At 35.9% G+C, this 144179-nt stretch overlaps 10 protein-coding genes across 15 annotated transcripts in view; 5 read left to right on the forward strand and 5 right to left on the reverse strand.

The window, feature by feature from the left end:
• The first annotated feature begins 1562 nt into the window (after positions 1 to 1562).
• Positions 1563 to 9064, forward strand: LOC137393316 (uncharacterized). Of its 2 annotated transcripts, none has more exons than XM_068079812.1 (6): positions 1563 to 1639; positions 1925 to 2007; positions 3470 to 3588; positions 4371 to 4502; positions 6756 to 6950; positions 8177 to 9064. In XM_068079812.1, the coding sequence occupies exons 1-6, from the start codon at positions 1575 to 1577 to the stop codon at positions 9062 to 9064; spliced, it is 1482 nt and encodes a 493-aa protein (XP_067935913.1). In that variant the 5' UTR covers positions 1563 to 1574. The 2 variants fall into 2 exon arrangements, with proteins under 2 accessions (XP_067935913.1, XP_067935914.1); XM_068079813.1 differs by having other exon boundaries at positions 3476 to 3588.
• A 115-nt stretch (positions 9065 to 9179) lies between these two features.
• Positions 9180 to 16643, reverse strand: LOC137393317 (protein TEX261-like). The gene is made up of 6 exons (XM_068079814.1): positions 16510 to 16643; positions 15024 to 15103; positions 13848 to 14001; positions 13271 to 13338; positions 12115 to 12238; positions 9180 to 9605 (listed from the first exon to the last, which is right to left on the reverse strand). Exons 1-6 carry the CDS (start codon positions 16577 to 16579, stop codon positions 9484 to 9486), a joined length of 618 nt encoding a protein of 205 aa, XP_067935915.1. The 5' UTR covers positions 16580 to 16643; the 3' UTR covers positions 9180 to 9483.
• A 1415-nt stretch (positions 16644 to 18058) lies between these two features.
• LOC137393567 (traB domain-containing protein-like) lies at positions 18059 to 23035 on the forward strand. The gene is made up of 7 exons (XM_068080180.1): positions 18059 to 18275; positions 18403 to 18543; positions 19111 to 19221; positions 19730 to 19869; positions 20615 to 20778; positions 21880 to 21991; positions 22285 to 23035. Exons 1-7 carry the CDS (start codon positions 18129 to 18131, stop codon positions 22415 to 22417), a joined length of 948 nt encoding a protein of 315 aa, XP_067936281.1. The 5' UTR covers positions 18059 to 18128; the 3' UTR covers positions 22418 to 23035.
• Positions 23036 to 23336: 301 nt separating this feature from the next.
• On the reverse strand, positions 23337 to 48857 carry LOC137395209 (epidermal retinol dehydrogenase 2-like). 2 transcript variants are annotated; one of them, XM_068082052.1, is made up of 8 exons: positions 48748 to 48857; positions 44015 to 44178; positions 41163 to 41347; positions 39398 to 39529; positions 37458 to 37587; positions 29588 to 29705; positions 28212 to 28337; positions 23337 to 23981 (listed from the first exon to the last, which is right to left on the reverse strand). In XM_068082052.1, the coding sequence occupies exons 2-8, from the start codon at positions 44163 to 44165 to the stop codon at positions 23906 to 23908; spliced, it is 918 nt and encodes a 305-aa protein (XP_067938153.1). In that variant the 5' UTR covers positions 44166 to 44178; positions 48748 to 48857; the 3' UTR covers positions 23337 to 23905. The 2 variants fall into 2 exon arrangements, with proteins under 2 accessions (XP_067938153.1, XP_067938152.1); XM_068082051.1 differs by lacking the exons at positions 23337 to 23981; positions 28212 to 28337; positions 29588 to 29705 and adding exons at positions 29803 to 31092; positions 31180 to 31305; positions 32644 to 32755.
• Positions 48858 to 49036: 179 nt separating this feature from the next.
• LOC137393028 (uncharacterized) lies at positions 49037 to 53827 on the forward strand. Its single transcript, XM_068079411.1, has 6 exons — positions 49037 to 49054; positions 50139 to 50243; positions 50949 to 51113; positions 51955 to 52014; positions 52296 to 52459; positions 53274 to 53827. The coding sequence occupies exons 2-5, from the start codon at positions 50166 to 50168 to the stop codon at positions 52359 to 52361; spliced, it is 369 nt and encodes a 122-aa protein (XP_067935512.1). The 5' UTR covers positions 49037 to 49054; positions 50139 to 50165; the 3' UTR covers positions 52362 to 52459; positions 53274 to 53827.
• Positions 53828 to 65590: 11763 nt separating this feature from the next.
• Positions 65591 to 73429, forward strand: LOC137393027 (epidermal retinol dehydrogenase 2-like). 2 transcript variants are annotated; one of them, XR_010978269.1, is made up of 8 exons: positions 65591 to 65748; positions 66033 to 66217; positions 66854 to 66985; positions 68422 to 68551; positions 71451 to 71568; positions 72511 to 72636; positions 72722 to 72854; positions 73054 to 73429. XR_010978269.1 is itself a non-coding variant. In XM_068079410.1 (7 exons), the coding sequence occupies exons 1-7, from the start codon at positions 65598 to 65600 to the stop codon at positions 72795 to 72797; spliced, it is 918 nt and encodes a 305-aa protein (XP_067935511.1). In that variant the 5' UTR covers positions 65591 to 65597; the 3' UTR covers positions 72798 to 73429. The 2 variants fall into 2 exon arrangements, 1 of the variants encoding a protein (XP_067935511.1); XM_068079410.1 differs by having other exon boundaries at positions 72722 to 73429.
• A 2374-nt stretch (positions 73430 to 75803) lies between these two features.
• On the reverse strand, positions 75804 to 86670 carry LOC137394693 (centromere protein V-like). The gene is made up of 4 exons (XM_068081455.1): positions 86534 to 86670; positions 79891 to 79960; positions 79085 to 79199; positions 75804 to 76233 (listed from the first exon to the last, which is right to left on the reverse strand). The coding sequence occupies exons 1-4, from the start codon at positions 86632 to 86634 to the stop codon at positions 76100 to 76102; spliced, it is 420 nt and encodes a 139-aa protein (XP_067937556.1). The 5' UTR covers positions 86635 to 86670; the 3' UTR covers positions 75804 to 76099.
• A 9760-nt stretch (positions 86671 to 96430) lies between these two features.
• LOC137394000 (glucose-6-phosphate exchanger SLC37A4-like) lies at positions 96431 to 109338 on the reverse strand. Its single transcript, XM_068080716.1, has 8 exons — positions 109221 to 109338; positions 104081 to 104218; positions 103030 to 103126; positions 101833 to 102059; positions 99940 to 100088; positions 98559 to 98675; positions 97596 to 97734; positions 96431 to 96597 (listed from the first exon to the last, which is right to left on the reverse strand). Exons 1-8 carry the CDS (start codon positions 109336 to 109338, stop codon positions 96431 to 96433), a joined length of 1152 nt encoding a protein of 383 aa, XP_067936817.1.
• A 2877-nt stretch (positions 109339 to 112215) lies between these two features.
• On the forward strand, positions 112216 to 123502 carry LOC137395255 (high affinity choline transporter 1-like). The gene is made up of 9 exons (XM_068082114.1): positions 112216 to 112292; positions 117970 to 118077; positions 119173 to 119328; positions 119474 to 119622; positions 119901 to 120041; positions 120505 to 120658; positions 121294 to 121499; positions 122790 to 122994; positions 123119 to 123502. The coding sequence occupies exons 1-9, from the start codon at positions 112286 to 112288 to the stop codon at positions 123430 to 123432; spliced, it is 1440 nt and encodes a 479-aa protein (XP_067938215.1). The 5' UTR covers positions 112216 to 112285; the 3' UTR covers positions 123433 to 123502.
• A 133-nt stretch (positions 123503 to 123635) lies between these two features.
• LOC137395254 (sodium/calcium exchanger 3-like) overlaps positions 123636 to 144179 on the reverse strand; it is a 30861-nt gene continuing 10317 nt past the window's right edge. The window contains exons 2-14 of one of the 3 annotated variants that reach the window (XM_068082111.1): positions 141304 to 142041; positions 138814 to 138902; positions 135642 to 135809; positions 134498 to 134542; positions 133157 to 133359; positions 131631 to 131860; positions 130140 to 130372; positions 129629 to 129637; positions 128116 to 128221; positions 127571 to 127749; positions 125971 to 126142; positions 125119 to 125279; positions 123636 to 124542 (exon numbers count right to left, since the gene is read on the reverse strand). In XM_068082111.1, the coding sequence (XP_067938212.1) occupies positions 124306 to 124542; positions 125119 to 125279; positions 125971 to 126142; positions 127571 to 127749; positions 128116 to 128221; positions 129629 to 129637; positions 130140 to 130372; positions 131631 to 131860; positions 133157 to 133359; positions 134498 to 134542; positions 135642 to 135809; positions 138814 to 138902; positions 141304 to 142012 (2541 nt within the window). In that variant the 5' untranslated portion in view covers positions 142013 to 142041 and the 3' untranslated portion in view covers positions 123636 to 124305. The remainder of the gene's footprint in view (positions 124543 to 125118; positions 125280 to 125970; positions 126143 to 127570; positions 127750 to 128115; positions 128222 to 129628; positions 129638 to 130139; positions 130373 to 131630; positions 131861 to 133156; positions 133360 to 134497; positions 134543 to 135641; positions 135810 to 138813; positions 138903 to 141303; positions 142042 to 144179) is intronic. The other 2 variants (XM_068082112.1, XM_068082113.1) reach the window with 2 other exon arrangements.

A 144179-nucleotide genomic window follows, 5' to 3' on the forward strand; every position in this document is an offset into this window, starting at 1 on the left:
GTTACGTTTAACTTAGACAATTTATTGTGAGCCATCTCGAAATATTAAAGTTTTGACACCACATTTCTGTGATATCGTGACTTCTGATCTTTCTTCTTTCCTGATTTACTCTTGTGAGATGGCTCAGATCAGATCCTTGGTTGTCTCCATAGGATCATTTCACATTTGACTAAACAAACTCTGTTTTAGTTCTTGCTCAACAAGTTATCTTACCTGGCCTAAAATGGTACATTATGGAAATATGTCAATCTGTGCTAATTTTTCAACAGTTGCAAGCTGGGTCTAGGAAAAATGTTCCTAGGGGTACATCGGTGATTGTATTTTCAGTAGTTTTACCTACACATTGAGTGTCTCTGATAAAAAGGAGCCTAGATCTAAAAACATAAACCTGTAATTCTTGCTACAAATCTTCACAAGTTGAAAAGCTAAAAATAAATGTACATCACATATATAATAAAATCTGTATTGAAGGCAATAAACATAGTGGCATTTCTAATGCCTTTTTTACAGAATATTATACAGAAAATTATGTTGTAAAGAGAATAATAAAATGTTACTACTTGCTAGACAAAAATAAATACCACAATTAAACAAATTGGTAAAGCTAAAGCGGCCAGTGAACAAATGCCCAAAATCTAGACAGTTTAATTAAAGACACTCTCTGATAAGGTGACTACGTTTTTGATGTTTTATTGCAAAAAATGTTGTGCATTTTTTTTTCTAATTTTCATCAAAATTAATATGACAGGCAGGACTAGACCCTGGAACTCTCTCATAGTAATCAGGGCACTGAACTACAAACATACTAACTGAATTAGTGCAGCAAATAAACCTTAGACCTTCGCTGAGTGCACTCGAATTGAATCTGGGCTTAGTATAAAATCGCTCATAGGTGCCTAAGCAATGATTTTATTTTTAAGAAGCTGTTGGAATTAAGGATTACAGCCTCTTTGTGTAATGCGTTTTTAGGCAAGTTATTCATATTCAACAGCTGTAATGGATGCGCTCCATTACTGTGAGACATTGCTCTTATGGCTACATAAACATGTCGATAGTACAATTCCTGTCATGCACAATGTGAATAGAACATGGAAAATGCTCAGAAAGTAGTACTTAGTCAAGCGAGATTGCCTAAGTACTCTAAAGGTATCCTCAATTCTAATCAGCTTACAACCAAAAAAGAATAGTTTTCATCTCACGACCTTTGCATTTCATAAATCTTACACTATAGCATTAACAACTGTGCGTTGTCCTGTTGACAAAAAACTTTTAGTACTTCGTAAACTTGAAAATTGCAAAAATTATTGCTGAAAATGAAAATTGTTCAAGAGAGTTATCTTTGAACTACCCACCATGAATACTATATTATGTAAAACTGATTAAAAGGCATTTTGTTCATGGTAATGTTTCACAAAGGCATGTGCCATTTCTCTGACTATAAATAGTTTATATCTATAGGGTTCAGTCTCTCATATTCTCAGTAAATTCATAATTTAGACATTACAAGCAATATATGTCCAACAATTGCTACCGTAATCTTTGCTTGATATTTGTAAGGAATATTGTACCTCAGGATGAGCACACAAAATTCCTGCTTGTTAGATGAAGAGATGGACTTGGTAGAGAGTTCTCCTGCAAGGTAATGTTAAAAATAGATTTGTAAATACCAAAATATGGCTGACCATGAGCATTACCTTGGGTTGGAGAGTCACTTCAACTCTAAAAGACAAACATACTAAACTAGAAAGTTCAAATCATTGGAGGCAGATGGTCACACGATTAGTTAGTATCTTTTCATATTGCTGCTATCTGAGTACCAAACTTGGCTGGCTGATATAGTACATGTCTAGCTTCTCCGTTAGACTAGCTATCAATGGAGCTTTGCGCTGTTCTGTTGTTGATTAACCTTCTCTTTGCTGATCAGTGAGAAGAAAGTAAAATATTTGACTGTTGAAGAGGAAGCACTCAAGCTCGCGGACTATTTGTTGAAATCACGGGCTATAAAAGGTACTGTGGATTGTATGCATGGTACATGACAATTTGTTGAAATCACGGGCTATAAAAGGTACTGTGGATTGTATGTATGGTACATGACAATTTGTTGAAATCACGGGCTATAAAAGGTACTGTGGATTGTATGCATGGTACATGACAATTTGTTGAAATCACGGGCTATAAAAGGTACTGTGGATTGTATGCATGGTACATGACAATTTGTTGAAATCACGGGCTATAAAAGGTACTGTGGATTGTATGCATGGTACATGATAATTTGTTTGAGTTTGCATGAGAGTGAGACTTGGAAACTGCAAGAGAAAGTGCGAAAAACTTTGTAGTTTACAGTTTCGAATCTTGGCTTTTGGTCAGAGTTGTAAAGAACTATTTTTTAATATAAATGATACTGTTATTTTAAAGAAAAAATAACTTTGCAACACCAGATGGCATTAAATAAAAGAAAAAAATATATTCACACCATGAATTCTAAACTTGGCTTGTTAATTGAAATGGGGTTGAATATCGCTCTCATGATTTCAGCCCTGTGCAGTTTCTACCAACTACTCATGACAAAACATCGCTAAACTCTTTTATGATCTGTGATGTACATGTATTTGGCTTAATAGACACTCTGCCAGCATATACTATTTATGTCTTTGGATCTTGATAAATCTTTCAAAACTGTTTAATTTTAATTATTTAGTTTGTACTTTTGTTTCAATTTTGTGGTTGAAAGTTTCTTTATTGTAACTATTTTAATGTTTCTCAGGCAGCTCCTCTGAAATTAAAGTTAAGGATAGATTTCCCTGTGATAGTGAAGGCAACTATCTGTTGCTCTCTGTCCATCTGCTGCAGCTGAGTGTTATTAATGAGGCGTCTAATTATTTGGGTGACTCTGCTCAAGTGTAACAGCTATTTTTAGCACAAAGTGCAATAAGTTGATAATAGCGTTTTAGGAAATGTTCTTAACCAGAAATAAGTAAAACTACCCAAATGCGTTGTTTTGAGGTTATAATATAGACAAGACAGTTCACTTTCTCTATGTATTCTCAACAGAGGGTTTGTGTTTTGTGCAGGTTGAAGGTTGCCACTTTTTCTAGAATTCTCCATTGTGTAAGGCAGACGCGATTCTGTATAACAACAACATTATAACAGTATAACACCAGCATTATAACAGTGTAACAACAGCATTATAACAGTATAACAACAGCATTATAACAGTGTAACAGCATTATAACAGTATAACAACAGCATTATAACAGTATAACAACATAATTTTAACAGTATAACGACAACATTATAACAGTGTAACAACAGCATTATAACAGCAAAACCGCACTATAGCAGTATAACAACAGCTTTTTAACAGTATTACAACAGCATTATAATAGTATAATAACAGCTTTATAACAGCATTAGAGACGTTTTGGCAACTCATATCAATTCAATATTTAATCGACTTCTTCTATTGCAGGTGCAGCTGAGGATGATGCAGCCACTGATACAGATGATGATAGTGATATGTTAGTGCCAACAGCTAATCTCCTTCCTCTCACTCCTACTCCCATCTGTCGTCGCAAACACCGCCGAACGGTAGGACATTCTAAAGGTTTCTTCCTTGCTGAGGAATTTTGGGAAAAATTATCTAAACAAGGAATCGACTGGAGGTTTATTTTAAGTCTTTTTCAAGAGTTATAAATCAGTGTAACGTGGGCATGACATGTTGTAGTTATATTTTAGCACAATGTTCATAAGTCTGCCAAGATCGGTAGTCTTGAGTTTTTCCTAGCTCCAACGTTTCGCTTTGAACTAAACATAAATGGCTGAACAGACCTAGAAAGATAAACATTGAAAGTGATGTCCATAATAGACACTGAAAAATATATAATACCAGTTCTCACTGCATGACGCTCAATGTTTTGTATTATTTCACATCTCGAAGTATTGCTTGGAGTTGTCTGACTTTTGACAACGGATTACAAGCACTTTTATTCAGAATTGCTATGGCATATAGTAGAACTCTTGTCTTCATTTCATGTACTCTTAAACCTTGTGAATCTAAATAATTTATAAATACAGTACATTATATGCTTCGGCCATTCTATTTAATTTTACTTGTTAATGTTTATTTTACTTGTTAAAACCTAAAATATTTAAAGGTTTTTCTAAAACATGTGAATTTTTTACCTAGATGTCTTAAAATGTACCGAGAAAGGTTCTGCTTCTTTAAAAGAGAAGACATCAATGCTATGCACAGGTTATAAACTACAGAAAAAACTGCCTGCTCATACAACTGCGTATAAATTTTTACAGCAGTTGTTTTCGACAAACTTCTTGCCAGAGCAAGTTTACTGGTTTATCTGTTTATTGTGTAGATGGTGACCCAGGAGTTACAGGATATGTTTGGGTTTGAGGCTACCCCACTACCTAGAACAAAGCCTAAGACTAGACGAAGACTAAATCCAGAAGGAGCCACTCAATCAGAAGAAAGGGCATCAACCTTGCAAGTAAGTATAGTTAGTCCTCTTTTCCTGTCAACCATATTTAAGGGAACTGAATAGGGAAGACAGTTCATCTATTGTTTATGTCCGTAAACATTAGTAAGTCTCTGGTCGTCAGTTGGAACATGAGGGTTTATGCTTAATATAGGCTGAAAGGTACATATATCATGGTGTAATGCAGAAATATTGTTTTTCTAAAAGATTGATGACACAAGCATTTTTTACTTTGTCGTTCATGAATGGAAGTTTCTAGCTAGGAATCGAAACTAATTAAACAATATATATAAAATGATGTGTTTGTTTCCACATGATTTCTATGTCATATCGACTTAAAAATGACTGCCCAGAATTGTTCGGAAATTGACACTTAGCTTACTGAGTTCTTAGTAAAGGCGTTAAAATAAAGTTGTGCAAAATTTTTAAAGATTTTTAATATTATTTCCATGTAGCAATATACATGTATATGGATTTAATCAATCTTGAATTTAAAAAAAAGATTCTCAAGCTTTTTTAAATTTAACCTTGATTTAATTAATAAAGATCATAATCCGCTAGCCGCCATTGTGAGGTGTTACAAAACTGATTAGCAATGAATTCAAATGACAAACTTGACTGTTCTAGAGCACTCTATTGGTTTTAAAATATTTTGTGGAGCCTTTTTCTTATGAAAGACTATATTTATGAATTTTCCAAGTTACAAAATGTCAATCCTCAAAAATTTTGCTTCGACTTCTGAAAAATGTTTCTAGATATAAAAGATCTTTTGTATTTTGGTTTGTTTGCTTTCTATCTTGGCCCGTGTGTTTGTTTCGTATCCTTGCCTGTTTGTTTCTTTCATATCTTGGTCTGTTTGCTTCACCTTGGCCGAGGCCAAAATTAAACTAACAAATATACCGTTTGTAGTTTTTATTCGTTATTTCTCTGTTTTCCATATGTACATTTTCTATTTATTATGTAGAATAGAAATTTATACAAATATTATGTCCAAAGTTTGAAGGGGGGCTTGGAACGGATTGCGGAATTTATATGATAATTGTTTACCTATGAAATGGCTTTCAGAACGAATTAATTTTGCTAGTAAACATTCGATTGTACTTGTAAAATAACTAACCTGTTTACTACTGCTGTGTAATTCTCAACTTTACCATTTTTAGCAAAAAGCTAATACTCCATATTTCACAACCGTCTATGTTATAATTGTATTCCTAAATTTTACACCGATGGATTGTGGTGTTTTTTTGCCATTGTTATTAGTTACCTTTGCCTGATAGTTGTTTATCATTATATAACTCATCGCTGAGTTATAAAATTTCAACACAATTTTAGACATCGGTGAGTCAATTTTCCACAAAGATTTTCATATTAGAAATGATCAAGTCGATGAAGCACTCGCAACTTAAAAAGATGATGCAGGAAATTTTTTGTCTAAGATGGTGTTCAAGTTTTATAGCTTGTCTTTTTATTTATGTGACTTTAGCCTCTGATGAAATGTTAATAAACTATAAAAAATTTTCCTTATCTAGAACCAGCTTGTTAACTACTTTTTTAAATGGTTAGCAAAGATGTCTGTATTATTTGAAGACTCTATAAAATAGTAGTTTGTGATAATTATACTTTTTACCTACTGGTCATGTAACCTATAAATGACATGACTAAAATAAATTAATCCGTATGTAATACCCTAGAAGTTGCCAGTTAAGAATAGCCTACGGTTAGTGTTATCACAGGTATCCATATCTTATGGTTAAATGAATTGCTTTAGGAGTTATTTGAATGCTTACCATAATCATTGTTATTTTGAGATTTTGCACTATGACTAGATGAATGCCCGGCATTGCCTGGGTGATAAATATAAATCTTTGCACAGAAATTTTTTTTTATTTAACATATAACAACATTTACCATTCCGACGTTCAAACTTCATATTTTATATATTAAGAGAGATAGATCTGAAGGGCTTCATGTAATACAATGTAGCTATTAATTACCGTATATGAATATTTAAAAATTGCGGAAAAATTCTTAGTTGGCTGGATTCTTCATATGAGGGCACTAAGCTGCTACAAACATATTCTTACCACAGCTGCACTCATACCTGCTGAGGCTGCTGGTTTGATAAGCTGCCCTCGGCAATCTCCTACACTCTTTCTTTATCACGACTTTGTATGTAAGATGGCTGTTTATAAATATATTTTAGGTATCAGATTTTTAGTCAATTATGTTTATGTATTAGTGTTGAATAAACCTGTTCTTTTTTAGCCAATAGGTAAGGCGTCTGCAATCACGGAACTAGGGAATGGTATTGCCAGTATTGAAAAGGTAGACGATGAAGTGAGGGGAAATGTGACAGGTCCTAACAAGCCAGCAGCAAGTGGCGTTGCAGCCGGTAGATTGAGCACCAGGAGACAATCACAGACTACGACTCAATCTCAGCGGAAAGCCTCTGCCACTAATGTAGGTCTTGTCTTGCCATGTAGTATCATTTTGCCTGTTAGTTAAAGATGTTTTTTTCTGAGGCTTGTGCGCAAATTTTAATCACTAACAAGCAGGTATGGTGTGTGATACCCCTTGCAAGCTCATACATGTAGGTGGTACAACGTTCTGGCAGCAAGTGTTGCTGGTTTTCTTCAGAAACCAACTAGCAGCGTTTAATATATCACAGCAAAGTTTGTGACTAATTGATATCTCTTAAAAGCAGGCTTGTGTAATGGTTAATATCTAACAAAAAACCTATGTAGTGCTTGATAGCCCATACCTCTGTCGTTCGTTGGCCTTTATGCTCGTGTGGTGTTTGGTATCTCCTAGAGACATACTCGTGTAGTGTTTGGTTTCTTCTAACAACATGCTTGTGTAGTGTTTGGTATCTCCTAGAGACATGCTCATGTAGTGTTTGTTATCTCCTAGTGACATGCTCGTGTAGTGTTTGTTATCTCCTAGTGACATGCTCGTGTAGTGTTTGGTATCTCCTAGCGACATGCTCGTGTAGTGTTTGGTATTTCCTAGAGACATGCTTGTGTAGTATATGGTATCCCCTAGAGACATAGTTGTGTAGTGTTTGGTATCTCCTAGAGACATGCTCATGTAGTTTTTCGTATCTCCTAGAGACATGCTTGCCATGTCATGTATAAATACCAAACATGTCATACTTGCTAGTGACATGTTTGGTATGTCCAAGCGACATATCGTGCAGCGTTTGGTATCGTCTAGCATCTGACCTGTGCATTGTTTAGAATCACATAACCATTAGCTTATGCAGTGTTTGGCATCTCTTAACAACCAATTGTAGTTTTTGCCATTTCCAAGCAACTAGCTTGCACAGTGTTTGGTATATTCTAGAAGCTAGGACTGCTAGGTTGTGCAAGGCTTGTGGTACTTCCGAGCAACTAGTTTGGTCAGTATTTGGTAGCAACTACATAGCAGCACTTCACTGAACTTGCAGTGTTTGGTATTCCCAAGTAACATGCTTAAATGGCTTTTCATATATTCTAATTTCTCCCTTGATAAATAACTAAAGCTGTGCTTCCGTGCCCACCAATTTTGCAAAAATGTATGCATTGTTAATTTTGTCACTGTAGAACATGTAACCGAAATTTATGAAATAAGTTTTTTCAGAAACATTGCAAATTTTTCTGCTTGACAAGCATATAGAAAGGTTTGTTCATTGCATGCAACTCTTGTAGAAGCCTGCTGTTCTTAACAATCCAAAGGAAAAACTTCCTTCCGCATCAACTAGGAGAGTAACAAGAGGCTCTGTACCGATTACCAGACCAAAGGCTAGCAAGCCAACTGAACCAGTTATCAGCACAAATGAAGGCGACTCTGCTGTTAGGAGTCGACAAAATTTGCAGAAGGCGAAAATGATAGCTGCACCTAGAAGGGTGGCACAAGCAAAAGTTGACAGCGGTAGAAAGTCGGCTGCACCTAAAAATCCTGCGATCACACAACTCGACACAATTGCCTCTAAGCCCCAAACATCAGGCCTGAAGGACTCCCAGACATCATTTCGACTTCCATCTACTAAGAAAACTATCACTTCGAAAATAGACACTGGTCAGCATTCAAAGAAAAACATTGCGTGTAACTCCAAACCCATTTCCAGAGATCAACAATTTTCGAGGAAAGCCGTAAAAGGTGACCCCATGCAAGCGCTAGGAGCAGCACGCACTCCTAGTCATACACTAGGCATGGTGAGCAACAACAAATGTAACACTGTTCCCTGCCGAACTCCTCGCACTATTTCTTCCAACATATCTGACCTCACATTAGTTGCAGGACCCACTCAGACACCAGTGTCCACACGAATACCACCGCGTCAACAAAGTCTCAATACTCAGCGGCCAAATCATAGTCAGTTTCAAAGCCGTTTATCTACTTCTGCAAACACAAAATCACTAAAAATTAAATCAGAAAACACCGAGAATGAATCTACAATGTTTAAAAGGCCTCCACTAACCGTAAAACCAACTGGGAAAAAATCTGTGGCTAATGTTTCGACCAAAGGGAACCAACCCGGAGTAACTCAGCGCCGTTCAATGACGAATCTGACCAACAGACGCTCACAGCTATGACAATAGTCACTTTAATTTTATGATAGCTAGCATGTAGGCTTCACAAACTGATTTTTATATTGTTTTTTCAACTTTTATTTATACAGTTCTTTAGATCCTATCACCCGCTTCGATTTTTCTTATTATTTTGTTTATTCTACTCTTTTACCCAGTGACAATAACATACAAAATAAATGTAGCTGAAACAATAAATATGTTGTCTATGAATTATAGATGAGACAGTGTCTAACACTGCAGAGGTAACAAGGGAGAAATATGCTTCCAGCGTGATAAGACATCAAGCAGATGCACAAGCAGGTGTGTGCATAACCGCATCTCACAAGACTGATAATACACTGAGCAGATCGATAATCAACCAGATGGCATGTCCTAATCAGTCATGTTGCTGACTCTAGCCAAGCTGCCAAATTAAATCATAATCAAAAGGCCTTCTTGCTTCTGAATGTTAACCCTACATATTCCTGGGCACTCTTTAAAGCAGATAGCAATCCAACCTTACTTCGCTTCCTGTTGAAGTAGCTGGAGAGCAGGTCATCATTTCCTGTAACAGCAAGTCATATGATACTGATTAGACGCCTCTATCAACCACCGGGTTACAAAAAAGAGGCCGCATTGTAATTGGTTTTGTTGAGAGATGAAAACTAGATTACAGACCAACGCCTAAAATATTAAGCCCCTGCCAGTTATGTAACAGCTTAGTGAATACTACTGAAACATGAGTATACTGGCAACCTGCAAAGGGCTGTGTACACACTGATGAAATATGTCTTCTTACATAGCCCAAGTGTTGGCGATGCATTGTTGATGCAGCATTTCGAAATAGACGTGTAGGTTCACACTGCTAAAAACAAAACTGGCAAATCTGCCATTTGCCGAAGTAGTCAATTTTCACGATTTCGATTCAATTTTATTCATTTTTAACGCATGTCAGCTGAATCCAAGATTAGTTTCTGAATGACAACACGGCTTCACAAAACAACTATTTACCTTTCCATGTGGACGAAGATATTCTCATTCGCAACATATATACAAAAACTACTAGTCTAAATTGAAACTTTCTAAAAATTCAGATCATTTTTTGTTGGCAATTTAACATTACACTTTTTTATAGTTTAATTTGTCATTTACGTCTGTTTGCACTTGGCTGTTTTCATCGTTAAGATGTAGTGTTTGTTTTGAGCAAAATGTAGCAATACAAATAACTGCACAAACACTTCCATCAGAAATCGTTCATAATCCTTGTGACAAGGCAAATACCTAGTTGATACTTCAATGACTGTACAAGAAAATCCTGCAAGGATATCATAGCCCTCAGACTATCAAAACCAATTCTCATCGATTGATAAATTTGGCAACACGACATTTCATATAGCCTGGTTCCCATATCGATTGTGAGACTCCGGCGGTAACAGTGCGCAGCAAAACGCTTGCGACGCTAGGCAGTTCATGTTAACATAAAGCTGCATTGCTAATAACGGCATAAAAATGTTCGCTCGCCATGCTGTTTCGATAATGTTGACCTTCACTTGTGCAGTGCATTTCGGAAAGTTTTTGTCTGCGGCTCTTCGTGAAATTTGAACAGCGCTAAACTTTTGCATTGCTGCCGGCAACTAACGGCGGTAACCGGCGTGTAGGTTCCCATTTCACCGTTAATAGCCTGCGGTGTTGTTGCCAGTGCTTTGTGACGTATATGGGAACCAGGCCTTAAGTAGTGTTAGTGTGTAGCCACAGCAAATATCTACAGTACACTGTTTCGTTGGTGAGTGTGGCCAGGCCATCAGTTGCGACTAATGAGTCATAACAGGATGCCTGTACAACAACAAGAAACTTATAAGTAATCAGCAATTGATTTCTTTCCACTAAAATTTACACCGGTAGGCGAGTCTGATAGATGGCTAGCAAGTCCTTTTCTTAAATGCCCTTATACACTGTCGCTCAAATCAATGTTTAGCTGTGTGATGGACTGCAACGATTAGCTGTTTTTGCTGTCAACACCAACGTTAAGGTGTACGCACTATGAGTGATTAGCTGTAGGTGATTGCTAACGAACAACCAATTAGAAATTACCAACCAATTAGAAATTACTAAACTGCATTGGTGATATCCGGGTCCATTTTGTTATATTTTAATTATTTGATTATGCAATTCATCACAGCGCAGTTTTGCGCCATGCTTGCGAATGTTAATTGACACAAATCTTGACGACTGTTAAAATTGGATCCGATGCGGTCAACAAACAGCCGATCAAGATGCTAATAGTTGCAATCATCGATGTAAAAGTTCCACATGTTGAAAGTCTATTGCATCGTCACTCGTTGGCCACTCCTCGCAAAATGCCGTCATAGCAGCCCACTGTTGCGGTCAATCGCACAGCTAATCGTCGATTTGAGCAATAGTGTGCACGGGCCTTAATATTTTAGCGCCTATTCTTGTATACACAAGCAGGTCTCCTGATTCTAGACCGTATTAACAACTTTCTATCAACTGTGAAAGTACTTAGGATAGCACAACTCCTTTTAAATTGAATATCCTATTGAAGCTCCACGCTTGTGAATGAAGTGATGTTTTAGAGATAGTGGAAGAAACAATGGTCTATGGCACCCTATGCAAACCAAGTCTGACAGTGTATATTTGTTTAGAAAAAAAGTAGTTTTAGCATACCGCTCTTGGTGCCGAGAGGAAGCTTTCTAAGTTTACCTATTTTTGATCCTTTGTTTCAAAGAATTTTAATCAGTGCGCCATTAAAAATAATGTGTCAACTGCCATTTTTCAGGTTTCAGTTGGTTAGAAGTGTCCACGGTATTTCTGTGGCATCTCAAGAAATAATGGAGCAATCGACTTGAAACTTTGGAATTAGACTGAAAACGTAGTACGTATAAAGCGATCAATATTTTGTAGTTCAATGTAGACCAAAGTGTAAAAAAACAAAGTGAAACTCTACAGCTGAGTTTGTGCAGGGATAGACATGGGAAAACAACTCCCCAAATTATCTCGGGCTAAGCTTCAAAGTGTTAAGAGCTAGTTAGTTTGACGAGAGTACGGGTACCAACCATTGTTGAGTAGTCCAGAAGACTCTGCTGGAACAGTTGAGGGCAAAGTGTTGTCATTCGCTGAGAGAGATACGAAGAAACCGAAAGGCACAAGCCAAAGGCATATTGTGAACACAGCGAGCACCTACAGATATCCATACAGGATACAACAATACAGGAAACACCAATTTAAGGATAAATCAAAGAATGTTTCTTGAAGACATACTTCCTCTAACCAAACATTGCAAAGTGCAATCAAGTTATATAGAAGTTATATAGTACAAACATGTGATGTGAATACATACACTGTAAACGATTTGGCTACTAACATATAATTTATTGAGTAATACAAGTCGCTGAGCATTGCGGAATCTCTAGCAGCTGATGTGCAAAGTGATGACAGTTTTACAAAGTACAACTCTACAAAAGCGCAATGCTACAACTCTACAAAGGCACAATGCTACAAAGGCACAATGCTACAACACTACAAAGACACTATGCTACAAGGCTACAAAGCACAATGCTTCAAGGCTACAAAGCCCAACGCTACAACACTACAAAGCACAGAACAGGGCTTTATCAAACACAGATATCTTCATATGAACAGAGCAGTAGTTACACTGGTAAAAACCTCCTTGCGCATAGTGAAGGTCTGTGACCAGCGAAACGTGAAACTAAGAAATAAAAATTTGTAAGCATTGATTTAATATGCTATTCTTTTACCTTCAAGAAAAGAAATCTTTAAGAAAAATATTTTTAGCTAAGCAGTTATCGACCAATAAAAATAGTGAACATTTTAACTGTTGCAAAGGCTTTCCACAACAGACTATGTTATAAAGCACTTCATGGTGAACTAAGAGTGCTCTCAGACTTATAAGCAGATGTTGTATTTTACAAAAATTGGATTTTTTGAAAAGTGTCAGCACTCTTGTAAAACACCAGAGAGGAAGAGAGGGTAGGGAAAAAGTACCCATTCCTCCTCAAATAACTCAGCTGTCCATCATATGAACTAAAAATATGAAGAATTGATAGCGCCTAATATAACATATGAACAATGAATATGACAGCTGTCCTACAGGTCTATGCTAAGTCTAAAACTAGCTTATAACTCAATAGCCACTAAAGGATAGACTGCAACAAACACACAAGCATCCATACACATAATCATGAGGCTCACCTCTGGAAAAGGATACCAGTTGACGCTAAAGTGTGTGAAGGCCAGATAATGTGTAGCCGCTAGCAAAACTGCAACACAAATAATAGCATGGTTTGCACATGTTGCAAATACCTACAAACATCAATGTAATATAATCAGGTATAAATTGTAAATTTGTAACATAGCGCAAGAGCCATAGAATAGACACGCGAAGGCACTGCTCATTGTTAATTTATGTGAATGCTGTGGTCAAAATGAGTTAATCTAGTAACAACAGATTTACAGTACACAAACAGCTAGTAAAGTGTAATGAATACTTTCATAACTTTTTGTACATGAGTACTTCCTGTTTACATGCGTACGGTCCATCTACAAGCGAGAGCTTTGCAAGTGAACTCTCTAAGAAGCTCCTCTCTAAGCTATTAGATTGAGCAAGCAACAAACTCACGTTAAAAGTCCTCAAAGTTTAGTGTACTCTGTGTTAGCCTGTGGAGTTTATCTAAACCATCCTTTGCAGTGTCTAAAGCGCACGTGTAACATCAGACTAACAACTCCTTCAACAGGTAGGGGAGTTTCACCTGACATCAAATAGACTTACCACAAGTGCCAATGAAGGCCAGAGAGGTGAAGGTGAAGTGGGGAAATGTTTGTAATAACATCAGATGGAAAACTTGTTGAATAATTCCGGCCAGGACGAAACTCAATGGCAAATCTTCGAAAAGCAGAAAGCCTACATACACCGCTACAGTTGCCTGTAAAAATGAATATGATAAATACTTCATGCAAACAGGCATGTGCTAGCTATATAACAAAATGGATTATGTACAGGCAAACCTCGCCCTACAATTGTCTTAACATACAAATTGTTCAACGTAAGACGTCCAGAGTTTCTCAAAATGTTACAGTTCTGTAGATAGGCACATGGATGTAAGTACACAGTTCCCATCAACATACTATACTTTAGTTTTACAGTGTTTAAATAATATTAAACAGTGTTTCATATCGTATATTTTAATTTTAAAATCAATGAGATTGTAGACAAATATGAGCAAATGTCTTATATGAGCAAAAATTTACATAGCTGGTAGGCCTAACTGTGAGGAAAATTGTTAGTGCGAAAATCGTTAATGCGAAAAACAAATGAAATGGGAGTAAGGAAGTATTAAATAAAGATAAAATGTTAAATATACGCAAGTGTAAGAGCCACAGAATACGAAGAAGCGAAACTTAAGCTCGCTTAGTCTAGGTTGACTAGCTACAATTTTTTTATCAGAACTTTTTGTACTCAGCTTCAGTTTGCTGCATAACCAAGGCCACAGCTCCATTTGCATATTTTTAACTTGAAGATGAAATGACAACAGAAACTTCTTTTTGATAAAAAACTAATTGGATTAAAAATGATAATATGTACTAATCCCGCAGCTGATTGGCTTTGACTCCGAGATTTTTGCCTTCATAAAATCACTGTGACTATACTAGTCGATGTATGCATTGCATGACAGAGTGTGAACTGGCTTAGTTTGTATCATCAGGTACAATTGACAGGAAACACAGCGATTTTAATAGTCATAAAATACTGTTTCATCAGTAACAAGCGATAGTTCTAACCAAGTAAGCAGCAAAAAGCATTGTCCGTTCAATTTCCGCCTAACATGAAAATAATTATGATTGAACAACTGTGTAATAAACCGATTGTATTTTTAAAAATTATCCAAGTTTCTTTCCTTCTGTAAAAGTTTCTAGCTAATGAGATCGTCGCAAACCATTCACTCACATATATCATATACTTTAAAGCTCGTGCTGAAGCAGACGTGTATTCTTCGACCAGTTCAGCCAAGTAGTACAGACCCGTAGCTGAAACAGAAAATAACATATATAGTAAGAAGAATGATGTGCCATTTACATTAGAAAAAAACAAAAATGTCATAATAAAAAAGTGACTACTCCTGACACTAATGAGGGATTTACAGCATCAACATCGATTTCAAGGATATAAGATAAGGATCATCTTCTTTCCATAAGCAATCGATAATTTCTAATTAATCAAAAAGCTTTAAAGATGAACTTGAACCATATATTAGTAAATTTTATCAGAAAGTATCAATACTTCAATCTATCATTTGCAATTGTTTTTGATGTTTGACGTAGTCTGACTGCCAGGATGTGTCGAGTTGAAGTGTGAAGCTCTTGTTGCTGATGAAAAGAAGCTTTCTAGCTTTGCCAATTTTTGAGCCTTCTTTACCAAAAACTCCCGAGTTAATAGTCCAAGCAAATGGAAACTTGGTATTAGACTGAAAAAGTATCTTCGTTCAAAGTGGCCAAAAGTCCATAATGTTATGTAAATTTATCGCAAGTTGGAGAAAATAAAGCGAAACTACGTAGCTGAGTTAATTCAGGTGCAGGATCTGATGACAAAACAAGATCCCAAACTATCTCAGGCCCAAAATCTAAAGTTTTAAACAGAATAACTTCACCTTTTGAATGCATCATAATGAGCATTATATTATGGCCAAATTGAGTGCAAGATATAGGAGATGTGTTTAAAGAAAAAACCAACAACAATAATTTAGTGTATCAAATCATGGAAATAGACAAAATATTATGAAAATAGGAAACGAAAATAGCTGTGTAAAAAACCTCAGGTTGTGGTATAGCAAGCGACACAAAGACGACAGTAAAGCAGTTTAAATAATTTTAATGTGATTTTGAGCTATGAATTCTATTCAGCATCACACAGAAAATAAATAATTTCAAAACTGAAAGTATTATAATTATGCACCATCAATTTCAAAAACTTATAGCCTAGTTGACATATATGCCTGGTTGTAACCACCCTTTATGCTTTCTTCAGTGTACGTAAAACGAAGAAGCTAGTAAAGCCAGTGTACAGTTACTTTAAAGTCGTTGTCAGAACTACTTATGTTTGATTACAATTCCCATTTTTTATTCTAAAGCTTAATCGTTATTCGTTAACGACCAAACAAAAAACTTCATTTCTACACTCGTAACATGCAATGACACAAATATGGTAATCTAGTTTTCATGAAACTTGGTATCCATTTTGTGCTACTCTTTACGTTAACTATTCAAACAGAATCCCTTTTAATCAATATTCAACTTTAGTTCCAAGTTCTGAACCCTACCAAATCTGAAGAACGTGTGTCGAGACAAAGCAGCTCAGTGTGAGTCTACAATTACATCCCTCCTTATTACTAAACACTACATAAGAATATCAAACGCATACCATAAATGGTTCTTACCTATTGCCAAAGTTAGCAAAACCAATTGAATCAGCATAGCAACCCATGACAACAACCACATAAACCACATATTAGAAACAACAATTATTCGTTCACTAAACGATTACAAAACGGCGTTGAAGTCTCCAACAGGCACTGACCTTTATGCGATCTTGAATTATCTCAGAAATATAAACAATGGTTTCGTATTAAATATATACTGCATTTTAATGTTATGCAATAATATTTATTTTAAAAAATAACAAAAAAATACGTAAAATAATTTATTATGTTAAATATTTAAACTGCAAACTAATGCAAATTTAAATTCAAGCTTCAAATTATTGGATTCGTGAATATGCAGAAAGTTACTAAGCTATAAATTTCCAACGTAACAAAAATCACCATTCATTACAAGTTACCCATGTTATATAGTCATAATACCGGCCTTTACTATAATAAATAAACGATACTTAAATTACATCAGGCTAAAATGTAGTTATTTAAACCTGTTAAAAATATAATATTCTGCTATGATGGATTTTATTATAATTAAGGTTATTAGTAAATCATAAATACACGGAGTAAAACAAGCATTGTGCACAGAGAGGTTTGCAGGGTACAAATGTGCCTTACTTTTGTGTACACCTAGAAAATTTATGTATGTTTACGCGGTGTTTTTTGTATTTAGTTTCAGGTTCATTTAACTTTTTTGCGTGTTTCTGCCAGTCCACTGTTTGCAAGGTTTGACCTACATATGCGCCTTCTTTTGTGCTATGTTCAAAGATTTCGTCTTCTATAACTTAGTTTCTTGACATATTTTTTGACACAATTTTTTTTATTTTGTGACATGAATGACGTTATTCTAAGTATCTAATGCTAACAACATAGAATTTTGCTCTTAAAGGCCATATAATATTCCTGTCATCATTAAGAGACACTTGGGGCATATTAGTGGAAGATTTATGTTTATAATGCACATGTTGTAATAATACCTGTGTTTATAATAACATAAAAAACTTTTTTCTTTATCACGGTGAAACTTTGTGTTCGTATGTGTAACCAACACAGCACAATTATATTCTCACTGACTGTCAAAACTATAAGTCAACTTCATCCAAGGACTGTTAGCAGAGGACTGGTCTCTTCCTCATGCAGGCAGTAAAACAGTATCTCATTGGTCAGTGTAATTTGGTGCCATCTGTCACGTACACAATTAATAAGGGTACGCATGACCTATGTGTTATAAACAGCCATTCTTATAAAAGTGCACATAACCTATGTGGCATGTTGCAGTATAATATAATTCTACATGTATATGTAGTACTACCTATGTGCTAAAATACTAAGTACGTTTAGTGTACAGCCTAAAAATTCATAAATGCTTCATTTGAGACGAACAAAAATAGTTGTGTTATTGGCTAATCAATGCCTAATTAAATTTGCGCTCAATATAAAATAATAGCTTTATAAATCATAATGTTTTTGCTTCAGTGTCTGCAAAGCAGTTAAGGTTGCAGCACATCAATTCTGTTGCAGAGATAAATTAAAGATGGTAATATTATTGTAGCTGATTCTGCACAAGTGCATTTGCCTCTCGACTAGCACTCGCACACCGTTAAATCTCGGTCCTCTCAGCTATGGCAGAAGTTTTTGGGGAAACCTCAGAATCAGTAGCCGACAGTTTGCCGCGCACATGTACAATTGTTGAGAAAAACGCAGAGAGAGAAGTGTATATAGTAGGAACAGCTCACTTCAGTAGAGAGAGTCAAGAGGATGTTGGGATCGTAAGTTTATCTATTTTTTACTTGCGTGTTCCAAATATGTTGACGCTGCAGGCCGGTGTTTTTTGTGGCTGTTTTGTGACACGAATTATGTTGACAGACGCATGTTCATGTAGTTTAATACTTGCAGGTGATGCAGACTGTTCAACCGCATGTAGTCTTTCTTGAGTTGTGTAAAAATCGTCTTGGAATTCTCGAGCTGAGTGAGGAGAGGGTTCTTGAGGAGTCAAAAGATGTTAGCTTCCACAAACTTCAGCAGTCAATAAAGAAGGTATTACAGTTTACCTTAAACTTTCTGTTCTTTGTTTGATAATTAATTAACAAAATTAAATTAAAAACAAAATTAATTAATTACCTCAAGCTCTCAAACCTTTGTTGGCGAACTTAATTACATGTAGAATACGTAGCAAATTTTATTAGCACTTTTTATTAAAAACTCACTTTACCGAGCATCTCGTTGTTGATTCGTGCTGTTAGCAAGCAGCCACACTTATGTTGGAATGTGCTAACCAAATGCCAAAGCAAGCACTTTACTAATATTTGAAGTTTATATTTATCATCTGTTAGCTACAGTCCATGTGCTTGACTATAGATTTATTATATCTTTGCCTCAATGCTGCCTGCAATTGTCCTATAGCGAAAGGTTTTTTGAGGCAAATCAATCTGTTCTGTAGTTAGCTATCATGTCATCACTAATTCTATCATATAAAATAACTTGTTCCTAGGTATAGTTACACAGCAAATTTTAGATATTATTAATCACGAGGTTGGACACTACTTCAAACTCATCGTCAAATATTATTTAGTGATGGAAGTGAGTGACATTATCTTGTTTTAGAATGGTGTAGTCAGTGGCCTAATGCAGATACTCCTTCTTAATCTCTCCGCAAAAATCACAGAAAGTTTAGGCATGGCTCCAGGTGGAGAGTTCAGAAGGGCTTTTGAAGAGGTAAATATACACAAACTTTACACCTCCATTTATGTAGCAAATAGGTCTCTATAACATACAAATTATGTTGAGATTTCACTCCTCACGAGTTGGTCAGTTTAACTGCGATATTTTGCTACTAAACAAGCTATGAAATTTTTTAAAATTTATCATATCAGTGCATAGCTTACCAGTTCTTAGTGGGATTGGTTGAACTCATGCATATGTCTATCTCATACCAGGATGTTAAATAATGGTAACTGCTGCAGTATGGTAAAGTGTTTCAGCTAATTACAAACCTGTACATGCCTTAATGCTACAGCTTTGTCAACAGTCTTAATGTTGTATTTTAGTCATTACGTACAACTCCTTTTAGCTGTATGTACTTACGTATTACTCTATTGTATCTGTGTTTGTAGTCCGGCGGATGACATTTTTATGACAGATGCTATCGATCAGGGCATTTTGTTCGATGTTTTGAGGCAAGCTGAAGGCTTCTCTGTTGACGATACATTCTACTTATTTACAGGCTAGAAGAATTCCACACTGCAAGGTTGTATATGGAGACCGTCCTATTGGTATTACCTTGCAGAGAGCTATAGGCAGTCTGTCCTTCTTCCAGAAACTGAAGTTTGGATTTAGCATGATTACCTCAGATATAGACTTGAGGTGAGAGCTGATCCTTGCATTTTTCTTCTGTTGCTGAGATACTATGATAGCAAAATTACTATGATTTTATGAAAATCATCTCTGCCCAGTCTGTAATAAATACGAGCATATTATTAAAGAATAATGATTGTCAATCGAGAGGTCATCTTGATATTGTTGTTTTTGTTGTTATAAATGAAAATAGTTTCTCGCTTTCTTGAATGCAATGTTTTTAGAAGTCAGACCTCACCAAGTTCATCTATTTATGACATAATCCACCCCGCTCAAGCACTTTCCTCGGTATATATTCTTGTTATTATTTTAGAAGGCTAAACTTTAGCCTAAAAACTTATGAAAAAGCCCTAGGTTTTCATATTTGTTGCTTTCTGCTGAATTTGTTAAGGATGCCACATGCTGTTCTCAGAACTTCACTATTTCATGGAAGGTCGGGAAATGGGCATATTATAAGATTAGAACACTAGCTTGTTTTAGTTCCAATATCGCTCATTCTAAAACTCGTCAGATTTGAGATAATAGCCATTACATGATTATGTATTTTATATGACTAGCGACATCTCTTTAAATGGTGACGATTTTCAAATCGGCTACCTGAAAAACTGCCCTCAAACAATTAAATCGGCATGTCGTGAAGCTCTAGCTGCTCTTAGTATGTTTCATATCGAGACATAGGTGAGTGCTCAGTATTCCATGGACTTATTCAGGTAACATTGGCTTTGTATAACTTACGGTCTTTTCTCTAATGTAGCCCTGAGGATATTGAGAAATGCAAAGAGAAGGACATGTTGGAACAGATGCTTACAGAAATGGCTGGGGAGTTTCCGAGTCTGACCAGAGTATTTGTAGACGAGAGAGATGTGTTTCTAGCACATTCTCTTAAACGTAGCACTCAAGTTCAGCTTGGCCCTGCGGGTATGTCAGCTTTAGTTCTTATTTTATGAAAGCATTAATACTAATTACGAATGTGATTTCTTTCTCATCATGATGTAAAATAGTTGACTGTCCTGCTTCTTATAAAATCTCATCTTTCATCCTTTAAATGGCTCCGAAATATGATCTCTACACTTTTTGCTCACTACTTAGTGCACTAGCCACTAACCTTTGTGGAGTAAAGATCAGTGAAAATATGTTCATTTCACTACTGTGAAACCTTTTACTATTGCAGCAAGCTGAAGTCATTTGTAACTTATATGTAAACCACTCCTAATTTTTACAAACTTGCTGGATATACAAACTGGATCTGGTTGTTTGATATAAACTTATTCTAATGAAATTCTAAATTTAAACTCTTAAAAACAAGAAAGTATGCAGGTTTCTATGTGCCATTCATCACAAAATGTTGTGATTTGTTATCGATGCCTAACTAATGCATAATTTGAAATGGAAAACATTCTGTATGGCATCTCTTGTCAAATCTTGTAGCTTTTAGCAATTGTAAGCGATCAAACTGCTACCATGGATGAGGTTATATATTTCTTATGTATGCCAGTGCTATAATCGATGTCTCTATGCTGATAGAGAGTGACTGTAGCTTACCCATCATAACGTTCACTCTCACTCAGTGCACAACTTTCTGATTCATTGAGCAGCAGAATGGTGGAGAGGAGATTACATAACATATTTGCTAAAAAGATATTGCATTGAATTGGTTGATTAACATTTTTAATTTAATGATAATAATTTAATAAATTTAATAGTTAATAAAATATAATAATTTTAATTCTAAATCAAATCTTTCATTACTGTTGTATTTTGAGCGCGTAGTTTACATATGCGTGTGGCTTGCAGTCACTATCATAGACTTTCCACCAGAAATGTGTTTTGGAATACAAGCTAGTATTGGTGTACAAATTTGTTTTTTTTTAACTACAGACAACTAATTTTAAACGAATTAAATTCAGCCCACTGAATAGTAGGTCATTTTGCACCTAATTCAGACCGCACTGGCTCTGCTGTCTTAACTGGAAATAATCAGTTTTGCTTTTCTGACTTATTGTTATTCCTTACCTACAGGGCAATACACTAGGCCTATCAAGGTTGTGGCTGTGCTAGGAATTGGTCATGTAAATGGAGTGGTGAAGAAATGGGATGAGGATCTATCAGAAGAGGTGAAGAAAGTTCTGGAGTAAGTAACTCTATAGATGTTAGCTATAGATTTAACTACAACTTAGCTTATGTTCCATGAAAACAAAATAGTGGTCTTTGGAATTGAAGCTAGACTTTGCTTTTAGGTTGACCAATGACTGCTGAAGTGGATTTCATTTTCCGTGTATCTACACATAATTATTATCAGAATATATTTTATAATTGGTTTACTGGTTATGATTAGAAAGTGTCATTTGTAAGTAGCTTTAATGCAAGACACCGAAGAGGCTACAGGCATGTAGTTTGTACACTTTAAATTGTGACATATTGCAGGGTGCCTAAACCTACCGTGGCAGGACGGATTGTAAGTTTAACTGTCAGAACTGCTGTACTCGCCAGTCTAGCCTATGGCTCATTTCGTCTCGGAAGGGGGACGTTCAGGTTCTTCCGTGGTCTTGTCAAGTGAATTAGCCTAATTTTTTTGTACAAGGACTAATTTAGTTCACAAGCTGTTACCTCCTTTCTTACAATGTTTTCATGTTTTTAAAACTTTATTCTTCTATTTTCAAGTTTTTTGTTGATGAGTTGTTATCATAAATTACACGCACATTTATTGCCATAATGCAACCATTAATTGCCATTTAATGATAAATTGTGAATTATCTGAATGAGTCTTCCTATAGCAGCTGTTGTATGATGTGGAGTAAGCTACGAGTGGTTACAATTTTGATTATAAACTTTTGTATGCGCTATTCAAGAGAAGAAATATGCATATTAATCACTTGGTCAACCACTTAAACATGACTTGTTAAATTTATGAAGACTTCCCAGAATTTGACTAGCTCTTGTAGTATGCTGATAATATTATTTTCGCTCATGTATATTATCACTATAACCTTTTGTCACATATATTATGTGGTGAAAGGAGTATCATAGTGATAATAATTTGCAGAACAATATATTCATTCAGCCTATAAATGCTATCCTGTTATGGGTTACTTTGAGCTTGCAGCAATGAGGAAGAGGCATTAGTTATGAGAGCTGGGTCAGTAATCTGGGATTTGTGCTCACCCGCTCAGACGAAACCACTGAAGACTGGGCAGTCTCATTATTCCTATTTGTTACTGAGCAGGAGTGTATAACATGAGCCTTGCATGTACTTCTATTGTAATTTACTGAGAGAACGACTTGACGTATACGATGGATGTTTATACGTATAGTGCAGTTATGCATGATTAAATATTTGACACTTGTGTCTCTAAACTGAAGGTTAATAGTTTTCATGTATGATATGCAAACATCACCTTGCTGTGAACTAACCAGAGTTACTGCTGCTATCACAGTCATCATTGCTCTAGGAAAGGAAAATTGATGTTTTTGTTATATGGTAGTAGGCGCAAACCTAACGTATATTTTATGGTATTAACTTGGTTCTAGTAAATATCAAATCTGATACTTCACCACTGTAGGCAATAAAATACTATAAGCAAAGATGGTTGAAGACATTCAGTATAACACTGAGCAACAGGAATTAGCAGGTGACTGAATACATAGATGTCGAAAGACACAAAGTTGGTTCAGCAAGGGCCATGAAAGTCTTTAATTGAGATTGGCCTACACCCCTACAATGTAGTTGGAGCGTTGAATGATTTAGAACCTAGGTTGAATCATTATATCATAATGCCTCCTGTCTATACCTAGTCTCAGCTATAAATGGGAGACTGTAAGGAAAAACCCAAACAAACATGACAAATATTAGACACACCAGTAAAAAATACCATAGAAATGTCTATTTACAGGAATATATAATCAGTAGGAAAGATTAGTAGCAAACTTAGTAAAGGTTTGAGACCACACGCTATCAATAAAAACATCTGGCATGTCAAAGCCTCTCTCTATGGGAATGCCTTGTGAAGATAAAACATTACCAGTCAGTGGTTCTCAAGGGCCACAACTACTCCTTCTCTGATACAGCACCTGTGATCCCGATCAGCTTCAGCAAAGCTTTGAATGTTTTACATGGAAGAAGCCTAAAATCACCCCGGCTTAGTGACAAATTTTTCATTAAATTTTGTTGAATCAGACGAACCGAGCTATATAGTAGTTGTACTTACAACTTGAGAACTTATACAGTACAACTGATATTCTCGAATGGAAAGCTATATGAAAGTGAATATGCAACATTCTAGACACAGATGATAAGCTCCAATTTAATTTAATGCTTTTAAGAGACTACAATAGCCATATACAAGTATGTACAGATGACCTTATAATGTTGGATATCACTACAATCACTACAATACAAAGCATATAGCATCATGCTCTCCTAAAGCAGGTGGCATTATATAAAGCATTATAAATACCATTAGATCCCTCACAAACCATATAGCATCATCTCGCTATCAAAGCATATAGCATAATATTCATCACAAAGCTACAGTTATGTAGGTTTAGCTAGCTTTCCACTGCTAATAGATCGAAGCGAACTGCGAGAGTCAATTAAGGAATCCTAAGCTATGTTGTTTCACGGAACTTTTTGAAAGCTACTGACAGATGAATTTTATACGCATCTATACAGATAAATCTTAATGTTTCTTTGTCACCTGTAGTTTGTGTGTCCAGTTATAGCAATTAAAATCTAGGAATGAAAAACCTGCTTCGCTCTGGAATTGAAATTGGAAACCCTGGTTCTGCAAACAGGCGTGCTATCCAATATGCCACACGACCTATTTGCCATACCATTGGAATAATTGTAAACATAGTTATTACATCTGTCAATCTTTATTGGCATTTGGTTAAAACAACCACACTCCATGCTTCTTCATCTAGAGCGCTTGAACTAATTTACTAAAAGAAAAAATTTTATTAGAAGAAAATATGTTCCCAGACTTTCCCGAATTGCTGGAATATGTATATATAGCATTAACTTAATAAACTTATAGCACACAGAAATAAACAAACACTTTCATTTAAAATGGGCGAATGGTGTATATGTTGATTAAAAATAAATTTGCTAAGCAAAAAATTTTTTATTACCTGTGCAATGCCAGGCATTCATCTAGTATATATATATATATACATATATATATATACATATATATATATATATATATATATATATATATATATATATATACAGATATATATATATATATATATATATATATATATACAATCAAACATGGATAACTCGAACTTCAAGGGACCGAGCAAAAGTGTTCGAATTATCAGAGCGTTCAAGTTATCAGAGCACTGTCACAAGTCCATATATTTACTTATTTATTAGTAGATACATGTACATATACAAACTATAATATAAATCAAAAGCGCAAATGGCTTGTTTAAAATTAAATGCTTCTAATGTAAAGTTTAAAACGTTTTCATGAAAAAGTATAGAGATTTTTCTATCACTTGGGATTGGTTTGTTGTTTGAGGTGATGGTTATTGCCAGGACGTTTTTCAGATTGACATTGGCAAAACTTGATCGTTGTTGAAATGCTCAAAAGAAAAGACACTTTTTTCTTTTGGGGTTTTACCCACGATCAATTTTGCCGTTTTTTCTTGAAGTTTATGCAGATTACCTTACTTTACCTGGGATTAATTAAGAGCAACACTCCGAGGCAGTTCAATTAGAAGTTTTACGAGGTTTTACGGTACATTCTATATCACTCACGCTTTTTTAATAGATACTTATTGAATGTACACACGTATTCTGTGTTTAGGTCAAACGATGAATAGTTTTTTGTAGCTCAGACAACGTATACTTTTAATTACAACATTTTTTAAGACGTTTTAAACATTCAACATTCCGACGTTGATTCAACACGGAATCAACGTCGGAAAACTATTCATCACGGGCTAGCCGAGTCACGCGCTCAAGGATTTTCGCCACGCACATACAAAACAATATGCGATTTTTGTTTTGTATGTGCGTGGCGAAAATTCTTGCGCGCGTGACCCGGCTAGCCCGTGCTATTCATCGTATCGCAGTATAAATCAAATTTCACCAAACTTTTAGAAAAGTCGTTGGCAAAAATATTTTGCCGATGGTGGTAATAACGACGCTTATGAATTACGAAAAGATGAAGTTTACCTCTATGGCTTTGAATAAAGTGATTTTCTAAAGCGAAAACAACCGTTTCGGTAGCTGTTGAGCAAAAAAACAGTTCGAATTAACAGTGTTGAGTTCGAGTTATCTATAGCAATTTATCATTACGTGGGAACGGACCAAAGGAAATGTTCGAATTAACCATGTGTTCGAGCTATCCGTGGACGAGTTATCCATGTTTGACTGTATATATATATATATATATATATATATACATATATATATACATACATATATATATATATTGTGTATATATATATGTATATATATACACAGTATATTAACCAAAATTCATTTTTAGCATAAACACCCACCGAATGACATCAAATTGTGGAACAGATTTGTTGTAGAAAAAATTAAAAATTATACTTTCCAGATAAGTTTCTACTTTAACTTATTACTCCACTTATTACTATTAATGTAGTTATTTTAAGGCTTGGAATTTTATGTTATGCATGTTTAGTTGTCGATTTACTTTTAGTAGTAGGATAACTAACTACAATATATATATATGTATATCTTATATATAAGATATATATTACTTACGCAGATATTACAATTATTTCCTTTTCATCGCAAAACCATTTTGGTATTGCGATTGGGTTAAGAGAGAGTAACACACTTTCAAGTTTAATGACCAAGCTTGCGTAGACATTCCATAATGATATAATTACTTTGAACAAGAAAACAAACCAATGATTTGGTGGATAATGTTTAAAAAAGTAACAACCGAAAACAATTAAAATTGTATGGGTTGAACAGCCTTCTATGTTCAGTATCAAGTTTACCTAACTACAATCTATAGATACATGTATATTATAACTACAATCTATAGATACATGTACTACATGATAGATACATCCTACTTTGTCACTGCGTGTGTGTGTGTGTGTGTGTGTGTGTGTGTGCGTGCGTGTGTGTGCGTGTGTGATGGATTTATAGCATATAATTGTGTGTGTGATATGTTGGCCATTTTTTGTTTGGCTGAGCATTTTGCCTTCTTCATGACAAGCAACCGGTAGACTGAAATTATGAAATGGTGAATCATGTTGTTTGCTAAGAACGGTGGTCAGCTTGGTATTTTTGCTGACTCCAGAACTACAGAGTAAATAGCTTACATGTAAAAGGATAATGATTGGACCAAGTATATAGAGACTCTAAGTTTATTGGCCTACCATTTATGTTTAGAGGGTATAAAATAATGTGTTACTTTATTTTTACTCAGTCTTTTTCCTGCTCTTATCTGAATATCATTCTAAGTCTTATTCTATATTCAAGGTATGTCTTAGTCTGAATTAGTAAATAAAAGGAATTATAACATGTGAAATTAAGCTTGTTATTATATCTATCAATCTAAATTGTGGATAAGATATTTTAGTCGCATGCTATTCTAGGCTGTAACGGCTTATCACTAAACAGCGTTGTTTTATCAATATCTGATTATCTCAGATATTGTTTGAGTTTGTACAACTTTCCATAGTCATCATGTCACTATGTCAAGTTGATTATCCTAAGTCAATTGATTGTCTCAATTACATAGGGCTACGTTATGGAAGTGGCAATTATAACACAAAAGTCATCTTTTCGGGGCTATGGGGTTACACTAGTACTGTTGATCACAGTTTAGTGTAGCTGCGGGCATTATCAATAAACAGGAAATCGTCCTTTCAGGATTATGTGGCTACGCTAACACTGTTCATCACAGTTTAGTGTAGCTATCTAGGCCTATTTAAATATTAGGGTTATTATTAGTCTGACAGCAATTAAACTATAGCCTGTGAGTTTTTTCGAAGGTGTATTAATACGTAGGTATTAAGGAAACCCCCTCACATGTGTGCGTGTTCCAAATTTTTTCCCGATTTCATCCAGACTTCACAAGGCCTTCTACTAGGTCATTAAAAATATTCGGTTTTCAAACTCCATCTGGTTCCTAAAAACCAGCCTCCAAAACACTCACCTACAGGCTATCTGATTCAAAATAAAATATATGCTGAACATCGCCAGCCTTACTGATAGTACTAAAAGTTAACATTTTGTAAATATATATCTATAATTTTTTAAATATACTCATAAGACTATAGCGCATCAAAAATACTATCCTTCTATTATGGTAAATAGACAGTTATAACTGTAAGACTATTGATATAGTTACCCCTTTAGGACTGGTAGAGCATAATTGGCCTTCGGTATGCAGAGGACCTCCTGATTTGTTTGTATCGCTAAGATTGTTTTCTGAACAACTTCCTCAATCTTTAAGACTGGAACAACTTTGGGGTACCTAAAAGATTGTAAGCAGTGTTCATGTTATGTACATATTTTATGACCAAGATATGCAACATCAATGTTGCAAAATACAGAGAGAGAAACGCTGAAATATCAATAACTTTGTGTGATTCTTTTAAGGGACTTATTTCAAACAAAATACAACAATGTTTGTTTGTTTTATTTCATTAAACGAAAGTAAATACCTGTGAGAAATGAAAAAAAGGTGCAACGAGGATCCACATAAGCAGTAACATAGCTAGTCATGGCTGTGAGCCTTGGTTGGCGGTTTGATAATTTATTTAAATGAAAAAATACACAGCGACTATTTGAGTGAATCAAGAGGTTGCTTGAGACTTGATTTGAAGTGATTAAAACTGCTTATTTTTCTGATGTTAGTTGACAAAGAGTTCCATACTGCCGACACTTGAAACATGACCCGCCTATTACCCGATGCAGAGGAGGAAGGTGGAGGTGGTAGAACCATTAAGGAATGATGTGTGTAATATGTAATCAATGGATTAGTGTTTCTAAAAGTATGGAAGGCTAAAAGAAAATTACGAAATTCGTAAAGTGTCTGGATGGGAAGAATTTTAGATTTTTAAATAATCCAACAGTTACTGATGGAAATGTTGCTTTTTGTGATAAATGATGCAAAGCAGACGTTTTTGTTTTATGACAATTTTGTTTAAAAATGACCTTATGCAAAATGGCCTGACTGAAGCACCCACTATGTTGAGAAGCACCCACTATATAGAGAAGGCATTGGACAGCACTTTTTCCTGTTCCAAATCTTTACTATAATAAGAGCCGTCTCCATTCATAGCCACACTAAGTGCGTTAGGAAAAAAGATCACCTGGCACAGGAATCGAACCCGAACTAATAGATTCAAAGGCAAGTACACTACCACTACACCACTTAATCACCTTGACCTATAACAAAATAATTATGGATATAATGATTACACATGACAGTCTCTCACGGCTCACAGGACTGTTAGACTGCTAGCCTATATAATTTTCAGCCAGCCCCTGTCAGGAATTGTCAGCCCCTGTCAGAAATTGAACCTTTACTCAATATACTAAAGATTTGCATGCCGCAATTAAAATGAATCCATGTACTTGGCCTCATGACATATTGCAGCCAGTACTAGGCTGTTAGAGCCTTAGTACAACCAGAGGTAAGGGCCAGCACTCCTTAAGACCTCGAAACACACTCACGCACATGCTGACATGTGAACAGGTAGCAGGAAGAGAACACCTTACTTTGTATATATTCTGCACTTGTCAAGCATTGGAGTGTCGACAAATGATGGACATACAACTGTAGTTTTGATCGACTTTTGTTCGACGTGCAGCTCCAGTGTCAGTGCTTCGGAAAATCCTACAAAATTTTAGTATTATACTATTTATTATGATAGATAACTAGAAATATATCTTTGCAGTTATAATCTAGCTATCTGTTCAGATGATCAATGGGTTACAAGTATTTATCTAAACTCTACGATATGGAAACCAAATGCATATAACCATTTAAATAATAATAAGCCTATGAGTGACCACTAGCTACACGGCTACAGCCAGTAAAGCTTTGCTTTTTCTCTAGCTTGTGTGCAGCATATACAATGTAATAAGTTTACCCAAACAAAATCATAGATACGATGAGTGTAAGGTGGGGTGTTAGGCGAGGGTTAACACCAACAACAATAATGAGACCACTAATTGAACACCAGCAAACTATTTGTATAGTGGCTTTATAGGCATATACTATAATACACATTATTTTACCTATGCAAATGATAAAAATAAAACACAAAGCCATGAAGGGTCAAATCAATTTTTCATGTACAAATATGCACGCACGCTGCAATGTACACCCCTTCATATTGTCTGTACATTAATAGGACATAAACACAAAAGCAATGACATTTATCTAGTGCCAGGCAGTTGGCATAAAAATGGCTCACATATCCATAACTTGCCCTTTCTCAGACACTTCTATCAAGGAGTTGTCTACCCTTGATGAAAATTACAAAAATAGTTGTTACCGCTCGTGTCAAGATGCAGGGAACTGAGCTTTTCTTTTAGGGGTTTGCGCGAACAACCGCCAAATAATAAGCTACATAGCTTACAAGTAGATGGTCAATTAGTTTTCGTGATGAAACAAGAAAAATGTTGGATGCAATCAAAAGTTTATTATATATGTATTTATAAATGATTATATCTTTACGGAACGAAAAGAAGACATTACAATAATCATAATGGGATTCTCCAATGGCAAGCAGACAAAAGAAGGTCCATGCAGCAAGTGGTTCATTTATACATTGCCATCAGCATTTTAGTTTCTCAAGAATGCAGGTTTTTGTAAGTTTTACAAAAATGATTATCAAAATGCTAAACAAAGTAATGCGCCTGACCTTTAAAAAAAAGTGGAAAAACAAAAAAATCTACAAGTGTGTAATAGAAAATTTAAAACATTGAAAACACAATTTTTCTTGCAAAATATTTCCAATCAGACTGCCAGGCAGTATAACAAGAAAAATTCTGTCAATAAACTACATAAAAATCAGGTGAAGACAATTACATTTCAAAGGAAACTAGCTGTGCGTATAGCTAATGAACTCCTAAAATCGAAGCTGGCTTTTAGTGAACCAGTAGGAAGTCAATTAGCTCAATCTGATTTTAATGGTTGCCTTCCAGTGAACTGGTCCATTGAGTTAGCTGTTCCTGTGTATTTCTGGAGGAGCATCGCGGCTTTATCAGGCAAAAATCTACAACATTTAATCAACATACAGCTTTAAATTTACCCAAATATGAGCATTATCCTGTATAGTGATCAGTGCAGTCGTATCACTCACCCCTTAAGAGCAACGAGCGAATAAATAACTTTGGGAATGTATAAGGTCCTCTGGTTAGTAAGAATTGCATCCGTTATCTTACTGACAACAAAGTCGGTCTCCAAAATGGGTAAGATACTAGGGAACCTGCAACGTGGAAAGTAAGACAGGTAATTAAACTCAGCATATGTTATACATCCTTAATTTCATGTTCTGATGTACAGGAAAACTGAGAATATGATTGTCACAAAAATAGTCCACCGACCAGCATGACTCACAGCCCTTGTAGCTGTAAAAATGAGCTGAGAAGTTTACCTGCGGCTGTAAAATTCATGATTGATAATTAATACAACTGAACTAAACATTTCTAAAACTACCGTATTCTACGAACTAAAGGTCAGGTTTTTCAGTGCAGTCGAGGGTGCGCCTCATACTTCGGAGTGACTTTTGCAGGAAATTATTGACACATTACCGAGCAGCAGAAAGAAAAGTTAGAGTTGGTGAGAAACTTGAAATGGAAACTGGGAAAAGGCGGAGGCTACTCTTATTGAAATGAAGAAAACAAAAGTGTCAATTGCAGGCTAAAAGCTAAGTGGCCGATTCTTCTACCTCTGCTGTTAGTGTTGTTGAAAAGTAGCACCGTTGACGAAGATTTCATTGGATTGACACAGATAATTGACACAGATAATTTCTGGCAAATTTCTTAGCATGCTATCATGCGAGAGTTATTGGAATAACTCTTAGCATGTTATGCTAGCACGCTCAGTTGTGTCATCATGTCATGTAGTGTAAGCTATACCGTTCAGCCTGTTGTTGTATCTATTATATTTTTAATTTGTCCGTTATTTAAAATTTAAATATGTCTGTTTTTGTTCAATTTTATCAAATAAATTTTCCCAAACAAATTTTCCCAAAAAAACTTGACTTACACGCCAGTACGACTTATATATGGCTTTTTCTTCATTATTATACATTTTAAGGCTGGTGCGACTTAAGCCCAGAAAATATGGTTCCTTTAAGAATGTGGGTTCGATGTCCCTCATCTAGTTTTTTCCTGTCCATATTTATTTGGTTACCACATCAAACAGGTATGTCCTAGCTCAAATAATACTCTGCTCTTCAACAGCAATGGTCAATGATAGGGCTGCCGGTACCAGCGGCATACCTGAAGCACTATACAAAACATCTTAGATAAATATGCTAGCAAAATTTATAAAAATAATATTTTTGTGAACTTTGGAAAGTAAAAAATAACTTTAAAAAAGCTTATAAATTGTATTACGTTATCTACAAACAGTTGGATGATAGAATTGTAAGGAAAAGCATAATCAATAAATAATGAACCGTTGGGTTTTTACTCACATATCTAGTGATTATCATGTAATAATCACCCACTCAGCAAGATATAACAGCAGTAAAACAAGCCTTCATGAACTACTATGTTAGCCTGAGGGAGTTACAGTAAGATATACTTTAAAGGTGTACCTAGTGGATGCGCCATCAAAAAGCCCTGTTTTGACAAAGAAGGTGCACACAGACGTCGTTTCTATGGACTTGTGCATGCTGTTCAGCTCGACACACAGCGACTCCATAAAGCCTGCATATAGAACAGTAAGGGACGCATAACTCACCGGCTCTTAAATCCGTCAAACAGGCCAGTGTTGACACAGTAAGGACCAACTACGGTAGTGTCTATATTTCTGGCTGCTTGCACCAACTCAACTGCGAGAGACTCAATGAACCCTGAGCAAACATAGAGAGCAGCGGGTAATGAGATGACACCAATTGAGCTTCCGAGCAGGAGAGCAGACAGTGAAGAAAGCAAAAGTTAGACAGGTTACACAATGTCATAGCATGAGCTGTTAGAGCTGGATCACCTGAGCAAACTGGTATTCACAAATAGCCTGTGGTATTAGTTAGACAAGGTAAAGGTTGACTAGCTGAGCAGACACTAGAACTGTTAGTAATATAGCCTGTGGTGCTGATTAGACTAGCTGGGAGTTGACTAGCTGAGCAGACACAACTGTTAGTAATAAAGCCTGTGGTGCTGATTAGACTAGCTGAGAGTCAACTAGCTGAGCAGATACTAGAACTGTTAGCAATATAGCCTGTGGTGTTGATTAGACTAGTTTGGAGTCAACTCACTGAGCAGATACTAGAACTGTTGATAATATAGCCTGTGGTGTTGATTAGACTAACTGGGAGTCGACTAGCTGAGCAGATACTAGAACTGTTAGTAATATAGCCTGTGGTGTTGATTAGACTAGTTTGGAGTCGACTAGCTGAGCAGATACTAGAACTGTTAGTAATATAGCCTGTGGTGTTGATTAGACTAACTGGGAGTCGACTAGCTGAGCAGATACTAGAACTGTTAGTAATATAGCCTGTGGTGTTGATTAGACTAGTTTGGAGTCAACTCACTGAGCAGACACTAGAACTAAAATGGTTTTGTTAGTGAGACTAGCTGGCGGCGGACTGACTGAGTTCAAGTACTAAGTGTGTAGCTGCTGACTAACTCACTAACTGACGTGCATAGAATTGATTACTCAAGTTGCCAAGGTAACAACTGAAACATTAAATAATACCAGAGAATATTAATTTGCACTGTTTACCTACAAATTTATTTTATATAGATTCACATAGATGAATTTTTAAATAAGCATTTATCAGTTTCTGAAAACATTAACCATGCATCTTGTAAAGCCGAAGTTTCATCAGGACATAGAAAAAAGAGCTTTTTACTTAATGTAACAGCAGCAGTTGATCGTCAAATGCTAACTTTGAGAAAACTCCTCAGACACTGATTATTCGTGACAGATAGTTTCTCAGACGTTCAGGTAAGTCATGGTGTAGATAACTCCTCAAACAATAAGATTATTTGTGGTGATGACAGCTCTTTACACCATTGGATTACTCATCTTCTATCTGTATAAATCCAAGTGTTCGATGGTCTGTCATTGGTTGGTTTCTCATCCACATGTCCAGTTATAGCGATCAAGTTTTAGTAACGAAAAAACCACTTCGCACTGAAATTGAACTCAGAAACCCAGGTTATGCAGACAGGCTTGCTATCCACTACACCCCATGGCCTACTCGCCATACTATGCAATAACTGTGTGCATACTTATTACACCTGTCAATCTTTAATGATGATTGGTTAAAACACGCACTTTTCACACTGCAGCTACCACGCTTGAACTACCAGAAGCAAAATACATGCCCGACTTTTCCTTTATGCTACAAATATATGTTTATATATTAACTTTAACTTACAGCACACACAGAAATAAACAAACAACTTAATTTAAAAGTTAGAATGGCAAATGTTGTATATGTTGATTAAAAATAAGTTTTCTGTGCAAAAGCTTTTTATTACCCATACAATGTCGGGAGTACAACTAGTAATAGATATTACCCCTCAGACACTCCAGTTACTCACAGTAAAAATAACTCATTCCAGAGTTATTTATAGCGAAGATAACTCATTAGACATTACGATTGTTTGTAGTCAATTTTAACTCTTAAGATGCATGGTTTATTAATAGTGAAGATAACTCCTCATAAAATCGCATTATTCAGACAAAAATACACTTGATGTGACACAATAAATCATCTTGGAATGGCCAGTAAAAGCAGATCAGCTGAACGGCAGAACAAAATTAATCTAAAATAAAAAGAGGCTTCTCATGAAATTCTTACTAATGTTTACGTCAAACATAAACTAACAAACAAGTAATGAACCCCGGGGGGGGGGGGGGGGGGGGGTAAAATTCTTTTTCATTCCAATGATGAATATAATCTCATATCTGCTTGAGCCAAACTTGTGCAAGATAGCTTTATAAAGACAAGGCCCAGGATGGTAATAAATAGTAATAAACCAATTATGTAAATGGTGTTTTAACGTATTCAATAAAAAGATTACGCCTATATGTCGACTCTCAATATGTCCTACCATATTGAGAAGATGACTGGGTTTCAACAAAGATTACCAATTGGTGAATCATTAAAACCGTGAGATATAATACTCCTCCTGTTCCCAGACTAATAGTATTAATAATATTATTCCATGTAAGAATAATAATGGAATAATATTATTCCATGTTCCTAGACTGCTAGACTAAAACTAGGTATAAATGTATCTAAACTAAATAACACTAGACACTATGTAAGCTACAGGTTATGGACAGAAGATACTATACAATGCTTTCAATGTATATAACTTCTAGACTTCAGGGTAATTAAATATAAATATAGGGGCCACCGGCTGTTATAAAAATGTTCGATAGGATGCATATAAAACAAACCATTGAAATATCAAGTACACTTGGGAGACGAATGTTCCATCTTTTTGATCGTACAATCGCACCACTTTTAACTAGAATACGACATGCTGTAGCTCAACAGTAATTAGTCACAGAAAGCAACATAATTTACAGAGAAATACAACTGAAGAGCTAAGCTTAGAAACAGTCACTTATTACCTTTCAGATCTGTCCAATCGGTTTGAAGGAAATCCCAAGGTCACTTAAAACCATTATAATTCGTGAGGGGCAGTGCCCATGACCCGCAATTGTGTATGAGGACCTCCCCGAACATAGCTAACAATACTGCAGAGCATCTTAGAGCGATATGTCAGCTTTAACAAGTGAACACTGAACTCTCTGAGTGTATCAATGCTATTTCTCCTCCAAACGCATACAGACATAGTGTTCGTCCTAACATAATATATAGTGATAATACCGGTATTATATATACTGTATACAGTATATATAATATACTGTTACACGTTACTATATACTGTATACAGTATATAGTAACATGTAACTTTTAGCTTTAGCATTCCACCCCAGAGCACAGCATTCAGAAAAAATGTGCAATAAATTACAGAAATACTTGAACCTTATTAAAAGATTTAAAGCATTGATTGATTTCGTGTTCCTTTTATATGTTTAGTCCACCATTCAGTACAACCTTAATTGTGAAGTTCTGCTAGTAAAAGTTACCTGTGGTATATGAACTACCATAATAAACCCTCTCATAATCAATAGAACATGGTAATGCTGATAGAAAACCGATTCGCCTAACTTATTTACTGCTAGAAATACTAAATAGATGGTGACAGATCCACCTAAACAAGCTCAGACAAGTACCGTAATAACTTCGAGATGGAAAGACCATCTCACAGTTGCTGCATGCAAGAATTGGCAAATAGAGTGTGGAGCTAGCTAAAGACTAAGCAGTTACACAGGAAATGATGAAGGAGCACAGGCACTGAAACCTAATGCTACAAAGCACATATGCTAGCCTGTGCACAACTCGCTCATCATGAGGAGTGTTGCATGAAATGACAACTCTCCAAGCTAAAATCCTCTGGATTCTATTATCTACTGCTTTGAAAAACTCCTTTAGCTTGTTGCTTTCACCAAAAAACAACTACATAAAGAGGTGAAAATTCAATAGATTGCTGATGCACCAGCTCATCTTGATTGGCCTATCACCAGGGGAGGATGAATCCATTCAAATCGAAAAGTCACAAAAAAGCTGTTCCTATGATCACTCAGCTTACGGATTACATACTGATTCAAATATAAAAAGATTTATTTGAGTGCTGCCCCCATATGGACCACTTTCCTATTTGTGAAATTAATCCAAAGTTAGGATTGAGGCTTTAACAATGTTCCTTTGACAACAATTGAAAACCTGAGCCATTGTCTCTCGATGCATTAGTTCAGCTGTATCTGACCCCCAACTCACCTTAACACTCACAAAATGCATTTGCTCACCTCAACTCAGTTGTTTCAACTGTAAGATGAACAAATTGAAGCTTTTTTAGGTCTGAGTTCTCAGACTGTTAGCCTATAATCGTGCCAGCCTAAACAAACTGCTGCGATATTTATTCAATTAGTTAACGATTAACAGTTAACAATTAGTTAACAGTCAATCACTTAACGATATGTGAAGTGCTAAATAATTGCACTTTCCAGACCCATTCGATTCCTGGAGAGCATCTGCACAGGGAGAGCAGTTGTAACCATCTAGTCTTCTTCTAGGTGGTAACATCCTACCCTTAGACACCTTTACATGTTATTTTGTATATGAACTACACCTTTGAACCATGTAGTCCATGGCCACATCATGTGATCATATGGGTAATAGGGTTGTCGAACCTGTACAGGATGGTACCTATACCCACTAATATCTTAAATCAAAGCCTACTAAGCATAATTCACTGACATTGCTGAGAGATTCGTAGGAACCTCCCACCAATGCCTCACACATGATATGACTAATTCTCTTACCAACAGCGGCGAACTTGCTGGCGCAGTAGTCAGCCAATCCGTTTACACCTACAAGGCCTGCTGTACTGGCAATGCTGACAATGTGGCCATGATCCCGTTCTATCATAGCTGGGAGAAAAGCCTTGGTAGTCTACAACAACACCTTCATATTAAATAATCACAACGATAAACAAATGTTGTTCAACTAATCAGCTACTAAGGCATAGAGTAGTGATTCTTTCTTAAATTAGCTTAAGACCCAACCATCAGCACCTAGTACTGTTGTAAAATGCTCTGCTCCTTACACTGTACCTTCATCAAACTCACGCACAAGACAAGTGACACTACTCAGCTGTTTATGGTACAACTACCTGAACAACTGCCTTTTTCTTCTTGGTGTTTACATAAACAAATTCCTTATAGACAAATTACGAACAAAACTTACAAACAATTGATTATTCGTCTACAGTGCCGAACAAATAGTTGGCACATACTATCAGAAACGCATGGATTCTTTGTACTTTTTGGATTTGAACCACTGTCAAGTTTTTACAGATAATTTTTTAAAACTATACATATATTCTAATTCTGTATACTGTTAATAGTTTTATCATTTTTAGTCAAGGTAGACATCTTTCAAGTCTACAAGGTAGACACCATTTAAGGTAGCATATCTACAAGTATCACCAATAGTTGCATTTTTAATAAAAAAAACGTCTCTGATCCGAACTCCCTAATATTCTTTCATTACAGGTTTGAACAACTCTTTGTAATATCACAGCCCTGAAAACGGTCATTGGATTGAGGAAATTAGCTTTACCATATGGTAGTATTTGGCAATCTTCTTAAAATTTGAGTTACAATGAACGTTGCTGACTAAACGGAGAGAAGATTCAAATTTTCCTTTGAAAATAGATTAGTTGGATGCCTGAGTGTCTAAGCATACCACTGATATATAAATACCCATAATATCTGGATGAGAGACAACCATATGTTGAGATAACAAATTTGGTTTAAACTAGCCAATTTAGCATTCTCGTCCAGACTATTTTGCCCGGCATTGTTAATATGGTATTTTTGAATTCCCTATGCTTAAGGGAAATGAGTATGGAACAGATGCATAAGATGTGGGGTCTGATCCTACACCCCTACTGATTGTAGGAGGTGTAGGATAGCTTGTGCAGTCATTATATTACATGATAGTGTACTGAGTATAACTAGAGTCAGGTGAGTGTTCATCGAGTCATTAAACAGTTATTAGTTAATGATCTCAATTAAAGACAACTAACAGCTTGTCGCATAATAAATCTCTTCATGGACTCATCCACGTGACATCCTTTAATCAATAGAGTAATTACTTTGTCTAAGGCATCTTGGTGAGAGCAGTATGTGGAGGATAACTCCACGTTTATGAATACATAAATTAAATTTATGTATGAATTATGTTTATGAATTAAAGGTTTCAAGATCCCTCATGATTTGTGTCGTTTTTCAAAGGACAGCTCCAGGTTTTCAACTCTCTTGTCGGCTCTTGATTTATCTCCCTTGCCAGCTCTGAGCTGCACTAAGGAGACTTCAATAGCCGAAGCAGTACTGACTGCAGCATTAGTATATGCTCCCTTACTTCGGTTCGGTTGAGCACTCTGTGAGAGGTGCGGCACTATTAGCCTTAGTGCAAAGCTCATTATGTTTGTGATTCGAACACTTTTATGTCAGCATATTGACCTTCTTAAAGTGTGTGGGGCAACTTCGTTGTTTCATAACAAAAAGTCAACTCTCATTGGCAATAAGATTTATCTCCCTTGTTGGCTCTAAGTTGCACTGATGAGGCCTCAATAGCCGAAACAGTACTGTCTGTGGCATGAATATATATGCATGTTTCTTCATTTTTTCACACATGCTCCTCTTGGTGTGCATGAGAAAGCACCCTTAGTAGGTAGGTGAAAGAGTGGTGGACTCACCCAAAAATGCGCCATAGCGTTCACTTGCATGCTCTTCTCAATAAGGGCATCTGGACAATGAAGGAAAGTTTTTCCCGTCACTATTCCAGCGTTGTTAACAAGGATATCAATCACACCCACCTCTGACAACACCTGCACAAGAAACACTCAAGGCTATGAGATCGGCTGTAGAAGAGACAAACAATGCTGTGGATACACCTGCACTAGAGACCAATTTCTAGAAGACAAGCCTGTGGACACTGATTATGGTATCCAATTTACAGATTTTTTTAAATACAACGCTTTGGCTCTTCAAACCTTTTGTGCTTGGAGAGGGCATTTGCACCTTTTCTAATCAGATAAAAATGGAATAAACATAAACATAAAACTACGCATACCATATTTTATAAAACTTTTACACCCAACAGTAAAAGTAGTTCACCACCATTAGGTTAATTGTGGGACGCACTGGTGAAGACCAGCATTTAGTTATGATATCACAAAGTAAATTACTGTGCTATATTTTTAATAATTCAGCTGCAATTTATGTCTTGATTTCACAAAACTCATTTATGTACATTCGCCCTCAGAAAATATCGAGAAACCATGATGCGCACGAATGAAAGAAAATAAAAAAACAATACAAAAACACGTATGTCCATTTTATGAATGCTACTGATTGATCATTGAAAACAGAAAATAAAAGCTAAAATGCAGCAAGAAAGCACCATGCATTTACAATAACAGGAGGGAAAGCAACTCGTTAGGCTGTTTTCTTAAGATATGATAAGATATGGTCATAAAAGACACACATAAAATCAAATGCCATGGATTAACTTTCGTAATATATCAATATATATGATTATACAGTCAAACCTCAGCTTACATCAGCTCACCATACAATATTTTCAACAGAAGCTGTAAAACTTGAGAAATATATGTATGTCACAAAGTAATTTTCAACATGCAGGGTTCAAAATTTCATGAAACATTTTAAATCCCTGCACATATACTGTATCTAGTTCTCCTTCATAGAGTGTGATTCTGCAACATTCGAATAATGTTCAACAGTGCTTCACACCTTTCTTCTTTAGTTTTAAAATCATTTACATTTCCATAAGACGAGTGTGAATGGTAGTCGGGCTGAAGAATGAAGGTAATACTTGGAATGGAGACAACGAATAATAAGAAATTGAACAACTATACTTTGGGTTAATCTTTCAAAACATCTACAAAGACTTCTGGTAGTCATCATGAGAACTACCAGAAGGCTTTGTAGATGTTTCAAAAAATTGATCAATGAGGAATGAATGAAGAAGAAAGTGATGGTGAAGAAACGAATGCTTGCAATGAGTGAAGAAGATCATGACAAGTAAAAACGATATTTAAAAAATAACCACGATCAAAACATTATAGTTAAATCATGTTGGTTTAAACTTCACCTTTAGCAAGTTATTAAACAAATTGTGTGCCTTTACCAGCAACTTCACCCATTAACCATCCCTCCTCTCAATCATCAAGGTTCATCCTGTTTTTACTATAGAGGCAAAGTGAGAGCAAATACCTCTTTTGACTGATTTTCAATTTATTTAGTTTCGTTATATAATTTAATACATAATTCTATATAATACATGTCCTAATGCCATATATAATTACCTGCAGTATTGCTCATTGTCTTATGGTCTGTGAAAAGAATTAAACAAAACATTTTTTAGGAATATTTCTAAAATATGAAACAAAATTTTCTTCAATTTTGAATGCTACAACCCAATCCCAATTTGTTTACCTGGTCAGCAACTTTGTAGACATCTTCCCGTTTGCTCAAGTCAACAGTATAGGTGTCAGCGCGTCCACCAAATCTCTTTATTTCTGAAGCTGTAGCCTCATTTCCTTCTTCATTAATATCCCAGAGCACAAGCCGGCAGCCATGCTTAGCCAAGCTGATAGCCAGAGCCCGCCCAATTCCACTTCCTAAAACAAGCTATAATATGAGAGTGATTCGGACAGGAAATGAGCAGCAATGATGCAATTATTCTGCGACAACTGAAATTACACACTCATCAAAATAGTTCTATTGATATTACTGAAACCGCTGCGTGATACAACTCCATTGTTTTGATAATGTAAAAATTGGATATACGGATCATAATTGAGGTAAAATGACAGGACTTGCCTAACAGTGTGTCGAGACGAATGTTGATGACCAATAACAGCAGAAGATATGTTAGAAGCAGAAGATATGCTAGAAGCGGGCGATATGTTAGAAGCAGGCAATATTTTAGAAGCAGATGATATGTTAGAAGCAGACAGACGATATGTTAGAAGCAGACAGACGATATGTTAGAAGCAGACGATATGTTAGAAGCAGATGATATGTTAGAAGCAGACGATATGTTAGAAGCAGACGACATGTTAGAAGCAGACAATATGCTAGAAGCAAACAATACGCTAGAAGCAAACGATATGTTAGAAGCAGACGATATGTTAGAAGCAGACGATATGTTAGAAGCAGACGATATGTTAGAAGCAGACGATATGTTAGAAGCAGACGATATGTTAGAAGCAGATGATATGTTAGAAGCAGATGATATGTTAGAAGCAGACGATATATCAGATAAGATCTTATGTTATAAGTTTGGATTACAGCTAAACATGTGAAAACTGACTAGTTCACACTATATTCATATGTAGTGTTAATCACGAAAACTCTGGTAATCGTTTGTAATAAAAGTGTTCACACTATCACAAACCCATCAGTGTTTCCATCAGCGAATAGTCCATTGTATGGCGTTTTTCCTCATACTACGGGATCACGAAAACAATAAAATACTAGCCCCGCAGCAACCATCATGAAAGAAGATATAGATCAAGCAATCCACAACGACCAATCATCATCGTTGAAGCAGTGCACATTGCATAGGCTGTCGTTGATGCTGAGCTAACTATCGGAAAAGTTTGACAGCTGCAAACTTTGCCAATGTGTCTGCGATGCCTCGATGATGCCATCGGTTACGGTGCATATAGTCAATGAATAATCGCCGAGAGGACATCGCTGACAGATGGCGATATAGTGTGAATCAGCCTTAAACCAACCATCAACATACGTATGTCTATAAGCTTTTTTATGAAAACTTCAAAACGACTGTCAGGTATCTTTTATTTAACTCGAAATAAAAAGTATAAGCAATTGTTTGCAGTAGAATGCCGATCAGAGGGTGCATAATGCATTGCACTGTCGGTCTTATGATGAACAAAGATGAAGGCATAACCCAGGCAAACTATTGAGCCTTAGAGAATGTAGGTCAACTGATGAAAGAGATTAGCAAGCGGTCCACTCTCACTTCTTTTATATACACTAAGCGACCAAAGTCTGCGCATTATCAGTTGCCAGTAAGGTTAGGAGATGATGTAGTCAGCTTATCTAACAGGATGTGTGCTAACTTCAGCACGCTGTGTGTTATGTTATCTTTCAACAAAATTCGCTTGACATATTCTATCAACCGGTGCAATCTCGAACAGCTACCAAAGTTGCTCGCAGCTGGATTTTCTTACCTGTTGCTAAATGACCTTTTCAATATGAACTTACAAAAAATTTTAGCCGATTTCATCTGAAACTGTGGGTATTTTTTTATCATTTGCGATTGTTTTATGTTCGATGTGATCTGACTCGAGATTAACATCAACAAAACTTGATCAGAGATAAACTGCTCAGATCAAGCGACAGTGTAATTATGTCCATAGCTGCAAAGAGATCGATAGAATACAGACTCGTCATGCTGCAACTTGGATGCAATATCCTACAGTGGTGATCATAATAATGGGAACACCTGGTAATTTCATAATGATCTTTTTCATTTATGGCATAAATTCCCTTTCCCTATAATCTCAGACCATACATACTATACATAGTTGAAAAGCAAACTTTCTAGACATCTTGTCGACAACCAAAGGTGCACTCTAGTGATAAAATCTGTTTAATGGGCACCCATTATATCCTCTCATGTCAGTCTAGGCTTATGGTGTTAAAAATGGAAGAAATTGTGTTAAAAATGGCTTATGGAACTTAAAAACATGACCAATTAATTTTTTCAGAGCTATGTTCTAAAATTATGTCAAATTAGGTTGTGTTTTGCACAAATTTAAACAGTATTTGTTTTGGATTTTTGTACCACTTTATGCCAAAAATGCCATATTGTACCGAAATCAAACTAATAAAGCAAATATCCCTTAGTTTTACATAATATTCTTATCCAGTACATTCTGAGCTTTCCATTGATGTGCATATTGTCATAATTTACACAATACCGACGGAACAACATATGAATTAACAACAAAAAATGTGTTTATTTCAAGTGGTCCAATAATTACCCATTATCACCACCGTATATAAACTATCGCAACAATAACAAGTGGTGATGCCATTTTGAATGTTGTTTTTTTCCGAGCATTTTAACTGCGATCAAGTTTTGTTGAATTTAATCTTGAATCAGGTCACCTCAAACATAAAACAATCGCAAGTGATAGAAAAATACTGATACTTTCCGATCGCATCTACTAAAATGTTGTGTAATTTTCACCGAAAATTACCGAAAAGCGAACCAGAAGGCCTTGAATAAACAGGCAGGATACAAAACTAACCTGCCCCAGTTACTAAAGCCGTGTCCTTTGAAATATCTTTCTTGGGAAGCCAACTGACTGGAAGGACTGCTTTGACCATTCCGCTGACTATGTAGAATAACGTCAGAAAGAGCGTTATTATCGTCTCTAATATTAGCTCGAAGTCCAACATCTTTAGCTGTATCCTAAAAGTTAGGAGACTAAATGAAGTGAAACCTCTGTGTTAATAGATTATCTTATTTCAACGGGTTAAAGAGTGCACTACATATTGGTATGAAATTATGTGGTCAGAGTCCATCAATATGGCCAGAGTCCATCAATACGAGCATGTGAAATCATTACGAACATGGTCCACCCATATGAATATACTGTAGTCTAATAATATGAAAATGGTCCATCAATATAAATATATTTTATCAGTATGGACAGGTGGCATAGACTTGATCGTGCTCATTAAATAGGATTTGTTCTATATAATGTAGAACTTATGCCAATAAGTGCTACATTTCCTTGTTATCATTTCATTTAAAAGATAATATGGGTAGGTCTACTAACTACTAATGCAAGTGGCTTGAGGAAGTTAAATACAACTGTGAACTTGAGACATCAAGGTATTATTGGTTCCAACACAAATGCAAAACACTATTAAAATTTCAATAGTGTATGCTGATGCTCAATTTCAGTTACAGTAATACAGCAGTGCAGTTGAGTAACACAGCCACATAGCAATATAACACAGCCACATAGCAATATAACAGACTTTTTTTCAAATAATTTATTGAATATCATTTTAGAAGCGTTTGCCTATATGCATCACCTAAGTTTGATTATGTCATCACTTTTATTGTTCTAATATAATTCACAGTGCTGAATTTTCTTCGAAAGCAGTTACCAAAATTCAGCAACATCATTAAAGTTTTCACGGGTTCCTCAATACGCTTGCACATGTACCAGAAAAACTCAAATTCCCAATGTGAAATATTCGCTGCATTAAAAGAAAAGCTTCAGATTTGGAATTTTAGTCAAGTTGCGAATCTAAAAAACAAATTCTACTCAACCACCGCTAAGAGAACAGTCAGTGATCCGCCCACTTCCAACTAAGTCATTACAAATTGTATGGCCTACCATAAGTTCTAGCGCATAAGTCGAAAGTTGGACACCAGATTTCAAGTGTAAAAAGCCATCCTCGACTTATACTTCTAGTACAATTTACCTTCACAAAACCATAGCAAATCAAAATTACATGATATGACAGGATTTATTTATAAAATATTAAAATACTAGTAATCCTATTCAACATGAGATGGATCATACATTAAGTCCCAATTTTCACAATTCAAATTATCACCGCTACAATTCTCTTCAGGAATAACATTTCTTTTGAAATTTAATGTTTTTTTCGTAGTGTCTGCCCAATAAACCCAAACTTCGGTAATACATTTGACACATCCACTATCGTTCATCCATCCTTTTTCTTGTCCATGAATCACGATTCCTGACAGAAATCTGTTTTGCGGCATGACTTTTCAGTTACAAACGTGCATATTACCAAAGGTGGGAATATGCAGTTATAACAGATTCGTTCTATCAGCGAGGCGGGCCAATACGATGGTGAAGTACTGTTTGAAAATTTTTGTTAATTGCTGTGCATATTGCCGACAGAACAAATAAACATGGGCGTTTTTGAAGGCCATTTTTTCAGCTACGCATCACCCACCCCTTATGCCGACTCAGCTATTAGCGATCAAATGATTTGAGCCAGAGAAGGAGGTCGACAAATACAGCAAGTACATGTTAAAACCAGGTTTTTTAAACCAAACTTTAAAACACCAGCGTTCCTGTGTCCTTGCATTTGTCTCACTGCATTTTCCTATAGTTTGGTGTTCTTGCAAGAATGATCATTGTGTTGCTATTACAAATGGTCTGTATTTGAAAGGCGCTTAAAGATGGCTCAAATACATTGTTGTTGCTTGTGAAGATTAGTTGTTTTGAGGCTGGGCAGTTTTGTAGCATACTTGGTCATTTTGAAGTTTTTGTGTTTATTTATTGATTGGTGCATTTTTTGGTCCGTTATGTGATTAAGGCTCATTTCCCAAATTGTTTTATGTATTTGCGATGCTAGTGTTTATAATACTTACTACACTACAGCCAGCAGCTGTTGGGGTACAATGTCTATCCATGATATCACATATCATATTTCCATCATCATGTTCAGCACAGACAACAAACTGTATGGCTTATAAAAAGATCAGCTCATTTTACAATTGGCTGTTTAGCCAGAGCAAAGCATTCTGGCGTAATGGGTTTTTATCAACTTTGCTGGGTTCTGTTGTCAGTTAATATAACTCAATCAGATAGAAAAATTTAATCGATACCACTTAGTTGTCGCTGGTAAAAAATGGTATCTAAATTTAATAGATGGTTGTCAGAAATGGTCATACATACTGTAAATTCGCGCATATACGCCGAGTCGACTTGTATGCGCGAATTACGGGAGAGATCGTCGACTTGCTGATAAAACGCAGAAAATAAGTAGCTGCTTAATTATTCAGACATGCCCAATGACAGTCGATTTGGGCAGGTGTTGGAGTGTCGGACTACCAAACAGAATGTCACGAGTTGGAGTCTCGCTGAAAGTGATGTTTATCCTAACCTTTAATCCTGGCTTCGGACGGATGGGCAGAGAGACAACGCTTTTATTATGATAGAGATATCTTTTTGGTTAACTTTTTTAGACAAGCATTTTTTCTTTGTGGAGTAGACCTTCCTGTGTAGGAAAAAGTGAAAACAATCGATTCAAATTGACATTAAAGGTGTACGATTCCCTTAACGTAAAATTACCGTAATCATTGTCCCCAAACCAAATAAAAGTGATAAAAAAGAGAAAAGTGAAGGATAATACAAACTATTTCAAATCACGGACACTGTTAAGTTATTAAATTAAAAAGTCAAGTTTAATTTTTTCTTATTTAATGGGCTTAATGGGTGAGTTTGGGCAGATCTAGGAATGGATTAGGCAATTTACATGAATTTTACTATTCGTATAACATAAAATCACTATAACGTAAACATTCTCGGAACATTCTAGAAGAGTATACTGTATTAAATTAAAATGCCATTTGTTCAAGCTTGACCCATCCATTGACAGTAATGGAAGTCATTATCTTGGCACTATTAAAAAGAGATCTATCATGCCAAGCTATGAGAAACATCTCATTCTGGCTACAAATTCTTAATTTTATTGCATGATACCCTTTTCAACTGTTTATATTCTGGAACTGTTGATGCAAGAATCTTGGATGACATAACCATAGACTCATAGTGCAATACTTGAACAGTCTGTATTTGCATGAAAGGTCCAATTTCAACGACGGAAGATTCAATATCTTAATATCAATGAACAAGTTTCTTGGGGCAGCCCATTGGATAAACAAGGATCTTCAATGAATAAACAAGAACAATCCTTTTAGCAAGCGCTAAGCAACCAGATGAGATTCATATTCAATGCAATCTATAGATAAAAGATAATGCGAATTCAAGTTAGGTTTCTGGTATGGGGCTAATTTTATATGCTTAGGACAAAATGATGCAATAAAAAAGCCTGAACAGCTAGCAAGTCACAATGTTTTTAAACAAACGAAAACAAGCAGTAAGGACTGATAAGCAATTATGGGTATCTGGCAATGAGACAACTTAAAAAATTCAACTCTGCTGACAAATAAGGCACAAAACGCTTCATTGGGTAAGGATAACCATGAATTATGAAATAAATAAAACTGTTAGAGTTTTCTACTGGGGTGGCCAGTTTACTGTTTGAGCGAAGAAATGACTATATGCAGCAACTAAAAAGCTGTGGTAGATCTAGCTGCAGCATTTCTTTTAATGTACACGAAAAATGTAAAAGCTTGACTACACTTGATTAATTCCAAAGATACAATAGAATGGCTGTGCATAAAGGTATAGACTTGTTTCAAACTTAAAAAGCTTCTACGCATATATTATCTGGACTTCAGAGTTAGTGATATCCCTGCTGTGAAGCTGAATTTCATAGAAGGGATTTCGTTAATGCATGAGTCAAATTACAGTTATTAAAGAACTGACTAATATTACTGCACGATCGGCTTATTCTCTTTCTTTTTCACCAAACTCAAACAATACGCAACCAACCACAACAGCTTTCAATAAACATTAAACTCTAAAGCGGATAAGAAATGGTCTCAGCTTACGCACTGCAATGTTGACAACAGAGCCCATTTTATTGCACGAAACCTAGTGAAAAAAATTAACTGCCGCTATGACAAAAAAAGTAAAAACCGACATAATACTTTGCATCACTTGCAAAGTTCAATTTACTTTTTGCACAGCCAACTACTTCTAGTGAAAAAAAACAATTATTTTATTTACTGTCGCAAGACAACAAGTATAATTATTCGACAGCAGTCAAATCAAAACGAGAAGCAGCCTTTTTCAAAAAATAAAACAGTTTTGCTAAACATCGTCGACGCAATGACGATGTGCAGGACTTCTTATGGAGGGCGTGTCTTATTAAAGTGAGGCGTTTCACGTTGCACGGGAATCAATTCAGTACTTACATATACTGTACCTATTTGTGTAAACGGCAAGTCGTAAAACTGGTAACGAGGAACAATTAGAAACCATTGCAAAATATAACTGATGATACCAAAAGCATAACTATAAGGGTTTTATTGTGCTGTTGACACTTCACACGTTGGTAAACATGCACAAAAACTTACCAAGTAAAAACAACGCCTATTTAGTTTGTATAAAGCGATTAAAGCCGCTTTCAATTTTGTGTGAATCCGAAAAAATATGAAGGCCGGGCGTCGGAGAGGTTTGCAGCGCTTTTCCTTATAGGTAATTGATCTGTACGCGTAAGGTCAGGTATAATTGCAGTGGCTCAAAACCTGGTCAGTTTCTGGGTCGTTTTGTAGGGGTGGAGCTTAATCCGGAAATACAAAAGCTTTAAAGTTAGTCGAACCACTGCAAACGTTTAGTTGTTGATAAATCGAGTAGTTATCTTTTTGTTTAACAAAATATCACGTAAGCATCTTTTCCAAGCAAATTTTTAATTACAAATATGAGTTCTTTTAGCAAAATAACATAGAGTATTTACATAGCTGTTTATCGTAGTTTTTTCTTGTTAAGAATAAATGGTAACACGCTCACAAAACGGAAAAAATCTTCTCAAAAATACACCATTAATTATTCTGTATTCGTTTATATTTGAAAAATAGTTATATATTTTTTTAATATGAATACACTTTTGTAAAGCGGTATTACATAAAATATTGAAAAGTTACGATTATGTTCTGAACAAAGAAAATGCATATTAAAACGGTTGTCCACTTTGTTACCATTCTGAGAGCCTAAAATGATTCTATTTTAATTCACTGTAAATATTAGTATTAGCATCTCGTTAGGCATTGATTGTAAAAATGAAGGCAACAGAAGACATCAGTTTTTTATCTTTACTGTATTTGCTGCAAGCACACACTTTTTTAACAACTAACTTTATATTACTACCAAGTCTCAACTGTAGCACATTTTGAAACAACGACAGTATGTAGCTACCTAAGGAACAACCATTTAATTGTGTATCTCAAATTTTATTTGAACTTGTTACTACAATGGTGCGCCGTCAGTAGCACCGCCAGGCCTAGGCTGTATCTCATCTGTTTGGTTCACAAAAAGTGTAGGAGAGGAGGCAAGGTAAAGCAAGTTTTTGTAGTCTTCTGCAATGCAGGGCAGTTATATTTTTGGACTAGACAGCCTGCCTGTGATCAGTAGTCCTCAGTAGTCAGAGTCGCTTACTGCTTGCAATTTGTCTTAAAAAATTAATTGAAATGCACTGCATATTCATATTGCTTCAAGACCTCAGTGGGTCATCATGTATTCATAACTGACTTTTTGTATTCATCATTTCATCTTCTATATAGACCTACCTACAGGCCTCCCGTGCCTGTAGTCGGCAATCATGTCAGTAGGTTATCGAAGCCTCGATAGCTGAATGACATGATCGCTGACGACAGTCAACTTCTACGAGGAGCCTGAGGGCCTACCAAATATATATTTTTAATTGCGGTGCATTTAAGCATTATGCCGCTCCTTCTTGCCTCATTGTTAGACGAGTCTGAGCAAGCTATCAAAGCCCATGAAATCGAATATGGCAACAAGTTTTACACAAACCATGAGGACGGCATATTCAACAAGCATAAAAGACTTTTTGAAGGTAATCTCATATCCTTAAAGCACTTTTTCTTCACTGCCTAATTTGTGATCTTGCGTTGAAAATGAACATTTTATACCTCGGATATTTTAGTGTAACCTTGATGTTGAAGTGTAACCTTGATTGTAAAATGTAGGCCTATGCTTGGTTGTTGTGCAATAGAAGTACATGTCAATAGTAGCTTATATGTTTTTATGCTGCAGTTTGATGAAGCCCTTTTTGGTTTATTTTTGTACCATGTGATCTATGACGTCACAGGCCCTACTTGAAGCAGAGTTGACACAATTTTCATCAGTTCACTAGCAACTCACACTGGATACACACCATCTAAGTCTCAGCAATAAAGGATTACTCTCTATAGACACTCAACTCTTAAGCTTAATTTGACGAAGTGGATATTCGTGTATATACAGACATGCAGTGGATTACGATCAAGCTTATAGTGCAGCCTTGATTAGAAGATATACATGGACTTCAGTGTACAAGCATTGGCATGCAATTGAGATGACATTAAAAATCATTGTATATATTAATAACTACAATCAAGCAAGCAATAAATGTATCAAGCATCATATACATGCAGCAGTTAGTTCCCAATTGAGTGTTAGCAATCAAGTAAGGCTAAAAACCTACAACGTCTTCAGCCAATGAATCTAAAAAATCTGTACCATGTTTCTTAATTTTAAAATTTTATCTGCTCTAATTTAGCAAGGTGAAGATATTTGGAGAGGTAAGAACGTCATCCATGACAGTCAAAGCTATTTATGTATGTATGGCGAAGAAAAAGAGTATGGCGAAGAAAAAGAGTATGGCTGCATGTACGGCCCTGAAAGACAGCAAACCCAGAAGGAAAAGTACAAAGAACAGCGGAGGGTAAGTTACCGGTACACCAATAATATTTTACTCAGCCTATTATAAGGGATATTTTTGGACAGCAAAACTCGGTCATTGTATGTCCAATATATTTAGACAGGGCTATCCTTCCATGTCTTTGCAAATGCACAGATAGTATAGTATGGATTTTACATAGAGATGATGAATAATATTTATTACTTTTATGGATTTTAAATTGTTTTATTTCTGAAATAGCTATCTTGTAACAAAAGCATGCGTGCACATTTATATTCTTGTAAGCCAAAATCAGAGAATGCAGTAAATCTAAGTCTACACTACTGTGAGGGTTGCGACATGTCTAAGTTGTATTCGATACTTTGCTTTCGGTCTCACAATACATCAAAGTTCAAAAACATTTTCTCTTATTTTAATTTATCTACTCTCTCATAGAAATTTGGTAGAATTGCAAAGAAACACGGACTTGATTGGAATGCTCAGATACCATATCCTTGACCCAATAGCCAGTGAAGTTTACGGCAATCTGTCTCATTTTTCTTGAGAATTTCTCATCCCGAGGCCTCACACATGCGCCAGATAGTATTATATCGCAGTTCACACCTTTGGTTAAACTTGGACGTAATATTTTATTTTACATTTAATATTTCACACCTAAAATTTGCAAAAACAATCATTAAAAGCAAGATAAAATGAATGCTTATTTTGGAGCCCTGGCAACAAGGCCTTTGTTTGGACTCTTTTGCCAATTTGAATTTAGTTAGATTGTGCCCACAAATATAAATATGCTATACATGTGCATAAATTCATATATGTTGTCACATGGTGTCGATATACATAATTTACGTATTGTTTATATTTTTAGTCACAGAATCCAACAAAGAGACCGCATCCTCAAGACAATACATCTGATAGTAACACGGAGGTACTCACTCACATAACCAGCAATAAAATTTTAGGCAAATTGTGCAATATTAATTATGGTTAAATGTGGAATTTCATTGGTAGGCGCATCTTCAAGCCATTTATAGCCCTAGATTAGTTGCTAGAAAAACGTGAAGTTATAGTAGGATAATGCAGAAGAACCCCTTGTGTAGGCAGGATTAGGTTTCAGAAACAAATTATTTGCTGCCAACTGCGATATTTGTTAAGTTGCCTGTTCACACCCAGCCAAACGTTCAATGCCTCGAGCATTCTGATTTATAGCTCAAGATAAGGAGGAAACGCAGTGCTTGCTCAGGATGGGTAGGAGTAAGAGCAGAGGCTATGTGAGCTTCCATAGATGTGGGGAGCATCTACGAAACGCCACAAACGACAGCATTATAGATGTAACTCAGACACCTGATGTTACTTTCATACCTAACATTCCGGTGAGTGGTAATATTCAGTAACTCAGTTTTAAAATTAGAACCCTGTTGCATGATGCTTTTGTGTCACTTTAGTGTAAGTGCTCAGTGTCTGAATTGGAGAGAGTTGTGCAGCGATGTTCCCAAGTCTTTGATTCCAGATTTGTAAAGCATATCAAATCGCTGACATGCGTTTTGCTCCAAATCAAATCACTTAGAAGGGTGACTGCTCAGCTTTCAAATAAAATGAAATTAAAACCATCATCCACTATGTAATTGATGGTTTTAATTTGATTTAATTTACAAACTGGGTAATCCATTTTTATGGTGCTTTGATGCCAATCTCACGATTGGTGATTTGATGTAATGTGCAAATCTCTAATCAGGATTTGGGAGCATCTCTGGAGTTGTTATCAACTCTTTGAGAAATTGATAACAAGGTGCCACAACACCATCCGATTCATAGACTGAGTACTTAGACTAATTTCGCTGTTGTTTTGTACAAGTCAACTCTATGGGCTAAGTCGGTTGAGCAATGTAGGATTGGAGAAGATATATGAAGCCAGGAAATAATTGTGAAATAAAACTACTGTAAAAACAGTAATAAAGTCAGGAACTAGCAAAAGCAGATTTGTCCGGTTCTTTGAGATCGCCAAATTACCTTCCAGCTAATCACAATGTCCAATGTAACTTTCCAATCTACTTCATTAAATTAACAAATAGTATTCCTGTCAAAGTCAAAAATTGTCGCAAATAATGCCACTTGAATACTGCATTCACAGTACTTTACAAGTTCAAGGAGATGTAAATACACATGCTATGATTGTTTTTATTTTAGATCAAGGATCTCCAAGAGGAGTTTGCAGGGAGTAAGAAATGACAGAGCAAAAATGCTTCCTGAGGCTTTCTAATACAAGCAATATCTAGATAGGCATAGAGCAAGTTTGTTCCCCATAGCTGTGGGTGAACTGGCAATGAAGGGAAGTCACGCCAGATGGCATCTGGCGTGCCCTCTACCTCATTGCCAATTCATCTGCAGCCATAGAGAACAAACTTGTTCTAGATAGGAATACTTTTATATGCAAAATCTCGAACTGTTTCAGCTTGTACTGTGCTCAATTTTGAGTGAATATATTGATCAAATTAAAACATACCTACATACATAAAACATTCAGGATTTTCAACACTGATTTTTTTTTAAATAAACCAGACTTATATTCACTTATTTTCACATATCTACATGTAGTATATGTAGCCCTTTTCTACTGTGTTATTCTGTTCTCATTTGTGCTTGTTAAAGGCCTTTTATGGCTTTGGTGCTGATGTGGTAGTAATTAAGTTATGTGCAACATTTTCTTTTTATATCAAATAAAGTAAAATTATTAAACTTTACGATTTATCATGATAGATTCGTCCGATAACTAAAACAACCTACTTCCCATCATTGTTCCAGTGGTCCATCACCAGACATTTTGTCATTGCGCATCGACTTTTCAAACAATGTATGTTGTACAACATCAGCAATGCCAATAGACATACATCATGCTGAAGGTTTTGTGTGTGCTGCCCTCTGATTTTCCAGAATTGGCTACATTGTGCTTGTGGAGGTAACGGGAAAGCTGCTAACAATGATGCACAACAATTGCCACATGCATTATTTATATTGGAGCAAGAAAATACATCATCATGCCAACAAAAAAAAAAAATTTTTGCTCAACAAATCAAGAAAATTTTTTTGGTCACACAATGCTGTACATAAATAATAAATATATAAGCAAATTGACAAATGAATACCTACAGAGTGCGGTCATGTTCAAAATCTAAACAAAGTTAGTTGTTGGAGAAGTCGGTGTTTGTAGTAAAGATAAGATAGACTAATGTCTTCTGTTGCCTTTTCACAATCTTTGTCTTACGATACGCTAACATAAATAGTTACACTAAAATGAAATAAAATCTTCTTTAGCTCTCAGAATGGTAGCAAAGTAGACAATTGTTTCAATGTGCATTTTATTTGGTTAGAACATAATCACAAATATTCAATAACTTATATAATACCGCGTTACATACATGTAAGTGCAATCATATTACAACGTATGTAAGACATTTTTTATACACACTGTATAAACGAATACAGAATAATTAATGATGTATTTTTGAGAAGATTTTTTTTCCGTTTCGTGAGCATGTTACTATTTCGTCTTAACACGACAAAACTACGATAAACAACTATGTGAATACGTTATGTTAGTTTGATGAAAGATCTCATATTTTTGATTAAAGATTTGTCTAAAACGATGTTTATGCTTTATTTTGTTACAAAAAAATAATAAGATTACAGACTCAATTTCTAACCGACTAAACATTGGCACTTGCTTAAAACCTCGTCGCTTAGTGCCGACAAAACATTTGCATTTCCGGATTAAGCTCCACCTCTACAAAACGACCCAGAAACTGACCAGGTTTTGAGCCACTGCAATTATACCTGACCTACGCGTAAATGGTGCAGGGTCGTCGTTTTGAATAGTTCTATGCAACTGGCAGTGGTTCGTTTGTTGACTGCTCTATATTGAGTAGATGGTCATGTTTAAAACAGTCTATTGAGTATAGATTTTTGGTACGGCTTGATCGATGCTAAATAGTTCAGCTTCCTCCAAGTGTATTTGCGAGTGATGTCAGCGAAAGGGTGCTGATTTTGTTTTTTCATCAACTTTTCCCGACACGTCGGTAGTTCGTTGAATTTTCATAATCATATAGAAATGAGACATATAGAGGAGAAAAGTTGCACGTTTGCAATGTTGGAGCGAATTGTTACTTCTAAAAACTCATTTTTCCTGTAAAATACGTTACCATTTGAAACCGTTTGCAATCGCCCACAATATTGCTGTGGAAGTCAGCGCTGACTAGCCACTTGCAAGTGGGTTCTGCGTACAAGTTGTCTTACACCGAATGAGTAATAGCTCTCATGCACAACTGTAATTGTTGCAAACAAAGTGTCTGGTGAATAATGGATTTTATTCACACAAGCTCTATAAACATGAAAGATAAACAGTTAGATACAATTCACTACAATCAAGCGTAATGCTGAAATGAGTTGCAAATAATAAATACTCAAAACAGTTACACTTGTAAATGTAAGAATGTTAAGCAATATTATATATGTTACCAAAGATATACAAAGCTGCACAAACGTAGGTTAATGTTACCGCACTGTTCTTAATGCAGATTAAGAACGTAACTCTCAGTCTTTAGTTCTGTCGTTTGTAGTCTGTATCGCTAGCTCTGTGCTCTTTGTTCCCCGTCTTAACACTGAAGCACCTTTGCTTATATAGCAAGGGCTGAGTGTTAATCAACGGGCTTTCCACGCAAGCTGGCTTTTAAATTATAGGGCTAATCTGAGAATAGCTGAATGCTTATGGTAATTAAAGCAGCTCAGCTTAGTAAATCCATCACAATATTAATGACGTTGAAGGAGAACCCATTGAAAAGACCATTTTTGATTTAGTTTCAGAACTGAGCATTCCAGAGTCCAACATTGTCCACATCAGCTGTGTTGGTAAGCAGCACGAGAATAAAACTCGCCCCGTCAGAATAGATTTTAAATCTGAAATTAATAAATATAGCTTTTTAAGAAAGCTAAACTCTGCGCCAAAAGAGAAGAAAGCTATCGGTATCTCATCCAGAAATCAAATATAAGATAAAAAATAATAAAATATATAAGGTCTCAGGGGATGAATTAATTCAATGTTAAAATCTATTAGGCCTAAATGCATTACCTGGAATGCCAATGGTCTAAGAAATAGAACACACGAACTTAACCTATTAATCTACAGCTATTCCCCTGTCATCATAGCTATAACAGAAACCAAACTGGATACCAGTGTGCAAGATGGTGAATTAACAAATCTTTACATGATCTACCGCCTAGACCGGACTAAAGGCCCAGGCTTAGGCTGTGGTGTCCTTATAGCTATCAAAAACAGTTCCACTATAAACGTATTATGTGTAGATGAACTTGTGGATTCAGAAATTCTTACTCTCAAAATAAATATACATAATTTTACCTTCCATTTTTCTTGTTTTTACCATCAACCTTGTGTAAAAAACATTGATGGCCCACTCGACTGAGTTGAATTCCTTGCCAGCCCATTTTTTGTCATTACCGGTGACTTACCTGAGATACAGTGGCCTGGTAAGACCTTGAAATCCAGTCGAGACAGGAAAATGCATACTGATTTTCTTCACCTCCTTCAAACACATGATCTCCCCCAACCTGTTGATTTTCTAACACATATTAAAGGAAACACCCTAAACCTTATGTTGTCCTCCATGGAAATTAATAATGCCCATGGAGAGCCAAGCACATCTGACCATTTTTATGTGCACTTTGAGGTGAGCATACCTGATAGTCTCAAACAGGCAAACCTCTCCAAACTATTGCCCGTTTTTAAATTTAAATATAGCCAAATTAATAACACTGAACTAACAATCCAATCCCAAGCCCTTGACAGACAAATAACTAATCTCATATCAATCAAATCCAACATTAACGACATTTGGCAATTCTTTAAAACTGGAATTATGGCAGCAGCTAAGGCCTCTATCCCTCATTTTCCCCTCAATAAATGCAAACAGAAATTTTGGATTAAACACACCAACATTAAAGAGATTCATAAAAGGAATATATTGTGTAAAACATTTAAAAAGTGCCCGACCGCCGACAATAAACAGATGCTCCAGCTTCAGATTAAAAAATGTAAAAAACTAGTTAGACAAGACTATAATAGCTTTCTAAATATCCATTTCTGCCTTTAATTGACGGAAGGCAACAATAAATCTCTTTTTAAATTCATATCTTCAAAAAGAGGATCCAGTAACACAGTCAAAACCTTGCACGACAACACTGGCAAACCATCTGATAATATAGCCAACACCTTTTCTGACACGTTTTCTTCCATTTTCACAGTTGATAATAGTGCTTATCCCATTCCCCCAACAAACGAAACTGTAGCAAACTCCACCAAACAGAAGACCAAGGCAATAACTGTTTCCAACGATGGTGTCTTAAAACTTTTAAAACAACTTAACCCTTCTAAGGCTGCTGACCCAGATGAACTGAGCACCTCGTTGCTGAAACACCTAGCCTCCTATATTGCACCCACTTTTACCAAGATAATGCAACACTCTTTATCCAACCATACTGTCCCTAAGGATTGGAAAACGGCTACTGTCATACCCATTTTTAAAAATAAAGGTAGCAGGCTTCTGCCAACTAACTATCGTCCAATCTCTCTGACATGTGTACTTTCAAAAACCACAGAACACATAGTCGCACACTCCATCCGCAACTTTTTAGACTCTATTGATTTTTTCCATGACTGCCAACATGGTTTTCGTTTGAGGAGAAGCTGCGAAAGTCAGCTAATCCTCACAACTCATGAACTCATTCACTATGTTTCCATGGTGCGCAGTACTGCGAAGCAGCCCCCTCCGAAGTCGAGGGGATTGTACGTTTCCATGCTGCGCAGTGGTTTTCAGCAAATACCGCAAATTAGCCAGAGAAGAGAAATTGTATAAATCGAATCGCCTGATGGAGAAATAGAATCGATCACGGATACCGAACGTCATAAACGGTCTTTTTATGATTCTGTCGTCATACTTTTATTTACAATACACATTCACAAGGTTTTACAAACCGTAACACACTTTTTACATAGTAATATATTTTTAATAATTATTTTTAAGTAATATATTATTTAAACGTTAATTTAGGACTTGCCACATATTTTTCGAAAAGTGTTGGCATCGATAACAAAGTCCAGGAAAGTAATCACCTCATCATCCTCGTGAATGCAGACCTTAATTAAATATAGGAGAAAGAAGATCGGAAGAATAGTAAAAAAAAAGATTAGCAGGACAACCTTTGTACTAGTTTATGGCCCTCGAAGAGTCCGTCTCCACGGCATGAGAGCTATGCGCAGCCACTGCGCAGTCGCTGTTTCCTTGCTGCGAATTTGCACTGGCTTCGCACTGATCAGTGCGCAGTGATTTCAGTGCGAAGACGCCGTTTCCATGATTCGGAGATAGCGCAAATCCGAAGCACTGCGCATCATGGAAACATAGTGATTGAATCATTTGATACTGGAATCCAAGCTGATGCCATTATCCTGGATTTTTCTAAGGCCTTTGACAAAGTGTCCCACAGCAAACTTTTATTCAAACTTACCCAAACTAATCTAGACAGAACAATTATCACCTGGGTCGAGGATTGGTTGAAGGATCGCTCACAAACCATTTTTATAAATGAAACATACTCCAAACCATGTCCAATTTCCTCTGGTGTGCCCCAGGGATCTGTTTTAGGCCCCCTCCTTTTTTTGATTTTTATAAATGATATGCCAGCGGCTATCAATACCTTTAGACTCAGACTTTTTGCTGATGATGCTCTCTTATATTCCCAGATTGAGTCAGCCAGCGACTGTGCAAATATTCAAGCAGATCTTGACTTGCTCATAGACTGGGCTGATAAATGGCAGATGGAATTTAACATCACAAAATGTGAGACAACTTCTTTTTTTAGGTGTCATGAGAGCCCCTTTTTTCACAAATATCTCATAAAAGGCCAACAACTAACTTATGCCAATCACTTTAAATACCTCGGAGTCATTATAGACAATAAACTCAACTTTAACCTTCACATAGAAAATACTATAACCAAATCTTTATCCACACTCTACATGCTCATGAGGTCCCTCAGAAGTTGCTCACCCAAAACAAAAACCCTTTCTTTTAAAAGCATCTGCCGCCCAGTTCTTGAATATTCATCTGCTGTCTGGTCTCCATATTTATCCAAGCACATAGACTCCCTCGAGTCTGTGAACCGAAAAGCTTTTAGGTGGGTGTTTAAACTTGATAAAAAAAGGTAGGATTTCTGACCTCATGTCCGAGTGGTCATGGGCCACTCTTGCAGAGCGTCGGAGGCCGGCCGACCGAAATCTAAAAAACAAAATAATAAGGGAAGAAATTGCAATACCAACCCATTTTTTCTCAAATGCCCACTTACACAATACATGCCACAAAAGCACTAAAGGTGCAATCAACACCAATGTTAAAAAACACTCCTTTTTTGTGCGAACTCTTAACAGCTAGCCCCCTTTTTTCTTTTTTTTTGCGCAACCCTACTAAGAACCTTTAATATTTATTAAAAGTTCTTGTCCCCGCCTAATCCCTACCCTCCACTTTAATAACAACATTGCCCCAACCAAACTTACAAATCACAATAAAAGATAAATAAAAAAATAGGAAGGAGGAATCCCAAACTAAGAGTAATCTATTCGTGTTACCTAATAAAGATATCGCTCTAATGCCCCATTATGGGGTGAATGCGATTAATTGATTTGACTTGACCATACAATACTCATACTACCACTCAATCAGCAAACGCTCATTTTGTATTTCTATGCCCTCTAAAACATAGTTTGTTCTATTATATTTTATACCTCTGTGGTTCATGATCACAATATCCTGTGATGTCAATTTTTTGTGTGATTACCTTTTGTATATTGTTAATACCACCCTCTTATCTTGCCTGCAAATAGAGGCTTTTTTCCTATTCGATATAGAATTCATCATTATTATTTAAATACGTTTAATATCAGGAGGAGGAAGGAAAAATGTTCGTAAACATAGAAATATATTATCAAAACAAAACAAATAACATCTTGCTAACTATGCATGCAACGTCTCAATACTTATGTCATTGATTATTTGATTCTAGTCATGTTTTACTTCATTTACAAAAGAACACAATTTGTAAGAATGCCACAAAGTGTACTTTGTCGATATTAGGGCTGTGTTATATGCTGCCATGAAGCTTTTTTGAAAGAACCTTGTTACATACAATTGTCTCGCATCTGCACGTACATCAGTGTTGAATCTGTGTTGTCATCCTATTCTATTTTTGACTATGTTTAGTTTGTGCACTTATGCTTGGGTTGTGTAAACTAAATTAATTAATATTGACTCGGGCACAAATGAAGGTATGAAGGTACGAAGCTGTAAGCAATACCAATATTTAAGAGTAAAGTATACATCTTTATTTCTAAAACAATAATAGTAGTGTCACAAAGGTTAAAAATGGCCGATAACAGTTACACCCTTATGTGAACAGTTATTCGTGCTTCTTCACCCAGTCACATAAGTTTACAAATTTCAAAAGCGAACTATGGCAATCCAAAAAAAACTTTAGTAGTCAACAGAGTATCATTGAAGCTGTTCTCTTTTATAGATTTATTTGTTAGCCTGCGAGAAAAAGTTTAAAGATTCAGGTTCAATACTTCATGTTGTTAGGAATGAACGTCTGAATGAATATTGACTTGCATGTCATGGAAAATTACTAGTTAACAATGATGATTAGTTCCCGTTATGTTAGTCATGCCCAGTAGAGCTGTTGGCAAAGCTGTGTTTGTGTTGTCGCCTCTACTTTCTTTTGCCAGTTTCCTGATCTGGCGATTAATACATTTTTTTTATCTTTCTGATCTTTCGATGTACCAGATGTTTTGCTGATTGAATACATGCATTTCATGTGACTCGGCCTCTCTTCGTTTTTGGTATTCAGTTTCGATAATATGTGCACACAACAAGGCAAACAAGCAATCTATTTTAGCGATTAGCTGGCATTTCTGGCTGAACTTAGTAAAACGTTATCTAACTTTGATGATGTGTCCAACAGCAAAACTGTAGATTGTTCAACTATGGAATATATTAGTTTAAAATCTCCATTAGTACAGTCTTGCCCTGTTTGTTTAAGTAATTTTAGTCAGAACATGCTTTGGTTGAGGAGAGCCATACTACTACAAAAAATAACTTTTACACATCTTAAAACGAAAACATAAGTGATAAAAAAATACACAAATAGCTCAGAAATGTAACAGTAAAAACTTAAATTAGAATAAATATAGACATAAATATAAATATAGAAATAAATAAGAGTGACATTTCTTCAAGCAAGCTTTTTTACAATTGTGTGAGACTGTTCAATGGCAGTCTGTGCCGATAGCTAGGCCCTCCGTTATTTTTCCTATCATATTCCTCGCTTCCAAATACAAATTGTATTCTTGAAGCTTTAGCTAAAAAACCATGTATTTTTTTCATACAGAAAAGTACATTATTATTTGTGTAATACCTACAGTTTAATCTTAAATTTTATTACGCTAGCATTGCTGCCATATTTAGTCATAAGTGAATTATTTAAAGGAGACCCAAATTTAATTTCTCTAAAGAATTAAAAACGTTGAATCAATTTCTTTGACCCAACACAAAATATAGTGCTGTTTCTAGTCTGTTGTTGCTTGCATTTCACCACACAGTTAAGTCAATATCATTAGCCATGATCTAATAAAAATATCTAGTTTATAACAACGTTGTTTGTTTACAAATTATTAATAAATTCAGACCATTGACTAGTTTTTCTAATGATGCAGCTAAATGTGCTGCTCAATTGATGAAGTCTTCAATAAAAAAAATAATTCTACCAATACATGTCCCTGCTCTGCCCATCTGTTCTGGTCCCGACTCATTTATCAGTTGGACATCATGAAGGTACATAGCAGAACAAGTTTTTAATGCAAACATATATTGTACCATATAGTAGAGGTTTAAAAATGTGTTTTAATCAATTCAACTTGAATCACGTTTTAACAAATCCTCATTGTGATCAATGATATACAGCCCCCATGTGGGGGCTGTATATCATTGGTGTGATGCTCTGGTGAGAACTCGATGTGGTCACAAAGTAGCACCTGCAAAACTTGATCTGTTAGAAGTTTATTTTGTGCTCTGCGTATGGTCACCTTGCACATGGTTAATGCACTAACGAAACATGTAATAAAACTTCATTTGTATACATACTTGTTTATTTTTAAAGAATTGGAAGGAATACATTACTAATTTTTTTACAACTAGCTGAATGTACTGCACGGATAATAAGAAAACAGCTTATAAACATTACATTACCTTACTTAGTACATTACCTTTACATTACCTGCAACTGTTTGTAAGCTGTTTTTATTACCGGTGCCATGCCAGGCATTCAACTAGTGGGGCCAGCTGGGAATCGTTACGTGTGAAGCAATGTCATTATGTATACTTTAATCATTATTGATGGCTATGCTCAGTTGAAAGCAAATTCTAATGGGTAAGCTCAACACTTCGAGAACTGGATGTTTTGGTATCAAAACTTCTGTGAAATGGATTTTTCGTTCCTGAAAAACTTCATCGTTATAACTGGACTCATGGACAGACAGACCAACAAACAAAAAACAAACATTGAAATATATATATATTAATATATTGATAAAGATGTGCCCAATGAGCCTGTTTCCTTAATCAGTTTTATTATTATTTATTGTTAAAGTTTTCATAAGAGGAAAGATGTTGTAAATTATCCACATGCATTACATTTATTTTCTTTGCATAAATTTGTATATTTTAATTGTATGTTTATTGTTGCATCATATCAAACACATTTAACCTGTTTGTTATACAAGTGACATGTGATCATTGCTTTAGTTTGTGAAATAAACCAATTGGGTAACATACAACAGTTGGAGTTGTGCATTCACTACTCAAGGTGTAGTTCTTCCAGCACAGTGAAAGTTCAACACATCTGCCCTTACAAATGCAATGCTTCAGAAAATAGAAAGAGAGCTTTACATTATGATCCTATATATGTATGGTTTCCATTGGCATGAAATACACTCTGTATGGTTCTGCCTTATTTCCTCAGTCAGACCTTGACTTGCTTGACATAGCAATATTGTATATTAAAACAAACATTTTTATAGGAAGACATGTTTTGAGTAAATCGTGCTAGAACTCGAAATGCAATGATAATTATTCAGACTAATCTCAAATAGCCTTGAAACAAATATATTATACAAAACCATGTAAAAAGACTAAATTTAAAAACCTTAATTGTATGTAAAAATTAAGTTCACGACCTACTAATCAGGAAAAAAGGTTTGTATTGCCAATGCATTTTCCATACATGTAAACGAAAGTGTAAGCCTGACAATAAATAGATTTGGTGGTCGAGTGAGTAATGGAAGCGAGTGGTGTAACCTGTACTAAATATGGTTTAAATTACTTTACGTTGTATATGTTTTATTACTTCCATTTTTGTAATGTCTACCGGATTTTTTAATTTTGCGCTCGAAACTGTGTTGTAAAAAATTTTGGATGTCGCATGTTAGAAATTGGAAGTCTATACAAATTTTTTCTGTAATTTTATTGTGTGCTACGAAATCTGTATGTAGAAGTGACTGCAATGATTGTATTGATATGTCAGCTGTTATTGTCATACGCAACAAGTTAAATTGTACGCATGGGTTCATAGTCTTGCTATATAGCTGACATATTAAAGTACAGTATTTTTAGTAACACCAGCCATAACCCTGTTGACATAATAGGTACATAACATAATGAGAGTTATCTTGTACGATTCAGCTAATTAAATTACAGTGATAAGCATTTAACACGACACAACTTTAGAATGCAACCAAGTTTTGCTATATTGGTCAGAACTGATTGCTGCAATGAATGTCAAGCTTCCACCTTAGCTTTCGCATCTAAAAGACATGATGGGGCTGTATAACCAGTGCCGTCATAACTTGAGCAACACATATAGAGCAATACATATAAAGCAATATATATATAGAGCAATACATATAGAGCAATATATATAGAGCAATACATATAGGGCAATACATATAGAGCAATATATATAGAGCAATATATAGAGCAATACATATAGAGCAGTATATATAGAGCAATATATATAGAGCAATACATATAGAGCAATACATATAGAGCAGTATATATAGAGCAACATATATAAAGCAATACATATAGAGCAATATATATAGAACAATACATATAGAGCAATATATAGAGCAATACATATAGAGCAATATATAGAGCAATACATATAAAGCAGTATATATAGAGCAATACATATAGAGCAATGCATATAGAGCAATACATATAGAGCAGTATATATAGAGCAATATATATAGAGCAATACATATAGAGCAATATATATTTGAAACTTGTTAACAGAGTGCATAAAAATATTTGTTTAAACTAGCATATTCAGGCATTTCTCTCTTTCCTTTTTCGCGCTGGTCTTTTTTGTTTTTTCTTCCTTTCTCTCACATCGTTCTCTCTTTTTTCTTTCTCTCTCCTTTTCTTCTCTCTCTCTGCTGCTGTTACTTATTATTGCGCTTTTGTAGTAGACTGTTTTAGTTGTTAGAGTGGATGTTGACTATGAGTGATGGAAGTTAGCTAGATTTAATTGAAGTTAAAAGTATCGTGGCAGTAACCATTGTCGTGAATCTGAAGATTGATCCTGTTGAATCAAAACGTGTAAGCTTAACCTGGATGTGGCGAGTCGTAAGCCATTAGGATTATATGGTATCTTTGGAAATAATTCCTGATTTTTACAAGAAAAAACTTTTACTCACTGGTCGGGATATTTCGCTTTCTTGCCATCTGATCTCTATTGTTGGGTGTTGATGATTAGATTTTTTTGGATCGTCTCGACTTTTGGTTAGACTCTTCTTTTAACTAGAAATATTTACAGTCTTAATCTCCTTTGGGCATTGAGCTTTTAAATCTGCATCATTATACTGCATTTAAACTAAACAACATTTGCTTCACCGTTCTGACACTTCTTGTTTACTAATTGCGTTCTTGCAGCTTATGTATCACATGCTTTTTTTACCAGTTACAGAAAAATGCAAGCGATAAAAGTTAAGTACCGTAAAATCTTTAATTGAATGCCACCTCTAATTGAACACCCCCTCTATTTGACCGCCACTTTGAGAGTAGGGTTGAAAAACGTATGACTTCTCATCCTTGCTGTCACAGACATCTTCCAATATAAAACAAACTAGTCTTTGGAAGGCTATCAACTCGTCCTATAAATGGTTCTACTCTGACCATTGCCATCGGAACTACAAGTATTAAATTCAGTTGTAATGCGGAGGCAACACATAAATTTACACAGATGTTTACATTTCTGGTTATAACCTGTCTGTACTATCTGTGTAGCAAGTCGTATGCTTTCCAAATATGAGAATTTTCTGATGTATTTTATAGGGCAAAAATGTTCAACTTGGAAACCATTTTGGAGATGATTAAGACCATGGTAATGGTATTCTACTTTATAGTGAGCAGCATGGTCAAGGCTGTTCTGCCGGTCAGTTGGCAGTATAAGAAAGATATTTCAAAGGACACAGCTCTAGTAACTGGGGCAGGTTAGTCATTGTAATTCATTTTATGCTCTCAGTCAATTTCTTTTGGCTTGTCCACTGCCATCCTTTTTTGTCTCACATTGTAATCCTGAATGGCAAATTTAATTTTGAGCAGAAAAATTTGTTAGTTGGGCTGTTACTTGAATGCTCAATAAACATTTTGTGTGTGCCCAGACTGCAGTAGTTAAGTTTTAGAAAAATCATCAATCTTGCTTTGTCATAAAATATTTTCATAGTTACCGGGTCCAATTTTTGTCCAATTTACCATCTATCATAGCTCATTTTAGGAAGTGGAATTGGACGAGCTCTGGCTATCAGCTTGGCTAAGCATGGCTGTAAGGTCGTGCTCTGGGATATTAATGAAGAAGGAAATGAGGCTACAGCTTCAGAAATAAAAAGATTTGGTGGACACGCTCACACCTATACCATTGACATGAGCAAACGGGAAGATATCTATAAAGTTGCTGACCAAGTAAGAATCAAATATTTACATTTCCCTGCGTTTTAGATTTTTCTAGTAACATTGTTCTACTTGAAATATAATCTTTTTGTATTGCACCTTCAAAAAGATGCTTTTTGTTGTGCAACATAAAAAAGTTTTGCCCAATCTATACATTACAATCTAGGGAGGCTTCTCTTTGAATCTTGCATCAGTTTCAGTAGCATGAAACGAAATGCTGTAAATAAATAATGGGAGAGTATGCTGGAGGCAGCCGTAGTGTAGTGGTTAGCACCGGGTCACGGGTTCAATCCTTGCCAAATGTCAAAAAGATCATGTAAAATTGCTTTTGTTGCCAGCATGGCCAGAGGTCAACTCGTCTATCATTCTGTCCAAGTTTCTCATGGTAGTTCTCTCAAGCCTCCATTCACCAGCATGTCGAATACAAGCTCGGTGAAAAAAGATTTGGTGGTGTTTTAAAGATCATCAATGTTTAACATTTTTGTTTAAAAGGTTAAACATTGATGATGCGCTTTTTGTTTAATGTTCAGACCTACCATATCAACAGACTATCATATTGTGACGGATTCAAGACCTCTTTGTGTCTCATTGATAAGCTCAGTAATATGAGGTGCAATACCCAGAAGATTCAGTGTATTCCATATGTAGGTGCTATCAGAGGTGGGAGTGATTGGTGTCCTCATAAACTGTGCTGGAATAGTGAACATTAAATCCATTCTGCAATGCCCAGATGCCCATATAGAAAAATGCATGCAAGTGAACACCATGGCACACTTTTGGGTGAGTCTACATGAGACTTGAGAGCTAGAAATTATCTTGCGAGTTCTCCACACTGTGTTTGCGCATAAGGAAGCAAGCCGTTGATCAACGATATGTGTGAAAATTAGTTTACTAGTATACAACGTACAGTCAAGCATGGATAACTCGCCCACGGATAGCTCGAACACATGGTTAATTCGAACGGTTTCTTTGGTCCGTTTCCACGTAATGATAAATTGCTATAGATAACTCGAACTCAACACTGTTAATTCGAACTGTTTTTTTGCCCAACGGCTACCGAAGCAGTTGTTATCGCTTTAGAAAATCACTTTATTCAAAGCCATAGAGGTAAACCTCATCTTTTCGTAATTCATAAGCGTCGTTATTACCACCATCGGCAAAATATTTTTGTCAACGACTTTTCTAAAGGTTTGGTGAAATTAGATTTATACTGCTATACGATGAATAGCACGGGCTAGCCGGGTCACGCGCGCAAGGATTTTCGCCACGCACATACAAAACAAAAACAGCATGTTGTTTTTGTTTTGTATGTGCGTGGCGAAAATCCTTGAGTGCGTGACCCGGCTAGCATGCGATGAATAGTTTTCCGACGTTGATTCCGTGTTGAATCAACGTCGGAATGTTGAATGTTTAAAACGTCTTAAAAATTGTTGTAATTAAACGTATACGTTGTCTTAGCTAAAAAAACTATTCATCGTTTGACCTAAACACAGAATACGTGTGTACATTCAATAAGTATCCATTCAAAAAGCGTGAGTGATATACAATGTACCGTAAAACCTCGTAAAACTTCTAATTGAACTGCCTCGGAGTGTTGCTCTTAACGCATCCCAGGTAAAGTAAGGTAATCTTTGCATGAACTTCAAGAAAAATCGGCAAAATTGATCGTGGGTAAAACGCTCAAAAGAAAAAGATGTCTTTTCTTTTGAGCATTTCAACAACGATTAAGTTTTGCCAATGTCAATCTAAAAAACGTCCTGGCAATAACATCACCTCAAACAACAAACCAATCTCAAGTGATAGAAAAATCTCTATACTTTTTGATAAAAACGTTTTAAACTTTACATTAGAAGCATTTAATTTGAAACAAGCCATTTGTGCTTTTGATTTTTCTTATAGTTTGTATATGTACATTTATCTACTAATAAATAAGTAAATACATGGACTTGTGACAGTGCTCTGATAACTTGAACGCTCTGATAATTCGAACACTTTTGCTCGGTCCCTTGAAGTTCGAGTTATCCATGTTTGACTGTATATAATTAAATATGGTTATAAAAGGCTAAAGAGCGGCATCAACAAGTTAGGTTAGTGAATATATCGATGGAATTGATACATGTATATCTAGTGTTAAGATCTTGTAGCAGTTGTGCATTGTAGGCTACCTAGCAGCTCCCTTCCCTGTGCTCACTAGACGACAGTTGTCATTCTTACAGACTACCAAAGCATTTCTCCCGGCTATGATAGAGAGAGACCATGGCCATATTGTCAGCATGGCAAGTTCAGCAGGACTAGCAGGAATGGCTGGACTGACCGACTACTGCGCCAGTAAATTTGCTGTCGTTGGTAAGGCTTCCTACTATTAGTCAGACAAATACACCTCAGAGATGTCAGTATATTTTACTCTGAGTGCTTGTGTAATGTAAAAAAAACATCCATTTGTGTGACATCTGTGCGGTTGTGATGAATCGATGAACTGTGCACATGCAGTCACTCTTGTTTTATGTTGGTTATCTGGTTTATTAAACACAATATTCAACTCTTGCCAACAGCCATCATAACATCTGTTATTTCTGATGCATCAAGACCCAACAAGTAATGAGAGAGACCATGCTCCTGTTTCAGATTACGTTTGAGATTTTTAGTAAATTATCTAACTGGAAGACAGCTTGATAACTAATATATATATACTTAATTTTACTTCCGGTGTAGTCTTATCACTACGTAACAGGCCATTATGGAGTGTTGTTCATAGTGGCCTGCTCATGTTTCATATGAGGTGCCTGTTCATATTTCATTATTCTTTTTGAGCCCTGCTTGAGAGTCTGCCTCCAAGTCAACCTCCGTTAGAGTAATTCGGCATGACCTTTTCCTGAATATTGAAATGCCCATTTTCATTAATTCCTCTTTTTAGCAGTGAAGCCATATATTTTATATGCCCCTAAACCAGTCCTACTTTATTAAAATATCTTTTCTCACTGAGGCAGCATTACCACTCACTGTTGTAGCATTGATATGATGACTTGACCAAAGGAACATCATCACCGTACACAGCCTAGATTCTTTGCATTGGTTTGATTCTAATGTTCAATCTTTCTGTCTTTCTTTTCAGTTTATCCTGTTTATATATATATATATATATATATACATACATATATATATATATATATATATATATATATAAACAATCAATTCCACGAACTATTAAAATCCACGAATAATCAGTTTTATTTTTAACACAAGGGAGAATAACTACTACCTCAAATTACAAACTAGCCGCTAGGCAGAGCTAGTAAACATAGCTGAGTTCCGAACTTTTTAAAAATCATTGCCGGGGCTTTGAGTTGAGCCCATTGCCAATGCATCACACTTCTTTACTAAATTATTCAAGGTTGTCTCAAGTTATTCAGAATTCGGCATGTCATCATCAAAAAAATCTCTCCTTCAGTTCTTTACATTGAAAAAACTCATAACTTACCACAATTTGTTGGTTCACCAAAGGCCTCCAAATCGATGAACATTCATGCAACCAAAAATTTATAGCTTAGCATGATCGACATAAATTTCTCAGCTAAGTAGAAACCTAAACACGTAGTATACGCACGTGAAGGTTTTACTCTATTGCTAGCTGCTTTCATGGATTAATTTATTCGCGAATGTGTTCATCCGCGAATAATTTAGTTCACGGATATGCATGAAAAGATAATATTCGCGAAATTTAACTCCGCGAATAATTACATCCTGTAGGGTGTGCAATTGTTACATCATTTAGCGTGTACAATTGAGAAAAGGGTATACAGTCTATGATAAGAGCAACAGCTTTAAAATGACTGTGTAGCTCAGTGGTTAAACGCGTGGTGAGAAATTTGTGGTTGCAATCTTTGTGAGTTCAAATCCAGTATGAAGCGAGCCTTTCATTCCAAGATTTTAATAGATATAACTGGACAGACAGATAATGACAGTCGACAACAAACGTTAAGATTTATATGTTATTAGATTAATATTATTAATTCAACAAATTCATGCTTTGTATTTAGTTTTTTCATTTTGTATTTATCATTACCAAATCATCTTTCATTGTGATCGTAGCAAAACAGACTTTGTTTAGCCAGCCATGACTTGCTAATTATTACACATTTACATTTAAACACCTTTACAGTTGTTTTTTTCTCCTAATTTATTTAAACTGCAGAAAACATTTTTCTCATTATATGAAGTTTGAAAGTTGAATGGTAACTGTTGTTACAAAAAAATTAATTTTCTGTGAAAAGATTTTTCTATTATCCGGCAACGCCAAGCATTCATCTAGTGTGTATATAAATATCAGTGTTTATCAGTCTATCGTTCGTCTGTCCGGTTATAGCGATTAAGGTTTAGGTATAAAAAATCTGCTTCACAGAAGTTTTGAACTCGAAACCTCCTAGTCTGCAGACCAATGAGCCAATCTTCTACACTACATTGTCTTTGCCATACTATGACATAATAGGCACATACCTATGCATCACTTTCAAAATATTATTGGCTAGCTTAATGTTATTGTTTGCTACAGCTTGTTATTCGTGTAATGTAAAGCTTGTTTCACGGCTATTATTATAGTAAATATTTAGACTACCAGCTTACCAGGAAAGTTACTCAAACTCATTGGGTAATTATTCTATTATTCATACAACGTCAGGCATTCAGTCAGTATATACATATATACACATGAAGGGCCCAGTTGTGGGAAACAGATTTGTTGTGACCTTTAGCTGAGTACTGTATTTTTTACTTTTACCCACATTGTTATATTTATATATTTATTTAAATATGTCTGGGTTTGAAAAGGTTAACACTGCCAAATTATTTTTCAGATTATTGCCAGCTGAAATATTTACATTTACAACGATTTTTATGTATCATATCATCATATAGTGTGTGACAGAACCCAATACCCTTTAATAGCTTTTTATAAAACTAATCTTCTCTCACTCTTGTTATCACTCTATAAAATTATGTGTATTAGTGTCATAACCTTACATATTAAAAACATCTTCTATGTACATTGGAGTATCGCAGTCTGGTGCAGGACTCTAAAATCTCCAACTAGTATCCCAAATAGTAACAAATCCAAAGCTGATGATATTGGTTCTTCATCAAAGTAATTTTTTGTTAGAAAACACATGTAGAACTTTTTATACATTTTTACTTGATAAACATTGCCAAGAAAAGAATAAGACAAACATAGATATAAACTTCTTATTGGCAGGTTTGCTTGAAGCACTCACTATGGAACTGATAGCGGAAAAGAGGTCTATCAGAACAACTACAGTATGTCCTATGGCCGTCGACACCCCTATGATGAATCAATTTAAATCACTCGTAGAGTGAGTTTCATCATCATATATCAGTTTAGTTGACATGCAGGCAGCACATGTCTGTGTCAGATAGACTAACTAATATGCATCATTACAAGATCATTTGCTGGTGTGATGCATACTGTGAACACCAGTGCTAGTAGCCTGTCTTGTTGCTATCAACATAGACGGAAGAGAACAACTCCCTATAAGTGCAGCTGATGCATCTGGTGCAGTACGTTTTGTGACAAGCTGTTGTGTTGCTCGCCCGCTCCACGGGGGAACAACTCCGCAGAAACAGCAGTTTGTCAAGACAGGCTACAGTGCTAGGTTCTCAACTCTCAAACTACCTCTAATATTACGCTCTTACATGCAGCAATTTTTATTATTTATCAAGTGAACTTACAATAACTTGATTCTATATTGATATGTTTGTCAGACACTCACCTGTGGTCACAAAACTGTAAGAGAATTTAAAGCTAGACACGCATTCTCTAGGCTTCAAGCAAACATTTCTAGACCTTTGTAAAGAAATGACTGTGTAACACAAAGCTTAACCTCAAGGTTTTGAACATAATTAGCTATACATAGTATCTTATGTGAATAAACTCTAAAAGTGCAGTTGTTGTTCCATGTAACACAAAAAAGATAGATTCTGATAGTACCCAATCTAGAAATAGATACTGTTATATATTTGAAATGTTATTGCGTCTTAACATCATCAATAATTCAACTTATTATCAGGAATGCTTTAGGATGACTAATGCCTAGTTTACATGAGGGCGAATCTCTAATGACACGTAGGAGAAACCTTTACTTCAGTTTTGTCTGGACAGTCAGAACTTGCCAAAATTTCTCCGGTTGTTTCATCTGACTTACTGATCGTGTGAGCTAGGCATGACTACGGACCCGGTTACACCTTAAGTCATTGACTCCTTGGCTAGGTACATCGTAGCTATTACTATTCTTCAGGACATCTGAAGACATGCCGACAATGAAGCCTGACTACGTTGCTCAGCGAATAGTAGATGCGATACGGACAAACCAGGAACTTCTCTGCTTACCGAGGAGCTGCTACAGCCTCATTGTTTTAAAAGCGTAACTATATTAGAATTTATTTTATGCTTGGTCATTGATTAACGACAGTAAATCTGAAATACATTGTGATTATGATATGTTTTAGACTCCTTCCTACCAGAGCCATGCAGATGTTGCTGACTACTACAGGTGGTGTCAATGCTATGACAGATAAGGACTAGATGTCACCATGACTTCCAATTAATCTTCAGCTCATCGTCATTCTCTTTTCATCTAAGGTTATTTGCATTTTATCGAACTGTTACTAGTGCATGAAGTATGTAATTTCTTTTTTCTAAGAATATATTTAACTTATATGGTATTTAAGGCAATTATATCTAGTTGATTTTTAAAAGAACTCAACACAACTAATTATGGTTTAGTAATCAAATAAGTGGTTTTACATTGGTCCAAGCGTCTGCAATTAAAATGTTATAGATTGGCTTTGAAAAAAGAATTACAATTATTATCCAGCCATTCATCACTTCTGGCAAGCGTGTTCCAAGACATGTTTGGCATTCATGTTTCAAGACACTTTTGGCAGGCATTTTCTAAGACACTTTTGGTAAGTCTGTTTTGCACCTTGATGTTTAACATAACTAAACTATTTTACACATTTGTCTCTATGCAAATGATCACTCAACATATGCTCTAACTGCTATGCTTGCTGAGTAAAAAATTTACAGTAGCTGAGTTTTATTCTTTGGTATGACATTTAGAAACTAATGAATATGTTATGTGGGAATTTGTATTAGATTTGCGTTTTGTTAACATTCAGAGGCATTGGTCATAATAAATTTTTATTACAAAACTATCTACCATTTTCGTTGAACTTGAAAAGTAGATAGAAGACTCAAGTCAAACCAAGACTTGATTTGACAAACCTTCATCAGGTGCATTACTATGCTGCCAATTAGCTGATATCAGGTGAATATTGTACAGCACACCTGCAGATATTAAAAATTCATGTCATGCAATTGAAAAGAAGAAATGAAATCTCACTCTTGCAGTCACATCAGTTGGTGCGACCAAGGCTACGTTGTGGCTTATGAATGATAGCGGGTCTCCAATCAGCTCGATTACACGCAGTCATCTGCCATGAGTTTGTATTGATCTGCCGCCATTTTAAATTCCTCTTAGCTACACCTCTATAGCGGAGTCTAGACCTTCCTTGATTTCACTTACCAGCATATAGTTGAGAGTATAATAGTTGACGTGGAAGCTGGTCTTGTTCCATTCTGTGTACATGGTTCAACCATTTCAAACTTTTTCAATAAGGATATCAGCCATTGATGATGGGCCTGCTCGTTTTAATATGCCTACATTTGTGATTTTGTCTTGCCACTTGATGTTCATGTTTTTTATCATCTCGGCATGCAGTTTTTTGAGCTTGATAAATCGTCGCGGTTTCTGCGCTATATACGAGAACTGACATAACTGTTGCTTGATACACTACACCCTGACAGAGACATGCTTGTTAGGAAATAAATGAAATGCCAACTAGTAGACAGATATTCACTTATATGTATAAAGTTTTTTGCATTGGTGGTCGGATCTACTGATAATTGCATCTGCATGGTCGGTGGGAGAACATTTGATTTCTGGATTTACAGCACCCGAGCCCATATGAATCTGATATCAAGACTAAGATGTTTCAAAGCTGACCAGGCTTTCGTAAATTTGTCAATTTAATTGTAATATACTGAAGTTTTATTTTAATATAGCTTGACTTTGCTTTGAAGGGGATGACTACTTAGGAATTTTTGCTGATGTAAAAACTACATTTTAATAAGATGAGATAGCTACATGTATGTTGACAAGACTCAATAAATTTGCGATATTTGTGTTTATTTTCGCCAGAGATTATCTAGCTATGCGCTAGCGCAATGTGATTTCTATGTGACCCATTGTAAATTTGGAACTGTTGTGCATGACTGACGTAACATTACGACTTGCAACCGTTTAAATAGCCTGGATTGTTTCAAACTCCTTTGTTCTTCAATTTGCAGACTGAAGTCGTGTTCCCGGCTATGATTCCAAGCTTATAACCCCTGACAAACAAGAATTGACTGATTTATTCAGATATATTATTACAGCCTGATCGTATTAACCTGTTTTCACAAGTAGTGCCAAACCTACTGTTGACGCAATGAACTATCATCTTTAGAGATAACCTCTTCCACTCTTTAGAGATAACCTCCTCCACTCTTTAGAGATAACCTCCTCCACTCTTTAGAGATAACCTCCTCCACTCTTTAGAGATAACCTCCTCCACTCTTTAGAGATAACCTCCTCCACTCTTTAGAGATAACCTCCTCCACTCTTTAGAGATAACCTCCTCCACTCTTTAGAGATAACCTCCTCCACTCTTTAGAGATAACCTCTTCCACTCTTTAGAGATAACCTCCTCCACTCTTTAGAGATAACCTCCTCCACTCTTTAGAGATAACCTCCTCCACTCTTTAGAGATAACCTCTTCCACTCTTTAGAGATAACCTCCTCCACTCTTTAGAGATAACCTCCTCCACTCTTTAGAGATAACCTCCTCCACTCTTTAGAGATAACCTCTTCCACTCTTTAGAGATAACCTCCTCCACTCTTTAGAGATAACCTCCTCCACTCTTTAGAGATAACCTCCTCCACTCTTTAGAGATAACCTCTTCCACTCTTTAGAGATAACCTCCTCCACTCTTTAGAGATAACCTCTTCCACTCTTTAGAGATAACCTCCTCCACTCTTTAGAGATAACCTCCTCCACTCTTTAGAGATAACCTCCTCCACTCTTTAGAGATAACCTCCTCCACTCTTTAGAGATAACCTCCTCCACTCTTTGCATAGACATAATGGCTAACAAAAATCTTGCATATCATATGATTGTGAATTTTTCCGGAAGTATTAGTTTTAAATGTTTTTACAACTTGCTTTTATACGTCCATGCACCAGTACAATATAGAGCTGACAGTGTGTTTTACATAAATAATCAACAATTATAAAAAAGCTATCTAGCAAACGTTTTTTGCGAAGTAAGTTTTGCATCAACAGTGAACATGGGAACTTTAGGAATACTTTATTGGATTTGTTTTAAATCTTGTCTTATTTTAGTCTTGTCCTAAATTAATGAATAATTCAAGCTAGTTTGCTCGAAAATCATGACTGCATGAGAGATCATGATGTAATTTTTTCCTAACGCTGGCTTTAGAGGGACACTGATTTTATTAGAAGCTTAAGTTATTCAAATTTATTGCGTAAAAAAACTTGGCCATTTAAAAATAAATTTATTGTCTTAAATTATTGAATAATTTAAGGACTTGTAACACAGTCAAAGTGATGCAACTGCAACAGTGTATGACCAACTTTCATATGGTGTATAAGATGCTACTTGCAGATCAGCATTTTTAATAAAATAATATACATTTAAGAAAAAAATCTTTACAATTATAACAAACTGTTTAACTGGTAAAATAACCTCATAGCTTGAAGAACATTATTCTGAAAGCTTTGATCTAGAAGAAATGGTGTCACCAGAGAGTACCATGTTTTCCTCCCAGTTAGAGCCACCAAATTCCTCTACACGTATCTTTTCCACTGTGCCTGGTTGTAGGCAGTGAGGCATAATTCCTGCATGAGATAGAATTTTATAAAAAAAGGGCTAGCGTAATCATTTGAGCATTTCACTATAGTCATTCTATGTAACAATGTTAGCATATGCTGTCAGCAGTGACTGACTGAGCTATAGATAAAAGCAGGTACTGAATTCACCAGTTTGAACATTCTTCGAACATACTGTATTAGGTCATGTATGTTTTTACATGCATCGTGACACTAGCAATTGTGCATATATACAAAATCTACATGTATATATGTACATATATATACACAATATATGTACACAATATATATACACAATATATATATAAATCTCAGTTTTTGTCGTTTGTTTGTCTGTCATTTGTGTGCCCAGTTCCAGCGATAAAGTTTTAGGAACAAAAAATTTGCTTCATACTGGATTTCAACTCCGGACCTCCAGTTCTGCAGACAGGCGTACTTACTATTCATTAGACAACTCGTCTAACTGGCATTACTATGGAATAATTGTAAACATACTTATACACCTGTCAATCTTCAATGCTTTACGCTTCATCTAGCATGCTTGAAAATTATGACTGCATAAGAAATCATGACGCAACCTTTTTTCTAATGCTGGCTTTAGAGCAGGGATTCCCAAACTTTTTTGGACTAGGTACCCCTTGGGAGTCATATTGCAAAAAATGTACCCCTTTGGAAAACACAGTTCAATCAAGGGTATTGTTGGTTTAACTTCAATAATATAACATGTGCATTATTGAAATGTGTCACTTAATTAAACAGGTAAAGAAATGTGGTATGGTATGAAATTGCTATTTATTTATTAAAATAATGATAACGATGCAGTACAACTTTTATACATTGCTGTGTTTCGTTACTTTGTTACTTTCCCACTTTATTTTGGGAAAGCTGTGCCTGCTTTGCATCAGTGATCTGTTTGATGTTTGGTTCAGTAACAGATAATGAAACTCTGAGGTCGTCATCAAAATTTAGTTGTGAGCGATATTTGCTTTTCATGTACAAAAGTGAGGAAAACTCTTGCTTGCACTTATAACTACTAGGAAATATGAGCAACGCTTTTAAAGCTACCTCTGAAAGCTTGGGTAGGATGTTATCAATGAGCACCAGAACTTGCTAAGAACGCAATCTTCAAATCTATCATGTGCACCAGAGTCGTTGAGAAGGTCAATCAACTCTTCTTGCATGTCACTATCAATATCAGCTACATTTAACTTAAATGGGTTTCTAGCCAACTTCAAATCTGTGTCATTTAAGTCAGGAAAATATTGTTGAAACCAGCAAGCCAGCTGAGAGAGGGGGTCTGCAACCAGATATTTCATGAATGAAATTGAATCATGTGAAGGCAATACTTCTGACAAGCTATCAAACATATCAAATGATCCAGCATTGACTTTCTCCACATCTCTAGTTTCATGATAAATGCTCTAAGCTCGTCTGTAAAATCAATTATAGTGGTAGAGTTCCCTTGAAGGTATGTGTTGACAGTGTTTAATCTTAATAAGATATTTCTCAGATATGCAGCTTTCCATTTCCATTCTGAAGTCTTTAACTTCTCACTGAATCTTGCAGCTTTCTCAGAAGTCGTGTAGCAAAGAAAGCTGCAATCTCATCAATCAGTCCCACAAATCGATTCAGGACATTGCCTTTAGAAAGCCATCTCACTTCTGTGTAGTAAAGGAGGTTTTCATGGTCTGCATCGCAATCTTGACATAATTTACCAAACAACCTTGTGTTTAGAGCTGATGCTTGCCTAAGTTTTTCTGAATGGCAAAACTAATTGGCTTTAAAATGATACCAATAATAGCTCTATAGCAGTGGTTTCAGCAAAGTTATTAATAATTGGAGCCAAACAAACCACAAACCAAAAATTTATCAAGTTTATAACTTGTATTGTACCCCCTAAATTTCTAAAATGTACCCCTAGGGGTACTTGTACTCCAGGTTGGGAACCCCTGCTTTAGAGGGATGAACACAGACCTTATTACTAGCTTAAATTATTTAAATTCATTGCGTAAAAAACTTAGCCAATTAAAAATGAATTTTTTAAGAACAAACCTTTTTTATTACCCGTGCAATGCCAGGAATTCAGCTACTATATATACATAGTATATATATTGTGTATAGATATATTTATATACAATGTGTATATATATACACAATGTGATATATATCACATTGTGATAATCACAATGTGTATATATATATATATATATATATATATATATATATATATACACATTGTGTATATATATAGAAAAACAATCATGAGCATGGATAACACAATTGTGGACAGAAAAATACCATTTAGTTCAGAATAATTTATTAGAGACATAATTTTTAACCTATTATAATAGGTTATATTATTATATATATAATAGGTGTATATGCACAAGCACCAACAATGATATCATTGCTTTATACTGGATGTCTTCATAAAATTTTGTTTCTGGTTATTGGCCAAAAAGGTTCTATCGCAGATCAAATTGCATGCACTTTGTTGTCTAACGAAATTGTTAAAAATATGTTCATTTTCTGCTAGCATTGCAAATTGTGTAGCCATTGCAGTATTTCAAAAGTACAACGACTCAGCTCGCAATGGAATATAAGTAAATATTATGCACAATATATAATTCCTTATTTTTGACTGGCCTAGTTACATAAAAACAACCAGATTTTTCAACCTATGTGAACTATAGCATTGTAAAGCAACTTTTTTTACTTTTTAAATTACAATTGAGATAAACATGAAAAAGATTTTTCGTAGAAATTGTTATCATAAAATTATCATATCAAGCCTTCTACCCGCTTTATACCGGCCAATTTTTCTGCTAATAAAGGTTAATAACACGATAAAAAACCTCACCATAGCCATCTGGATTAGACCTGGGTTTGTAGAAGCTCTGTACCCCACATGTCTTACAAAATAGATGTTTGGCTGTGTGGGTGTTAAAGGTATACTCCGTGAGATTGTCAGCTCCCTACCATATAAAAAGTATTTATAGTCATAGGAGAGGTCAACATGAGTGATTTTTACAAGGTAAAAGATACTAATAAATCATTTTTTAAAAAATGCTTACATGGCCAACATTTCAATGCTATCAGATGTTAGAAAATAATTCACAGTCATAAAAAAGTTTTAGGATAATTTATCTTCAAAAATTCTGACAAGAAAAATGTTTAAATATGAAAGGTTGCTATATTATGTAATTTTTTCAAGTCATACCAATGATTAATTAACGAAAGAAAGCTTTGCCCCAACCACAATCAGTCACCGTGGGTCAGTGAGGATAAATCTTTGGCTATGGCAGTGGCATAGTAACTAGGAGACCTTTAAGTAATTTGTCACATTTAGACATATCCATGCTTTAGAAACCCGTATGCATATTGTGGTATTTTCTCATTTGAATAAAAAGCAACTTAGTCAAAAATAAAGGGCAACATAGGATTTATCTAAAATTGTGAATACCCCAGGACAAACTTTATTAACACACTTCTAATGAAGAGAAATCAGTCTAGCTCAGATATTTGCTGTTCAAATATCGGTATTTGATTTGAAAGTGAATGATTTAAGACTATGACTCATGCCTCAAATGATCCTAGGAAAACACTTTGAAACAAGAGTAAAGAAATTGAAAAACCATAATAATCAGAAATTATGCTTATACAAACCTTCAATAGAGTGAACTTCTGTTGAGGTACAATAAAATGGTGATTTTGCTTCATGTAGCATATGGAACAGCTAAAAAAACAAAGTTTTTGATTTTATAACCAGTGAGAAGCTCTACTAGCTTACAAAACCATTAAAAATGTTTTTAAAATGTTTTCATTTAGATCACCTAGGGCAGAAACCTGTACTTTCAGCAAAAATATAAATGTTTCCACATAATAAGAAAGAGACAAACCAACTTAGTTATTTTCAAACAGCTCTATAATTATTGAATAAAAGTGCACATACTGATTGCATCAGTATTATACTAAATACAGTGAACAGCTATTAACAAATAGGGTGTAACAATACAAGACAGGGATCTCACGAGAATGCACTTGTAGAAGCGTGCCATTGAGACCAGATCTGGTCTGAAAACTATCTAGTTGACGCATGCTTGGAGAAGAAATTAACAAATGATGAGACATACGGATACGGACCTTGGAATGATTACAGACAGACAAGATTGATAGCCATACTACTGCAACAGACATCGCTAAAGACAATTAACTAGTCAGGTTTGTAGCTCTGCGGGACATTACATGATACCACAGGTAAAAGCTACAAGCGGATAGAGTGAAAGGTCGGATTGTTCAACTGAAATATTAACACAATCTAAAAACTTACTTGAGTCAGACTTGAAAAGGTGAGAGAGGGCAGAGATGACTGGAAATATATAAATCAGCAAACGCATAATAGAAAGCCACAACAAGTTAAGGAGCTAGAAGAAGTTTAAAAGAATGTTAAATAGCAGCATTGACAGTTGACTTTGGAGTAAAAGTGGTGGAAACTGATGAGAATGAGAAGGAAACAGATATAAGCAAAAGGAAAACGGTGAAATTTGTGTACAACTTAGAAAAGAAGTGTATGATAATCCTTAGGATGTCAAAAATGGAGGCGAATGACCTGAGGTATGAGAGGGTAGTGAATAACTTTTAGGCCAATATTGCAATAAGGGATACTGAAACCATGCTGCAGCAACGGTTCTTAAACTCAAAACAGCAGTCAGGGGAGAAACTCGGCACATTCAATCAGAAAGCATTGGCGATATCGTACAGGCTGAAGGATTTCGAAACTCTCATCATACACGCTGGGATCAATGCAGTCCAAAACGAGAGCTTGCAGAGTGCAACGCTTCAAATGAATACAATCAATTTAATCAGAGTCCTAAAAGATAGTGAAACAGTTGTGCGAACCATAGCTGCACTGCAGGATAGGGAATGAGGACTTGGATGTTGTTGAGGAGCAACCTAAATGGGAAGATAGACGTGTCAAACCTGCGACAAACCAGAGCACTTTCACAAGCATTGCCCTGGAATACTGTGTTATGCTTGCAGAGAAAAGGGACATCTTGAGCTGAGACTGTCTAAATAGAAAAGCAAGAAGAGTGGAAAACCACATATTCTGTTAAGGCTGTGGAGAAAAAGGACACCCGTCACTATATTGTCCAAAAAAACCAAGCGCCATACAAGGAAAAGGTACTGAATGGAGAAGTCACAGAGAACAGAACACAGCAGTGAATGGAGAGTGAAGACCAGTGCAGTAAGAGAAAATGGATATAATGCGAAATGGTAAAAAAAGGGAGTGACCTGTCTGATTATATGGGAATGTTATGTTAGAAAGTAGCGATCACTGTAATGACTATATATTGGGCAACATCAAAAAATGTAGTGGCTTCAACGTGTTGTTCAGGGTAAATGGTCAAGCGAATTGGTTTAGAATAAACTCAAGGGCTGACATTACCCTTGTCCATGCATCCACAATGAGGCGACTTGGTCTGAAACTTAATACACAGGACCAACAACGCCTGACAGACACAGGAGTGGTAGAGCAATCGAGAATAGTGATGGTAAAAATGAGAGTGGGAGAGAAAACAGTTGAAGCTAAGTTTCGAGTGATCGTGGAGGCATCACAAAACTTGCTGAGCAAGCCAGAAATCTATGAGCTGAGACTATTGAGGCGACAGATAAGTAAGGTCACGATAGATGAACCAGAAAAGATGGAAGAGTTGTTCAGGGGTGTAGACCGTTGCCAGACAAACTCTAAGTCAATTTGTGGGAGGGAGTAACAGCTGTTTGCACTGGCCGTGCTACGTCAACTACCCTTTGAGCTCAAAGAGGCCTCACGAAGAGAGCTGGAACAGATCGAAAGTTTGGGAGTAATTGAAAAAGTTGAGGGGCAGCCGACTGGTGTGAGTATAGTAGTAGCCTCAAAGAGAAATGATGAGGTGAGGATATGAATAGGCATAACATTTCTGAACCAAAATATTTGGAGAGAGAATTTTTTTCGCAACCAATGGAAAAGGAAATGTGGGCGAAGGTTGCAGGAGCAAAATGGTTCAGCAAAATGGACACCAACTCCGGCTTTTGGCAAATTGAGTTGGGTGAAAGATCTTGTCGTCTGACTACATTCACCACACCACTTGCCCTATTTCAATTTTGCAAAATGCTTATTAGAACCTCTGTGGCGCCGAAATTCTTTTAAAGGCAGATCACAAATATGGCTCATGATCACAGAAACCATGGTTAAGTCGCAAATCACGAAGTTTAGTTATACGACTTTGAAGCTGTACTATCTGAATTTATAATGTTAGTAACGATTTTTGCAACACATGCATCTGGGCCAATCAAAGAGTGATCTTTCTGAATCTGAAAACACTTTAGCCAATAAAAGACTCTAACCATTGGAAAAAACCTTAAAGCTGTTGCTAAGCTGAAGAGGAAGTACTGAAAAATGGCGTCCAATAAAAGTAATCGATTCTTTTTTGCTGATTTTAAAGATAACTCTGACGTTTTGGACACTTTTAATGAGTACTTTGGTATTCCAACTGATGTCAAAAGCAGTGAAAATAAAGGGAATGACGATGATATTTTCCTAACGATTTTTATAAAATTATTATAATATTTAATTATAAGAATAGTTATTCGATTTTACAAGATTGGAGGATATAGTGTCTGATGGTGTGCAATATGTCTCTGTTATTATTTTTCTAAAGATTTTGTTGGTGATACTACCGTTGTGCCAAAATCGGGTTACTGCCAAGCCGCTTTAATATCTGCAAAATTAAGAGTAAGTAATACATTTTCTAATAGATAGACTGCTATCTCTATGTCAGCTAGCAAAAATCTGTTTAGATTTTTAAATTCAGCATAATTATTTGGATACAAATACAGAAATCTAGATAAATATCACAACTTCTTGATATTAGTTGCTATGGCGTTTTGAAATGGAAACAAAATTGTGCATTGGTTTTCGGTTCTCAAACTTTACCACCAGTTTTTTCAGAACTGCGTTCTCGCACTAATGGTGAACGTGCATTCAGTTTATTGATGATAAAATCTGTTGTAATTAAGCTAGAACCAAACTTTTTTGGCAAAATAACTGAGAATTTTTTCCTTCTGCTAGTGTAGATAACCCCAAATCTAACACACCCGACTTAACCATGGTTTCTGTGATTATGACCCAAATATTGGAAGAACTAAAGGTATGCATGTATGATTGACAACATACTAGTATGTGGATGAACAGCATCAGAGCATGATGTGAGAAAAAAGGCAGTGTTAAAAAGGATTAAGGAGCGGGGATGACGTCAAATCGAAAAGTGAGTTTCGTAAAACAAACTTAGATTTCTAGGTCACATAGTTGGAGAAAACAGAGTAAAGACAGACAGTGGAACAGTGCAAGCAATCAGGGAAATGAGACCACTGACCACCAAAAAATAACTAAAAAGCTGTTTGGGAATGGTCAATTACTTGCACAAGCTCAATCCAAATTTGGCTGAATTGAAGAGGTAGGTAAGGGAGTTGTCGAAGGAGAAGAATGATGGGATGTGGACTGTGAAGCACACCCAAAAAGTCAAGCCGGAAGTATGTTCGGCATTGGTACCAGCCAAGTATGACATAAGAGCGTGGCATGGGGTCACAGTCAACCAAGCAGATACGCGATAGGGACAGCGCTATTGCGAAAGATGCGAAAGGGCCTATGGCACTTGCATTGCAGGGACTCACAAACACAGAGATATGCTCAAATCGAAAAAGAACCCTGGCCATGTGAGCGGTTTGGTTTTTATCTCGTTGGCACAGTGTTTGAAGTTGCGATAAATCACAACCCACTGATAAACTTGCCGACTTGGTAGACATCTTAAAGCTGGTTCACCCTATATCGCCATATCTCTGCAGTAATACCGCAATACTTCGGTGATCGTCGATGATAATAATGTTCACACTATCACAAACCCATCCACGTTTGCATCTGCAAATACTCCATGACGTCGTGTTTTCATTTTTGCTTTCAAATTCTTGCAAAAAAACTTTGTTTTCGGGTGTTTGAAACCAATACTAGTCGCACAGCAACTATCATAAACGGAAATAAATAAATCACGCTATCCGCGACCACGAATTACTATTGCCGAAATGGTTCATATTGCAAAGGCGGTCATTGATGCTCGGCAAAATATCAGTTTGAGAGCTGCAAATTTCCCCGAGGTATCCGCATTGCCTCATTGATGCCATCGGTTTACAGTTCATATAATCGACGATGGATGCCGAAAAGAAGCCGTCATACAGCGATATAGTGTGAACCAGCCTTGAGGGTCCAGTTGTTCAAGCTCAAAATGATGAGGTACAATTTTGAGAGCCACCATAGCCTACACTAGAAATGGTCTATTTCTGGCCAATCTCTTGTCACAACTGACACAGAAACCAGACAGCAGGAAACAAGTAAAGGGCAAAAGTGTAAAAATACATGTTGCGGCATTGTTGAAGTGAACAGAGGAATTAGATAATGTACTACTGAAACATGTACATAGTAAAAGATAAGAGGAAGATATGCATGAACAGGGAATGAAAAAAATAAAGAGGGAAGTAGCCAAAGCAAAGAAAAAAGTAGAAGGCAGATATGCAAGTATTACTATGCTATAACCAGCTAACACTGCAATGGGACTTAGTGCTGATGAACCATCAGAAGGCGGATGTTTGAAAAGAAAAATTGAAAATGTTGGCGATTCGAGATGAGGGAGGCAAAGGAGGATGTAGAATGATGAAGTATGTGTGAAGAACTGGAGAATTAAGCACTACCCCCTCCAATCCACCGAACCACCCGAAAAGGCCTGACAGGTGCTGGGTTCAGATTTTTTTTTAGTTTAGAAGAGACTATCCGATTCTGGTAAACTAGTATTCATGATGGGTAGAAATTTTTGAGTTACCAAACAAGCCAGCAGAAGTGGTAGGAAAGACAGAAAAGAAAGGTAGAAAAGATAAAGGAAGCATTTGCGAGGTTTGGTGCACTACTAAGAGTCCAAATGAACAATGAAATTGTTTTGCGGGAAGAAAGTTCATACAGTTTCCGAGGGAATGGAGAGTGAAGCAAAATACATGAGCCCTCACTATTAAAAAAGCAATAGCCCAGCAGAGAGATATGCTCATACGGTGAAACAGGAGTGGTTAGAGAAGCAGATGAGAATATGACATCGATAGTGTACAGAAACGCGGCACTGGAGAGTGGGCTCTCATCAGCACAATTACTTTTGAGGAGAGCAGTGTGTATCAACATTCTCGCAAGGGAGGTTTATAATAAAGAGTTGAAAAAAGAAGCAAAAACACTGTGCTCATCGGCGTAGAAGAGCCCAAAAGCTACTGGAGCTATACGACGAAGACGCAGTTTGATGCAACCAGAATCCTAACCATCGGGATGCGATGGAAGGCGCCTGGGACCTCCTGACTCATGTCAGGTACAAATAGGAAACGAGCTGAAGAGGAGGAATTGAAAGCAACTACTGAAACTGAAAAACACTAAAGACGGACACGGAAAGTGAAGCAATGAAGATAGAGACCAAAAAGGAGGCAGGGGAAACAGGAGTGGCAGTGAGGAAAAGACAATAGACACCCGAGCAATGAAGCCACATAGGTCAACTAGGACCTAAAAAGGCACACCATCTCTATGAATAATTTTACTAGGAGAGAAGCAGCGAGAGAAAGAAGAGGGAGTAATAAGAAAAAGTTCATCGCAAAAACATTGAGAAAAGGGGATATGAATAGTTCACCCGCTGTTATTAACAGCAAGAACATATTAATACAAAACATGGGTTGCACAAAAGTGCCCTTGCATTAGCATGTGATTGTGACATGATCTGCCAAAAACTGACACACTAACAACTGACACACGTTTGGAGGACGAAATTGAAAAATATGGAACTGACGAACTATAGGAGACACGGACCTTGGAACGGTTGCAGACCGACGAGTTTGATGGTCAATACTACTACAACAGATATCGCTACAGACACCTAACAAAACAACAAACAAGTCAGGTTCGTACCTCTACGGCACATTAAAACTACTAATACCACATTAACAATCATACCGTGTGAACTGTTAATGAAAGCTCATTAAACAACAGCTATTCAAATTCGTTTTGCAAAGAAGAAAAACGTACCAACCTAAAAGTTACAGAGTACGTAAATTCTCCAAGTATTTGTAAAAAACGTATCATTCATAATATGGGAAAACGTGAAGTTTTCATCAGGAAGCGATAAAAATAAAGAAGTTATATAAAGAAGAACGCTAGCTGCCATAGCAGAACAAAGGATTAATTATTGTAAAAACATACTCGCAGTGAATAACATTTAATTCTTTTGGAGCTTCTACCAAAAACTTTACAGCTCCACAGTGGCATCCACCCTTGTGTACTACTGATGTGTCAGTCGACATCCCTGAAAAATTGGCAACTACATATAGTCTTACGCTGTTGACACGGTATTCTTCTACCCGAGTCGTTACAAAACAAACGCGCCCTGTCGTAGTCTTTAATTCTTTGCAAATTTTCACCATTTTCGAGTGTATTGCATTAGCTCTCGTTCTACTACAGACGAGTTTGGTATTTGGGTTGCTAAATAGCGAGGCCAGTTATTTAGCTTATGTTAGTGAAAGAACGAGCAAGGCCAGAGTCGCGGTCAGGTATAATTGCAGTGGCTCAAAACCTGGTCAGTTTCTGGGTCGTTTTGTAGGGGTGGAGCTTAATCCGGAAATACAAAAGCTTTAAAGTTAGTCGAACCACTGCAAACGTTTAGTTGTTGAGAAATCCAGTACATTTTGTAGTTATCTTTTTGTTTAACAAAATATCATGTAAGCATCTTTTCCAAGCAAATTTTTAATTACAAATATGAGTTCTTTTAGCAAAATCACATAAAGTATTTGCATAGCTGTTTATCGTAGTTTTTTCTTGTTAAGAATAAATAGTAACACGCTCACTAAACGGAAAAAATCTTCTCAAAAATACACCATTAATTATTCTGTATTCATTTATATTTGAAAAATAGTTTTATATTTTTTAATATGAATACACTTTTGTAAAGCAGTATTACATAAAATATTGAAAAGTTACGATTATGTTCTGAACAAATAAAATGCACATTAAAACGGTTGTCCACTTTGTTACCATTCTGAGAGCCTAAAATGATTCTATTTTATTTCACTGTAAATATTAGTATTAGCATCTCGTTAGGCATTGATTGTAAAAATGAAGGCAACAGAAGACCTCTGTTCCTTATCTATACTATCTATACTGTATTTGCTGCAAGCACACACTTTTTTAACAACTAACTTTATATTACTACCAAGTCTCAACTGTAGCACATTTTGAAACAACGACAGTATGTAGCTACCTAAGAAACAACCATTTAATTGTGTATCTCAAATTTTATTTGAACTTGTTACTACAATGGTGCGTTGTCAGTAGCACCGCCAGGCCTAGACTGTATCTCATCTGTTTGATTCACAAAAAGTGTAGGAGAGGAGGCAAGGTAAAGCAAGTTTTTGTAGTCTCCTGCAATGCAGGGCAGTTATATTTTCGGACTAGACAGCCTGCCTGTGATCAGTAGTCCTCGGTAGTCAGAGTCGCTTACTGCTTGAGATTTGTCTTAAAAAATTAATTGAAATGCACTGCATATTCATATTGCTTCAACCCTAAAAGAAGACCTCAGTGGGTCATCATTTATTCATAATTGACTTTTTGTATTCGTCATTTCATCTTCTATATTGGCCTACCTACAGGCCTCCCGTGCCTGTAGTCGGCAATCGTGTCGGTAGGTTATCGAAGCCTCGATAGCTGAATGACATGATCGCTGACGACAGTCAACTTCTACGAGGAGCCTGAGGGCCTACCAAATATATTTTTAATTGCAGTGCATTTAAGCATTATGCCGCTCCTTCTTGCCTCATTGGTAGACGAGGCTGAGCAAGCCATCAAAGCCCATGAAATCGAATATGGCAACAAGTTTTACACATACCATGAGGACGGCATATTCAACAAGCATGAAAGACTTTTTAAAGGTAATCTCATATCCTTAAAGCACTTTTTCTCCACTGCCTAATTTGTGATCTTCTGTTGAAAATGAACATTTTATACCTCGGATATTTTAGTGTAACCTTGATTGTGAAGTGTAACCTTGATTGTAAAATGTAGGCCTATGCTTGGTTGTTGTGCAATAAAAGTACATGTCAATAGTAGCAAGCAATAAATGTATCAAGCATCATATACATGCAGCAGTTAGTTCTCAATTGAGTGTTAGCAATCAAGTAAGGCTAAAAACCTACAACGTCTTCAGCCAATGAATCTAAAAAATCTGTACCATGTTTCTTAATTTTAAAATTTTATCTGCTCTAATTTAGCAAGTTGAAGATATTTGGAGAGGTGAAAACGTCATTCATGACAGTCAAGGCTATTTATGTATGGCGAAGAAAAAGAGTATGGCGAAGAAAAAGAGTATGGCTGCATGTACGGCCCTGAAAGACAGCAAACCCAGAAGGAAAAGTACAAAGAACAGCAAAGGGTAAGTTACCGGTACACCAAGAATATTTTACTCAGCCTATTATAAGGGATATTTTTGGACAGCAAAACTCGGTCATTGTATGTCCAATATATTTAGACAGGGCTATCCTTCCATGTCTTTGCAAATGCACAAATAGTATAGTATGGATTTTACATAGAGATGATAAATAATATTTATTACTTTTATGGATTTTAATTTGTCTTATTTCTGAAATAGCTATCTTGTAACAAAAGCACGCGTGCACATTTATATTCTTGTAAGCCCGAAATCAGAGAATGCAGTAAATCTAAGTCTACACTACTGTGAGGGTTGCGACATGTCTAAGCTGTATTCGATACTTTGCTTTCGATCTCACATTACATCAAAGTTCAAAAACATTTTCTCTTATTTTAATTCATCTACACTCTCATAGAAATTTGGTAGAATTGCAAAGAAACAAGGACTTGTTTGGAATGCTCAGATACCATATCCTTGACCCAATAGCCAGTGAAGTTTACGGCAATCTGTCTAATTTTTCTTGAGAATTTCTCATCTCGAGGCCTCACACATGTGCCAGATAGTATTATATTGCAGTTCACACCTTTGGTTAAACTTGGACGTAATATTGTATTTTACATTTAATATTTCACACCTAAAATTTGCAAAAACAATCATTAAAAGCAAGATAAAATGAATGCTTATTTTGGAGCCCTGTCAACAAGGCCTTTGTTTGGACTCTTTTGCCAATTTGAATTTAGTTAGATTGTGCCCACAAATATAAATATGCTATACGTGTGCATAAATTCATATATGTTGTCACATGGTGTCGATATACATAATTTACATATTGTTTACATTTTTAGTCACAGAATCCAACAAAGAGACCGCATCCTCAAGACAACACATCTGATAGTAACATGGAGGTACTCACTCACATAACCAGCAATAAAATTTTAGGCAAATCGTGCAATATTAATTATGGTTAAATGTGGAATTTCATTGGTAGGCGGATCTTCAAGCCATTTATAGCCCTAGATTAGTAGCTAGAAAAACGTGAAGTTATAGTAGGATAATGCAGAAGCACCCCTTGTGTAGGCAGGATTAGGTTTTAGAAACAAATTATTTGCTGCCAACTGCGATATCTGTTAATTTGCCTGTTCACACCCAGCCAAGCGTTCAATGCCTCGAGCATTCTGATTTATAGCTCAAGATAAGGAGGAAATGCAGTGCTTGCTCAGGACGGGTAAGAGTAAGAGCAGAGGCTATGCGAGCTTCCATAGATGTGGGGAGCATCTACGAAACGCCACAAATGACAGCATTATAGATGTAACTCAGACACCTGATGTTACTTTCATACCTACCAGTCTGGTGAGTGGTAATATTCAGTAACTCAGTTTTAAAATTAGAACCCTGTTGCATGATGCTTTCGTGTCACTTTAGTGTAAGTGCTCAGTGTCTGAATTGGAGAGAGTTGTGCAGCGATGCTCCCAAATCTTTGATTCCAGATTTGTAAAGCATATCAAATCGCTGGCATGCGTTTTGCTCCAAATCAAATCACTTAGAAGGGTGACTGCTCAGCTTTCAAATAAAATGAAATTAAAACCATCATCCACTATGTAATTGATGGTTTTAATTTGATTTAATTTAACAAGCTGAGTAATCCATTTTTATGGTGCTTTGATGCCAATCTCATGATTGGTGATTTGATGTGATTTGCAAATATCTAATCAGGATTTGGGAGCATCTCTGGAGTTGTTATCAACTCTTTGAGAAATTGATTACAAGGTGCCACAACACCATCCGATTCATAGACTGAGTACTTGGGCTAATGTCGCTGTTGTCTTCTACAAGTCCACTCTATGGGCTAAGTCGGTTGAGCAATGTAGGATCGGAGAAGATATATGAAGCCAGGAAATAATTGTGAAATAAAACTACTGTAAAAACAGTAATAAAGTCAGGAACTAGCAAAAGCAGATTTGTCCGGTTCTTTGAGATCGCCAAATTAACTTCCAGCTAATCACAATGTCCAATGTAACTTTTCGATCTACTTCATTAAATTAACAAATAATATTCCTGTCAAAGTCAAAAATCGTCACAAGTAATGCCACTTGAATACTGCATTCACAGTACTTTACAAGTTCAAGGAGATGTAAATACACATGCTATGATTGTTTTTATTTTAGATCAAGGATCTCCAAGAGGAGTTTGCAGGGAGTAAGAAATGACAGAGCAAAAATGCTTCCTGAGGCTTTCTAATACATGCAATATCTAGATAGGCATAGAACAAGTTTGTTCCCTATAGCTGTGGGTAAACTGGCAATGAAGGGAGGGCACGCCAGAGGGCATCTCGCGTGCCTTCCACCTCATTGCCAATTCATCTGCAGCCATAGAGAACAAACTTGTTCTAGATAGGAATACTTTTATATGCAAAAACTCGAACTGCTTCAGCTTGTACTGTGCTCAATTTCGAGTAAATATATTGATCAAATGAAAACATACCTGCATACATAAAACATTCAGGATTTTCAACACTGATTTTTTTTAAATAACCCAGACTTATATTCACTTATTTTCACATATCTACATGTAGTATATGTAGCCCTTTTCTACTGTGTTATTCTGTTCTCATTTGTGCTTGTTAAAGGCCTTTTATGGCTTTGGTGCTGATGTGGTAGTAATTAAGTTATGTGCAACATTTTCTTTTTATATCAAATAAAGTAAAATTATTAAACTTTACAATTTATCATGATAGATTCGTCTGATAACTGAAACAACCTACTTCCCATCATTGTTCCAGTGATCCATCACCAGACATTTTGTCATTGCGCATCGGCTTTTCAAACAATGTATGTTGTACAATGTCAGCAATGCCAATAGACATACATCATGCTAAAGGCTTTGTGTGTGCTGCCCTCTGATTTTCCAGAATTGGCTACATTGTGCTTGTGGAGGTAACGGGAAAGCTGCTAACAATGATGCACAACAATTGCCACATGCATTATTTATATTGGAGCAAGAAAATGCATCATGCCAAGAGTAAGAAAATATTTTTTGCCCAACAAATCAAAAAAAAATTTTGGTCACACAATGCTGTACATAAATAATAAATATATAAGCAAATTGACAAATGAATACCTACAGAGTGCGGTCATGTTCAAAATCTAAATAAAGTTAGTTGTTGGAGAAGTCGGTGTTTGCAGTAAAAATAAGATAGACTAATGTCTTCTGTTGCCCTTTCACAATCTTTGTCTTATGATACGCTAACACAAATAGTTACACTAAAATGAAATAGAATCTTCTTTAGCTCTCAGAATGGTAGCAAAGTAGACAATTGTTTAAATGTGCATTTTATTTGGTTAGAACATAATCACAAATATTCAATAACTTATGTAATACCGCGTTACATACATGTAAGTGCAATCATATTGCAACGTATGTAAGATATTTTTTATACACACTGTATAAACGAATACAGAATAATTAATGATGTATTTTTGAGAAGATTTTGTTCCGTTTCGTGAGCATGTTACTATTTCGTCTTAACACGACAAAACTACGATAAACAACTATGTGAATACGTTATGCTAGTTTGATGAAAGATCTCATATTTTTGATTAAAGATTTGCCTAAAACGATGTTCATGCTTTATTTTGTTACAAAAAATAAAAAGATTACAGACTCAATTTCTAACCGACTAAACATTGGCACTTGCTTAAAACCTCGTCGCTTAGTGCCGACAAAACATTTGTATTTCCGGATTAAGCTCCACCTCTACAAAACGACCCAGAAACTGACCAGGTTTTGAGCCACTGCAATTATACCTGACCCAGAGTCGCATATCGCAAGGAAACCAGTGACAAAAACCGGAAACCAAAACGCTAGTTTCCAAACAAACAGACCGTTTTACAGAGATCACAACATTAGCACACATGAATGCATTGCATTTCTACTAGCTCTAACATTTATTGCTGCATAATACAGCATTTAAAAGAACACAAAATTTCCCACAAGGTGCTGTCAATAACTTAATAATTTAATACAAGATAATTTTTTAAGGGTAAGTCAAAGCAACAGTTTTACCGAAACTGGCACCGCTCAAATTCTGATAGGTTTTGTATCTGCAACCAGTTTCTGGTTTTTAACAGAATTATATGTTTTATAACAAAAGTGACAAATTGATTTATATTCTAATTAAATTATGCATTAAATCACCAAATTCTTTGTCAAAAAAGCGGATTTATATATATGCGCTTTTTTGGCAAATGAATTTGGTATTGAAGGGATTAAATAATTAATATATTATACAATATAAATACATATATCTTAATGTATATATACAAATATACCATGTATTGAATTGAAAAATATTTGCATTAAAAATCAAATTAAAAAATTATATGTTCGTCGAAATGAATGTAATAAAAATAGTCAGTATTTGCATAATTATCTTTAGAAGTGCTAAGTTGGCTGAGTAGTGTAGTGGTTAGAGCGTTGGTTTGTAAAATGGAGTTTTCAAGTTCAATTCTTGTATGTTACAATTGTTTTTGCTAACACCGTTAGCTTTGGGTGGACACGTCTCTTATTATAGTAACGACTAGCCAAATTCTCAACAATTAACGAGTATTAAAATTATTACCCAGTGAATTTGAGTAACTTACGATAGTCTCAATCTACTACGGTATAATAAAAGCTGTGAAGCCAGCTTGACACCTTATATCATGACGTTACGCGACATGGTCTCTCATGCAATCATGATCTCCAAGCATGCTAGTAGTAACCAACAGTATTTTTGCAAGCGCCAAAAGCCAAGTGCCATAAGTATGATGCATAAGTATGTGCCCAATTATTCCAAAGTATGGTAAGGACAATGTAGCCTAGAGATTAGCTTGCGTATCTCCAGAACTAGTGGTTTCAAGTTCAATACCATTGTGATGCGGATTTTTCATTCATAGATTGTAATGGCTATAATTGGACACGCAAATGACATGCACAGACACTGAAATTAGTACCTATGTAGATTGGTATTTCATGATAAACAGATTGATATATGTAAATGAAGTATTTTAGAGGTTATACCAAGAAGTAAGATGGCAAGAGTACATTCTGTTAAATGAACATCATTGTATTTTTACTCAATTTGGAGAGTATGAAGAAATTAGTGTAATATTCAATGTTACCATCAGTGTTTTAGTGGTTATGGTCTATCAGCTCATCAAAACCATCTCTGCTTAGCAAAGTCTTTGGTATAGTATATTCCATACCATGTATTCATTACTACAACATGTCGCGTGTGTAAAAAATAAATAGATTACAAGCTACGATGATCTCTTCATTGAGTCATTCACGCCTAAAAGGCTTCAAGTAGCTGAACAATTTGAGATAAGATTTGTGGCTCCCTTTGTTAGAGTCTGGTCAGGGTATCTCAGCTCTAACTGCATCTACTGGGGGTCATTGGCTCTGGCAAGCCATTCTTCCAAAATCTCCCTTTTCTAATTTGCTTGACTTGGTGAGTAGAGTATCGGAGCGAATGTCCAAGTTGTCCAATAAAAGAAATTCTATACATTATTTTCTTGTTAGCTCTAGCCGTAGCTAGCATGAAACCTTTCGTAATTGATTACAGCAAGTTGATAGTAATAATATAATTTTACGATAGTCAGCTGTTTAAAAGAAGAAAACACCTCATGTAAAAACAGCAATGCACATTGATTAAAGGCATTAACAAAGTCTTTTTGTTGTGATAATGGATTCAGTAACACTGCAGCATTTTCTTAAACCAACTTTGTACATAGGTCTTGCAAAATAGTATTTTACGCAGCGTGAATGATATCAGGTGTTTGCTATTTCGTTTTTGAAACGTAGTGACACAAATTGTTAAACTAGAAAATTTAAGCCGGCGGGTCGCCGAGGTGAGTTGTTTTATTATTAGACTAGCAGTGAGCCCAGTGATGCCTGAATTTTTTTCAGTTTTAATGGAATAGGGTGGGGGTGTGTAAACACCCACCCTGAAAATGGATGTTTAAGCGGCTGGTTCTCAGGAGTCAGATGTATGTGTAGTTTTGAAACAAATTACTTTTGGTGACCTGGAGGAAGGCATGAAACATATGTGTGAAGTTTGGATGAAATTGGGCACAAATTTGGACATATTTACGCAGACTAACAAACACACAATGACAAAGTGAGATTTATTAATATATACTGTAGATGACTTCAGAGTAGTTGGACCATTTAAGGCATTTGGTTAGAAATCAACCAATGCTTTATTTATTTTTGTTAAAATAAATTTAATATTTTGCTAGTTTGGAAGTCTGTCCCTCTTTACATACCGTAGTAAAATTGGTTTGTCACTGCTCTTTTTATACAATTTTTGGAGTTTGGTAGCATCCAGATGGTTTAGAACTTTTCATGGAATTTACAAAATAGAGTTTGGGTTCTTCGTACATATATTTTCATTTTCGTTACATAATATTACAACAAATATTAGCGACTTGAAAGACTACCATAATGATGTCATCGGCACTCTTGGTTAAATCGAGCAGAAAATAATACAGAAATTTTCTTCCTTCGCTCTACAAATATAGATCATGTAGTTAATTGTTGCATTTCAACAATAAGCCAAAGCAGTTTGCTGACAAGGTAACTTCAATTTAATGTTCCCATTAGAGGTTATTTGACCAATGTTTTTATTATCTTTACGTCTATGGCTAGCCTCCTGCATTGCTTTGTCTTTTGCCTTGATGAGTTAGAACATCTTGTTTAGATTTAATGAGATGTTATAACAAGCTGTTATTACTCATCTCGTTATAACATCGTGTTAAATCTAAACAAGATGTTAAGATTGTTCAGATTTTAAAAATCTTAGCATTCAGATTGCTAAGACCTGAATTACAATCTGATCTTAACCCTTTTAACAATTTTGTTAACATCTAATTCAGATTTAAGGAGATTTTTAAAAGGGTTTGAAATTAAAATTGTTTACAATTATAAAGACAGTTTTACACAAATTTATGAAATTTAAAAGGATTTCTGCAAAATTTCCTTTTACCTACAAAAAGGAGCGTTAAATTTGTACAGCTTGGAAGCAAAGTAATTGGTAGCAATGATTGCAGAATTTTAGGTTAGATAGACTGTGGATGAAAAATAAGTTTTACATTGGTCGAATGGTTGAACACTCTAAACATTTAGTTGAATGGTTGACTCTATGAGTGTCTGTCAGAGATACATACACCTTAATCTTTCTTGTTTATATGTAGTAATTCAAAATCAATAACTTCAACATAATTGTATAATTCTGTATAGGCGACATTTTGAATTTTGCTTAAATGAAAGTTTACAGCAAAGCTTGTTAGTACCAATATTAAAATTTTAATGTTTTCTGTTGTCGGCATTTAAACTCAATTTGAAATTGAGTAAAGTTCCAACTGTACTCCTAATTTGTTACACATCAAGGCAATTAATTGGCTGATTGCATGACAAAATAAACAAACAGAAGAATATCAGCATACCTCTTGTTTTTCACACTTTTTCACTTTACCCAGACGAAGAATCTACTTCACTTTCTCTGTAAGAAAAAATATGCCGTATTTCTTTCCAAGAATATGTTAGAATTCTAACAGATGAAAGTTATCAAGGAGAATAATTGAATAGCTATAGTGAAGTTGGAATGTTATAAAGAGAGGCACAACTTCTATAAAGAAATATTACACACTGGGAGAGCCCTTCGGGTCAAATGACTTGTCAAGGTCCTTTCCGATAATAAGACCAAAGAAGGCGACAAGCAGAGCGAAGTTGAGAAGCAGGAATGCTCGTGTCCAACCGTAATGAGAGGCAAGAAAGCTCATGGGAAATCCGGCTGTCACCGCAGCAACTACCAACAAATAATTCAAAAACCATGTTTTTACGAGTGTCTCAACATGCAGATAGTCTTACTATAGTTATACATTATACAGTTATACATGTAGTTATACATTATACAGTTATACATGTAGTTATACAGAGAAAATGAACTTTTGCAAGCCATTGTAAAACCCTCCTATGAATGTTGAACTCAAACTGCTAACTGAACTTGCAATATTTTCAAAGTTATCAACAATTTATCAAGTTTGTATACAAGCTCTTGGCATTCAGCTTACATGAAATATTTTTATTTGCTCGCGGTACAAAGTGCTACAAATCTAAATATTGACTACAGATCTAGATGTTAATGACAAATCTAGATGTTGACTACAGATCTAGGCGTTAACCAAAATCTAGATATTGACTGCAGATCTAAGATGTTGACTGCAGATTTAATATGTTGACTACAGATCTCGATGGTGCCTACAAATCTAGATGTTAACGACAAATCTAGATGTTGACTGCAAATTCAGATGTTGACTACAGATCTAGATGTTAACGACAAATCTAGATGTTGACTACAGATCTAGGCGTTAACCAAAATCTAGATATTGACTGCAGATCTAAGATGTTGACTGCAGATTTAATATGTTGACTACAGATCTCGATGGTGCCTACAAATCTAGATGTTAACGACAAATCTAGATGTTGACTGCAAATTCAGATGTTGACTACAGATCTAGATGTTAACGACAAATCTAGATGTTAACGACAAATCTAGGTGTTGACTACAAATCTAGATGTTGACTACATATTTAGCTGTTGACTACAAATTTAGATGGTTACTACAAATCTAGATGTTGACTACAAATCTAGATGTTTACTACAAATCTAGTTGTTGACTACAAATCTATATCTTGCCTACAGATCTAGATGTTAACGACAAATCTAGATGTTGATTGCAGATTTAATATGTTGACTGAAAGTCTAATATGTTCATTGCATAATGGTGTTTGACAGCTTGCTTACGATTGTTAGAGAAGCCAAGTAGTGCATAACAGGAATTGAGTTTATTAGGAGGGGCAGTCTCGATAAGCATGGCTTCAAGGTTCTGTAAAGCTGCGCAGAAGGTCAAACCCATAACAAAGGCATAGAGATTTACTTCCATCTAAAGTGAAAGATTTCAGCTAAACTCACTACAGCTCCGCAAACACAACGCTAAAGAGAGCAATCACAGGATGTTATAGATCATACATCTTTGAGTGATCACCAAATTTCATCCTGCATACTTAGGATTGCCAAAAACTAGTTTGCAAACTTTTGCATTAAGTAATTTATAGTTTATTATTAATCTTTTATTCATTGTGTATTCATGAAACCTATAATTTACGTTTTTTTATGATACTTTAGTTATCATGTTATAGCTATCATGCAGGCTATACAATACGTGTGTCATATACATGTATCATATACATGTATCATACATACGATACATGTATATGATATGTGTATCATAACTATAATATGTATCGTGTTATATTTTTAGTTAGTTAAAATCAAAAATATTTTTTTCTTGGGTGGAACGTGTGAAAACAAGTCACGGATTTTAAAGAAGAAAATTGATTCAAACATATCACTATAAGTTAGTCTTATCTCTATTTCTAATGCTACTACCCCTTGAATTCAAATAGCAATTTTTGTTCCTAAGGTAACTAATTGTGACCTGCAATTTAAATAAGAACATTTAGCATAAGACAGCACTTGTGGTGTGTCAATGTCGTAATTTTATTTTACAATAGTATCTAGTAATATAATGCTATATATTCACTCTACTTTGATAGGAAATAGCAGTCTACTAAATGGAAACTTTCAAGCCATCTAGATGATTAGAAATCACATCTTGCTTTAAGGGTGACTAAATATCACTGCTGTCGGGCTGTAATAGCCAACAAGGCCTAAAATATTCAGGTACGGAAAGGCTGGTATACCTACAGCCCCGGAGTAGGCTGTAATTCCAAGGATGAAAGAACTAAGGACTATTCCTCCTCCAAACAAAGATAAGAAGAGAAGAATCATTCTTGGGAACTTGTAGTATCCGATGTGCATGTCCTGCAAAATGGTGCGCATACAGTCAATGGTAACAGGTGGTAACAGGTGCCAATTGTTGTTAGTGGAGTCAGCCTAAATAATCGCAACATACGGAAATGACAAATTCTACAGGTTCACCTAGCAATTGCTAGACATTTTTCTTTTCGCTGTATTCTAATTACAAAATCATAATTCAAGATGGTGTCACATATAGCTTTAAAACATAGGGTGTGGGTTCGAGTCCCAAAATTTGCCTTTTCGGGGCGGTTCTGCTTCAGCATACTACACCATATTCTTGTTATGAATGTCTGCTGAGGCATCCGTTTTGCAAAAATTGGCAATCAGCCTAACAGTTGCACAGTCAAATAGACCACAATGAAATGAAAAAATTAAAAATAAAATGATAGACACACAACAGTAAAACATTATTTATCTATATATGTATATTTCTCCAAGTTGGTCTGTTTACATGTTTGACCATCTTTAGCTATTAATTCATATCTTGGAACAAAAAACCCGCATCCACGGAGATTTAATCTCAGACCCTCCGGTTCACCAGTCCGATGCCTTACCAATTCAGCCACACGAGCTTGATGGATTCATTAGGCGATATATGGCGTTGTATGGGAGCAAATACACTACAGCTATCTGTCACGGCGCAAAGTGATAGTGTAACGTCATAAGAAGCGGTAGCTCTTATTAGTAAGCTTATTCAAATTCTTCATTGGCAATGCGTCAGGCTAATAGCAAGTGGCAGACAACTCTCATTATCTTTCATTGTTTATAAGCTGATTTTTAGAATCCAGGCAACATCGGGTAGCACAGCTAGTCTGTATATAACCCTAAGTGTTTGTTTATTGGTCTGTTGTATGTCCAATTAAAGAGAGTAAATACACTAAAAGGGAAAAACCGTTTCACACTGGAATTGAACTCAGAAACATTGGTTCTTTAAACAGGAATGCTAACCATTACCCACACGGCTACCTTGGCATGCAATGGAATAAGTGTGAACATACTTATTATACATGCCAATAATTAATGGCGCACAGGACTGCCTGAGTACTAGAAAAAATACATGCTGAGACTCCCCAAACTGCTATAAATATACCGTATGCATATGTAACATAAACATAATTAAACTTATAGCCCACACAGAAATAAGCAAACACCTTCATTTAAAAGTCAGAATGGTAAATGTTGTTTGTTGGTTAAAAATAAAATTTCTTTGCAAAAACTTTTTATTACCCGTGCAACACTGGCATTTATCTAGTTATACATAAAATACCTTTTTGATAGCAAAATCAGCCATGGCCCCAATTACGGTTGTGCCAAATATAGCTCCACACTCGAGGGCTGTGCCAAAACCACCGGCATTATATGTGGAGAGGCCTCGCTCTTCCATGAGATAAAGTTGACCCCAGTCAGCACTGCTGACTCGTATGAGTGTCATCAGAAAGCCACCGCCACAGAGGACCAGCATAAACTCTGATCCTATGATATCCGTCCAATGAGCATCACTGTTACCTACATGTATACAATGATTCGTCCAATGAGCATCACTGTTACCTACATGTACACATTGATCCGTCCAATGAGCATCACTGTTACCTACATGTATACATTGTAAATTGATTTGATTTCTGCATAATGCCCTTGAAAGAACCTAGTGACATTACAGCTGGATGGCTTCTTGTAAACATAACCATACAAATATATAAGTGATGCATATATATATACGAGGTGAATGCCCGACGTGGCCCGTGAAAGTTATCATTCTAACTTTCAAACTTCATATCATGGAAAAGTGTTTTTGTGCAGTTCAAATGAATTAAGAAAAAAAATAAACAATGAGTTATTGGAAGTGTGTGTATAAAAAATGTTACTGTTGCAGCAGAAGCTCGTATTCAAAGTTTTGATGGACGATACGGGTATAAACGTTAAAATGAAATACCGCACTGTTTTAGTCTGGTACTTCGTCTGATTGAACAAAGAGATAATGTAGAGGCAATTCCTACTTGAGATAATACAATAATTATTACCCATGTCAAAAGTATTTAGCCTTTACAGATTTAGCGATCGAACCTTAGGATAAACCAGAAATAGGAATAAGGGGTTTGGGTATCTCATGTAACTGAACATTTGAAATTGAAACGTTACATTTAAAAATCACAAATTGAAAAAAAAAAAGTAATGGCGAAAGAATTTAACTTTTAAAAGCTTTCAAAAAATAATAAATGCAAAAGGTAATACAATGGACCCATACAATTTTAAGAATGGCGAAAATATTGTATAGTGTAGTATTGAAACCCATAGGAATTATTGAATACAAACACTCCCTGGTAAAGATCATCAGAATTTTATATACGTGATGTACATATTAAAAATTATTCAAAAAATAATATGCTAAAATTAGTACCTATGGTTACCTACAGTAACTTTAGTGTAGTTAGTGGTTATGGTCTGCAATAAAATGTAACATTACAATGTACTATGTGCAGTACGTACCATAGAGAGTTCTTACCTTTGAGACAGACGTATAACATGAATACTGAAGTTAATTTAAATGAATTTAGCTTACTTAACACATAATTAAAGCTAATTTTTATTATTTATTTCACTAAAATGTATTTTGACAGAAGTTTATATATAGGCTATAATATAAATACATATATAGATATCTAATAATAGATAAGTGGCCAGGCCTACTGCTAACAGCACTCTAAGCTCTAAAAAGTGCAGTGTTATAACTAACTAGAGTGTTGGAATAGGTTAATGTTACTTATCTTTCTTCCGGATTGGTGTTTTTCTCTGGGGTCATGACAGGTCTGTTTTGCGCTTCTGCACTCGTAAGATGACTTACGTTAAAATCTGATTCTGATAGCCATTTTAACGCAAGTCACCTGACGAGTGCAGACGCACGAAACAGACCTGTCATGACCACAAAGAAAAACACCAATCCAAAAAAAAGATAAGTAACATTAACCTGTTCCAACACTCTAGTTAGTTATATACCTATATACATGTATATGTTTTGTTTTATAGTTATGTTTATATGTTTTATACACTATATACAACATATAGAACTGTTTACATAGATTTGAAAACAATAATTTATATACAGCATTTAAGTTTAATACAATGTAATACATCTGGTGGCATGAAAGTTCTAATCTGGTACCTTGAGTGAATTTCTGGTTCTGATAGCCAACATCTGATGGTTTATCAATGTTTAGGAAGTAGAGAGCACTCGCTACTACCATAGATATGACTGCAGGCATCTGTATAGCTACTCGCCATCCGTGTTCGTTAGCCCAATTGTTAGCAGCCGCAGGACCAATAAGATTAGTTAAAAAATATGATAAACTCATCAGGGCCCACCACAAGCCAAATGAAATGGTTGGAAACCTAAAACAAGTGAATACATCTGGTAGACTACTGCCGTTTCCTCAAGCTTGCTTTGAAAAGCTACGCAAGGTCATGCGTGTAACTAGACCTAGGGAGTAGATGATGACCAATCAAAACACGGAACTAATTTTTATGCATTACGATTGGTGAGAACTATTTTTTTATTGTTTTTATAATACTCTAATGATTGTAACAAAAAATTGTGTCCAAGCGATTGAGCTCCGTTTAAAATTTTTAACATTTTCCACTTTTTTAATGTTTAAGCTTTAGTTCTATTTTATTTATGTTTGAGGCAAATAAACTCCTACTTGTTTGCCTCAAATATTTTGGTTTTTTAGGTTTTAATGCTGTTCTTTAGGAGGAACTAGCAGTAAACTGGGCAAAACTCGGCATTTCTTTTATTTTTAATCAGATACCCTCAAGTTGGTGCTGAAGAGGCTGATTCTCAGGCACCAAATAGAGTTTTAAAACCAAACATTTTTTACAACCTGGCGGAAGGCAGCGAGCGTATGCGATGATAGTTTGGATGAAATAGGACAAAAGATATGAAACCGCATAGTGTTGTCACGGACTAACAGACATACACAATAATAAAGTGAGATTTGTTAATAAAGATTTCTATCAAAGAGCTTCTTTAATGCCATCATTCATAATCTGCCATAATAATATTGCATTTTTAAATTTTCACAAACTTTGTGGTACCATTGACAAAAGATGAGGAAGCCTACTGCGTGTTGCAAGAAACCAGCAGTTATTAATTACTCAAATACATTAGATTGTTCTATATTTTAATACTCATATTACCAAACACTACCAATACTTATGTTATAAATCACTGACCATGGTACTGCCAGTTACTTAATATTGCAGTGTTACAATGATTTGAAAGCCTGCTATTCATGAATACTACAGACCCATTAGTGTGGATACTTGCAAGAACGACTATGCGCTACTTGGTGCAAAAGCTCACCATGCCCGAGTCACTTTGACCACACACGGCCAACCAAAGCCATTGCAAATTCCATTTAAAGAAGCCATCAGCATCAAGTTTCCAGAATCATCAGCATCTAATGTATAAAAATAAAGATAAGACAACTCCATGTCATTAGAGTTGGTGCTTTTACTGTGCTGAGTCAATATGTAGTTTAGCTTGCTTTAACTTGTTCATGTACAGAAAGTCCTCAGCTCACAACAATCTCGACTTATGTTGTTCCGAGGTTACAAACGCACCACATAAAAATATTTAATGCAATATTGAATGTAGTTCTGCCTTAGTGTCTCTTACGACATAAGCAACGCAAACAATTGTCAACCCGCATCCGTCATGCAGAAAATATATATATGCTTTGTTGTGCTTGTAGTAGAGGAAGATGGCATCGATGGGTCATTCAACTTCAGCGCCATTTTGGTGGTGCCTTGCAGTTCTCGCTCTGTCGCCTGTTTGAGATTTTTTTGTATTTTTGACCACAATGATACCAAAGTGCAAGACAGATTCTTCTAATGGCAATGCAGCAAAAAAAGAAAAGTCATCATCATGGAGGGGAAACTAAATATTAAAAAGAGCATAAAGCAATTTATTCAAAATGTTTTGACTTACACTGAAATTCAAGTTAAACCATGGATCAACATAGTAAGCTGAGGACCCCCTGCTCACCCCCAATCGTAGGGAGGACCCCCTGCTCACCCCCAATCGTAGAGAGGACTAGTGTATGTACTAATTGTTAGGCTCGTTACGCATTTTTCTTACTGAATTCCTCAATTTTGTTAAGTAATAATTTATAGTAAAACTTTTCTAGTAACATTATAGTTAAGTTGGTGAAGTCAGCATTAGAAGCTGTCTCTCAATTTTGCCGAGTCACTCCCTGAACAATAAGGAAAGCATAGTACAGATAGAATGTATTACATGCAGAAAAGTACCATTTTAGCTGGTAGAGTTTAGGTCTTTACAAAGCCGGTAATCATGAATAATTTTATTGTGCATTCAATCTACCTAGTCATGACAATAGTGAACAAGTACTCACCAGAAAATCCAAAGTTGAAAAATCCAGATAGAAACATGCCGAGGGCGAAAAGAGTTTTTGCACTTGAAGCGTCTAGTGATGTACCAACGAAGAAAGATGAGATGGTGAATGACACTTGTTGTAACATCACTATCGAAGCTGCAAAAACCACATTCTCTCATATACTATGTCATGGCAATGCATGCTGATAAATGTGAGAAGTTTTCTCCACGCTGAGATAATAACTCCACAATGAATGCAATGATTCAACTATAGTTGGTTTCAAAAATTACGGAAACCCATGTTTGTACCCAGGGTTGGAGCAACGGCGGAATTTGCAATTACGATGAATTAATAATTAATTGGTAGTTTGAAATGGCATTAATAATTAAAATAATTAATTTTAAGTTTGTGAACTTGCATTAATCATTGAGTCAATTAATTATTTTCTGTTTAAACTCAATTATGCATTAAATTACCAAATTACCTTTAAGACTAAATGCATTACCAATTAAATTGACAAATTCTATATTCAAAATAAATTATTCAATAAATTAAAAAATTAGTTTTAAACATAACAGCATTAATAATTAAGTTAATGAAGTAAATAGTGATTCAATTGAATTATGCATTAAATCACCAAATTAGTTTGTCAAATAAGCACATTCATTTTTAAATTAGTGAAGTGATTAGTCTTGAAAAATGAATTACTCACTAAGTTATCAAACGAGCAGATCAAAAACTTCATTAATTGTGTTTTTTTAATTGATGTATTTAAGAATTTTGCATTTACTTAAATTGCTAATCAATAATTTAATGAGCAATTTAATACAATTGTTAATGTGCATTATTAATTGACCACAACCCTGTTTGTATCCACCCAAATACAGTGAACCTTTTGGTCATCGTTAAAAGGTCAAAGTTTACTTTGTCTAACCCAAGTTAGACACTAACTTCAGTACGACAACTTAGTCGTCTATGACAAGGAATAGAATAATCTGTCGCTAATTACTTGTTACAACTCAAAGAACTACCTAGTCTTGCCTTGCTGATACTTTAGAATTGATAAATATAACTCACTTATCTCTTGTCCTGAAAAGACTCCTTCATTCATGATGTGTGGGAGTATGAATTGAAAGACTCGCCTGTTGTATATGTAGAGGCAATGACCGAGAAAACAACTCGCAAACACAAACATCTGGTAAGTCGAATAAGCGACATCTCCCACTAAAATACATATTGTATGACAATTTAAATTAGTAAAATATATATTGTATATGACAATTTTAATTGGTAAAATATATATTGTATAGGACAATTTTAATTAGTAAAATATATATTGTATGTGACAATTTTAATTAGTAAAACATAATTTGTATGGTTCAAAAGCCTATTGCTTTTTTGCCAGATTTATATATTTTCTATTTTGCCTCATGCTGCCCCAAACTTGTATCTCTTTGTATCAAAGGCTGATAAAGAAAAATCAGAAGGATTTCAAAAAGTATGCTTTAGGGTTATGCCACCTGATATGAAGAGTTACGATCAGTGTCTAAATGTCCTTAATGCTGAGAAGCTAAATGTGTTCTTAGATATTTGCTGCCTGATATTTGTAAATCTCCCAGACCACCCATTACACTTCTACTTTCCCAAAAAATCTACTACACTGTATACCAATATATATAATATTCTTTCAATACACATAATTTTACATTTTTATCTTTTATTTTTGTGTTCTACTTTGTGCTGAAAGGTATAGACTGATGTAAATAAAGTTTGTGTTTATATTAATAATTACTATGAAATAAATTTAATTATTAAAACATATACCGTATGTAAAGATTTTAATGATGCTGCAGTTAACATTTTGAAACATTTTGTAACACGAATTCAGCTGTTATGTAGTAGCATACGCTAGTCGATGACATTACTTGACCATAATGCCAGAAAACATGTCAGGCAGCAGCCTGTCAAAAAACTGGGATTCCTCCTTGACAGCGGACGGCTGTCAGACAGGCATCGAGCTGCAAAAGTAACGCTAAGTTATCGCTCCACAGTTATTCAGGTAGCTAGCCTGAGCATGCTTCTGTATTTGTACGTCACAGGCAGTATCTTGATCTGCTATGACACCAGAGTTTTATCACGTTTTAAAAATGTAATTTCACTAGGTGAATGCCCGGCGTTACGCGGATAATAAAAATATTTTGCATAAAAAGTTTAATTTTAATTTGCTACATTTCTTTATGCAATAAATTTGAGTAACTTCAGCTAGTCTAAACTTTTACTATAATAAAAGCCATTATTATAACTTGATGGACTTGCCTAAACTTTGAGTAAAATTCATCAGAATGTATTGCTATTTTTTGTATCAATTGCAATTGTTTTTAATGTATGAGGTGATCTGATTAGGAGGATGTTTCAAGATTAAAATCAATAAAACTTGATCGCAACTAAAATGCTCCAACCAAGCAAAAGTGTGATTATGACATCTTTAATTGCAGAGAGATCGACAGAATAAAGAGTCATAACATTTTATTTAGCACAAACCATAAAACTTCCATTTGATCGCCATGGTACTCTATTTTCAACCCTTTTCCGATAGTGGTAATAAAATAAAAGTGACGTTTAAATTAGAGGGTGTTGTTGTATTTTTCATACCGCTCCTCAGAATTTTGGGGCGATACATTTAACCCTTTTAAGGGCGAAATGAATGTCGACTATATTTTGCACTCTCCTTTGAGCAGAGCGACATTGAACCATTTTACTGCAATATATCTGCTAACTTACTTCCAACTTGTAAAATATCTCTATATAAATATGATTTGGAAAGCCAAGAAATATCTTTACCACCTGATATCTATTGCTTGCAATTAACCTGTGATGATATTATAGCATGCGCCCAGCTTTGCAATTTGTTTAAGCTTTTAATATTTTTATTTCATTCTAAATTTGAAGACATATTTTATTTTATAACTATATTTAAGAATGTTGCATAAAAGCTCATTGCACTCATCGATATGTTTAGTACAGTTTGCAGCCAAAACTAGCTTATTATGTGCAATAGAGGAAGAGTTATGAATGTCGATCCTTTCAATTCCTTTGTAAGATCAGAGTACCACAATGATGCTATAAAATAATATGCTATAAATCTGCAAAATTATAAGTTTTATGATGATAATCTATCAAATTCTACAACTATATATTCATGAGCAAGTGACTTAAACAAACCATATTTATATTACACGCAGAAACAGAAATTAATGTTTTAAAAACAAAGATATTTTCATTGTTTTCTTGAATAGCTGCATTCTGATTGTTGCTTTTCGATCGAACGAATATCTTCTAGTTGTCCAATATCTTCCACAATATCTTCTGGTCTCAACTATTTTTCTGCATTGCTGAATTAGTCGATATCGGCGTCCAAACAATTTTTTGAGCAGAGCAAATCATTTACGCACTGTGTTTTGCCCAATGATAAACTTGTAGCAGCTAAGGTGCTAAGCACTAGTTCTAGTCTAAAACTAGTCATTCATATACCATCATAAATATAAACAATTTTTCACATACGTCGAAGTATCGAATTGAACAAAGAACTATTATTACTTTAAAACAATTATTACTTACTTCTATGGTGTTGCTGTCAAAGATTAAACGTAAAACACGAAAGGCTTTAGAGTTGGAAAATAGACTATGATACAAACAGAAACAACGAAAGAATTAATTGTTATTGCTGTAATCGAGTCATTATTAGTACGATCTTGTAGACGCTTTTCTACTGACCACTTGATATTATAGGTTAGTAAAAATCGAAAAATGTCAAAATGACGATCAAATGGAGGTTGGCATTCAATTAAAAAGTGGAACTCCATTTTTCACCCTTTTTCCCATAGTGACGGTAAAATAGAAGTGGCGGTCCATGGAAAGGTGGCGCTCAATTAGAGGTTTTACGGTAATAGCCGATATTGCAGCGATAACAACTAGGGACGTCATTTTGCACATATCTTTTGTCTGTGTGTTTTAATCGCAATCAAGTTAGTCATCGCAATGGAAGTTAGGAATGTTTAGTCCGATTTAGAATGATAGAGAAAGGTGTCTTAAAACCCATTATTATCTAAATTCAGCCTTCAAAATAATCTCAGTCTTTTCTGAAAAGTAGATAAGCTATTTAACATTGCATATTCAAAAATGAGCTCAAAAAAGCACAATAACAACTCTAGCTTAAAATAAAATCATGCTTTTTTGAGCTCATTTTTCTAGGCGTTCAGCTGACTAAATATCATGTAACAAGCTACGAGCAATTTTAAATAGTTTATCTACCTTTCATAAAAAACTGAAATTATTTTATAGGCTGAACTTAGATAATAATGGGTTTTAAGACACCCATCTCTATCATTCTAAGTCACACTAAACATTCCGTTACTTCCGCTCCTAAAAAGCTAGGCTGCGTCACATACATGTATTTATGGGCGGAGCCTGTTATGCCGATTGTCTTTTTTTAAAACGGATATTGAAACGCTTTAAAAAAGCCTTTATGACTTTGAAGGTTAGTGGACCAATCTTTATTCTGAGTACAAAAGCGGAATCAGCGTGTTTGATTTACCTAGAAATTACGATAAAAGTTGTACGTGACAGTTATGGTTTAATCTTGAAACATTCTGACAATCAGATCACCTTAAACATCAAAAACAGTCGCAAATGATAAACAAATATCGACACATTCTCATAAAATCTACAACATAATTTGCGTAAATTTAGCTTAAAGTCAGCATTTGGAAAAAAGAGCCCATCATGATTTTTAAACGAGTCAGCAGAAGCGTGAGTATTTTGATCAATCGGTATTAAAGATTAGCCGGTACATAAGTATGTTCACAATTATTCATGGCTACAGCCAGCTGGACACGTAGTCTAGTGGTTTAGTATGCCTGTCTGCAGACCCGAAGGTTACGAGTTTAAATCTACCGCCAATACGATTTTTTATTCCTAAAAATGTCAGTATAACAGCGCACACCAACAAACCAACAGACTGACAATGAGATTTATGTACATATATAGATGGAAGATCTGAGTTTGGAAGCAAACATAGGCTGAGGATAAGAAAAAATTGAAAACTTTTGGTACATATCCTGTACGACACCATATCCTGTATGATAAGTGTGGGACTCACGATCACTTCCTGGCTCTAACAAGTTGGCATTTGAATCACTTGATCCGGTTTCAGCTGGAGTTGTCTCCTCTGCTGTTCCTGATTCCTCCGCCTCACTTCCTCCTTCTTCATCTGACATCTTTTCTCACGGCTCGTTTTAGAAGGAACAATGGTTTGGTAACTAGAAACCAGAAGTAGATTCCGTTACCAAATCAGACCAAACAGAAAGTTTAATAAAAATAGCTGTTTTTGCACTGAAACGCTGCTCAACTGAGCTCCATTACTCACACTGCATTAAGTCTTTGACACTAGCTATAAAAGATGTAAATTGTAGAAATTACCTTGCTGCCGCTTAGCCATGTTTACTCCTCTGTACAAAAAGAGTATGTACAAACTTGACTTGTGCTCCTTGAGTGCAGTGAACTGCCATGAGCTTTTATATATAACTGGAGATAAATGCAGCTCAGAAAATAAAAATGCACGGATAAGCTTACTAACACCATCAGGATGAAAAGTTTGACCATTCCATCAATCTGACGACTCAACTACCTTCGATTTTGTCTTATGAAATTGTTTGAGTTGTGGTAAAATCTATAATAACTATTTCTTAGCACAAAACCAAAGGTGGTTTGGTAGCTAGAGTGGTAAAATGGTCGAATTCTTCATATTGGTGGTGTTAGAAAACCAGCTAATCCGTACATTTCTATTTTTTTCAGCTGCATTTGTTATCCTTAAACCAAAGATAATTTTACTAACATATTTAATCTCTCCCGGAAATTCACTGCACTCAAGGAGCACAAGCCAAGTTTTTACATACTCCTTTTTTGTACAGAAGAGTTGACATGGCTGAGCTGCAGCAAGGTAATTTCTATAATTTATAGCTTTTATAACTAGTGTCAAAGACTTAATGCAGTATCAGTAATGGAGCTCAGTTGAGCAGCGTTTCAAAGTTTGGTCTGATTTGGGAAACTTTTGGGTTACTTTTAAAAGATTATTGGAAAAACAAGTATTTGATATTTTTGAGCCAGGGATCTAATTTACTGAAACTTAAAAGTAAAAATAAGTACATAAATGCACTTAATGTCTATGTGTATAATGTGCATGCGTATAATGTACATGTGTATAATGTACATGGGTATAGTGTACAAGTGTATAATACACAGCGTATACAATTGTATCATTTGCTTGCTTTCTATCTCAACATAATGAACAGTTTAGACAAACGGAACACTTTATCAATTAGAACTGGAAGAGGATGAAAAATGGGTGATTTTGTCCCATCACTTGCTACCATCCCGGCAATCATGATGATACAATTGTGTAACAAAAAATAAGGCTGCTAATAGGAAAAAATCTGTGCCAAAGGCTATTTTGGATAATTTTCTCACTATTCTAAATTCTTCCAACTTGTAAAAGAGGTAAACGAAATTGGAGTATGAAAAAGCAGATAACACAAAAGGTATGAGAAGAGAGCAAAAAATAAAGCGAAAAGAAATAGTGAGAGAGAAGATGTGGTTAAATAGTAATGGCTAAGTGAAAAAATGTTGACAGAGTTGGTCAACACGCTGCATCACTATATGTAGTTTTATTCTCTGTGTTTATTGGAGAAGCATTCAGCTGCTTCTGGCCCATATAACGCCATGTAGGAAGATGCATATCGACATTCCCTAGGCTTCAAAGAAGTTTAATAATGTACAAGCCTTAACTTTAGATATAATAATCTAATCATCATTGACACTGGCAAATCTACCCTATTTATTATTATAATAATTATTATTTATTGTTATAATAAAATAATTAATAATAAGTAATAATAGTAATAATAACAATAATAATAAATAACAATTGTCATTTATTATTATTTATTATTACTAGAGAGTGGCTGATGTAGTGGTTAGTACTCTCGACTACCAAGTGACAGGTCAGTGACTCAAGCGCCGCTACAAAAAGTCAGAAAGGGCTTCTGGTCGTTAATTTCTTCTATGCTAAAGAAACAACTTTAACAGAAAACATAAAGAAAGCAGCGGAAAACCAACTCAGTAGGTACTCCCGTCAAGAAAACTAGCTAAATGTTTAATAAAAAAAAACTGGACAAAATAGGACCAATCATCTAAACAGTTCATATAAGTTTCTTTCTAGCATTTTACTAACAACAAGCATGTAATGATTTAGCAACTGATTCTGTGCTAACAGAAAAGAATGCTATAAAAATCATTATCCATGATGATAACTTGAAGCTTTCTGAGTTTGCAAATACATTGTTTATTACAAAACTGGGCATATTGACCGTAAAACTTGCTTTTGTAGGCAGTTTAGCAAAAGAAGGTAGACCATATTAAAAAATTAAGCTGCTCTTAAACTGTCACCCTTTAAATGACCGCTCCACTAAATGGGCTTTCAAGCAGCCACAAATATTCGTTTTGTGCATTTTGTACCATCATGAATGAATGATGCTTTGAAGAAATAACAAAGCTCTACTATATGGAGAAATATGTATTAATAGTACATGGTTATATTACTTAGAACAAAATCACAAAATATAGAGATTATTCGTACTCAAGCTGTACAGAACTGTAGTATAATATACTACATATATTATGGTATAGAATATTCGTTACCTGCTCTGCACGTTGGAATTTCGCGGAATATGATGTAACAGGCTCAGTAAACATACTTCGCATTGTTTACGTTTTTAGCGGTTTTTCTCCCACGCGTGTAAATAAGGTGTTTTTATTGGCTTATCGTCCAAAGGTCATGTAAAGGTGACATTCGGTAAACGTGCTGAGAAGGCGTGGGCTATTTCAAGAACAACTTAGCAAATACATGTAATGACGAAAAGCAAGCTCTGGCTACATGTGAAATCGATCTCCGCGAGGCTAGCGTTTATAATGGCGAGCTCAACGTTTATTGCTTCCATTGTGACGCTTGTTATTTTCTACTGTTTAATTGCGGTGGTCGGAATTGTAGCGTCCATATATTTTAAAAGAAAACAGAAAAAGAACTTTGATTTGCAAAATGCCACCGGTGATTTGGAGTTTCAGTTAATTGCTGGCAGACAGCTTAGTTCATGCGTGGGATGGCTCACGATGTCAGGTAAAAACCTAATCATGTGAACTTGAGTTTTGATTTACTTTTTGATTTGATTTTTTAATGTTGTAACATAAACGCAATGTTACTGTTGCATTATGCGAGCGCATTCAATTTGGCAACTGAACTACGTTAGATTTAAAACGAATAATGCTACAAATAATAAGTCGAACTACAAGTTAAATTTCTCATAAAGTGAGACTGATTATTGAATTAATAAATAGGACGGCTCCAAAATACTGTATGCAAAAAGTTTAGGTCTCATTCTCAGATTGTCTTTTGAATAAAATTTTATGTAACGATTGTCGTGCTGTTCTTGCATGTTTTCATCGATTTTATGCTAATTGTAAATCTGTTGACTTTCCTAGACTCTTAGCTTAGTAACGTCAATTCAAGATTTTATTTAGTAATTGAAACATGATGCTCATCTTTTCAATTGTTTTACCAGAAGCAAAATTTATACGCAGTAGTTTAAATTTTCTAAACCTGTATAAATCTGTCAGTTTAAATTACATGAAAATATGGTTTTCCATTAAGAATTTTCATAAAAATTAGCAAGCAAATGAAATGTGCATTGAGTGGAGTGGGAATAACTCCCACTTTTGGGGACTCCAAGTTACTTTCTTAATACCAACTTGATGCCTCTGCTGAAACAGAGTGCGCTAACCTCAACAAGTCCGTCTGTGCAACTCGCTGAAACCAACGGAGAGAGCTGTAACTAGTTCACTTCCGTCTGTGCAACTCGCTGAAACCAACGGAGAGAGCTGTAGCTAGTTCACTTGCACTCTGCTCAGACCAACAGAGTGCGTTAAACAATGCTTTCCATTGTAGTACATCCTACAGAAAGCAATAGGAGAGAGCTGTAACCAACTCACTTGGGCTCTGCTTAAACCCAATGCTTGTTAGTCAATGCAATGTTACTCACAAGAAACAACTCAAGTCATTGTTAGAGTAATTTTCTTTTAATTATTGAATGATTTTTGCAACCTTGTCCGAGCTTGCTGTCAGTTATATAATAATGGCCAGAAACTAACCGTATTTCTCCTAGAAACTATTAATGTATCATGGAGCAAAACACAGACTGAATTTGCGTAAGCAGGTAGGCTTGAGCTTGACAGCAACCGTTTTAACCAACCAATCTTGTTATTCTAGTGATTTTTCAAAATTTCTCCATATGAAACAATAAACAATTATTGTGCGACAATTAGCCATCACATCATGTTTCAATAAATCAGACATTTGTAAAAAAACCCGTAAAAAGTTAAACATAATATGTAAGAAATAGCACTCTTTAGTAATGGGAAGACATATCTTTAGTACGAAAATCTCGAGAATCAGAATCTCATCTCGAGAAAAAGTGTAACAAAAAATACCATTTGAAGGAATTTTAATCAATTAATAACCAATTGAAAAAGATATTTTCATTATTCCGGCAGGCACGCATGAACACAAATAAGTTTTACTAACGTGTTAGTTGTATGAATAAACTCATTGTAAATTGCTTAAAAATTATCTTCAAATGGCGATTTTTAACATTTTAAAATCAACTTCTGTTCCAGAAGTCTTTCTTGTTTATATAAAGGTTCGGTCACCTCCTTTTCTCTGTTCATCATGTCTCCCCATACCAGACACCCCAAACGCCCCGTTGATGGTGTCACAAAGGCATAAAAGATGTTATACAGCTCGGCTAACTCCGCCGATTTGTTTACTCCAAGGCCCTTTTCACAATCGCACTCATTTTATAGAGTTTGTTCTTAAAAATATCTCTTTCAATTTCTCGTTTTACTACAAAAGATATAAAGATGCAAATATGTTGGACTTTTGCCAGTACTTTCCATTTTTCAAACTTGAGAAGCATGCTTGATAAATTGTGTATGCGCAACTTTCCAAAAGATTGCACCTTCTGCAAATGACTGTCAAAAGCTAAGTTCCTATAATGTCACTGTAATATCTAGTTATTCTTAATAATAAACAGTTGAATAAATAACAATAAATAATAAACACTGTCAGATTTAAGTTTAATCAATAAAAGATTTATTTTATATTTCTTCGTCCAAACACAGATGATAAAAAACTTTCCAATCATAGACCAACATGCTCGGTAACCATAACAAGAGAATAACTCCAACATATAACTAAATACATAAATCATATTAGAAATACATTACTGAACACTACAGTTACAACTTTTGAAGTTGGTCTATGAAAATCAGTTATAGTACATTGCTAACAATCAGTCAAAATATTTTCAATAAAAATAATTTATGCTCTTTTTCAGTCAGAGTTCTTGTGGTTAGTGTGATTAGCAGCTAATGTTAGCAGCAAATGAACTAATATTTCTAGTTAAGTTCAAGATGTGATGTGGAGCATCAAGCTGTCAGTATACCTATCTGTATCTCAAAGGTCAGGCTATATGAACCTGCTATTGGTAATACATGTAATCCGGTACTATTTATACATGGGTCTGGCCAACGACAACTAAACAGTCAACCACCATACAAATGAGAAGGGCGAACTGGACATCCTTAGATATCCCGACATCTGTAAAACCACTGCGCTATACCAGTGATGCCCTGTAGCAGCATTCAGAAGGCCTAAACAGGGATGGGATAAACAAACCTATCCAGCGTCCAGCCACTGCAACAGGATGGAAATGCTAGCATGCCTCGTACTGTTCTTGTCGGCCTGTTACCATATTTTTTCTGTCGAGATAATGAATCTGGTCCGGTGAAAGCCAGCAATCACTTCAACATTAGCATGAAGCTCTATGGAATATATGATATGTGCAGCTCTATGGAATATATGAAACGTGCAGCTCTATGGAATATATGACACGTGCAACTCTATGGAACATATGACATGTGCAGCTCAATGGAATATATGACATGTGCAGCTCTATGGAATATATGACATGTGCAGCTCTATGGAATATATGACATGTGCAGCTTTATGGAATATAAGGCAAATAAAACAATCTCTGCAAGGCACAACCATAGATAGTCTTAGTTGCCTTGACTGACAGCAAGAAAGATCTCAATAGCTATATTGCTGTCTACAAAACGTCCATTCTTCTCAGTGAGTCAAGCTCATGAGATAGTACTGTGTTCATGTAATTCCCTATTCACTACTAGAGCATGTAATCAGTATCATTGCTTCCTGGTAATTTGCTTTATTTCAAATATAGCTTTAGTTGAGCCATCTTTCAAAAACAAAAAAATAATATAGAGCAACTAGAATAACTGTAGTATAATATTTGATATTTTGCTGGAGTAGTTCACCTTGGTGAGATTGAAATTATAGAAGAATCATAAAACCTACTACTTGTAGTTAAATCTACCCCTGTCTCCCGGTTTAACTATTTTATATGGTACTTGGGTCTTCAGTCCGCCTTTGAATTTAGTAGAAAACTAGTAGCCTAATCTCTGACTTGATGGTTTGTCATTTGCAAAGTTAACCGAATTGTTCATTAAACTAACAGTTAGGTTGATGAGTATAGATAACCTTTTTAATCTAGGGGGTCATAGGAACAAGTTTATTTTGCGAGAGCCATGCTCTCATCAGCAAGTTATCAGCAGTGTCAAAGTAACAAGCAGCAACAGCAAGCCTGCTAGTAAATGGCCTACCTGTTAATCTGTAGCACATGTAGTTAAACTAGGTCTATGAAAGCTTAGCTATTGAAAATGCTGTACCTGATACAGCCACTTGAGCCACCTAAATCTAATAAATTAAAATGACCTAACATTTTAAATTTTACTTTTTCACAAAACCTTTTATATAAATTAGTTTTTGAAAATTGATGTTGGTTACAACTCTTAATTCTGATTTTCCTCTCACTGTTTCCATAGAAGTTGGTACTATTTTTAACAGTCTACTCTTTGAGTTTATCTGAGCATGCTACCCTAATCACCAACTTTTGTGTATTTTCTTTCAGTATTAGGTATTTTTCACAAACTTTTTTCCATGGTCTACTGTATGCTAATTAGCACAATAGATGTGAAATGTTGCTGAAATAGTTGCAGCATAGCAAAGAAAATCATAAACTTCATATCCTGAAGTTTGTGTTGGTGCAGCTGATCTCTGTTTGCAGTATCATAGAAATATCACAATATCAGTGTCTGAATTCGTGTCTGTCATTTGAAAATGATAAAAGGTTGTAAGTGAGCTATTAATTTTGTTCAAAAAAGCCTATGATATGGCAGCCCACATTTATACAAGTTGTTATTTTTATATAATTCAAATGGTTTCTTTTGTACAAAAACTAGGAATGCTCTCTGTAAAAAATCAGATTTGTCACTCTTCATTTGAGCTATTAATTTTGAGCCTGGCCTTGACAGACGATTTCTTGCGATCAAATGTCTCTCTTATCTATCGCTACAAGCTGGCTAAGTGCACAGTAGTTTGAAATCATTTTGATCTTTTTGGCTTGTGAAAATATCACTTGCTATTCTGTTGTTTGAAGTGTTAAGTATTTAGCGTGTATCATAACCACTCAAGTATAGCTAGTATGTGGCACTAGCCAACTTTGCACCACAGGTTTTTTTCTTGACTCCAGTTACAGTAAGGTAATACGCAGTGTGTCTAGTGACAGGAAAGCAAAGTTACAGTTTATCAGGAATCGAATTACTTAAAGCCGGTTCACGCTGTATTGTCATATGTTGGCGTTATCCTCTCGCGATTATTCATCAACTACTGTATATGCACTGTAAACTTATGGTATCGTTGAGGTCAGGATAGGTCAGGAACGATTGCAGCTGTCAAACTTTCCCAATTGTTCGCCGAACATTCACAACAGCCTGTGTAATGTCTACCACTTTGGCAATGGTGATTGACTGTCACGGATTGCTCAATCCGTATTTTTTTTCATGATCGTTGTTGTAGGACTATTTAATCATTTCCGTGTTTGGATTAAATAATGAGAACACTATGCCATGGGCTATTCGCTGATGTAAACACAGATGGGTTTGTGACTGTGTGAAAATTGTTATCGCAGATTACCACATACGGTGATATAGTGTGAACCAGCCATTAAAGATGATACGTTTCTGTGTAATTGAATTTTCAAGTCTTCACTGACTTAAGGCTGACTTATTTAGACTTAATTGTCACAGACAACTGGCTCCTATACTCAATGTAATGAATCTAATTAAATCCACTAAACAACCTTTAGTCAGGCTTCACTTCCAACATGAAGCCATAAACCTCAGGATTTTCTAAAAATATGCATCAAATTCCTTTCTGTTTACAACACTACATGTTACACCTTTCTTGTTAAATTCAGTTGACAGTGTAGAGAAAGATATGAGAATATTGATTACTTGCAATTACGGAAGTGATGTGATCCCACCTGAAGTTGTACAATTTTACAAAAGCCACACTTCTGCATAAATAGCATAATTCTCTAACACTCCCATTACATTCACCAACTAATTGTCTAATCTGTGAAAGATTTGCAGTGTTTATGAAACTCTTTGGCATCACGTGGCTCCAGATGCGTTTTCAATTCCTTTGATCCCTGTCAGTCCTTTGATTTCTGGTTTATTAATTAGAATGATACAAGACCTTTCACTGTTTAACAATGCATAGCAGGTGTATGATTCATCAGCGCAGTGTCACATTCTTCAAAAGAACTGTAGCTACTGTTTTCGCTTCAAGCTACGTATACCATGTTCGTTTCTATGGATAGCCACACTTGTTGGAGGAGGATTCCTCAATGGCACCTCTGAGATGGTGGTCACCAGTGGACTCCTATGGACGCTGCCACCTTTCGGCATTTGCTTTGGCCTCATCATTGGTAAACAACAAGATATTTCTAAATTATTCTATTCATTTATATTATTGTCTCCTTGGACTGCTCAACAGTTTAAAGTCTGGTTTCGTTGTTTCCGGTTTTTAGTAAGTAAATATGTAGAAGATTATATTTCAATGGCTTTGATTAATTTTTATGCTGATTTCCTAATTGATAACAGATCGGGTGGATAACTTCTATGATTAAACAATGTTGATAGTGATGCATAAAATTATCTAACTGAAATTTACTAAGTTGTTTTATTACATAACCAGTTGAACACCTTGCGTTGCACAGGTAATATAAAAGTTTTTGCCCTAAAAATTTATTTTCAATCAACATATACAACATAGTGAACATACGACAGACCTACAACGAACACTCGGATTTCTATAGATACTAGCCAAATGCCTTGCGTTCCATGGGTATTAAAAACAGCTTATAAAAAGCGGCAGGTAATGCAGTTGCCTGCTACTCGCCATTATCCTGGCACAATGCCAATGACTAATTTGATTACACTGCTATCCGTATTGCTAAACTTACTAATAAGAGCCGTGAGAGCAAGCTTTAGTGACATTGCATAACACAGAGTGCTATGCATATTTTAAACGACAGCGACTTATATCGCGTAATGAAATCATTGCATCTGGCGTAGCTTAATTGGTAAGATTATCGCCTGGGGATCGAGAAGTTCCGAGATCAAATCCAGCATGAAGCAGATATTTATTTCCTAAATATTAATAGCTATAGCTGGACACACCGAATGACGAAGTGTGAGATTTATATAGATAAGGTATATAGATTATAGCATAAGGAAGAACTAATGGCATTTGCTGAGTCCTCCCTTTCAGAATTTTGTCTTTGGCCACTGGCCAGTGTTTCACCGTATACGCAGAGCCTAAAAAGACTTATTCATCTACTTTTACTGTTCATATCAAGTATGTGAGTATAACATTTTAAGATTATTCATGTTATTCATGCCTAAGATGGAAATAGTTAGTCTGAATTATAGTGATTTAGATGGTTGTGACCTTACAGAAATAGTGACTCTGTCACACAGTTATATCTTAGCCTGATGAGTTAACTGGTCATGCCTTTTAGGAGGTCTTCTGTTCGCCCCTAAAATGAGAAGCAGGCGGTACTGTACTATGTTGGACCCAATGCAAGAGAGCTATGGTACCTTTGTCACATCATTAATTTACCTGTCTAGTTTGTTCGGGGATATTCTCTGGTCTGCCGCTATATTAGCTGCCTTGGGTGGGTATGGCGCAAGGCTACCACTTTCATGCGTCTGCTGTTAATCGTTAGTTTCTTTCTCTTGCTTTTCCTATTTCTTATTTTGCTGAATTGCTCATATGTTGTCTTAACTGCTAGCAGATAGCCTGGGCATATGCGATTGCAGGTAGCACACTATATGTCATCACTGGGATGAGTGTGGTGCTGTCCGTTATAGTTTCCGCAGCAGTTGCCATCCTCTACACACTTATTGGTCAGATGATCTCTGTTGCCTACACTGACATTGTAGAGTTGTTTTTCCTTGCAGTTGGTCTTGTAAGTATTCCACATACATACAGATTTTATGATTATGTCTATATTAAATTGCTGCTCAGAAATTATGTTGCTTGATCATTTATGGGAAGATGTATCTCGCTTCTTTTTTCTCATGATGGTGGACACACTTTTTCTGAATTTTCTCTGCTTCAATCTATTTATGCCAAGCTGGAGGAAGTCTAAACACGCCCATCGGTTAGGGCATCTTTAGAAAGCCTGCGCGGAATCTGTGGTACTTGAACGCATGATGGTTTTAAACGCTTGTTCACTTGTACTAGGTGGTGGTAACACCCTTTGTGCTGACACACGAGGAAGTGAACTCTAAGCTAGCAGATAGCATCGCCAACTCGACAGTCTCTTGGCTAGGACAGCTGGAGCCAGCTACAACTGCCCTCTGGCTTGACCTTCTTATCGCTATGGTGTGTTCTACTCTCCAGGCGGTCAGCCATGGTACAGAATGTTATAACTATTATGCTGTCTGTTATTTTACAGTTGTTATTTTCGCTGTTGCTCGCTGTAGTACTACCTGTGGTTTCTTTCGGTTGTATTGGTTGTGGCTTGTTTGACTGTTGCTTTCATGATTTTTGACATAAAGAATCGCGTGGTTACAGCCAAAGGCTGCCTACAGCTATTGTGTTTTATGTATCCGATAGCTACAAACTAAACCACCAAAAATTTGTTGAAATCAATGTCATTTATTCATCAAACTTTCCCCTGACTCAGAACACATGAACGCCAATTTTGGGGTATCAATAAACTTTACTTGCTGGTTTTAATTTGTTTTTGAGATTCATAATATCTCTTAGCAGATATTTTTCTGTATTATAAAACTTATTGATTATCATATAACATGCTTTGCACGATGATTGAGTTATCTTGCAGACACTCGGCAGCATACCCTGGCAATCGTACTTTCAAAGAGTGCTATCGGTTACATCAGTGAAGGAAGCCCGAACTCTCTCCATATTAGCTGGTCTGACGGCGCTGCTGTTCGCTGTACCACCGGTATGCCTTGGCGTGGTTGGGGCAACTGTAGGTAGGTCTTGGGTGCATTTGCACTCTCTACTAAGTGATCATCTCTGTGACAACTCCTAGTCCTTGCTGTTTGCTACCCATGGCCCAGTAGTCATTGCTTCTTAAACACTTCATATACTCCTGCTCATCAGAAGTACCTGAGCAAAGTCACAGCTCCCTATGCAGATGATAATAAAAATTCACAGGATGCGCATGAATGTTCACAGGGAGCCTAGCTTCAATACGACGGGAGCGCCATTAGCTGAACAACTCCCATGATGTTCTCTGACCTGCCAAGTATATTTACAATTCATTGAGATCAAGAGGGATTTATTCAAAAAAATTGAGCCATTGAAAGATGTACATAATATTAGGAACACCAGGATGTCTTCAATCCATGTCACCTCATTGCATCTCATGTCACCTTGTGTAGCCTTTTGGCTTCATCTAGTTAATACATTTGAGAAGGCATTGAAATGTGTAGATATTGTTGTTACATTCTCTCGAGTTGTGTATCGAAGCCTTCCCTCTCTTGTTTTTATGTATTTGTTTCTGATCATCTTTTTTCACACACATGCATACACAGTGATATTATACCAGTATGCCTGAAAACACGTGTATATGTGTGACACTGTAGGTGTGTGCGGTTTGTTACAGATTGGGTCGAGACAGGTCTCAACGAAACTGTCTATACACATCCTAGTCTCACCCTTCCTCTCGTTATTAAACAGTTTACTCCACCCGCTGTCTCAGTTTTGGGTCTTGGAGCCATCGCTGCCGCCGTGATGTCATCTACTGACAGCGCCATCCTTGGATCAAGCTCCATGTTTACACACAATGTTTACAGGAAGTTGCGGCCTCATGTTCGTTTTAACTTTTACCAGCGTTCAATACCTTACGGTTTTAGATTTGTAGCTATGCTTGACTGAACACCTGCAGTGTCAATCAAGCTCTGCCGTCACTCACCAGACCCCTTGGTTAACACCTGTCTAGTTATACACAATCACTATGTTTCCATGATGCGCAGAACTTCGCTGCAGCCCCTTCCGAAGTCGAGGGGATTGTACGTTTACATGCTGCGCAGTGGTTTTCAGCAAATTAGCCAGATAAGAGAAATTGTATAAATCGAATCGCCGGATGAAATTGATCATGGGTACCGGAATGTCAGAAACGTCCTTTTTATGCTTCTGTCGTCATTATACTTTTATTTACAATACACATTCACAAGGTTTTACAAACCTTAACACAATTTTTACAAAGTAATATATTTTTATTAAGTATTTTTAAATAATATATTATTTAAATGTTACTTTATGACTTGCCACCTATTTTTCGAAAAGTGTTGGCATCGATAACAAAGTTCGGATAAGTAATCATCTCATTATCCTCGTGGGTGCAGACCATAATTAAATTTAAGTGAAAGAAAATCGGAAGAATAGAAAAAAACAAGATAGGCGGGATAACTTTTGTACTAGTTTATGGCCCTCGATGAATCTGCCTTCACAGCAAGAGAGCTATGCGCAGCCACTGCGCAATTGCCGTTTCCTTGCTGCGAATTTGCACTGGTTCGCACTGATCAGTGCTCAGTGATTTCAGTGCGAAGACTCCGGTTCCATGATTCGGAGAGAGCGCAACTCCGAAGTACTGCGCATCATGGAAACACATTAATTATGTTTCCATTGTGCAGATGATGATGATGATGCTGTGTGATAAGCGTTTTAATGTTGCCTTCACATGTTGCAGATTACGGCTTGGCGCTTTATTAAAAAAATAATGAATTATACATCAGAGGTCATAGCGATGCACTTCTGTCTTGTGTCTTGCTTAGCAGCGCGCTTTCAAAATAGGAACAACTGAAGTGTGGAAAATGTTTAAAGTGGAATATCTTGCCCCTCATGTTTTACTATTTTTATAAATTGCGGATGATGCAAACTTGTGGATTATCTGCGACATGAAAACATAGTGACAGTTCAAATGTCAAACATTTTCGCACGAAGGTGTACTTCTACAGTCTCCTAGTGATACCTTGTTTACCTGGTCTGCACATAGAACTGTGGTGAGCACTGTATGGAAAGAGTTTTCTAATAAAATGGATTAAACCTTGAATAACATTTTGTCACATTGTGCATGTAGAATAGAAATCAACATTATAGGCCACCTCACTGGAACTCAGTCTTGCACTGAAGATATGCATCCTCCTGATTGGCTCGATATCGGCTGCTGTGGCACTGCTCTCTCCGTCTAATACTATAGCAGGACTGTTTGTACTGGCAGCGGACATCGTCTTTGTGGCTGTCTTACCCCAGCTCATATGTTCACTTTACATTCCAATATCAAATGGATATGGTGCACTCACTGGCAAGTAATTTTATTCTACCCGTAGCCTTAGAATATAAACCGGTGGAGGAGACAAATCTTACATGTAATTGTTTACTTAAGAGGGAGCTGCTTGTAGTCATCCATTGCGGAATTTCTATTACAGGTTATGTATTAAGTCTGGTCCTCAGGCTATGCACTGGAGAGGAAGCCATTGGTATACCAGTTCTAATAGCATTCCCAGGTTACAACCCTGCCATGGGAGGACAACTTTTTCCATTCAGAGTCTTCATCATGCTTTGTTCGGTTATCTCTACCGTCCTAGTTTCTCTCGCCTGTCAACAGTTTCTGCTCAAGCTTCCTCCCCGCCTAGATGTGTTAAAATGTGTGCATCCCTATTGGGTAGACAATTCCATCAACTCCCTCACTAGTGGTGACAATGGCTCAATTGCTTTAGACGATGTTTTTAAGAAAAATTAACTTCTGCTGAATACTAAACAGTGGATTACAAGCTGTGCATAATTTAAGACTCCTTCAAGCAGGTGCTTGCTAGTGCCACGCCAATTTCAATAAAGACACCCTCTCATGGTTGTTTTAGCTATGACCTTGACACAGACTGAGTACATTTCTTGTCTCTTTTCTACCAACATATCTTTGCAGTGGTATTCTATTTTTGCAAACTATTCAGATTTCAATGTGTTTTTTTATTTAGGTTCTATGGATAGTGTTTTACATTAGTACAAAATTAAAATTAGTAAAATTAATTAAGTTTTGTAAAATAATATGACATAATCATAAAAGTTTTCATAGCAAGTAAATTCATAGCCCAAAACCATAACATGTAAAATAAGAATCTGTATCAAATATAATAATATTAACGAAAAGGTTTCCTAGGAGCTAGTCTTTTGTTTTGCAAGCAAATGAAACCCACCTTTGCCATTCTCTGGTTCAATTATATTTCCTAGCCTTAGCTCATCACATATTTATAATAGCTTCAGTTTTTAAAAACTTATTTGTTTTCTAGGTTGAGACTACTTAACAATGTACTAATTAATATATTTAACGTAAGTTTTCTTGTTCAGCAGATAACGGTTGCCTTAGCAGCGGCCCTAGCGGTTTCTCTGAATAGCTGTAAATAAAGCAAATGACAACAATATTGTCTAGTCTAGCCAACTAATTATCTTTCTGCACTGGCGTTGTTCTCTTAAGTCTTGAGGTGTCTTGAGGTGACTAGATAGTAAGACCATTGCCATATATGAAGGGCATCCATTTAATTAAGTTAAGAGCTATTGTTAGAGATCCTGAAACGAGTTAGTGTTCTACTATAGAGCTGTTAGCTTGTCGCCATGACAGCTAGAAAGGCGACTTTACAAGTTCGACGACTTGCAGCGACGATATGATTACATAAAGCAGCCACATGCTGACCATGACGGCGAATGTCAACCATTTGAACCAGCTGGCACCTCCAAGCTCTCCCTTGGGAAAGACATAGTGTCGAAAGATGAGGATTCCAAGGCATACAACGGCGAAAATGGAGTAGAGCATCACGCTAAATGACAAGGTGCCAGCGGGGAAGTAGAATGCTTTTCCCTGGAATCAGACAAAAGTGTGGAAGTTTGATAAAAGGGTGAAAAATGAATTGCTATTGCAGGTAAAGATAAGCAAAAATACTGCTAACCCAACAAAGAAGTTGTCTTTTCATGGTACTGTTTTTCATGAACTCTTGTTTGCTTTAAAAGGGTTTGTGGGTCCGCAAGAATTACTGCTTCAAGTTATTAGACATAGAATGGTGATAACTTATATAATTATTTACATTTTCCTTATGTTTGAAGTAGCTCAGATGTTTTTTTTAATTATACATTAATTAATTATACATTAATTAATTATACATTAATTAATTATACATTATAATTGAAGTTTTATAGAATTCAAAGAGAGAATCCAAATGAATATTTAGTTTATATTATATTTGCTGACCTACACCAATGATATACAGCCCCCACATATGGGGGGAGGCTGTATATCATTGCCTACACTCAAAATTAAGTTGGCCAACAATCACAGAATTTGGGGTATTCTGAGGGCCATTCAATAAATAAGGTAAATATGTTTATAAAAATGGGTGTATACATGTATGTATGCCAAAAACTATGCTATGCTACTTACAGATACAGCATAGTGGTAAATTGCCGCCAGAGTCCAGGGTAGTCCAAGACCAAGGAAAACGTTTACCGAGTTGCTTCCTGTTACATTTCCAACAGAATTGTCTGCCGTGGCCTCCATCTGTGCAGCCTGTTTGCTTGCGAAGAGGTCTGGCAGGCTGGTGCCTAAAATATGGCTAACGGTAAAGGGATTTTCTAGATGAAAATTGGTGCTAGAAGTAAGGATTTGATAGTATTAGTAGTATGATATGCTGTTTTACAGTCAACATAACATACTTCGGCTAAATCATTTGAAGTAAAAAGGACGCTTGTGATAAACAGGTTGGGGTAGTATTACTCACTTTCAAATAATTAACTGAAAGAGTTTAATAAATATGTATTCAATTTACAAACTCATAGCGTTAGTTTTTAGCATCAGATTTTGGAAGTTAAGGTTGGTAATAAAATAATGGCAGGCTTTCATTAGTCAGAATTCATGCATAACGATATTTATTTTGCGTCCATATTTCGCCTCGCTAACCAAAAATTGTTACTATCAATGCTTCACCCTCGTGCTAGCCGAACCATTCATATGCTTTCATGCAAACAACATGTTGTCTCAATCCAACTTGTAATAATAAATTATATGTGAGGACGTAGAGAGATTACCATGCATATCCAGTAATCGCTTCATAGATAGACATACAGCCTGTTGTTGTAGATGAATCGCATCTGGAGTTATCCTACCTATCTAATCCCATTTATATTTCAAGAGGTGACAACTCTAAATATTTTCTCCGTGACTAATCATAAGTTGTATACATACTTAAGCAGTCATTGAAAATTGCATGTTACAAGGTGAGTGACTAATAGTTACCCAAGGCTACAAAAGTGATGGCTGTAATCGGTTTTTCCAGAGTACATAGACATCCAAAGATGGAAGCCAAGTCACCGACTATGATGGTCATTAAAATCATGACCATCAATGCGCAAACGAAAGTTAGCCAGCCTCCACAGAAATGCACTGGTGGAACCAGCGCAAAGAACACCTACAAGTATATGGATAAGCAACATATACAAACAGCATTGTTGGTGCAGACTACTTATACTTGGCAAATTTTGCAGTGAAGTTGCTCTGTTCTTTCCAAACAACTTTTATCATTAACATTCAAGTGGCAATGTGAGCATTGGTTACTTTTAACCTTTTCATCAATAGCCAGTTTCCAGTAGGTTACCAGATAGAAAAGCTGCCATACTGATCAGACTTGTATTAAATTATAAAGATTCTTCTACTGAAATTATTATTATCGGTTTAGCTTTGTAAGAAAAAACTTTGTCCGAGGTGGCCGGTGAATGTTACATGTACAGTGAAGTGGCTAGTGAGACTGCTACGGGTACAGTGAGGTGGCCAGTGAGATTGCTACGGGTACAGTGAGGTGGCCAGTGAAATTGCTACGGGTACAGTGAAGTGGCCAGTCTGACTGCTACGGGTACAGTGAGGGGGCCAGTGTGACTGCTACGGGTACAGTGAAGTGGCCAGTCTGACTGCTACGGGTACAGTGAAGTGGCCAGTCTGACTGCTACGGGTACAGTGAGGTGACCAGTGACATTGCTACAGGTACAGTGAGATGATCAGTGAAACTGCTATGCGTACAGTGAGATGACCAGTGATACTGCTATGGGTACAGTGAGGTGACCAGTGAGATTGCTACGGGTACAGTGAGGTGACCAGTGAGACTATTATGGTTACAGTGAGGTGGCCAGTGAGACTACTACGGGTACAGTGAGGTGGCCAGTGAGACTACTATGGGTACAGTGAAGTGACCAGTGAGACTGCTACGGGTACAGTGAGATGACCAGTGAGACTGCTATGGCTACAGTGAGGTGACCAGTGAGACTGTTATGGTTACAGTGAGGTGGCCAGTGAGACTACTATGGGTACAGTGAGGTGGCCAGTGAGACTACTATGGGTACAGTGAGGTGGCCAGTGTGACTGCTACGGGTACAGTGAGATGACCAGTGAGACTGCTACGGGTACAGTGAGATGACCAGTGAGACTGTTATGGTTACAGTGAGGTGGCCAGCGAGATTGCTACGGGTACAGTGAGGTGGCCAGTGAGACTGCTATGGGTACAGTGAAGTGACCAGTGAGACTGCTACGGGTACAGTGAGATGACCAGTGATACTGCTATGGCTACAGTGAGGTGACCAGTGAGACTGTTATGGTTACAGTGAGGTGGCCAGTGAGACTACTACGGGTACAGTGAGGTGGCCAGTGAGACTACTATGGGTATAGTGAGGTGGCCCGTGTGACTGCTATGGGTACAGTGAAGTGACCAGTACACCTAATGCCAGTATGATGCAGCCACTATGACTGAGCAACCACTAAAAACTGTGGGGCAAGCAGGGCCAATGTGAGAAACCAAAACAGTTCACCTTATCTGAGACGCGCTTAGCTAGATATCTGGTGTTCCTACCTTCCAGAAAAAAGTTAAAAAGTGCATGATATAGTCAAATGCAGTTGCCGATTCTAAGTCTCCTCCATTGACATTGACAGCATTTTCCAGCTGCTGAGCATATGTCGCGCTGTCTACTTTGAGCGCATCTATGTTGAGGCTAGTCAGATTGACTAGTCGTGACACAATTCCTTGATAATCTACAAAGTAACAGGATCATTTCCATTCAACAGATTTACGCTCTGAATAAGCAGACGTTGATTGACCTCAATTGATGTCCAGGATAGCTGGACAGAATGATCGCTGATTCGGCATAGATTTTACAAGTTAATATATGGCCGGAGGTAGTCCTAGTAGAGTACATCAAAAACTCCATGTAATAGAAGCATGACTCATATATGTATGAATTAAACTTACTCTATGGAACATTTGCAGGAGGTCTTTTAACCGGTTTGGTAAACATTACTATATACCGTAGCATTTATAAAAGTCCGGCATAAAAAGGAAAAGAAAGTAAATACCATAATAAATCGTGTTTCAAAATAGCCAACAAAATATTAACTCACCTTCATCATTGACAATTGTTACAATAGTTTTAACTTTACTTCCAAGCTGGGCTCCATCAGTCGCGTCAGACAGTATCAGTTTGAAGTGCTCATCCTTCTCAGTATCCTTAAACACAAGCTAACATTGCTAGGAAACGCAAGCGCAGAAGCTATGGCTACTAGCTTACAAAAATGTAGGGTTGTTAAGAGAAGAAAGTTAGAGAATCCAGAAAGCAGTGTTAGTTTTTTAAAATACCTTCATTATACTCCGACATAGTCTCAGCTCCAGCTACTCGTTGTACAACTGATTTGAGAACAGTTATTCACAAACAATAGCCTCTGCTAGATTTACAATTCTAGTAAATTTTTTAAAATATAATAAAAAGTTGTGTAAGGAGTACCAGCACCACTGACACCGATTGCACAAAAACCACATTTTCTAGCATTGAGCGTTGCAAACAGATGTTATGACATGACACGAGCCAGCATCTGTTAACAATGGTACAAATTCAGCGGTTTACGTTAAACAATATGGTAGAAACATAAATAACTGATATACAGTTTCTGAGGCTACACAATGAGACTAACGAATCTATTTTATTACTTTCTTTGTCTTAATCTCAACAAATGAGGGTTGAGATGCTCAAAGCATATGGAAGTGATACGCAGCTATCAACAACTACCACACGCTATATCTTCACTACGGAATATAATTTCAAACTGGTAATGTATCGTTTGTTGAGCCTAACTTGTGACACAGGCATGTTAATATTTAAAACAAAACCCTACTCTTTAGGTTGGTATTGAATGAGCATATCAAAACGCTTACTTTTGGTAAACCAAAACACAACAATAGTGTGCTATCTTGAAAACATGCCACGAATAAGGTGAAGAGAACGCCTTACAGCTACATAATATTAATAAAATGAACTATCTTGCAATTCAGCTCATGTCTTGCAAATGTTCTCAAACTGAATTGCATTGAGGCTGTAATCAAGCAGGGGGTCTTCTGAAAGGCGTTCTTTCACAAATCATAACAGGGCACTACAGGAAGGCTACAATATATGAGAAACTAAACCAGATCCAAAATTTGAACAGTTTAGCATTTTTCATGCAGGTCAAAATAATCTACAATCAGTGGAAGGTAGTTGAAAGAAATGAATGCAATTTCAGTTAGATGGTGCTAAGAGGCTGGGAAAAGGCATTTGTGACCAGAATCAAATGTTGCTTTGCTCTTGAGATGCCGGTGATAGAAAGTGTTTAAGCCTGAGAACCCAACTACCGTTGCAACTGTCTTATACAGAATTATATGGAAATTTTGTTTTGGCAAACCCATGAGATATGATCCAGACACCTCCATAGTAATGAAAGGTTAAGTATTTTAGATCTTTGAACTTGGTGGATTAACAACTAGATGTTTTTTGCTCAGAATTAAAAAATTTGTATTATAAAATCTATGGGTTTGTTATAGAGGCAAGATGATAGCAGTTTAATACAGACAGAGATAATACGTCCTTTTGTTGTATATACTTACGCTGCTATCCTGGAATGAATAGAAGTGAACAGTAATGGATTAAGTTAATATGGAATCACACATTGAGACAAGTTAGTGGAATGATAAATAGGAAAATAAGCACAAAACATGATGATGAGACACGTGAATAGCTGTTTCTATGAAAACCATGAAAGTTGACCAACTCTTTTCTACATTTACCTTATCCAAAATCACAAAGAGCATTGGAAATATATTTGATGAAGTCAAAGACAACATGTGGCAAATCTAGCAAAATTCAAATCAATTCAAACCTCACAATTTAAAAATAAAATCATACACTTAAATTGTTTTGAAAGCTTTCTTGTTGTACATTAGTGTTAGTTAAAAGTAAACCACTCAAGCGAGCTTGTCTACAGATTGTTCCAAAAGACTATCATTTCAATTAGTAAATCTATACCGAGGTTTTGAGATCACATCCAATATTTTAATCGTGAATACCATTAGCAAAAAACCATTTAAAGGGAGAAATAATGTGAGAAGTTGTGCTCACCTGGTCATCATAGATAGGAATCTCAATTGCCTTAGCTATCTCGCCATGTTCAAAGACAAGTACACCCTCGCCTCCTTCATAATCCCTTCCATTTTTAGCAGTCATGTCTTCTGACCTCCACGACACCTGAATTCTTCCATCGGCACCATTCGCTCTGTTTACTGTTACCATGGCTTTACCAACACTCTCCTTGAACACAAAGCTTGGGTGAGCGAACTCGACAGTGCCAGGTTCTGGAACAGAAAAAACAGATTCAAAGCTAATATTTCTACTTGTGCTACTGATACGATGACAGCCTTTACTATTATTGCCATCGCTGCTGATTATGCACCTCATCCTAGTAATGACCTCTGTTGCTGACTTTGTGACTGCTAGTAATAAAACTACTAATATTATTATTTCTATTAGTACTTCTACTAACCACTAGTGCAACTTCTAGTAATACTAGTGCCAGTTCTATTACTAGTAGTAGTGGTGGTAGTAGTAGTAGTGGTGGTAGTAGTAGTGGTGGTAGTAGTAGTAGTGGTAGTAGTAGTAGTAGTAGTAGTAGTAGTAATAGTAGTAGTAATAGTAGTAGTAGCGTTATTAACAGAAATTGTTAGCAGTAAATTGTAAAGAGTTCAAGAGAATAATTATTTTTTGATTCATCTATTGAGGACAGAAGTTATTTTTGTATGTTGTTTTTGAACACAACTTTGATTTCTTACCGCTTTGGCTGCTTGCTTTCTGTTCTATGAGGATGCTATTAATATTAAATAATGTTGTAAAGAAGGCTTAGCACCAAAGATACTTTTATACAAACTATGATTTTGTATTTAGGTTATGGTACGAATATTCAACACTTGTAAATGTAAAAAACTCAATGAAAATCAAATGGGTGCAAATAGTGCACAAGAGCGTCACAAATTCACGTATTAAACTTTTTTAGATGATAGGGACGGCCAATGATAATTGTCGATAAGTGAGCCATTTAGAGTTGTCTTTTCTCGACACAACCTACAAGCTGGTAAAATATGTTAATTAAAGTAGTCAAAAATGTTAAAATAAAGAGATATTCCACTGAACATGAATATATGTTTAAGAATATTATATTGCTTTGTCTCAAGAATGAATGCGACTCAGAGCGACAATAACATTTCTGATGAGTCATTGCTAGCTAATTTCGTATTAGTATTTTTCTCAGTAGACTCCTAATTTTGGAAAGAAAGTTATTAAAGCACTTTTGCCAGGCATATGTTTGCAATATAAGAAGCAGAGTCGAATTAGACACATAGCTCATATTTAAATGCTTGTATACAGAATAATTGTTTCAAGACTTAAAACAAAAACATTTTATCAAATTGAAAAACTCATTGAACTCTAAATTATTTTTTATAATCAAAGTGTAAAAGGAAAGCTGCATTTAGCAAAGATTAAATAATACATGAAATATAATAAACCAAGCTTCATTTGGTGAATGATAGCACAACTCCTCAATACTTAAATACTCACCATCATCATTGATAATTGTGATCATGTTGATGCTCTTTTTGCCCAAAATGGCTTCTTGCTCGGGCTCGAGCGCCATCTTTAAAAAGAAAGTCTCATCCGGTTCATAGACGTTATCATCAATAATCTCGACGACGTATTCGATGTACGTTTGGTCTGGCTGGAAGACAAGCGTCTGTTTGACAGGGTTGTAATCTTCGCCGGCCGTCGCAGAACCATCAATAGTTTCCAGCCTACAAACACACACCGTACAGTGTATGTATTCTCAGCAGGTCAGCAAAGCGAGAATCTAGGTCGAGATACAAATAGAACAATCATAGTACTCAAACCTAAAAACTAATTTTGGTGTCGTCTGATTTTTCCATAGAGACTGAGTCGAGCTTTGTCATAGTAAAGCAGTGAGAATTGCTCGCGGTCACAGCGATGAGAACAACAGAACTGATCTTTTCAGCATAGCGGCAGCATGAAAAGAGGCCTAGTTGTGCTAAACTCATTATTGCTCCTCCTCAATCAATACATGCAAATTAAACCAGCTGTTAATCAATGTAAAAATCTACAGTTGGAAGAAACATTTACCCTTTTTTTAAATCTCAGCGTATTAGCTAAAATGAAGTTACAAAAGAATACGTGAAGCTCTTATGTGACCCTAAAAGTAATAACCAAACTTCAAAGTTTACAAACTTTTCTATTTATTATTTTCTCTAATACAACCCTTTAATCTTTGCTATGATAAGAGCTGCGTCTGCCCAGCCATACTCACAGAGCTAACAAAAAAATTACCTCACACGAAAATTGAACTTCAACCCTTTGTTTTACACACCAGCGTGCTAACCACTACACTACTCTGACACCATATAGCTTTGCTGAATAATTATGAATATACTGAATACTCTCACGTATATCATAATGAGTATATCACTGAATACTAATAATTACGAATATACTGAATACTCTCATGGCGCATGTGACGGTCAAGCATACTCGTATGAATAATTCCAACCAGGAATGTCTAAAATGGCAGTAATAAGGTCATATATGAAAAACATTAAGTATAAAGGTCCAAATATCTTTGCAGCCTTCTCAGGATCTGCATTAACCATGATGAGGTACTGAATGCGCATGCATAAAACTTCCAGTAGCCGAAAAAACCAAAACTGGCAAGTACCGTTGCCTTGACGACAATGCAGATACAATAGTGGCGATAAGGCCAGCGATGGTGGCAGTGCTGGATTTTCTGGCAATGCTAATGCTACTATCTCTACAGCACTGAGCAGTATTATACCATATCACTCTATGGAAATGCCCTACGTCGATATTAAACCAACCGTCATCAGCTCAACCGTACTAAATCCGTTATAGACATAGACCTATTAATTATACTATAGTATAGTTAATAGGTCTATGATTATAGCATACCTTTACACGGAGTGCCGCATAGCCAGGGTAGTGACAACACCAAACCGCTATTTATGTATATTTTGATAAATAAACATAAAATAAAATAGTAAGCTGTACTTAAAATAACAAACCTAAAGGCTACGGAGTTGTCTTTTCGACCATAGCGCCTTATGCCAACTTTACACTTTTGTTCCCTCTCCAGGACGGCCACAGAAGAAGCGGTGAATTCCAAAACGGCTAGCCGCCCTCTTTCTGACAAATCGACGAGAGACCCGTGATAAGCGGATGCTTGTTCCCCAACAACGCTGTCCTTGGCCTTCATGTCATCGTACACCTTAATGCATTGATAAGAGGTAAGCATGTGGGCAATCATTTTATAAACAACTGTCAACACCGCAACATATATCAGCGGATATCATGTATAGCTATCACTACGGTCTGTGCTGCACTGCACAAAGAATTACAAGGAAGTTATAAGGAAGTGTGCTTGTCATCACTAGTCACAAGGGAGACAATCAATAGAGACATGCAGACTAGATGATGCGATAGGCATTTGTGAAAGTCTGAGATAATCGATGTGAAACACATGAAAGACTCGCAAGATGAGCAAAATCATACACAATCACATTTCACAGCTTTTTGCATCACAATACATTCAGCGTTAGCAGCTCCTATCAGCACCCATTACCCTTACACATCTCAACTTCTCAAGTCCTTTTGAAGTTGTTCGGAGCGAGTAGCAGAAGTTGACAAAAGCAAGCCACCACACATGTTGACTAGCCTCGCTATACCGATATCTGTTGCAGGCAGGGTAGCCACCACACATGTTGACTAGCTGCGCTATACCCATATCTGTTGCAGGCAGGGTTGGTGCAAAGACTTCACAAAGAGCAACAGTTTGAAATAAAAGTAGCTCATGCAAAATGAGAAAAGTTTTTCAAGTTCAGCCAAATTGGTATTTAATTTTTGGAGATTTGGAAGAATTATGTAAAAACTTCAATTTTAAAAAACAGGTATTCTGTCACATAAAAACGGAATGCATTGTGATCTGTATAAAACTAACAACCCAAATGTAAGCTGAATATTTTATACGTTGTTTGAGATAATATTTTTCAAATTATTTATTGAAGATATTTGAATGACCAACAGCCTCATAAATGAACACATGATTCTGATTATTTTATATTAATATGCTTTGTATATAAAACTTTACACTGATATAATTTCGAATTTTTCAATTTTTAAAACTAATAACAATTAAAACCTTAAAATAATTATAAAATATAATAAATTTAAAATAAATAATGACAAATCATTGGTGACTGTTTCCAACCCTGGATGCAGACGGAGAGAAGAGAGATGAAAGAGTAGTGCTGACTGAGGTAGCAAGCACGCTGCCGTAGCAAGCTCGCTGTTAGTTAGAGGGCTGTGTTACAATGTATAGACACAGGGTAGTCTGTATGTCACCATACCGGCACTAGTGGCACGATGGTGCGTCTAGCTATCCTGTCTAAGATCTGCCAATAGTATGACAATACATTTAACATTTTATATAGAAGAACATGTAGCAGAAGACATTCTCAGAGAACAAGAGACTTTAGATACAGCAAGTATTTTTCAATACTTCCAGCTATCTACCAAAAACGACAATTTCATTTTGTTAACCTTAAGTTCATTGTATTAAGGTGTTTAAGGCAGTAAAGTGACTTGGCATTTTTGAGAACATACGATAAGAGGGTGGCCAGCATGGGTTTCACTACTAACATACCAAATCCTAAGACTACAATACAATATGTGACTCACAGCTTCCAGCTGTAGCGAAAAGATTGCAAACCAGTTTATAAAAGAAAGTTTCACGCTGTAACCAAATGCTATATTATCATAATAACTCTATAAATGCGTAGGAAAGCAGGCTGCCAAAAAGAACCTAAAACTGACAACAATGGTCATGATCATGTACGCTGCCGCTTGAGAGCCTGGGGCCATCAATAGTTCTATAAGATGTAAAGTTTATAGCTAGGAGTTAAGGTTGATATACATAAAAGTACCAACCAACACAGTACTTTATTATTATTCTGATATAGACATATGTGATGTATATAACATATACATCATGTTTGTGTATGTATGCATACATTGTAACAAATATATATACTTGATAACATAATACAGCCTAAGAGGCTTGTTTTAAGCATGTACTTTCATAAAAAGCAGCAATTCTTCTAATATTGTTTTGAAGGACTTCCTGAAGAATCGAATGCTTAGGTACATTGTACTGTACAATCAAACAGGAATATTTAATGTAGCCTCAGGAACCTATAGCATTACAATAGAGTTGTTTACAATAGAGTTGACTGCTGATGCAGATGCATTAATAAAACCCTGTTAATTGTCAAAATAGCTTTATTGGGATGTTTTTAGTGAGCACTAAAAAGCACTAAAGCCCTTTAACTAAGACATGACATTTATTCTAATGTTTCATTTTCAATCTCTGCACGTCTCTCCCTTGAATATCTGAGAGGGTTAGAAATATCTTTGCTAGCCAGTTAGTCACCAATAACAAGGCCATGCTTCTCTATACATTCGGTTGCTAAATAATGCTTTATTTGTTCTCACCACTGATAGCTGGGGGTTTAGTCTCGGTTCCAGACTCTTTCCTCCAAAGAGTTTGCGAGAGGCATTAACCCTGTACCAACTTCGACTCTTCCTTTGTTCTTCTGAAATACGTGCTGCAGCGAGCTTAGCCTTATCCTCATCAGAGAGGTGGTGGCTCTTGCCTATCTCCTACAAGTGTAACTTGAGCATTTAACCTTAGTTGAAAAAATTGATGTTCTACAGTTTTACACAAAGTAAGTGGAATAAGAAGAAAACCTTGGTTCTAAGGCTATTAATATTAACTTAATTTCCTGAACCTCAAATATGACTAGCTACAAAACTCATTTCTACCACAAAATTTTATTATTCTGCAATACAGTAAAAAACAAAGTTTTTGAGTCTTTCTGCCAAATAACTTGTAGAAACCACAGTATATTTGCGTGTTTTCTGATTGAATAGCTCTATTGAGAAAAAATAAATGTCAAGAAATGATAATTTGAAAATTAATGGAAAAATATCTTATCTTTCAATGATGCAGTACATGTAGTAGTATACACTATACACTATAACATTACATCCTACTGTAACAGGCATGAAATAAAATTGATTAGCGAATTTTGAAAGTTGTATAAAATATTGAACAATACAAACGAGCGTAATGTTTATTTTCTGACCGTTTCAATAGTGAAAAAAATGTAGTAGAGTTTTCTAACTAGCTGGAAACTTGAAATAGGCTCCATATTACAAGTAGTTTGTTGGTCATAAAATATTTATAAATGATCATTTTTGACCACAGTGCCATTCTTTTAACTAAACACCTGTAAATGCTAAAAACCAAAAATCCATTTTTCCTTCATCTTCCACTAATAAACTACAAGATATCCAAAGCTACAGGTTATATAATTATAAGTAACCAAATTTTTTCTAAAAGAAGATAAAACAACTCCAGGCATGGCTTATGATTATTGCTAATGTTAAGGCAATTGTTACAACACACTTCTCAAAGAATGACAACACAAAAAGACTTCATGGACAAAAAATGTTACCACAGCATTACAAAAGAACAATAAAATATCGGGGTATAGTTGCTTATACCCTATCCATAAAAAGTCATGCTAGAGCAGAGGCAATATGTTTCAACTTTTATTTACGTATTGCTCCTCCTGAATGGATTGCCAACACTCTGGCAGTAAGAAAGTGTAAACAAAAACACAAAGCAGATAAAAAATCTTTATCGATTAATAAATAATTCAATGTAATAAATTATTGCCTACGTGTAGTAGATTATTATTTTAACCAAAAGGTGAGGTGGATGAAAATTGAGCTTGCGAGTTTTGAAAAAAAGTTTGTTTCAAAAAGGTTTTTGTGAATTTGTAGTATTATCAACAAACATTTTGTCACATTACGATATACAGTAACACTGTTACTAGGTGCTGACAAAGTGCAGTTGATGAGATGTGAGGAGACACAGAGTGCATTCAACGCTGTCAATATAGTTTTAAATCTGAGAGGGCTGGTATGTTGAATAAATAAACACACTGGCTGTGTCTTGGGATTAAGGCAGGAGAACAGGTAATTGTTAGTTTTGAATTACAAAAATCATTAGTGCTGATTTCTGATCACTGTTAAAGCCTGTTGATCTAACAAGACAATTTTTAATGCGCTGGTAACCAATTTATTGAAACTCGTAAATCTATTTTGTTGTTTTGGAAAAACTTAGCAGCAAACTTGTTTGTCAAGCAATAAGAATTTTTAAAAGATTTTGCCATCAAATTGAAAACATTTGCTGTTAAGCTTAGTTACAAGGTCTAAAAAATAAGCTTGTGTAAAATTAGATAAAAATTGAGATAAATAAATAAGTTTTGTTGTAACTATAAATACGGGGTTTGAGAACATGCATACACCAGATAACAACAGTTATAACGGTAATAAAACAAATAAATTGACCATGAAACTCTTCACATTTGAAAAAAGCCTTGAATGAAGTGAAAAAGGCGTAACACCATCTTCGACTGCCTCATTTTCTGTTCTTAAATTCTACATGACTAAGAATCTTTATGAAAGATTGTTGAATGCTAAGATCCAACACCAAGACCACCTGCATGACTTGTCTTGATGCTGACAGCCGATGACTGATGCTGCATATTAGCTAGAGTTTTGAATCATCGCATAGCGCTAGGAACCCAAGAGTATGTGAGACACAAACTCAAGTGTTGAATATACATTTCTTAACTGTTGATGTCACCAAAAATTTCATATAATTTCATATTTCTAAAACTTGAGGGTTCTTTAAAAATGAGAACCCACAAAAAATGACATCTTGGATAAAAATACAGTTTTAGATAACGACTTAATTCAAGAAGCTCGAAATGGAAACTTTGATCTACTTCCATGACAGAATCACAGCACAAACATGCTTTCGCCAGCATATCTACCTGGATTCTACCACACACTATGTTGGACTAACACAGTGTGTGCTTCAATGGTGTGCGCAACTCCACAGCAAAGCGTAACAGTGTGCCATTTTACAAGCTTATGCAAACGATGAAAGTGCATTTGTGCATGTCAGAAATGATGGTGAATTAGTTACCCAAAATGTGTTTTATTTGAAAATTAATTTGTTGCAATTGAAGAGAGGTTAATGGTCAATTTATAGGACAGGAAGCTGTCTGAAAATAAAATAATGAATTTACCCCAAATACTTACTTCTTCCAACTTGAAAGATTGCAAAAAATAATAAATATTATTTATGAGTATGACTGTATCCTATTAAGGTTTCAAGACTGATTTAGTCTCATCGCAAGGACCACCCTTGCTGCTACTCGCTATGTGGAAGTGCAGAAAAGCTGAGTAGATGTGTAACAAGTAGGAACAAGTGATAGGATAAATCCAAAGCAAAAATAAAAAGATCAGAATGAGCCATCCAACTATCTGTTTAAAATTCCTACTTGACTAACCTTATGAAATTGCAACAGCTAATCATAGCAGGTATAATTGTAGCCATAAAATTAGCGGACATCTCAATAAAATACCATAGACTGAGAACATGGTATTTAAGCCACGATTTTTTTGACCAGTCCAATGTTGGCGCCGTAGGATTCCTTTATTAGCCATAGACGACAGTCTCGTGTATATATGATATACAGTTACTATGGCCAGATGTCAATTAGCTAGATCAACCAGGCTAGCTTACCTTCAATATTTGTGTTATAACTGTCTTGTCAACTTTGCCTCCTTTCCACAAGTGCTTGTATTTGTCTAAAAGCTTTGTCTGGGTGTCATCTAGACAGAGCAGACATGACAAAGGTAAGTAAGTATTTCATGAGAAACTGTCGTACTTTCACAACTTACATATAAGGTTATAACACAACTGAATCTCCTAAAAACCGTTCTTATTAACCAAAAACACCAAATTATTTTTATTTAAAATTGCTTAACCGTTAACAGTAAAATTGAAAGAACAAGTATGTTTTGAATGCATAGAATAAATGTTTTTACCAATTTGTAATGAAGCTTTTTCTCTGCTGACCTCATGATTGTGATCATTGATGATGATTATGTTTATGACTTCTCATTAAGTATGATTTTACAATATCTATGAATTGTATTTAATCAATCAAACGGAGAGATTAAAGTTGAAATTTCCATGGAAACATCTTTTGACAATGAAACTTGTAAAAATGTGATCTTCTAGTGATGTCATTTCACAGTGTGACTGCTATGGTTGAAGAACAGGGTCAAGGTCATTTTTATTTAAAAATAAACTGAATACAACAACTAGCCATACTATAAAATATGTCAACATGTAGTTGCGCAGATTTATATTATAAAAGCAAAAGGTAAGAAAGTTTATTAAAATCCTTTGCTAAAAGCAGTTGCATTTTCTCACATACCTTTATCTCTTATCTCAGATCTGATCCATAATTTACTCAAACAAAAACCTCTAGTTTGTTTGACTGACCAGCTGTCAGTTGAGTTTTATTCTGAATCAGCCCATCCAAAACAGCAAAACTCAGATCAAAACAGTTGCCTATCATTGTTAGCTTTTCAAGGTTTAAGATAGAGAGTTGAATCCTTAATTTTTGAGTCAGTAAGATTATTTCGGAAATGATAAACTGTTGGCAAAATACAAAACTAATGTTATGACCTTCACTCGACTGAGTCGATTCTTATGATCAACATATTTGTCAACACCAACCGGTTGGGGAGCAGTGCCGTGGTGTGTAACCATAGATACATATGCTACATGGTACCGTAGTCATAGCTTTAGTGCCACGAACAAGTTTTCTGCTTGTCTTGGTAAACACTGCTGCCACGGACAAGTTTTCTGCTTGTCTTGGTAAACACTGCTGCCACAGACAAGTTTTCTGCTTGTCTTGGTAAACACTGCTGCCACGGACAAGTTTTCTGCTTGTCTTGGTAAACACTGCTGCCACGGACAAGTTTTCTGCTTGTCTTGGTAAACACTGCTGCCACAGACAATGTTTTCTGCTTGTCTTGGTAAACACTGCTGCCACAGACAATGTTTTCTGCTTGTCTTGGTAAACACTGCTGCCACAGACAATGTTTTTTCCATATTCCAATTTAAATATTATAATCTTTAATAGATTTTCTATTAATTGCTAAGGCGTCAGCAATAATTAAACTTTTTAACATTCATAAAGACGTTAAGATACATGTAAGTATCATTCATGTTCGGCTAGTAGCGACTTAGATAGACAAACAGGGATTATGGGTAGGTTTTCCAAACAGGAAATGCATGAAAAGTGCAAGTATTTCATATGATTACGTTTTTTACAACACTCATGCAAAATATATCATAACATATAATATAGAGAGATATATATAGTATTTTTGACAGTTAGAGGCTATGAGGTTGAATAATGAATTGGCGTTTCAAGCAGTTGGTTTTGTTGCTGAACAAATGAGCACAATACAGTTATACGATTTATCATGAGTTGTTCATATACAACGGTGAGTTGTGCGCTCTCACATGGAAGAAAAACTGAAGACATACAAACAAAAAGGTTGAGCGCTGCTGGAGTATGCTGACAATAAGAACCAACACAAAAGATAATACTGGTTAGTGACGTGAAACTAAAATACAGAAACACTTACTCTGAGCTGCACAACAATAAATAGTGTCATAATTAATAGCGCATAATGTTTGAAATAGACAGATTTCAGCCAATAGCGCTTGAGATAGATAAATATTAACCAATAAAATTTGAGATAAATTAAATTTAGTAAATGATGACCCATTGACAAAAGTATAATTCTTACTGTGCCCGAATTTTAAGTACTTTTTCAGATATGTAATAGATATCGCAAATTTGTCTGTTTGTCAAACCTATGACTTGGGATGATTTGTTCTGTCGCTTTCAAAAAAATCGTAATTACTAAATCTGGTTTGACAAACACTTGCAAGCTCAAGTCTTTTGTTAGGTTGACATATTCGTTGCTGGCATCGATATAATGACCTTTTTGAAGATCTTTGGTTTTAAAGGTTGGAAGGTAGGACGGGACTAAATCAAGACATAAATCACTCATCAATTTACAGCTTGAGTTACAAGTTTTGGACTCTATCTAGCTTTCAAATTAGATGAAGTAAATCTAGAAAACAAATTAAGTGCAGAATATTGACAAAAACATGAAAAAAATGCACCATATATCGTAAACTTACCAAATCCAAGCTCCATGGATCCACGTATCTTCTTTGGCTGAGAGCAGAAGTTCTTGTCAGCCACATAGGCTATGAGCACGAGAATGGGGAAAAAGAGGAGAGTGACTACCGCCTCCCAGATGTCAATGTAGTTGGGAGTAATAAGCACTAAGACTATGATGAGCCAAATGTAGGCGAACACGCAGGAAAATCCTGTGATGAAAAATACTTTCACCGACTTTATAACTCTGACCTCATTGCTGTCTATAACGATCACGCAGACAGCCGTTATGACGAGGAGATTAAAAGCAGCGGAGCCAACAATGGTAGAGGGGCCGAGCTCGCCGGCCTCAAAATTATTGCCTACGATTTCAATGATGGACAGTAAAATCTCCGGCGCACTTGAGCCAAGAGCCATCAAAGTCAGATTAGCTACAGTGTCATTCCAAACTCGAATTTCGACTTCTTCTGTGCCAGCCTTGTCCGTTGTCGCAATTGTTATCTTGCGCGTTTTGCTCGTTATTTTTTCAATAGAGCACATAAAGACATCGGCAAGAATTGAAACTCCCATAAAGCACCACAAGAGGGCAATTAGATACAAAATAATTCGCACTTCTACGGACCAGGTGAACTCGCTGACCCAAGGAAGCCAGAGGCCCTCATTTGAACACAAGTAGTCATCCTTAACTTGTTCTATGGTATAGCAAGTTGCATTCTCATCATCAGCCATCTTGTTAGCTGCCGGTTATGTTTCCCACTCTGCAACGTATAAAACACAGTGTTGACATATAACGTTTTTAATATTGTTATATCATGTTCATGTATTAAACCTTTTTGGTTGAAATGCAGCCTGAGATCTTGATTTTTGAGTACTTGATTACTGCGTACTTGATTACTGCGTACTTGATTACTGCGTATTTGATTACCGAGTACTTGATTACCGAGTACCTGATTACTGAGTACTTGATTACCGCGTACTTGATTACCAAGTACTTGACTACCGAGTACTTGATTACCGCGTACTTGATTACCGCGTACTTGATTACCGAGTACTTGATTACCGCGTACTTGATTACCGAGTACTTGATTACCGCGTACTTGATTACCGAGTACTTGATTACTGAGTACTTGATTACCGAGTACTTGATTACCGAGTATTTGACTACCGAGTACTTGATTACCGTGTACTTGATTACCGAGTACTTGATTACCGAGTACTTGATTACCGAGTATTTGACTACCGACTACTTGATTACTGAGCTCTTTCTAACAAAGTTACATGAAAAAAACAGCAGTTTTTCATGTCAAGAGATTTTAAAAGTATAAACATCATGTTGCAGCATCTTTGTTTGGCTATACGCCAAAAATCGGCCAAATTTATGTTTATGAAAAGCAAAAAAGCTACACTTACTTGACAAGTTTGTGTGGCTATTGCAACAATTAAAAAAAATATGTTTGTTATTCAAAAACAATTGTCTGTAATACTTAAAAAAACGATGTAGCCCAGTGAAACTCAGGAACATACAAGCTGGCTATAAAATATTGGAAAAGTTTTAATACATAACATTTTGAAGAAATAAAGGTATTTTTGTAAAAAAAAATACAGCTATGACTCAAGCTTTTGTAGAACATATGATCAGGTGTGAGCAGTGAAAACTGAACAAGATGGTAACCTCTACTCAACAAATCCTTTAAATTACAAAGTTATGACAAAAGAATTGTGATGTCGAAGCGCTCATTTTTACAGATGTAATGTAGATATTCTCACAGATGTAGAAAGCTTCACTATATTCATACCGCATTTTACTTTAGCCATCAAGAATTTTATTGTAATTACATCCCTCGCACAATATATCAAACCCGATTCTCAAATTCCTGTCTAAATCTCCCACAATCTTCTTCCCGTGCAGGCCATCGCAGGGTGGATTTCCAACTGGCTATTTTTGGAACCAACTCTTTAAGTCTATTAAAGGCGTAGAGAAGGTGGCCAGTTTCAAGAGAGAACTTAGGTTGTATCATTTAACAGGTAAATAAAACCGATGACAAGCCCAATGCCATGACTAGCTATGCTATTGCGTATTATGGGCTTCATCACTCTTCCACCTTTTTTCTTTTGTGTAACTAATTTTGTTGATGAAAATAAATCATAAATCACTTTTTAGAGCCTTTACTTGTTAACAGCGTGCTGACATAAGATACATCTCAAATATGTTGATTTATCAGTGCACAACTCTAGCCAACTCTGGTTGTTAACTTGATCATAACATGGAAGTGTCAATGCATACTCAATGGATGCAGCGCAGTACGTTTGTTCAGTATGCTAGTGATTTCTGAAACCATGTAGCTTTGTGTCAAATAAAAAACTCTTGTTGGTTAAAAAAAACAATAAATATAGAGAAAAAATGGGTTAATGTAAAATCAAGCATCGCGTGTGGAGAATATTTTACATTGTACATATGAAGGCTTTTTACAATTTTATATGTAGTATTTCTTGCTTCCTGCTTTTCCATTACACAGGGTTAGGCTTGACGCTATGCATTACAGTAAGCACAACCTAAAGTCGTTAATGCTGGTTTTTGAATACATTGAGTTGAGCTGGTTGTACTGTGCTCTTGTTCTTTCGCAATACAAACTGTGTATTTTCACTGATTCTAATCGTACTTCAATCTACTTGTACATCATGTTTGCCGACCTATAACCAAAAACTGGCATATTGAGGTCAATCAATACATGTTCTTTGTATGCCTTAAAAAGAAGAGTGGGACATATACAAACACTGTGCTTGCTCTTAAAAATATATTTGAGCTAGCTGTGCTACCTTGCCCGGGTATTAAAAATCAGCTTATAAACAATGAAAGGTAATGAGAGTTGCCTGCCACGTGCTATTAGCCTGGCAC

The sequence above is a fragment of the Watersipora subatra genome, chromosome 4 (genome assembly GCF_963576615.1).
Source record: "Watersipora subatra chromosome 4, tzWatSuba1.1, whole genome shotgun sequence".
Lineage (NCBI taxonomy): Eukaryota > Metazoa > Bryozoa > Gymnolaemata > Cheilostomatida > Watersiporidae > Watersipora > Watersipora subatra.

Coding starts and splice junctions, on each gene's coding strand:
- LOC137393028 (XM_068079411.1), top strand. CDS start 50,166: ATGAAATCGAATATGGCAACAAGTTTTACACAAACCATGAGGACGGCA. Junction 50,244..50,948: donor GCATAAAAGACTTTTTGAAG/GTAATCTCATAT, acceptor GCTCTAATTTAG/CAAGGTGAAGATATTTGGAG. Junction 51,114..51,954: donor AGTACAAAGAACAGCGGAGG/GTAAGTTACCGG, acceptor TTATATTTTTAG/TCACAGAATCCAACAAAGAG.
- LOC137393567 (XM_068080180.1), top strand. CDS start 18,129: ATGGCAGAAGTTTTTGGGGAAACCTCAGAATCAGTAGCCGACAGTTTG. Junction 19,222..19,729: donor TCAGAAGGGCTTTTGAAGAG/GTAAATATACAC, acceptor ACTTATTTACAG/GCTAGAAGAATTCCACACTG. Junction 20,779..21,879: donor AGTTCAGCTTGGCCCTGCGG/GTATGTCAGCTT, acceptor CCTTACCTACAG/GGCAATACACTAGGCCTATC.
- LOC137393316 (XM_068079812.1), top strand. CDS start 1,575: ATGAGCACACAAAATTCCTGCTTGTTAGATGAAGAGATGGACTTGGTA. Junction 2,008..3,469: donor GAAATCACGGGCTATAAAAG/GTACTGTGGATT, acceptor CTTCTATTGCAG/GTGCAGCTGAGGATGATGCA. Junction 6,951..8,176: donor GGAAAGCCTCTGCCACTAAT/GTAGGTCTTGTC, acceptor CAACTCTTGTAG/AAGCCTGCTGTTCTTAACAA.
- LOC137393027 (XM_068079410.1), top strand. CDS start 65,598: ATGTTCAACTTGGAAACCATTTTGGAGATGATTAAGACCATGGTAATG. Junction 68,552..71,450: donor CAGTAAATTTGCTGTCGTTG/GTAAGGCTTCCT, acceptor TCTTATTGGCAG/GTTTGCTTGAAGCACTCACT. Junction 71,569..72,510: donor CAATTTAAATCACTCGTAGA/GTGAGTTTCATC, acceptor ACTATTCTTCAG/GACATCTGAAGACATGCCGA.
- LOC137395255 (XM_068082114.1), top strand. Junction 120,659..121,293: donor CGTGGTTGGGGCAACTGTAG/GTAGGTCTTGGG, acceptor GGTTTGTTACAG/ATTGGGTCGAGACAGGTCTC. Junction 122,995..123,118: donor TGGATATGGTGCACTCACTG/GCAAGTAATTTT, acceptor TTTCTATTACAG/GTTATGTATTAAGTCTGGTC.
- LOC137393317 (XM_068079814.1), bottom strand. CDS start 16,579: ATGTGGTTTATGTGGTTGTTGTCATGGGTTGCTATGCTGATTCAATTG. Junction 13,339..13,847: donor GGCCTTCATTGGCACTTGTG/GTAAGTCTATTT, acceptor TTTGTGTTGCAG/TTTTGCTAGCGGCTACACAT. Junction 12,239..13,270: donor ACTGGTATCCTTTTCCAGAG/GTGAGCCTCATG, acceptor GGATATCTGTAG/GTGCTCGCTGTGTTCACAAT.
- LOC137395209 (XM_068082051.1), bottom strand. CDS start 44,165: ATGTTGGACTTCGAGCTAATATTAGAGACGATAATAACGCTCTTTCTG. Junction 32,756..37,457: donor CAGCAAGTTCGCCGCTGTTG/GTAAGAGAATTA, acceptor TTCTATATGCAG/GCTTTATGGAGTCGCTGTGT. Junction 31,306..32,643: donor TTTGATGGCGCATCCACTAG/GTACACCTTTAA, acceptor TCCACGTTGCAG/GTTCCCTAGTATCTTACCCA.
- LOC137394000 (XM_068080716.1), bottom strand. CDS start 109,338: ATGTCAGATGAAGAAGGAGGAAGTGAGGCGGAGGAATCAGGAACAGCA. Junction 100,089..101,832: donor GAACCAGAAATTCACTCAAG/GTACCAGATTAG, acceptor CACTCATACGAG/TCAGCAGTGCTGACTGGGGT. Junction 96,598..97,595: donor ACTTGGCTTCTCTAACAATC/GTAAGCAAGCTG, acceptor ATTTGTTGGTAG/TTGCTGCGGTGACAGCCGGA.
- LOC137394693 (XM_068081455.1), bottom strand. CDS start 86,634: ATGTCGACTGACACATCAGTAGTACACAAGGGTGGATGCCACTGTGGA. Junction 79,200..79,890: donor AGAAGTTCACTCTATTGAAG/GTTTGTATAAGC, acceptor TTTATATGGTAG/GGAGCTGACAATCTCACGGA. Junction 76,234..79,084: donor GTCTAATCCAGATGGCTATG/GTGAGGTTTTTT, acceptor TATCTCATGCAG/GAATTATGCCTCACTGCCTA.